Source organism: Loxodonta africana, chromosome 19 (assembly GCF_030014295.1).
Source record: "Loxodonta africana isolate mLoxAfr1 chromosome 19, mLoxAfr1.hap2, whole genome shotgun sequence".
Taxonomy (NCBI): Eukaryota; Metazoa; Chordata; class Mammalia; order Proboscidea; family Elephantidae; genus Loxodonta; species Loxodonta africana.
Genome location: NC_087360.1, coordinates 31,610,612 through 31,754,790, shown reverse-complemented (window position 1 = coordinate 31,754,790; position 144,179 = coordinate 31,610,612). Strand labels below are relative to the sequence as shown.

The 144,179-nt window shown below is 44.9% G+C and overlaps 1 protein-coding gene across 10 annotated transcripts; it reads left to right on the top strand.

Annotated features, from left to right (window-relative positions):
- The first annotated feature begins 44,425 nt into the window (after positions 1–44,425).
- On the top strand, positions 44,426–143,236 carry SGSM1 (small G protein signaling modulator 1). 10 transcript variants are annotated; one of them, XM_064272538.1, is made up of 29 exons: positions 44,433–44,507; positions 44,591–44,634; positions 46,349–46,445; positions 52,549–52,669; positions 66,525–66,600; positions 66,715–67,296; positions 70,587–70,638; positions 70,904–71,066; positions 74,367–74,519; positions 76,951–77,018; positions 77,310–77,455; positions 77,590–77,721; positions 86,019–86,143; positions 88,345–88,412; positions 90,719–90,882; positions 91,077–91,209; positions 100,001–100,139; positions 104,093–104,157; positions 106,052–106,197; positions 111,690–111,818; positions 112,247–112,429; positions 114,407–114,475; positions 116,384–116,974; positions 117,473–117,597; positions 120,737–120,819; positions 133,062–133,171; positions 136,179–136,275; positions 137,329–137,496; positions 140,694–143,236. In XM_064272538.1, exons 7-29 carry the CDS (start codon positions 70,587–70,589, stop codon positions 140,780–140,782), a joined length of 3,198 nt encoding a protein of 1,065 aa, XP_064128608.1. In that variant the 5' UTR covers positions 44,433–44,507; positions 44,591–44,634; positions 46,349–46,445; positions 52,549–52,669; positions 66,525–66,600; positions 66,715–67,296; the 3' UTR covers positions 140,783–143,236. The 10 variants fall into 10 exon arrangements, with proteins under 10 accessions (XP_010597075.2, XP_023415066.1, XP_064128608.1 ...); XM_064272541.1 differs by lacking the exon at positions 70,587–70,638; XM_064272534.1 differs by lacking the exons at positions 66,715–67,296; positions 70,587–70,638.
- Positions 143,237–144,179: the final 943 nt, after the last annotated feature.

Sequence of the window (144,179 nt, the reverse complement as noted above, 5' to 3'; positions counted from 1 at the left end):
TCTGTGTTTGTTGTTCAGGGTTCATAGATTGTTATGTATGTGATCGATTCACTTGTTTTTCCGAGTCTTTGTTGCAAGAGGGATCCGCGGTAGCGTCCACCTAGTCCGCCATCTTGGCCCCGCCTCCGTTGGTTTGTTTTTAGTGGGAATGAAGATTGGGGTGTGGGGTAACAAATTGCCTTCTAGGTCAAGATCTGTACAAGCAGTTGTGTTCTCTTTAGGTGGCGAAAGTTTATGTGCGTGAGGGCAAGGTGTGTCTACATGAGAGTCTATGCGCTCTGATTCTGAGTGTGCACGTGTCTGTGTGTTTCACTAGATTTATATCCCCTCAAACATCCCGAATGCCAGAGTTGACTTTCTTTATAGAAAACATCCAATCTCCATGGCTGCTCAGGTCGGCAGAGGGATGTGGGCTGATCCCAGTCCATGTGTCCTTGCAGCTCTCCTTTATGGTTTGGAGGATATAAGTTGCAGAGATCCTCTGAAAATGTTTGGGACTTCTCAGGCTCAAACCGTCTCTGTATCCTCCCTGTCATGAGGACAGGGCTACTGGCCATGAGTAATCACCACAAGGGCAGTGACTATGTCTGCCTCATGCCTTCTTCTATCCCAATGCTCAGCCCTGTGTGACCCCATTTGGACCCCAATAAATGTCTGAGGGTCCACCCATGGACTGTGAGCTACGATCTAGTGGAGATGGAAGGAAGATTCCCTCCTCAGATTTTCTAGCCTTGTTGGGCCCCAAAGTAAGCTAAGGTGTCTGCCCAAACTCGAATTCAGTGTCAAAGGTGTGAAGCATGGTCTCTTGAACATAGTGAAGTAGCCCTGATCTCCTCTAATCTCGCTGATCTGATTGTGCCTAGCACAGGATTTCTTAGGTGATGTTCTTCACCTGTTTACAGGCTGGCCTTCCTGATGAGAAGTCCTATGTCTCGTGGCCCTATTCTTGGGGTTTCTCCAGTATTTGTCAGACTACTAAGTCTGATCATCATTTTGTGTATGTGTGTGAAATGGAATTTTGTTCCACATTTTTCTTCAGTTCGGTCCAGGACACTCTATTGTACTTCCTTTCAGAGCAGTTAGTGGTGGTAGCCCAGCACCATCTCGTTGTGTTAGACTCAGTCTGGTGGAGGCTGTGGTAGTTGTGGTCCATTAGTCCTTTGGAATAACCTCTCCCTTGTCTCTTTGGTTTTCTTCATTCTCCCATGCTCCAGACAGACTGAAACCCTTGAAGTATCTTAGATACGTGCTCACAAGCTTTTAAGACCAAGACGTTACTCACCAAAGTAGGATGTAGAATATTTTTTTTGTGAACTACGTTATGCCAGTTGAGGAAGATATGCTGTGAAACCATGGTCCCAGCCCTCAGCCCAGTATTTGATCACTCTGGGACTTGGAATGTGTCTGTGGAGCTTCCATGACCTTGCCTTGTACAAGGTGTGCTGGCTTCCCCAATATTGCATATGGCCTCACCCTTCTCCAAAGTTAGCACTTATCTATTGTCTATTTAGTGTTTTTCAGTCCCCATCTCTCCCTGCCCTCGTAATCATCAAAGATTGTTTCTTTTTGTGTGTAAACCTTTTCATGTGTTTTTTATGATAGTGGTATACAGTATTTGTCCTTTTGTGATTGACTCATTTAATTCAGCATAAGGCCCACAGGATTCATCCATGTTGTGAGATGTTTCCCAGATTCATCATTTTTCCTTCTCATTGTGTAGTATCCCATTGTGTGTATGCACTATAGTTTGTTTATCCATCCATCTGTTGATGAGGCAGGCACTTAGGTCATTTCCATGTCTTTACTAATGTGAATAATGTTGCAGTGAACATCGGTGTGTATATGTCTCTTCATGGGACATGTCTTATTTCTTTAGGATATATTCCTAGGCATGAGATTGCTGGATCATATGGTATTTCTATTTCTTGTTTCAAAGGAAGTGCCATTTCATTTTCCTTATTGTTGTACCATTTTGCACTCCCATCAGCAGTGCATAAGAGTTCCAGTGTCCCTGCAGCCCATCCAATTGTTCTTTTTTTTTTTTCTGATTCATGCCAGTAATGCCTGGTGAGATGGAATCTCATTGTGGTTTTGATTTGCATTTCTCTAATGGCCAGTGGTCGAGAGCATTTCCTCATGTGTCTGTTAGTCAACAGAATGTCTTCTTTGGTGAGGTGTCTGTTCACAGACTTCACCTATATTTTAATGGGATTATCTGTCTTTTTGTTGTTAAGGTGTTGGTTATTCCTATATTTTAGAGATCAGGGCTTTGTCAGGTTTGTCATAGCCAAACAATTTTTCCCAGTCTGTTGGTTCCCTTTTTACTCTTTTGTGAAGTCTTTTGATGAATATAAAAAAAAAAAAAAAAAAACATTTAGTAGATCTCAGTTATCTAGCTTATCTTCTGGTGTCTGTATATTTCTAGTTATGATTTGTATCCTGTTTCAGCCATGTATTAGGACCTCTAGTGTTGACCCTATTTTCTCTCCTATGTACTATAAGGTCACTATGAGTCGGAATTGACTCAATGGCACTGGGTGGTTGGGTATGATCTTTATAGTTTTTGGATTTATATTTAGGTTTTTATCAATTTGAATTAGTTTTTGTGTATGGTGTGAAGTATGAGTCCTGCCTTTTTTTGCAAATGCACAAGCAGTTTTACCAGCACCATTTGAAATAAAGATTCTTTTTACCTTCCCCCATTTGATGAACTTTCGGCCTCTGTAGAAGATCAGATGACCTTACTTGGATGGGTTAACATCCGGGCTCTCAATTTCTGTTTCACTGCTCAGTGTATCTTTTGTCGCACCACTACTGGGCTATTTTGACTAAAGTAGCTGTATAGGAGGTTCTGAGGTTAGGTGTTGGGAGTCCTCATACTTAATTCTTCTTCTTCAATAGTGCTTTACTGATCTGGGATCTCTTCCCTTTCCACAGAAAGTAAACGATTAGTTTTTCCACCTCTTTAAAGAATGTTGCTAGTCAAAAAGGCCTAACCTTTTGGTTCTCAGCCGAGTCTTAACCACTAGAACACCAAGGCTCCACAACTCACACTACCATCTGGGTATTAACCTGTTGTCAAACACCCTTGTTGTAACTCTCTTGGCACTGGGTTGTAAACCCTTAGTGTGCAAACATTGCATCAACCTGTTAATGAACTTTCTCACCATTGGCTAGTACAATCATGGACAGCCACTTCACCCAATGAATACACATAGAATTTACAGGGGGAAAAAAAAAGTCAGGAGTTAAAAGTCATATGCTTAAGGATGGTTATTTTTAAATGGTAGGATATCAGTATTTTCCGACCTCTATACTTCATTTTTTTTTTATACTTCATGATCTTTGTGATGAAGACATAATGAACAAAAACAATAAAATGTTATGCTTAGAATATAATCCTGTCCCCAAATGAAACATTACTTTTATGCAAATCCACAAGCCATACAACCAAAGATAAATGCAGTGGCAGCATATGTGATACGTGATGCCATGGAGGCTGGCGTGGTCTGGAAGATGCCAGAGGATACTGGCAATTTAGTTGGACTTGAAAACAGAGAGGACAAGTAATGGGACTGTGTCATTGAATCACAGAGTGCTTTCAGTACTGGTTCTAGATTGAGTTGTCCTGCTTTAGATTGCTACAAACATAGCTACAATAATACTAAGGACTCTGTCTTTTATTTCTTTCTTCTTAATCTCCTCTGCCATCGCTCTTCCAACAAACAGGATGACACAATAGCAGTTCCTACTTTTTAACCAAACACACACATAAACTCTTGGCCGTCTTCCAAAGCAAGCAAATAAATTCCCCTGGAAAATTTGTATGTACCACCATGAATACACTGACAGTTACTCTGTATCCTCCCAGATTCCCTGGATGACTCAGTCACGAACGTACCTACGAAGAGTGAGGACAAAGAGATTCCATGTAGTGCGAAGGTGAGGTTGTCAATCTTCGAGGTAGAAACGTATCTTTCTTGGTTTGTTTCTTTTTCATTTAATATCAGATATACAAACATGCTGAAGTACATTATACATGATAGTTTTTCTGGGACGGCTGGAGAGAGGCATCAAGGGGACCCTTTTACCCACTGGTACCTGATTCACGAGGGTATTCAAAAATGATACTGCCAGGTCATAAACTACGGCAGGGAGCATTTTCTTCATTGGAACATTCACACTGCATTAAGGATTTTGTAATTACCATGAGAAATGGACTGGAAATATACATCCTCCAGGAATAGCTTGTGCCTTTTCCACAGGTGTCCTTTATCATTTATCTTGGGGCTTTGATTCATTCACTGTGTCACATGTGATTTTCAAAAAATTTCAAGAGAACCAAAGACCTATACAAACAGTATGAGTCATGCTGGGATCCTCATAGTGTTTTCCTTTCTGTAACCACAGGTCGTCAAAAGAGTCATCCACTTTGGTATGTATTCTGCACTCACTCACTTGCTGACAGAATCTCAATGATAAGAAAGGCAGGGCTTCCTTGCTGGCTTCAGTCTGTAGAGCCACTCTGATTTGAGATTCCCAGTGGGAATGAGGTTTGGGGTGTGGGGTAACAAATTGCCTTCTAGGTCAGAATCTCTACAAGCAGTTGTGTTCTCTTGAGGTAGTGTGTGTTGGTCTCTGTAAGGATGAGCTGTGTCTACGTATGAATCCACGTGCTTTGATTCTGAGTATGTACGTGTCTGTGTGTTTCCCTAGATTTATATCCCCTCAAACAGCCTGAATGCCAGAGTTGACTTTCTTCATAAAAAAAACTCCCATCTCCATGGCTGCTCAGGTCAGCAGAGAGATGTGGGCTGATCTCAGTCCAGGAGTCCTTGCAGATTTCCTTTATGGCTTGAAGGATATAAGTTGCAGACATTCTCTGAAAAGACTTGGGACTTCTCAGGCCCAAACTCTCTCTCTACCCTCCCTCTCATGACGACAGGACTCCAGGCCATGAGCATTCATCACAAGGGCAGTGACTATGTCTGCCTCATCCCTTCCTGTATCCCAGTACTCAGCCCAGTGCAACCCCATTTGGACCCCAATAAGTGTCTGAGCAACATACCCCTGGATTGTGATTTATGATCTAGTTGAGGTGCAGAATGTTTCCCCCCTCAGATTTTCCCGCCTCGTTGGGCGCCAGACTAAGCTGAGGTGTTTGGCCAAACTCAAATTCAGTGTCAGAGTTGTCAAGCCTGGGCCCTTGAAGATAGTGAAGTGGCCCTGACTCCCTCTACTCTCACTGATCTGATTATGCCTAGCACAGGGTTTCCTGGGTGTTGCTTTTCACCTCTGTTTACAGGCTGGCCTTCCTGATGAGAAGTCCTATAGAGCATGGGTGTTGGCCTTACTCCTGTTATCCTCAGGGCCTTCGGTAGTGCCTGTCACTAGTACAGGTGCTCAGGAAGTTCCTATCGAATGAACGATTAGATCAGGCAAGCAAACTATTCCGCAAGGAAGGGCAAAGAAGTTTACACCTTCCTCATTGTTGGATCTCAAAAGCTGAATCTATAAAATTAATTTCACTAATTAATTAATCAATTCAATTGACTACAACAAAAAATACAACCTCTAAATCACAATGGTCACATTTGAAATGCCCAAGAGCCTTATATGCTACTGCCTGTCATATTGGACAATGCACAGAGAATATTTCCAACTTCACACAAGGCTCTCATGAGCAGATGCTCTGAGCCTGGCTCAGGGTCTGTGCATTCTACTCATCTAACTGAATGTTGTTGTTGTTGTTGTTGTTAGGTGCTGTCGAGTCACTTCCGACTCATAGTGACCTATGTAAAGGAGAATGAAACATGGTCTGGTCCTGCACTATGCTCACAGTTGTTGCTATGTTTGAGCTCATTGTTGTAGCCACTGTGTCAGTCCATCTCCTTGAGAGCCTTCCTCTTTTTGGCTGACCCTCTACTTTACCAAGCATGTTGTCCTTCCCCATGAGCTTGTCCCTCCTATAACATATCCAGAGTACTCGAGAGAAAGTCTCCCACCATCACTTCTAAGGAACATTCTGCCTGTTCTTCTTCCAAGATAGAAGTAACCCAATGTGTGTGTGTCCATAGCAGTGGAAATTTCTGGTTCATAAGATGAGTCTCAGAGCTAGAATGGTCCAAAAGAAGTGAGATATTAAGGGGGAATTCCTTCACATCCTCCCTCTCATCCTGAGGTCTCCAAACTCTGAGCAATGGTGTCTTGAGGTCCTCGGAGTCCACAGACCCCAGGGAAAGTCTGAGAACCCAGGGGAAAGAGTGGTAGTGATCTTAAGTCAACCAGCGTGACATTGAGTAGAGAGAAATGGGTAGACTACTCTCTCCATATCTTTCTTTCTAATATTTGTGTTTCTTAAGAATCTGCATCAAACGCTGTCAAAGATACTGTACCTGAGAACACTGAAGGTAGGATTTTTTTATTGTCGTAAAAATATATATAACACAACATTTGCAATTCAACATTTTTCAAGTGTACAGGTTAGTGGTATTAATTACGTTTATCACATTATGCAACCACCACCAATAAACCACTGTGGTTGTTTGGTGCTGTGGAGTCAGTTCCAACTCAAAATGGCCCCATGTACAACAGAAAGAAATGCTGTCTGGTCCTGCACCTTCCTCACAATTATTACTACATTTTAATCCATTGTTGTAGCCATTTGTCAATCCATCTCACTGAGGGTCTTCCTCTTTTTTGCTGGCCCTCCACTCTACCACCCATAAACTACTGGTTTTTATATGTCAGTCTTCTATCTTGCAGTCTTTGAAACCATTTATTAGCTCTAATAGTATTTTACTGTATTTCTTACAATTTTCTATATATAAGATGATGTCGTATGCAAATTGAGATAGTTTTTCTTCCTTCTGTCCAATCTGAACACATATTTCTTTATCATGCCTAATCGCTGGGCCTAGATCTCTAGTACAATGTTGTAAAGAAGTGGTGAGAATAGATATCCTAGTTTGTTTCTTGTCTTCTGAGGAAAACTTTCCATCTTTCACCGTATTCTATATGGTGGATTGAATGAAGTATGTTCTTAAATTCTTTGACATATCATCCATAAAGAGGTGGGGCCTACACCCCTCCTTGTTAGCCAGGACTGACACTAGTGCTCACTTGTCACTAATGAAAAATCTTGGAAGCGACGTGTGTGACTTCCAAGGTTAGGCCTGAAGAGGCCACAAGCCTCTGCCTAGTTCATTTCAGTCACTCACCTACGGAGCCACAACCACCACGTGAGAGGTCCAAATGCCCTGACTGCTCTCCTGCAAGGAAGCCCAGGCCATGTGGAGATTTCTAACGTAAGTCCTGATGCCAACAGGCAGCTGACAGACATGAGTGAAGTCCGGTCCAGATAATTCCGTCCCCTAGCTGCCAAATCAACCCCAGCCAGGAGGTTTTGCTGGGGCCCCGACACCAAAAATAGAAATGAGCCATCCTCACAGTGCTGTGTCTGAATCCCTAACCTTTTGAACCATGAGCAAAATTTTTGTTTTAGGCCACTATCTCATGGTGGTGGGGTTTGATAATACCAAAAGGAATAATGCACTGGTAGAACGTTTAAGAGAAAATTTGAAAAACTACACGACATGTACAAGGAAATCTGAGTTTCCATCTTCCTGTTCTGCTGCCTTACAGGTTCTGCCTCTGGAGGTAAGAGCTGTTAAGTTCCTGCACATGTTTTCAGATTTAGTAACTGAACACTTACACGGCACTGACACCGTGACAGGCATTTTTTTAGGGCTTTACCTCTATTGATTCGTTTACTCTTCGTTCACTGTGGCCTCTCAGATGGCAGCAGGAAGGAAAGTCTTCTACTTTATTCCAACTGTTCTCCAAAAATGGGATGCCGAAACTGCTGTTCAAGATTGCCTTCCGAACGCTACTCCTTTAATGGGATGGCTGCATTTTTCTTAACATGGTTCCTAATCATTTTCCTTTTCTCCTCCATTTTGACATTCAGAGCTGTGAACCTTTTTCTAGTTCTGTTGTCTTGCTCAATGTATGTATATATATAATCTTACTATCAAACTGAAAGCCTTTAAAATTTTCCTTTTCAGAATATAGAATACTGCCTGCTCCTTCCCACACTCATTCAATGAATACCCTCTAATGGGTGAATTGCTGGAGAAAGCGTGATACTGTTTATATTAACGCATGTTTTATACCTCATCAATGGCCTATTTGATTGATTAGAAATTTGGGGTGAATTAGCAATGATGTACATTTGTACTGTAGCCTGGTATGAATGGTGCCTATATGTTTTAAACATGGAAGCTCTCTCATCTTTATCTAAAATTGTCACTGTTTTTTTTTTTTTTTAATTAATTAATTTTTATTGTGCTTTAAGTGAAAGTTCACGAATCGGGTCAGTCTCTCTAGAGAAATTTACAGACACCTTGCAATACACTCCTAATTGCTCTCCCTCTGATGAGATAGCACAGTACTTCCCTCCACTCTCTCTCCTTATGTCCATTCAGGTAGCCTCTGGCCACCTCTGCCCTCTCATCTCCCCTCCAGACAGGAGGTGCCAACATAGTCTCACATGTCGACATGATCCAAGAAGCTCGTTTGTTCTTCACCAGTCTCATTTTCCATCCCCTATTCTAATTCAACCCATGTCTGAAGAGTTGGCTTTGGGAATGGTTTCCGCACTAGGGTAATAGAAGGTCTGGGGTCCCTGACCTCTGGGGCACCTCCAGGCCCAGTCTGACCATTAAGCCTGGTCATTTTACAAGAATTTAGGGTCTGCATCCCACTGCTCTCCTGCTCCCTCAGGGTTTCTCTGTTGAGTTCCCTGTCAGGGCAGTCATCGGTTGTGGCCAGGTACCATCTAGCTCTTCTGGTCTCAGGCTGATGGAGTCTCTGCTTTACGTGGTCCTTTTTGTCTCTTAGGCTCATAATTATTTTGTGTCTTTGGTGTTCTTCATTCTTCCTTGCTCCAGGTGGGTTGAGACCAATTGATGCATTTTAGATGGCTGCTTGCTAGCATTTAAGACCACAGATGCCACTCTCCAAAGTGGGATGCAGAGTGTTTTCTTAATAGATTTTATTATGGCAATTGACTTAGATGTCCCCTGAAACCATGGTCCTCAAACCTCCGCCCCTGCTACACTGGCCTTTGAAGTGTTCAGTTTATTAAGGAAACTTCTTTGTTTTTGGTTTAGTCCAATTGTGTTGACCTCTCCTGTGTGGTATGAAACTTATCTACTATCTAATTAGTGAATACCCGTCTATGGTGTGAGGTATGGATCCTGTTTTATTTTTTAGTTTATTTTTTGCAGATTGACAAGCAATTTTGCCAACACCATTTAAGAAAAAGGCTGTTTTTATTTTTCCCCATTTGATGGAAATAGGGACTTTGTAGAAGATCGGATGATTTTAGGTGGATGGATTTACATCTGGGTTCTCAATTCTGTTCCATTGGTCGCTGTCTCTTTTGTTGAGCCAGTACCAGGCTATTTTGACTAATGTAGCTGTAGGTTCTGAGGTCAGATAGTGGGAGTTCTCATACTTTAATCTTCTTTTTCAATAGTGCTTTACTTATCTGGGGCCACTTCCCTTTCCGTAGAATGTAAACTATTATTTTTTCCACTTCTTTAAAGAATACTTTTGGTATTTAGGTTGGGATTGCATTGTATTTGTAGACTGCTTTGGGTAAAATTTGAAATTTTTACAGTGTTGAATCTATCTATTCATGAGCATGGTATGTTTTTCCATGTATGTAGGTTCTTTTTTGGTATTTTGCCATAGTGTTTTGTAGTTTTCTTTGTATAGGTCTTTTACATTCATGGTTCAATTTATTCCTAAATACTTTAATTTTTTAGGGGTTATTATAAATGGTATTGTTTTCCTGATTTCCTCTTCATAGTACTCTTTATTGCTGTTTAAGAATCCAACTGATTTTTTTATGTTCAACTTATATCCCGCTACTCAGCTGAATCTATTAGCTCCAGCAGGTTTTTCCCACAGTGTTTTTTGTTCTCTATGTACAGCATCGTAACATCCACAAATAAGGACAACTGTATTTCTTCATTACCAATTTGGATGCCCTCTCTTTCTTTTTCTTCCCTTATTGCTTTAGACAGAGAGAATTTTCAGCACAACGTTAAATAAAACCCAGACCCATCAACGTTAAATAGGAGGTGTGATAAAGGCAATCCTTGCCTTGTTCCTGCTCAAAGGGAATGTTTCAACCTGTCTCCAACAAGAATGATGTTGGCTGCTGGTTTTATATAGATGTCCTTTCTTATGTTGAGGAATATTCCTTCTATACCTATTTTATTGAGAGCTTCTTTTAGGAATGGGCGTTGGACTTTGTCAAATGCCTTCTCTGCATCAATTGAGATGATCATGTGATTCTTTTATTTATGTGGCGTATTATGTTGATTGCTTTTCTAATGTTGAACGATCCTTGTGTACCTAGTATGAATCCCACTTGGTCATGGCGTATTCTTCTTATTAGATTTTATATGATGCTGAATTCTAATGGCTAGATTTTTTTTTTTTGAGAATTTTAGCATCTATATTCATGAGAGATATTGGTCTATAATTTTCTTTTCTCTGTGGCGTCTTTGACTGCTTTTGGTATCAGAAATACGCTGGTTTTATAGAATGAATTTGGCAGTAACCCTTCCTTTTATATGTTTTGAAATAGTTCAAGAAGTGTTTGGTAGAATAATCTAGTGACACCACCTGGACCAGAGCTTTTTGTTTTTGTTTTTGTAGGCACTATTTTTCTTTACCTTTTCAATCTCGTCTCTTGTCATGGGTCTGTTCAGACTTTCATCTTCAGTTTGTGTTAGTTTGGGTAGGTACCGTGTTTCTAGAAATGTGTCCATTGCCTCTAGGTTCTCCAATTTCTTGGAGTACAGATTTTCATAGTACTCCAATTAAGACCTTTTTTAATTTTTCTGTTAAGTAAGTTGTAATGTCCCCCATTTCATTTCATATTTGGGGTATTTCTTTCCTCTCCTGTTTTTCTTTTGTGAATTTGGCCAGTGGTTTCTCCAATTTGTTGATCTTCTCAAGGAATCAACTTTTGCTTTTGTAGATTCTTTCTATTTTTCTATTCTATATTTCATTTATTTCTGCTCTGATCTTTATTATTTCCTTTCTTCTGGTGGCTGTGGGCTTCTTTCACTGTTCTAGTTGTTCAAGTTGTGTAGCTAATGTTTTGATTTGTCTGTAGGCACTTTCTTATTCCATCTTTGATTTCTTCTATGACCTGGTGTTTTTTTTTTTTTTTAATAATTTTTATTTTGCTTTAAGTGAAAGTTTACAAATCAAGTCAGTCTCTCACATGAAAACTTATATACACCTTACTACATACTCCTAATTACTCTCTCCCAATGAGACAGCCAGCTCCCTCCTTCCAGTCTCTCCTTTTGTGACCATTTTGCCAGCTTCAAACCCCCTCTACCCTCTCATCTCCCCTCCAGAAAGAGGATGCCAACGTAGTCTCAAGTGTCCACCTGATGCAAGTAGCTCACTCCTTATCAGCATCTCTCTCCAACCCATTGTCCAGTCCAATCCATGTCTGATGAGTTGTCTTCGGGAATGGTTCCTGTCCTGGGCCAACAGAAGGTTTGGGGACCATGACCGCTGGGGTCCTTCTAGCCTCAGTCAGACCATTAAGCCTGGTCTTTTTATGAGAATTTGGGGTCTGAGTCCCACTGTTCTCCTGCTCCCTCAGGGTTTCTCTGTTGTATTCCCTGGCAGTGCAATCATCGGTTGTGGTGGAGTACCATCTAGTTCTTCTCATCTCAGGATGATGTAGTCTCTGGTGCATGTAGGCCTTTCTGTCTCTTGGGCTAGTAATTACCTTGTGTCCTTGGTGTTCTTCATTCTCCTTTGATCCAGGTGGGCTGAGACTCCTTGATGAATCTTAGATTGCCTCTTGCTAGCATTTAAGACCCAACATGCCACTCTTCAAAGTGGGATGCAGAATGTTTTCTTAGTAGGTTTTATTTTGCCAATTGACTTAGATGTCCCCTGAAACCATGGTCCCCAAACCCCTGCCCCTGCTTCGCTGACCTTCAAAACATTCAGTTTATTCAGGAAACTTCTTTGCTTTTGGTTTAGTCCAGTCGTGCTGACCTCCCCTGTATTGAGTGTTGTCCTTCTCTTCACCTAAAGTAGTTTTTATCTGCTATCTAATTAGTAAATACCCCTCTCCCGCCCTCCCTCCCTCCCCCCTGTCATAACCACAAAAGAATGCGTTCTCATTTTAAACTATTTCTCAGGACCTTACTAATTCATTCAGCATAAAGCCTTCAAGGTTCCTCTATGTTACGAAATGTTTCACAGATTCATCACTGTTCTTTATCGATGTGTAGTATTCCATTGTGTGAAAATACCATAATTTATTTACCCATTCATCCATTGATGGGCACCTTGGTTGCTTCCACTTTTTGCTATTGTAAACAAAGCTGCAATAAACATGGGTGTGCATATATCTGTTCCTGTAAAGGCTCTTATTTCTCTAGGATATTCCGAGGAGTGGGATTGCTGGGTCGTATGATAGTTCTATTTCCAGCTTTTAAAGGAAGCGCCAAATCGATTTCCAAAGTGAATGTACCGTTTGACATTCCTACCAGTAGTGTATAAGCCTTCCAATCTCTCCACAGCCCTCTCCAACATTGCTTATTTTGTGTTTTTTGGATTAATGCCAGCCTTCTTGGCGTGAGATGGAATTGCATTGTAGCTTTAATTTGCATTTCTCTAATGGCTAATGATTGAGAGCATTTCCTCACGTTATCTGTTAGCCGCTTGAATGTCTTCTTTAGTGAAGTGCCTGTTCATATCCTTTCCCCGTTTTTTAATTGTGTTCTTTGTCTTTTTGCGGTTGAGTTTTAGCAGAGTCATGTACATGTTAGAGATCAGGCGCTGGTCGGAGATGTCAGAGCTGAAAATTTTCTTCCAGTCTGTAGGTGGTGTTTTACTCTTTTGGTGAAGTCTTTAGATGAGCATAGGTGTTTGATTTTTAGGAGCTCCCAGTTATCGGGTTTCTCTTCGGATTTTTAGTAATGTTTTATATTCTGTTTATGCCTTCTATTAGGGTTCCTAACATTGTCCCTATTTTTTCTTCCATGATCTTTATCATTTTAGACTTTATGTTTAGGTCTTTGATCCATTTGGAGTTAGTTTTTGTGCATGCTGTGAGGTATGGGTCCTGTTTCATTTTTTTGCAGATGGATATCCAGTTATGCCTGCACCATTTGTTAAAAAGACTATCTTTTCCCCAATTAACTGACACTGGGCCTTTGTCAAATATCAGCTGCTCATATGTGGCTAAATTTATATCTGGGTTCTCAATTCTGTTCCATTGGTCTATGTGTCTGTTGTTGTATGAGTACTAGGCTGTTTTGACTACTGTGGGTGTATGATAGGGTCTAAAATCAAGGGAGTGAGGCCTCCCACTTTCTTCTACTTTTTCAGTAATAGTATAATTATCCGGGGCTTCTTTTCCTTCCATATGAAGTTGGTGATTTTTTTCTCCATCACATTAAAAAATGTCATTGGAATTTGAATCAGAAATGCATTGTATATATAGATGGCTTTTGGTAGAATAGACATTTTTACAATGTTAAGTCTTTCTACCCATGAGCAAGGTATGTTTTTTCCACTTATGTAGGTCCCTTTTGGTTTCTTACTGTGGTACTTTGTAGTTTTCTTTGTATAGGTCTTTTACATCTTTGGTAAGATTTATTTCTAAGTATTTTATCTTCTTGGGGGCGCCTGTGAATGATATTGATTTGGTGATTTCCTCTTTGATGTTCTTTTTGTTGATATAGAGGAATCCAAGCGATTTTTGTATGTTTATCTTGTAACCTGTTACTCCGCTGAACTCTTGTATTAGTTTCAGTAGTTTTCTTGAGGATTCCTTAGGGTTTTCTGTGTATAAGATCATGTTGTCTGCAAAGAGGGGTAATTTTACATCTTCCTTGCCAGTATGGATGCCCTTTATTCCTTTGTCTACCCTAAATGCTCTAGCTAGGACCTCCAGCACAATGTTGAGTAAGCAGTGATAAAGGACATCCTTGTCTGGTTCCCATTCTCAAGGGAAATACTTTCAGGCTCTGTCCATTTAAGATGATGTTGGCTGTTGGCTTTCTATAAATTCCCTTTATTTTCTTGAGGAATTTTCCTTCAGTTCCTATTTTGCTGAGAGTTTTTTTTATCATGAATGGGTGTTGGACTTTGTCAAATGTGTTTTCTGAATCAATTGAAAATATCATGTGGTTTTTGTCTTTCGTTTTATTTGTATGGTAGATTACATTAATTGTTTTTCTAATGTTGAACGAACCTTGCATACCTGGTATAAATCCCACTTGGTCATGGTGGGTTATTTTTTTGATATGTTGTTGAATTCTATTGGCTAGAATTTTGTTGAGGATTTTTGCATCTAAGTTCATGAGGGATATAGGTCTGTAATTTTCTTTTTTTGTGGTGTCTTTTTTTTTTACCTGGTTTTGGTATCAGGCATACGCTGGCTTCATAGAATGAGTTAGGGAGTATTCCAGCCTTTTCTATCCTTTGAAATACCTTTAGTCGTAGTGGTGTTATCTCTTCTCTGAAAGTTTGGTAGAACTCTGCCATGAAGACTTCCGGGCCAGAGTTTTTCTTTGCTGGGAGTTTTTTGATTAGCTTTCAATCTCTTTTTTTGTTATGGGTCTATTTAGTTGTACTGTTTGTGGTAGTTTAGGTAGGTAGTGTGTTTCTAGGAATTCATGCATTTCTTCTAGATTTTCAAATTCGTTAGAGTACAATTTTCTTAGTAATCTGATATGATTCTTTTAATTTCAGTTTGGTCTTTTGTAATACCGCCCATCTCATTTCTTATTTGGGTTATTTGTTTCCTTTCCTGTATTTCTTTAGTCAGTCTGGCCAATGGTTTATCAATTTTGTTAATTTTTTCAAAGAACCAGCTTTTGGCTTTGTTAATTCTTTCAATTGTTTTTCTGTTCTCTAATTCATTTAGCTCAGCTTTAATTTGTATTATTTTGTTTTCTTCCAGTGCCTGATGGATTCTTTTGTTGCTCTCTTTCTATTTGTTCAAGTTGTAGGGACAGTTCTCTGATTTTAGCTCTTTCTTTTTTATGTATGTGTGCATTTATCAATATAAATTGACCTCTGAGCACTGCTGTTGCTGTGTCCCAGAGGTTTTGATAGGAAGTGTTTTCATTCCCGTTGCATTCTATGAATCTCTTTATTCCCTCCTTAATGTCTTCTATAACCCAGTCTTTTTTGAGCAGGGTATTGTTCAGTTTCCAAGTATGTGATCTCTTTTCCCTAGTTTTTCTGTTATTGATTTCTTCTCTTATGGCCTTATGGTCTGAGAAGATGCTTTGTAATATTTCAATGTTTTGGATTCTGCACAGGTTTGTTTAAGACCTAATATGTGATCTATTCTATAGAATGTTCCATGAGCACTAGAAAAAAAAAAGTATACTTTGCAGCTGTTGGTTGGAGTGTTCTGTATAAGTGTATGAGGTCAAGTTGCTGGATTGTACCAATTAGAACTTCCATATCTCTATTGAGCTTCTTACTGGATGTCCTATCCTTCACCGAAAGTGGTGTGTTGAAGTCTCCTACTATAATTGTGGAGGTGTCTATCTTACTTTTCAATTCCATAAGTTTGTTTTATGTATCTTGCAGCCCTGTCATTTGGTGTATAAATATTTATGGTTATACTGTCCTGGTAAATTGTCCCTTAAATCATTATGTAGTGTCCTTCTTTATCTTTTGTGGTGGATTTAACTTTAAAGTCTATTTTGTCAGAAATGAACATTGCCACTCCTGCTCTTTTTTGCTTGTTGTTTGCTTGATATATTTTTTCCATCCTTTGAGTTTTAGTTTATTTGTGTCTTTAAGTCTAAGCTGTGTCTCTTGTAGGCACCGTATAGACAGATCGTGTTTTTTTATGGGTCTGTAACTATCTGTCTCTTTATTGGTGCATTTAGTCCACTTCCATACAGCTGAATTATAGATAAGTATGCATTTAGTGCTGTCATTTTGATGCCTTTTATTGTGTATTGTTGACAATTTCATTTTTCCACCTACCTTTTTGTGCTGAGAAGTTTTTCTTTCTTAATTGCGTGTTCCTCATTTTCATAGTAGTTGAATTTATTTTTGCTACTTTTGTCATTATGTTCTTGGTTGTTATTTTCGAGTATGGAATTGTTAGATGTCTTTGTGGTTACCTTAATATCTACCCCTATCTTTCTAAGTAAAAACCTAACTTGTATTGTCCTATATCGCCTTGGTTTCCTCTCCATATGGAAGATCTATGCCTCCTGTATTTAGTCTCTCTTCTTGGATTATTGTAATCTTTTACAAAATGATTTCAATGATTCTCTGTTTTGAGAAATTCTTTTTTTTTTGATTCATCTTATTTCATTTTTGTGATTTCCCTATCTGAGTTGATATCCAGATGTTTTGTTCTCTGACCTTGTGTTGTGTTGGTATCTGATATTATTGATTTTCTGACCAAAGACTTTCCTTTAGTAATTCTTGTAGCTTTGGTTTGGTTTTGCAAACTCTCTAAGCTTGTGTTTATCTGTAAATGCCTTAATTTCCCCTTCATATCTGAAAGACACTTTTGCTGCTTATACGATTCTTGGTTGGCAGTTTTTGTCCTTCATTGCTGTATATATGTCATCCCATTGCCTTCTTGCCTGCATGGTTTCTGCGGAGTAGTCTGAACTTTTTCTTATTGATTCCCCTTTGTAGGTGACTTTTTGTTGATCCCTGGCTGCTTTTAAAATTTTTGCTTTATCTTTGGTTTTGGTAAGTCTGATGATAATATATCTTGGTGACTTTCTTTTGGAATCTATCTTCTATGGGATTCGATGATGATCATAGATATCCTTTCATCTTTCACGATGCCAGGGAAGTTTTCTGCCAACAGTTCTTCTTCTATTCTCTCTGTATTTTCTGTTATCCCTCCCTGTTCTGGAACTCCAATCACACGCAAGTTTTTCTTCTTGATAGAGTCCCACATGATTCTTAGGGTTTCTTCATTTTTTAAAAAATTCTTTTATCTGATTTTTCTTCAACTATATTGGTGTCAATTGCCTTATCCTCCAGCTCCCCCACTCTGCATTCCAATTCCTCGGTTCTGCTCCTCTGACTTCCTATTGAGTTGTCTAATTCTGTAATTTTATTGTAAATCCTTTAGATTTCTAAATGCTGTCTCTCTATGGATTCTTGCAGCTTATTAAATTTTTTACTATGTTCTTGAAGAGTCTTTTTGATTTCTTCAACTGCTTTGTCAGTGTGTTCCTTAGCTTTTTCTGTAGATAGCCTTATTTCATTTCTGAGGTCATCGCTGATGTCTTGAAGCATTCTGTATATTAGTTTTTTATATTCTGCATCTGGCAACTCCAGGATTGTATCTTCCTTTGGAAAAGATTTTGATTCTTTGATTTGGGAGGTTGTAGAAGCAATCATGGTCTGCTTCTTTATGTGATTTGATATTGACTGCTGTCTCTGAGCCATCTATAAGATATTGTAATGATTTGTTTTACATTTGTTCACTAAGTCTTATCCTCTTGTTTTGTTTTGTTTCAGTATGCCCAGATGGGCTACTAGATTGTGGTATCTTGATTGTTGTAGCCTTAAATCACTTATGTCCTGTTACCAGCTGGTTTGAGCTGTTACCAGATATATGAGCCTATAAGTCCATTCACTATTCTTGAATAGAATCAGCTTAGATGTCCTGAAAGTGGGTCACCTAGTGTGTAGTGTAGGCTGTCACTTATTAACTTAGAGAGTAGTGGTGATGGTTGTATGCATCAGATTCTACTAGCAGCAAGGGATCACACTCTGAGGAGGGCAGAATGCTGACAGCCTTTCCCCACATGCCAGTGAGGCAGGAGTGTCTCTGTTCTCTAGAGCACTATGGTGGGTGGGCTCTGCAGCTGTACTTTAGGCACCCAATGCTTGTACCTTTAAAGATTGGTAGGAATCACTATCCTCAGATCCCTTTAGCAGGTGGCCAGGTAGTGTGGGTGGAGCTTCAGCCCTCAGTTTCCTGCTGTGGATCAGTGAGGGCTCTGTTTAACAGGTAGAGAGGTATCAGGCCCCCAAAACTTGCCTTTCCACAGCTCGGCTAAAACAATTACAGTCAGGTCTCTATCAGAATTGCCTTTGTATTAGAATAGCCATCTGGTTCCCTGTAGGGATGAAAGCCAAAGACTGCAGATCTTTTATGCTTGGCTGGAGCTTGTTCTGTATTACTATTCCAGTTTAGGGAAGTCAGGGAAGGATTTTTCCCCCCGATTGTTAATTGCTGCTTCTCTCAGGCCAGGAGAATGGGTTAGGAAAAAAAAACACCAGAGTGCTTCGCTCCCTGTCCCAGAGAATTCCAGTGTTAATGAAGCAGGCTGGGGCAGGGAGGGGAGAGATCAGATAGATAGGAGAGGGTAGCACAGCAAGATAGACAAAGTTACTTATCCTGTTTGGTGAGGAATGTTTTATCTGTCTGAGATTCCAGAGGGGTGTGTAGCCTGTGTGTGCTGGATAGGTCGAGATCGCCCCCAAAGTTGAGGGCTGCATCCCGTGCTCGTGCAGTCTCAGGAAGCCATGATCAGCTCCTCCGTGCTTAGCCCAAAGCCCAGCGCTAAGGTTTTCTGGCTGGGTTGCCGTGCTCCAGGCTCCGAAACTAGTCACTGCTTCCCTTTGGTTTCTCGTTCTCCTGTCAGCTGCATCAGTGTGAACCTGCGTGCCCTGGCACTGTCCCCATTGAGGTTACTCCAGGGAGTTAGGGCTGCGTCCCGTGCTTGCCCCATCTCAGTAAGCTGCAATCAGCCACACCACTCTGGGTCAGGGTACCACGAGGGCTCAAGGCTGTGGCACGGTACACTGGCTCCGGAAGCAGTCGCTGCTTCAGCAAGTGACTTTTCACTCCCCGGTCACTCAGGTCAACTCCTTAGTTCTGTGTTTGATGGTGAAGGTTCGTAGATTGCCATGTATGTAATCGATTCACTAAATTTTTCGAGTCTTTGTTGCAAGAGGGATCAGCGGAAGCTTCTACCTAGTCACCTTCTTGGTCCTACCTCCTACCGGGTGGTTTTTAAGCAGAGTGTTATTCTTTTCCATGTATTTCTTTTTTTTTTCCTTGCTCTTCCTTTTACTAATTTCCACTTTGCTGGTGTTGTGATCAGAGAAGATACTTTGTATTTTCTCAGTGTTTTGGATTTTCTTGAGGGTTGCTCTGTGGCCTAAAATGTGGTCAGTTCTGGAGAACATTCCATATGTGTTGGAAAAGAATGTGTACTTTCTTGCTGTTGGGTGGAGTGTTCCAAATATATCTATGAGGTTACACTGGTTGATTGTAGCTTTTAGATCTTCTGTATCTTTGTTGAGTTTCTTTCTAGATGTTCTTCCTTATAGAGAGTGGTGTGCTGAATTCTCCTACTTTTATGGTGGAACCGTCATATACTTTTTCAGTACTGTTACAGTAGATGACGAGGCCCCATCTAAGGCCAAGGTAAGGACACCTTTCTTTTTCTGAGATAGATATGATGCTTTCTTAGGTTCCTTCGTTTTCAATCCAGTTCAGATGTAAAAATATGAACGTGTATATTTCAGATGATACATGCTATATTCTTGGTGGGAAGAGTGTTGAGTGAGAATCTCTTACCAACTGATGCGTGAGTCAACAGGTCACTCACAAATGGCAGCATCAGATTATAAATTGTAGGGCACGAGGCTTTTCCCTTAGGAGCAATTTTTCTACCTTGGGTTACAAATTTTGTAATTGTCAAACAACATGGATTTGAGAGATAAACCTCTAGGAAAAGACTGTGTCTTTTTTCACAGGTATATCCAATGCTGCCTTTTGGGGCCTTAGACTCACCCATTGTTTTCACCCAATTTTCTAACAGCTCCAAGGGAATTGGGAGTCCTACTGAGCATGATCAGATCCTCATAGTGTTTTCCTTTATGTAATTGCAGGTGACCTCAAGTACAAGTAAAAACGGTATGTTTCTGGAATTACTCACTGGCTGGGGAAAAATCTAGACAAGAAAGGCAGGGATTTAATGGGGCTTTAAAAATTTTTTTTTCATTTTTTTTCATCTGGAGAGCAACGTTGATTCACACCTCCTGGTGGGAATTAGGGTTGCAGATATGATGAAAGAAACTTGTGTTCCAGGTAAATCTCTATGTCCATGTTCTATACTTCCTGAAAGCAGCCGTGTTCCCTTTAGGTGGTGCAGGCTTGTGTGCATGGGGGTTGGAGGGTGTCTAAGTGTGAGTCAATGTGGTATCCATTTAATGTGTATGCAGTGGGAGCAGGTGTGGAGTTTCCTCAGCAGATATGTCCCCCTTACACAGAACAATTGCCAGTGACCATTTTCTCAATAAGTCCCATCTTTACATATACTAACTCATTTAACCCTCATCACAGCCTTATCTGGGGTTTCTTCACTATGGCCATGCCTCAAATGGAGAAACTGAGGCATAGATGATTGGCCCAAGCTCTAGAGCTTCTAAGTGGGAAAGCGAAAATGTGAAACTAGGTCTGTACCTCCAATGCTGATGCTGCGAACTATTAAGTGCTGGGTACGTTGATCACAGAGCAAAGAAATTCTAGCATCCATGTATATCCCTGAAAGTACATGAACCCACAGATACTCCAAAACCAATCTCTACAGAAATTTCATCCTTAAACCGTAGCCTTATTGATCTTATAATCCAAGGTAGTTATAGGTGAATTTACTGCAGATTTTGACATTGTCATTAGTAAGAAATAGAAGAGAAAGCCCATAAGCTTCTGATCTGCTCTTAGATTCTGAGACTTGCAAGGCATCCTGTAGAACAGTGAGGTCAACCTCTCTTTGCTGGGGTCACTTGTCAGCTACTAGCCTAACAGATAAGAATTGAGGAGATATTTTTTGCACTTCAGAATATTATCACCAGAACCAGTAGAAATGCTCAAATCCTCTGATCTACTCACATTAGTGAAAGTTACCAATATGAACTGAAAGTGTCTCTTGGTTATTTACTTGGTGTCCATCACCCTTGCTGCAACTCTGTTGCACAACTGGGATAGAGAGCATCCACGATCAACCAGGGCTTCCACAACCTAATGCACTGGCCCAGCGTTGGATGACTAGTGATACCATGAACAGACACCTTACTCAGTGGTTACTCACACATGGCATAGAAAAAGGAGATGGGGAGAAAAAGTACATGGTTAACAGTGGTTATTTTTCAATGAGAGAGCCCTGATGGCAAAAAAGTGGAATACCCTGAATAAGACGGATTGATAATGTAGTGGAACTGTGGGCTCAAACATAGCAACAATTGTGAGGATAGTGCAGGACTGGGCAGTGCTTTGTTCCCTTCTACATAGGGTTGTTATGATTCAGAACTGACTCGATGGCACCTAACAGCAACATGACAAATATTAGCGAATAAATGCCGTACAACTGTGCCTAGAATTGAGTGTTATGTCCTGATTTTAAAAATTGCTGGTAATAAACCCAAACCTCCTATGGAATAGGTGATGAAGGCAGCTATAGCATACATGGATCTTTGATGCTGAAATGATCTTGGAAGATGTCAAAAAGATACTGGCAATTTAGCTGCACTTCAAATGGGCAGGTGGAGTTTTGGGAGTCTTCCACTGAATCACAGTATATATAAAATTTGCAGATTGAGTGATTTATGCTACTTTAGATTGCCTTTCTCTTGAAGCCAAGGATTTTGTTTCTCATTTCTTACATGCTCTGTCCTTTGCCATCCTTGATCCACTAGAGTGGCTGGCCTGGCATCAGCTCAGTCCCTGTTTGTTGACCAACTACATCCATACGCTCTAGCCCCTTGTCCAAGTCAAGCAAAATTCCCTGAGGAACTCATGAACAACATCACCAATGTACTGACAGTCACTCTGTGTCCTCCTAGTTCCCACTGATATTCTGCTCGAGGACTATCTCAGCGATAGTGAATATGATGAGGTTCCAACAGAGGCCAAGGTGAGGCCACCTTTCTTTTTCTGAAGTAGATATGTTGCTTTCTTAGGTTCTTTCTTTTTCAATCCATATGAGAGGTGAAAATATTAACATTTATATTTTAGAGGAGACATGCTACATTCTTGGTAGAAAGAGTGTTCAATGAGGGTGTCCTACGAACTGATTCCTGATTCAAGAGGTCATTCTAAAATGGCAGCATCAGGTTATAAACTTTATGGTAGGACTTTTTCGCTCAGCAGCAATTTTTCTACCTTGGACTACAAATTTTGTAGTTGTCAAACAAAATGGATTTGACAAACCCATCCTTCCAGGAAATGGGTTTGTCTTTTGATACATGTATGCCCTATGCTGGCTTTTGGGGCCTTAGGCTCACCCACTGCTTTCATCCGGTTTTCTAACAGCTCTAAGGAAATGGGAGCTCTATGAACATAATCAGATCCTCATACTGTTTCCCTTTATAAAATTGCAGGTGACATCAAATACAATTGAAAACGGTATGTTTCTGGAATTACTCACTTAACTGGGAAAAATCTAGATAAGAAAGGGAGGGCTTTCATCTGGAGAGCCGTCTTTATTCAGGCATCTTGGTGGAAGTGAGAATCGGGGGTGGGATGAAAGAAACTGATGTTCCACGTAAATATGTCCATGCTGTACAGTTCCTGAAAGCAGGTGTGTTCCCTTTAGGTGGTGCTAGCTTGTGTGTGCATGGGTCTTGGAGAGCGTCTTTGTGCGAGTCAATGCAATATCGTTGCTAATATGCATGTAGGGGGAGTAGTTGTGGGTGTCTTCTCAGCAGTTATGTCCGACTTACACAGCACATTTTCCAGTGTCCATTTTCTCTAAAACTCCCATCACCACTCTACATTTTGTATATACTAACTCCTTCAACCTGCATCACAGCCATATCTGGGGTTTCTTCACTATGGTCACTCCTCAGATGTAGAAACTAAGGCACATAGATGAATGGCCCAAGTTCTCAAGAAGGCAAAAAGGTGAAACTAGGTCCACACCTCCAATGGTGATGCTGGGAGCTATTGGTCACAGAGCAAAAGAGTTCAAGCATCCGTGTATATGCCTAGAAGTACCTGTACCTACAGAGACTTCAAACCCATTCTCTACAGAGATTCCACCTTTAAAAGGTAACGTTACTGAACCTATCACTCAGGGTACTTATAGGTGTGTTTTACTGTAGACCTTGGCATTGTCATTAGTGAGAAATGCACAGAGAAAGCCCACATGCTTCTGGTCAGCTCACAGATTCCGAGGTTTCCAAGGTACGGTGTAGGACAATGAGGTCAACCTCTCTTTGCTGGGGTCACTTGTCAGCTACTAGCCTAAAGCAGATAAGAATCAAGGAGATATTTTCATGTACTTGATAACAATATCACCATAATCCATAGAAATGGTCAAATCCTCTGCGCTACTTGTGGTAGTGAAAGTTACCAATACGAACTGAAAGTGTCTCTTGGTTATTTACTTGGTGTTCATCACTTTTGCTGCAACTCCTGCACAATTGGGTTGGAGAGTGTCTGTGCTCAACCACAGCGTCCGCAACCTCATGAACTGGCCCAGTGTTGGATAGCTAGTGATACCATGGACAGCCACCTCACTCAGTGGATGCTCACACATGGCAAAGAAAAAGGAAATGGAAAAAAAAAAATGCATGATTAACAATGGTTAGTTTTCAACAAGAGAGCCCTGGTGGCAAAAAAGTAGAAGACCCTGAACGAGACAGATTAATAATGTGGTGCAACTATGGGGTCAAACATAGCAACGACTCTGAGGATGGTGCAAGACTGGGAAGTGTTTTGTTCTCTTGTACATAGGGTCACTAGGATTCAGAACGGACTCGATGACACCTAAAAACAATGTAACAAATATTATTGAATGAATTCAGTAGAATGTCGGATCTAGAACTGAATGTTATCCCCGATAAGAGATTGCTGTTAATAAAGTGAAAAAACATATTGAAAGGGTGATAAATGCAGCTATAGCATACATGTGTCCTGGAGGCCGAAACGGTCTTGAAGACTGTCGAAAAGATACTAGCAATTTAGGTGCACTTCAAATGGGCAGGAGGAGTTTTAAGAGTCTTTCATTTAATTACAGCATATATAAAATTTGCAGATTGAGTAATTCATGCTGCTTTAAACTGCCTTTATCTTGAAGCAAAGGATTCTGTTGCTCATTTCTTTCCTTTGCCATCCTTAATCCATTAAAGTGGATGGCCTCGCATCAGCTCAGTCCCTGTTTGTTAACTAACTACATCGATACACCCTAGCCCCTTATCCAAGTCAAGCAAAATTTCCTTGGGAACTCATGAGCAACATCACCCATGTACTGACAGTCACTCTGTGTCCTCCTAGCTCCCACCGAAGTCCTGCTTCAAGATCATCTCAGTGATGATAAAAATGACAAGGCACCATCGAAGGCCAAGGTAAGGCCACTTTTCTTTTTCTGAGGTAGATTTATTGCTTTCTTAGGTTTTTTCTTTTTCAATCCAATTGAGAGATAAAAATATGAACATGTATATTTTCTATGATACATGCTATATTTTTGGTGCGAACAGTGTTCGATGAGAGTCTCTTATCAACTGATACCTAAATCAAAAGGTCATTCTAAAATGGCAGCATCAGGTATAAACTGTGTAGTACGAGGCTTTTCTTTCATCAGCAATTTTTCTCCCTTGATTTACAAATTTTATAGTTGTCAAACAAAATGGATTTGAGAAATACAACCTCCAGGAAATAGGTGTCTTTTTTCACATGTCTGCCCTATGCTGTTTGTTGGGACCTTAGACTCACCCAGTGTTTTAATCCAATTTTGTAACAGCTCCAAGGAAATGGGAGACCTATGAGCATGATCCGATCCCTATAGTGTTTTCTTTCATGTAATTGCATGTAATCTCAAGTACAAGTAAAAACAGTACGTCTCTGGAATTACTTGCTAGGGAAAAATCTAGATAAGAAAGGCGGGCCCTTCATGTGGGCATTCATTTGGAAAGCCACATTGAATCAGGCTTCCTGGTGGGAATGAGGATTGAGGGTGTAATGAAATAAACATATAATCTCGGTAAATATCTGTGTCTGTGTTCTACAGTTCCTACAAGCAGCTGTCCTCACTTAAGTGGTGCAGGCTTGTGTGCATGGGTGTTGGAGGGTATCAGAGTGTGAGTCAACGTGGTATCGTTGTTGATGTACATGCAGAGGAAGTAGGTGTGTGTATTTCCTCAGCAGTTTTGTCCAACTTACACAGCACAATTGCTAGTGTCCCTTTTCTCAAAGGGTCCCATCACCAAAGTACACTTTACATATGCTAACTCATTCAACCCTCATCACAGGTATATCTGCGGTTTCCTCATCATGGCTGCTCTCAAATGAGGAAACTGAGGCACATAGATAAATTGCACAAGGTTTTGAGCTCCCAAGTGAGAATGCCAAAATGTGAGACTAGGTCTGTAGCTTCATCACCGGTTCTGTGAGCTGTTAAGCCCCGGGTATAGCGGTAACAGATCAAGGGAGTTAAAGCATTTGTTTATATGCCTGGAAGTGCCTCAATCTGCAGAGATTCCAAACCCAGTCTCTTCAGAGATCCCATCATTAAAAGGCAGCCTTACATCTGGCCACCATGGTGCCATAGACAGAAGCACTATGCTGTCCCTTCACAGCAAAGACCCGAAACACAAAGTAAAATAGAGGTGAACATCATTCCTGGAACCTGAAGTTTCAAATTAAGAGATAAAGACTTCAGCCAAACACCAAATGGAGTAAGAAACTGATAGAGCACTGAAAGAGAGGATAGATTCATGCGGAGTTTCCTTAACGCAGCACTGATTCACATCTTGCACTTCTGTCGGAGATAGGCAGACAGGGGGCACGGGAAAGCAGTTTCACGGAGCCCCCAGCAGCAGACAGAGTACCTGGTAATGAGCACTATAGGCTTTCCTAACACCAGCCCTTCTTCCCCGCCCGCTTCAGCCTCCTCTGCTTCCTGCCAGCCACAGTCTCTTGGCCAGGAGGCAACTGCTTCCCCCCAGACCTCCTTGGATTTACACTGGCTAGGTCCTTGAACTCTTGCTTCTTTCTGTTTTTTTGTTTTTTTACTTTGTTTGTTTTTTCCCATGCCTCCCACCACTGCCCCCTCTTTTCTCATGAACACCTGGCTCTGTGTGAGTGCCATCTTTGATTACGTCTGAAAGGCTGTGAAGCCACGCTCGACTGAGAATCTAGTCCCCTGGTGGGGAATCCACTCTGCTGGCCTGCAACACCACACTGGTAGGATTCCTGTGGTTGTTTTGTTTTGCTTTGCTTTGCTTTATTCTGTTTTGTTTGCATGTTTGGTTTCTTTCTCTTTTCACACTTGGAAGTCCCTTCTAGTTGGGCTACACCACATGACCTAGGAGACACTAACCTGATCTGCAAAGATGCATAGGCAGGATCCTTGGAGGCATTTCTTTTTCTTTCTTTTCTTTTTTTCCTCCTCTCTTTTTCCCTTTCTGTCTTGATTTCTCCACTCTAGTCTGTCTACACTTACCTTTTTTCCTGTCTCCTGAATAACTGGTGCTGTGGGACATCTATACCCTCTCTAGCCAGGCTATACTGCACAGCCTGGGAGCCACTTCCCTGGTCTTCTCGGCCTTTCTGGTCATACCCCCTTGACTTTTCTTTTCTTCTTCTTCTTTTTTTTCTCCAAATTTTTATCTAGCTTTTGTTTTCCCTCTTTTTTTTTTTTTTATTCCTTTTTGCTTTTGTCCATTTCTTGGGTTCTCATTTCTCTGCTCCAAATAGCAAGTTCCCTTTGCACTCTTTTTTGTTTGTTTTTCCTTTATCTTTGGCTCCTGTTTCCCTCTCCTCTTTCCCCTACCCATACTAGCTCCATCCATCACAACCTCCATCCTCTTTCCTACCTAACATCACACCTCCAAGCAGCTCAGGCACAACCTACCAGAACCTTCCTGGCACTGATCCTGGCCCACTCTGTTGGCCCTAGTACGTGCCTCAAACAACCCATCCCAGCCACTCCCCTTTAACTAGACCTGCCCTACTGCGCCATAACTGATTGACTGGCCCCACCCATTGGATAAGGAGGTGAAAAGTACCACAAACAACAAAGAATGCACAACCTGCCTGCTGAGACATAACCAAATAAAACAAAAAACCAGGATGAAACAAAAAAAATCTACAATCATGAAATGAAAAAAAAAATTACTGAATGACCCTAAGACAGCAGACAGTATCAAAATATATAAAAAGCACAAGAGAGGATGGTTCCAGTAGGCATCCAAAATAAAACACCAGGTGAATTTCCAGTAGAAGCAAAGACACTGGAACTACCTGATAGGGAATGAAAATCTCTAATATTCGGAGATATCCAAGATTCACAACTAGAAATCATACAAAAACAATTGGAAATCCAAAAGATAAACAACAAGCTTTCAGAAATGGAAGTAGCATAGAAGGGCTGAGGAGCAGGCTTGAAATGATGAAAGACAGGATCCGTGATACTGAAAACAAACCCTTGCATACAACTCTGCTTGAGGAAAAATCAGAAAAAAAGAACGAAGACAAATGAGGAAACCCTGAGAATTATGTGGGATAGAACCAAAAGCAAAAACATGCAAGTGATGGGAATTCCAGAACAGGGAGAGAAAAATGGAAAACACAGAGAGGATCATTGGAGAATTGCTGACAGAAAACTTCCCTAATATCATGAATGATGATAAGCTGACCATCCAAGAAGCTCAACAAACCCCATATAGGATAGGCCCCAAAAGAAAAGCACCAAGAAAGGCATCATAGTCACACTTACTAAAACCAAAGACAAAGTCCTGCAAGCAGCTCAAGAAAAACAAAAAGTCTCATACAGAGAAGAAACAATGAGACTAATCTCTGATTATTCAGCAGAAACCATGCAGGCAAGAAAGCAATAGGATGATATATATAAAACTTTGAAAGAAAAACATTGCCAACCACGAATAATATATCCTACAAAACTTTTGTTCAAATATGATGATGAAATTAGAACATTTCCAGATGAACAGAAACTGAGGGAATATGTATTAACCAAATGAAACCTACAAGAATTATTAAATGGAGTCTTTCAGTTTGAGAACAAATGACATCAGACCACAGCCTAAATGTAGGATGCAAGATTGTACCAGCCAGATACCAACATAGGAAATAAATTCTCAAGGACTACCCAAAGTGAAAAGAATTGGAACAAGGCACCAGAGAGGTTAATCTGTAAATGACAATGACATTAGAACAATTAAAGAGGGAATAAACAGTGTAGGTATACAAGTTTCTAATGGAGAGGAAGGCAAGGTAATACCAAGTAATAACAGATTCATTCAAGCCTAGGAAGAGAAGGGTAAATTTCAAGGTAACCACAAAGTAAGTTAACAAACCTACTCATCAAAATAAAGAAAAACATAAAATCTCAATAAAAACAAAATCTAAAAAAACAAAAGAAATCCACAACCAAAAGGAACTCAGCACTGGAGAATAAGAGGAACAAAGAAAATGTTAGCACCACAAAAAAAAAGAAAGAAAGAAAGAAAAAGAAAACACTACAAAATGACAAAAATAAACTCACACCTATGAATAATTATGCTGAATGTAAATGGCCTGAATGCACCCCTAAACAGACACAGAGCAACAGAATGGATAAAAAAAAAAAAAAAGGATCCACCAATATGCTGTCTACAAGAGACACATCTTAGAAACAAAGACATAAATTTGTTAAAAATCAAAGGATGGACTATAACATATCAAGCAAATAACTACCAAAAAAGAGCAGTAGTGGCAATAAACATCTCAGATGAAATAGACTTTAAAACAAAATCCACCATAAAAAACAAAGAAGAGCACTATATAATGATTAAAGGGACAATCCATCATGAATCTTAGTCATAATAAACAGCTATGCACACAATGACAGGGCTCCAAAATACATAAAACAAACTCTAACAGCACTGAAAAGAGAAATTGACATTGCACAATAATAGTAGGAAACTTCAACACACCAATCTTGGTAAAGGACAGAACATCTGGAAGGAAACTCAACAAAGATACAGATGATCAAAAGGCTACAATCAATGAACTTAACGTCATAGACATATGTAGAACACTCCACCCAACAGCAGTGAAGTACTCATTCTTTTCCAACACACATGGAACATTCTCCAGAATAGACCACGTCTTAGGCCACAAATCAACCTTCAACAAAATCCAAAATATGGAGATAATACAAAGTGTCTTCTCTGATCACAACACCATCAAAGTAGAAAGTAATAACAGGAAGAGAAAGGAAAAAAAAATCAAATACATGCAAACTGAATAACACTTCCCTTAAGAACCTCTGTGTAACAGAAGAAATCAAAGATGGAATAAGAAAATTCCTAGCATCAAACAAGAATGAAAACACATCATACCAAAACCTTTGAAACACAGCAAAGGCAGTGCTCAGAGGTCAATTTGTAGCAATAGGTGCACACATCAAAAAAGCAGAAAGGGACAAAATCAAAACGTTAGTTATACATCTTGAACAAACAGAGAACACAGCCACGAGAAGAAAGGAAATAATAAAGATCAGAGCAGAAATAAATGAAATAGAAAGTACAAAGATGATAGAAAGAATCAACAAAACCAAAAGTTGGTTTTTGGAAAGGTTCAACAAAATCGACAAACCACTGGATAAACTGACAAAAGAAAAACAGGAGAGGATGCAAATAACTCAAATAAGAAATGAAATGGGGGGCATTACAACAGACCCAACTGAACTAAAAAGGATCATAACACAGTATTATGAAAAACTATACTCTAAAAAAATTGAAAGCCTAGAGACAATGGACAAATTTCTAGAAACACACTACTTATCCAGACTAACACGAAATGATGTTGAAAATCTGAACAGACCCCTAACAAGAGAAGACATTGAAAAGGTAATAAAAAAAGACTCACAACAAAAAAAAAAGCCCCGGCCCAGATGACTTTACTGGAGAATTCTGTCAAACATTCAGAGAGCTTACACCAGTACTACTCAAACTACTTCAGAACATACAAAAGGATGCAAAACTTTAGAATTCATTCCATGAAGCCAGCAAAACCCCAATACCAAAACCAGGCAAAGACACCACAAAAAAAAAAAAGAAAGAAAATTGCTGACCAATATCTCTCATGAATACAGATGCAAAAATTCTCAACAAAATCCTAGCCAATAAAATTCAGCATCATATTCAAAAGAAAATACAGCACGACTAAGGAGGATTCATACCCACATGCAAGGATGGTTCAACATTAGAAAATCAATCAATGTAATTTACCACAGAAATAAAAAGACACAAAAGAATCACATGATCACCTGAATCAATGCGGAAAAGGCATTGGACAAAGTCCAACACCCATTCCTTATGAAAACTCTCAATAAAATAGGTATAGAAAGAAAATTTCTCAACATAATAAAGGGCGTATGTACAAAACCAACAGCCAACATCGTTCTTCATGGGGAGAGGCTGAAAACATTTCCCTTGATAACAGGAACAAGACAAGGATGCCCTTTATCACCACTCCTATTTAACATTGTGTTGGAAGTCCTAGGTAGCAATAAGGCAAGAAACAGAACAAAAGGGCATCCAAATTGGTAATGAAGAAGTTAAACTCTCCCTATTTCCAGAGGATATGATACTGTACATAGGAAACCCAAAAGCCTCCATGAGAAAACTACTGGAACTAATAGAAAGATTGAGCAGAGGAGCAGGATACAAGATCAACATACAAAAATCAGTTGGATTCTTATACACCAATAAAGAGAACAATGAAAAGGAAATGAGGAAAACAATACCATTTATAACAGCCCCTAAAAAAATAAAATATTTGTGAATTAGTCTAACCAGGGACGTAAAAGACCTCTAGAAAGAAAACTGCAAGAAACCAAAAGAGATTCACATAAATGGAAAAACATACCATGCTCATGGATAGGTAGACTCGACATTGTGAAAATGACAATTGTACCCAAAACGATTTACAAGTACATCACAGTACCAATCCAAATACCAACAACATTCTTTACAGAGATGGAAAAACTTATCATTAACTTCATATGGAAAGGACAGAAGCCCCAGAGAAGTAAAGCACTATGGAAGAAGAATAAAGTAGGAGGACTTGCACTACCTGAGCTCAGAACCTACTATACAGCTACCTTAGACAAACTAGCCTCGTACTGGTACAACGAAAGATACGCTGACCAATGGAAGAGATTTGAGAACACAGATGTAAATCCATCCACCTATGGCCACCTGATCTTCGACAAGGGTCCAAAGTCCATCAACTGGGGAAAAGACAGTCTTTTTAACAAGTGGTGATAGTAAAACTGGATGTCCATCTGAAGAAACAATGAAACAGGACCCATCCCTCACTTCATATAAAAAAAAACTAACTCAAAATGGATCAAAGAAGTAAATATAAAGCCAAAAACCGTGAAGTTCATAGAAAAAAAAAAATAGGATCAATGCTAGAAGCCCTAATACATGGCATTAACAGGATACAAACCACAACCAACAACACACAAGCTCCAGAGGATAAGCTAGATAACTGGGATCTTCTAAAAACTCAGCACTTATGATCATCAAAAGACTTCACCAAAACAGTAAATAGAGAAACTATAGACTGTGAAAAAATTTTCACTACTACAAATCAGACAAAGTTCTAATCTCTATAATCTACAAGAAAATGCAGCACCTCTACAAAAAAGAAAAGACAATCCAATTTAAAAATGTGCAAAAGAAATGAAGAGACACTTCACCAAAGAAGACATTCAAGTGGCCAACATACACATGAGGAAATGCTCACGATCTCTAGCCATTAGAGAAATGCAAATCAAAACCCCAATGAGGTACCATCTCACCCAGGCATTACTGGCACGAATCAATAAAACAGGAAATAAATGCTGGATATCGGAACTCTTATGCACTGCTGATGGGAATGAAACATGATACAAACATTTTGGGAAACGTTATGGCACTACCCTTAAAAAGCTAGAAATAGAAATACCATATGATCCAGAAATCCCACTCCAAGGAATATATCCTAGAGAAATGAGTCATCACATGAATATGCATACCCAGGTACATTGCAGCACTGTTCACAACAGCAAACAGAGTGGATAAACAACCTGTGGCACATACACACAATGAAGTATTACACAATGATAAAGAACAAACATGAATCTGGGAAGCATCTCATAACATGGATTAAACTGAGGGCATTATGCTGAATGCATAAGTCAATCACAAAAGGACAAATATTCTGAGACCACTACTGTAAGTACTCAAGAAAAAGTTTACATACAAAAAGAAACAGTCTTTGTTGGGGAGGGGAGGGGTGGGGATGGAAAAAGACTTAATAGACAATAATAAGTAGAAACTTTGGTGAAGGGTAAGACAGCACACAATACTGGGGAAGCCAGTACAACCTGTAGAAGGCAAGGTCATGGTAGTTCCATAGACACATCCAAACGCCCTGATGGACCGAATTGGTGTGCTGAGGGCTGTGGGGACCATGATCTCGGGGAATATCTAGCTCACTGGCATAACATAGTTTGTAAAGAATATGTTCTACATTCTACTTTGGTGAGTAGCACCTGGGGTCTTAAAAGCCTTGAGTGGCCATCTAAGATAATCCACTGGCCTCATCCCTTTGGAACCTAAGAATAATAAAGAAAACTAAAGATACAAGGGAAAGATTAGTCCAGAGGACTAACAGACCACATCTACCACTGCCTCCACCAGGCTGAGTCCAGTACAACGAGATGGTGCCTGGCTACCACCACTAACTGCTCGGACAGTGGTCACAGTAGAGGGTCCTGGCCAGAGCTGGAGAAAAATATAGAACAGAATTCTAACAACAAAAAAAAGGACCTGGTGATCTGCTTCTATAGAGATTACAGCCAAGAAATTCCCATGGGGTAGTTCTACCCTTTTCATGGGGTCATTGTGAGTTGGAATTGCCTGGGTGGCACACCACAACACCAACAACAGCACTTCCTTTTATACCAATGAATTTTCGGTATATTTCACACTTCCCTATTTTCATGGAGACATGGTTTTTGGTAGCACTTTAAAGAGGTCTTTTGCAACACGTTTCCCCAATGCAATGCGTGGTTTGATTTCTTGACTACTGCTTCCATGGGTGTTGATTACAGATCCAAGTAAAATGAAATTCTTGACCACGTCAATATTTTCTCCCTTAATAATGATGTTGCTTATTGGTCCTTTTGCGTGGGTTTTGTTGAGGTGTCATCTATAGTGAAGGCTGTAGTTTTTGATCTTCATCAGTAAGTGCTTCAAGTGCTCTTTGCTTTCAGCAAGCAATGTTGTGTCATCGGCATATTGCAGTTTGTTAATGAGTCTTTCTTCAATCCTGATGCAGCATTCTTCTTCTTCATATAGTCAAGCTTCTCAGATTACTTGCTCAGCCTACAGATTGAATGAATTTAGTGAAAGGATACAACCATGACTCACACCTTTCCTGATTTTAAACCACACAGTATACCCATGTTCTGTTCAAACAATTGCCTCTTGGTCTATGTTCAGGTTCCTCATAAGCACAATTAAGTGTTCTGGAATTCCATTCTTTGCAATGTTACCCATAATTTGTTATGATCCACCCAGTCGAATGCCTTTGCATAGTCGATAAAACACAGGTAAACATCTTTCTGGTATTCTCTGCTTTCAGCCAAGGTCCATCTGACATCGGCAATGATATCCTTCATTTAACATCCTCTTCTGAATCTGGCTTGAATTTCTGGCAGTTCCCTGTTGATGTACTGCTGCAACTACTTGGGAATTTACTTCAGCAAAATTTTACTTGCATGTGATATTGTTGGATAATTTCCACATTCTCTTTGATAACGTTTCTTTAGAATGGGCACAAATATGCATCTCCTCCAGTAGGTTGGCCAAAGTCCTTGGCATAAATGAGTGGGCACTTCCAACGCTGCATTCTTTTACTGAACCATCTCAATTGGTATTCCGTTCATTCCTGGAACCTTGTTTTTTGCCAATGCCTTCAGCCCAGCTTGGACTTCTTCTTCAATACCATTGCGTCTTGATTACATGCTGCCTCCTGAAAGGACTGAACATCAACTAATTCTTTTTGGTGCAGTAACTCTTTGTATTTCTTCTCTCATCTCTAGATGCTTCCTGTGCTGTTCAATATTTGGCCATAAAATTCTTCCATGTTGCAACTTGAGGCTTCACTTTTTCTTTAGTTCTTTCAGCTTGAGAAACGCCGAGTGTGTTCTCCCTTTTTGGTTTTCTAACTCCAGGAAGACCGAGGAAAAAGTATGCTTTTGGGGTTGCTGAAGAATATTGAATGTACCATGGAGGGTCAGAAGAACAAACAAACTTGTCTTGGAGGAAATACAGCTCATTAGTTGTGAAGATTGTAAGACTTTCTCTCATATACTTTGGACGTGGTATCAGAAGAGAGCAGTCCATGGAGAAGGACATCATGCTTCATAAAATGCAGGGTCAGCAAAGAGAGGAAGACCCTCCACGAGACGGACTGACACAGTAGCTGAAACGACGGGCTGAAGCACAGCAACAATTGTGAGGATGGTGCAGGACCAGGCAATGTTTCGTTCTGTTGTACACAGGGTTGCCGGGTCTGAATTGACTCGACAGTACCTAAGAATAACGGTTTCTGCCATACAGTTTACATTTAGTTACTAGTTCTATTAAGGAGCCCTGGTGCTACAACAGTTAAGCACTGCTAACCAAAAGGTCAGTTGTTCAAAGCCAGCAGCAGCTCCTCAGGGAAAATTACCTGAGAATCTGCTCCCATAAAGATTTCTGCCTAGAAAACTCTATGGGACAGTTCTACTCTGTCCTTTAGGGTCACTGTGAGTCAGAATCAACTCAGCGGCATACAACAATATTTTGGAAATAACCCCTAAAAAGAAAGAACTCTTTGAATTTTCTTTACTGCTTTTTAAAAATTTCAGTCTGCATCAGAAATATGTCAGCCACATTATGCTGTGCATCTTAAAAGCTTCTTAAGGATGATGTGGCTCAAGACCATAAATGGTGGTCTACAAATGAACTCATGTTCCCGGCTTTAAGTAAGGCAGTCCCAGTTACTGCATGAGGAAACCTTGAAATACCCAGAAATATATCAGCTCAAAGATGAAAGAAAATTGATAGAGACTTTCTAAAATTTGACAGCAACCCCTAAATTTACATGGCATTACAATAAAGATATAGGACAGAGAAAGTTTTTTGAAGCGCTCACTAAAAAAGAACAAATATCTATAATTCGTGCTCAAGGAAAGATGACAGTATTTTTACTCTTTCTATAGAAAATTAAATTAAAAATCAGTTTGGTATGTAGAAGAGACCAAAGTGAGCAGCAAATCTGAAGGGAAAAAAATAAAAGTGAAAGAAACTATTATAGATTGGTGTCACTTAATAAAAATATGTTCTTTTCTGAATTTTGTGATGTCAGTGTTATTATTCAGCTTAAGTTTGTAGTTTGTTGAGTATTCTTCTCATTATAAGAAAATATTTGCTTTTGTACTAAAATTTGTATTTTCAGTTTGATATTCTACTTGATGAGGTTTCAGAAACTTGTGGAAGCTTCAGACTCCACAAAAACTTCATTGTCCTTGGCAGCTAGCCGTCAGCTTATCCTGCCCTCTCACCATGCCTCGTCCATCACAATTTTCCAAAGACATTATGTCATTCATCCCAGAGTGTCAGGTATCCATAAGCGGCCAACACGTATAACACCAATGACTGCCAAAATCTTCTTTTTGTTGTTAGTAAAAAAGAGAGAAGGATCTCTGTGAGATTTTTTAGCAAACTTAGGGAAGTCTTGACTTATAACACTGACAGGGGCTATTTTTTTTCCAGATACTCCTAAGAACATAAGTGCTAAAGAAAGTGGTTGCCAATAGAACCCAGGATTACCCAGGCTTCCTTTGGATAACCCTGCACAGGGCCCGAAGGAGAGGAGCTGGGTGGGTGAAGAAGAATCAGTCTCCCTGGGGAGATGTGAACCACCCCAACCCCTGTCAGAATGCATGTCCTCAGCCCTGAGAGGAAACTGGCTCCAACTCCCTGCTGCTCAAGGGATCCCTCCTGGATTCTCTTAACACTGCAACTGCTTTCTGTGGAATCCCAGCATCTGGAGAGCATAACGTATGGCACATAGTAGAAATGCAGTGAGAATTTGTTGACTGAACAAATAATTTCCACCACTGGGTCTATCATACACATCTCTGTATTCACCCAGCCTCACTCAGGGCCCAGCACATAGTAGGAGCTCCATAAACAGCATCTGCTGTGGGCAGTAGGAAAGTGTAGCGGTTAAGTCCCTGGCATTTGGACTCAGGAAAATGTGTGTTTGCGTCCTAGCTCATCCTTGTATGTGCTGTGTGACACTGAGTTGGTCATACCATCAGTCTGAGGTATGTGGACATCGCATATGTAGAATGGGTGCCTACATCACAGGGTCCTGTGAGGAGGATATTGTTGTTGTTATGTGCCATCAAATCAGTTCCAATTCATAGCCACCCAATAGGACAGAGTAGAACTGCCCCATAGGGATTCCAAGGAGCAGCCAGTGCATTCAAACTGCCTACCTTTTGGTTAGCAGCCCAGTTCTTAACCATTTTGTCACCAGGGCTCCCCTGTGCGGATGACAGGACCTAATCTATAAAAAGAGCCTCCCCACTCTAAGTGCACCCTGAGTTATAGTTACTGGAACTAATATGATTACCAGGATGTTAAAGAGCCCTGGTAAGTACTCTGGTCTCCATTCCACCATCTGCAAAACTATGAGCTGCAAAAGCAGATCATCTCTGGCTCTTCACATCAGGATTCTAAGAATTAGATAGGGTGGTTTTCTGAGATGGGTGTAAGTCATTTATTTACTGATAAAATGGCACAATAATACCTTAAGAGAAAATTTTTAAAAGCTGTGATAGAAGTATGAATGAATGGAATTAACCTGGAAAAAGAACCAAGTCTTTTTAAAATAAAAATCAGGTAGAGCAAAATAGAGATTAGTAGTTATTATCTATCTGTGGGAGAAGGCAAGATTGTTATTTCTTGTTTGACACATAATTTTGGAAATTCATTATGGTGAGGTCATCTCATGCATCCCTCTGCTTCCAACCAGGGCTGCCCTCCAACTGTCCATCAAAGAGAATACCAGCCAACCTCTTAAAACTCCCCTGGAGCCTCCCATCTTCATCCCTGACCTCCAAAGCTTCACAGCCTCGGAACCCACAAGTCCTGCTCAGCGTGACCCAGATGTTTCCAGAGCTTGGCAGTCTGTGAAGTCACATTCACATCATTGACCCACCATTCCTGGTCTTTCTTTCCTCTGCTCACACCGCATCTCGAGCCATCCTATGAGAAGCTCCCTACTCCAGTACCTCAGATTTCCCATAGTGGAAACACCTTTGTGTTCACACATCTACTTGTGGGCTACGAGCACTACTCAGTATTGGACTCTTCCATGCTCTGCCTCTACTCAGTGATTCAGCCAATGTCTGATTCCATATGTGACTTGCAGGAGCCCCATCATACCACTACTAATGGATTCGGTGCCATGTTTGGGAGGAGGTCTCTGGATGCTGACCGAATTTCCATGCCTTGGTTATACGCAGAGGTGGCTCACTCCCACCTGCTACCATGATTGATTAAACCCAATCAGAATAGTCATGTTCCCCGGGGCAACACACTCAATAGTCCAGCACCCCTTACGGCTCAGACTGTAAGGGAAATCTGGTGGGGAAGACACTGGGAGTGCCTTTGCTTTCCTGATATTAGGAACAGATACAGATGACACTACCCCTTTTTTCCTGAAGTAATATGGGATATGGTGCTGGAACTTGTGGCAGCCATTTTAAGACCATGAAGCACAAAACCACAGAGCAAGCATCTTCGTTTCTGATGGCCTCAATCAGCCAATGAGTCAAGGCTTGGGACTACTTATCCATTGCAGACAGTACACTCAGTGCCTAGGACCCAAAACACTTAAAAGCACTATGAAAATGTTTTAATTTAAAAATCATCAAAAATAATTTTGAAGAAAATCTTTTAATCTATGATATTAATATATAATTACATATTCATCTATGCCAATCCAGCCATATCTCTTGCGCATCAACAAACACCACCAAGAGGATGAAACATGATTTTTAAGAGTATTTATGGAAGAAGAGCTTTTCTGAAGGCTAAAGTGCTTAGGGCCCACAAATGTCACGATGGAGACCTCCAATGCCACCAATTTCTAGCTCCAGATTTCTTGTGAGATGGTGACAACAAGCTCCTATTTGTTTAGACTGGTTTTTCTATTTACAACCAAAGCACTCCTACCTGAGGCAGGTGAGAAGGGCTTCCTTCACAGCTCCGTGCCACATTTTTCTACCAGGGTTCAGCAGCAACTTTGTTTGGGACAGAGTGGCATGAAGAGTTTCATCAACTTCTGACCTTTCTTCCCCCAGGACTCAAACCCAGCCCTCAGAACCTGCCATCAACAATCTCCTCTTTTTACACCTCCCTTCCTTTAAGGCCCTCACCACCCAAACTCCTCAGTATACCCCAGACATGTCCATGGAAGCAAGGAAATTGTGGTGTTTTATGTGGGGACGAGAGGTCTGTATCTACATTAGCAGCATTTGAGCCTCAAACTAGTCAATAAAGTGTTTTTTACAACACCGTTTACTTTAAAGCTTACCTGCTACAATTTTAGACCTGATACTAATCTTGGCAATGGTGTAGTGATTCAGCACTCAACTGCTAATTGAAAGGTCAGTGGTTCGACCACACCCAGTGGTTCTGCAGGAGAAAAGACCTGTCAGTATGCTCCTGTAAAGATTACAGCCTAGAGACCCTATGGGGAAGTTCTACTCTGTCCTGTAGGGTCGCTATCAGTTGGAATTGACCTGACAGTGCACATCTACCACCACCACCATCCTTGGGGATTAAATCCTAAGGAAATAAAGGGCATTCTCCAAGAAAAAACAAGTGGTTGCAAAAATGGGCTGAAAGAGCAATGATCATGAGGATGGCACAGGCCTCAGCAAGTGTTTCGTTCTGTTGTATATAGGGTCACCATGAAAAAAACCAACTGTATGGCACGTAATAACCACCGCCATCAAGAACAAAAGTGCTCATGGTAGGAACAACTGTATTAACCAAAATTTTCAATAATAGCAAGCTCCCCCCGCCCCCGAAAAAAAAAACAAGCTGGCTGTTGTTGATTCCAACTCATACAGAGTAGAACTGTCCTATTGGGTTTCCAAGGCTGTTATCTTTATGAAAGCAGACTGCCACATCTTTCTCCCATAGAGCAGCTGGTGGGTTTGAACAGTCGATCTTTCTGTTACCAAGGCTTATCCATTGCACCACCAGGGTGTAGGTGGTATAACTTATGGAGCACCCATAGTTACCGAATTCTTTGGTAAATATGGAAAATAGTGATCTCAAGCTATCTTTATTGATATAGAGATGATCATTTTTAAGTGTGCAGAAAAACATGAGTATACTACACAGAAAAAATAGGTGTCAGTAAGTTATTTTCAATTTCAGGTATGACAGAGCTTTATCTCAAGTAACTCTACAATGACGAAATGTCCAGAGGTAGGGGGTTCTGGGCTCATGCCCCACTTCTCAGTGTTCCTGCTGCTGGCTCTATCCTCCTCCTTGTGTCAGTCCTGCCCTTAGGCCATCCTCCCTCCTGGTCAGACAATGGCTGTCCACACAGAGAGGCTGAAACCCAGAAGGAGACCTGCACAGACATATCCTCTGTGGCACCCACTCTCCGTGCGAGGAGACCTTTTCCCAAAACCCCAAGCATACCTCCCCTGTGTCTCATTGGCCACAACTGGGTCCCATGCTCATGCTTTAACCCATCATTGTCAAAGGGCAGAGGCCCACCGTGATTGGCTTAGACCCATCCACTGTCTCCCACCCCTCCCCCAACACACGCACACACACACAACACACACACACACACACAACACACACACACACACACACACACAGAGAAAGGGCTTCACCTTCCACGAGGCATGTGGCCAAGGCAAGGATAGCTACCTGCACAGATTCAGGGCTTTATTAAAAAGAAGGGCTGGGCAATGGAAGTTTTGGGGGGGTAACCTACAGTATCTGCAGCACAGGGCACACAAGACCAGGGGCATCTCTGAATAGTAAGGTACTCAAGAATGCTGGGGTTTGAATCCAGCCTCTGCTTATTTGACAGATAATTTTTTCCTGGATAAATTATTCAGCTTCCCTGGGCCACTACTATAAAACGCAAATAATAGAAGGAACTAACCTCTAGGGCTTATTTTGGTGAATTAAATGTGAGAAGTTCTTAGCACAGTGCCAGATATATTAAATGCTGGCTACATTTTAGCTGTTATTATTAGCCTTATTATTGAGTTATGAATTGTAAGGTAATGAGATATCACATTTTTTAATATGCTGCCTATCTCCAAACTTATTTTCCAGTGCTTGCGTGTCCATAATCTGAATTTTTAAAGCTTTTCTCTTTTTTGCCGAGCATCCCAGTTCTCCATAGAGGGCGCTGAAGATTCATTTCAGGTGGAAGCTGCTTTTCTTACAGGTTCCAGCTGCTGCACCATTGGTCAGTGGTGCAGGTATGAGGTGTAGCCTGGGTCAGGTGATGGGATTTACAGGGCTTGAGGAAGCCTTTGGGGCCCAGGGAAGTTTTCCTGCTCTGACCACAGGGAGGGGTCCAACTCTTCCCAAGCTGCCATTAGGTGATGGTGCCCCTAGTGGTGAGTGGCCCAACTGCAACGAAGGGAGCCAGGCTCCCAACTGAGAACCACAGCAAGCCCTGGTCCCATCCTTGCCCAGCCCACTTGCCTGTTGCTATTCTGCCAATTACCTTCAAGTCCTTTATCTTGGGGATGAAAACTCCAGGTTTTCAGGGAAGAACCAGCACAGGTCAAGTTCTCAATCTTGATGCTTGGCAGGGAAATGAAAAACATGGATTTCAAAAAATGAGCTCCTGGAATAAAGCTCAAGCCCCCCCCACCCCCACCCCTTTTCTACAGTTAGCTCGGATGCAGCCAAGATGTAGAACCATGTCTCAATCGCTTGGGTCTGGCAGTAGTAATTCTGGCTGCCGCTCACTTGCTGCATGAACTTTACCAAGAAGCTTCTCCCTCTGGGCTTGGCTTTCCTTGGTTATAATATATGAGCACAGTGCCCAGCACAGAGTAGCTCCTCAATACATGTTTTATTTATTTATTTGGCTGCCAACCAACCATTTCACATTTTCCAGGTTCCTGGAGATACTGCGGTGGGGGACTGTGATGGAAGCTCCCCTTCCCCACCCAAGGAGCAGACATGTATCCCAGGCCAAGCCAACCTGATGCTCCCTCCCTGGAAATGCAACCTTAAACAGATGAATGTAGGGTGGGAGCTCCTTTCACTGGAGAGGTGGTGCCCTAACCACACTGTCCTTGCTGGGTGATTACTCCCAGGAGTCCCCCTTCCTGGCCCTTCGGAGCTGCCTTGGTTTTGTCCCATTTCCCATTTCTCCAGCCTCCCAAGGGCTCTGGGAATGTCCATTGTCCTTCCAGTTTATCCCCTGTGCTGAGTTAGCTAACTTCGACTTTGGTGTCCTGTAGTCAAAGACCCTGACCACTGACAAGAGGATCCACTGCTGCAGGGAGGGGTCATGCTCAGTGCTGTCCCCCAGTTCAGTCTTCAGAAGTGAGTGCTGAATCCTGGGGATTTAGGAGACAATGCAAATCCTTACAGTAGGTTTCAAGGCCCTTTGTGTCTTGGGCCCACTACTCCTCTGTCCCACATATCCACCCCACCCCATTGGCTTCCTGGCTATTTGTCACACTCAACAAGTACGCCCATGCCTCTTGGCTTTTGTACTCGTTGTTCCCTTTGCCTGAAACACTCTTCATCCAGCAATCCCCATGATTCACTCCTTTACCTCTTTTCTCAAATGTCACCTTCTCAGTGGAGCCTCTCTAGACCACCCTATTTTTATTTATTTCTCTTTTTTTAAATTGAACTTTAGATGAAGGTTACAGAACAAACTAGTTTCTCATTAACCGGTACACACATTGTTGTATGACATTGGTTAACAACCCCATAACATGTCAACACTCTTCTTTCTCAACCCTGGGTTCCCTATTACCAGCTGTCCTGTTCCCTCCTGCCTTCCAGTCCCTGCCCCAGGGCTGGTGCGCCCCTTTAGTCTTGTTCCATGGGACTGTTCAATCTTTGGCTGAAGGGGGAACCTCAGGAGCAACATCTTTACTGATCTCAAAGGGTGTACAGGGGCCATACTCTCAGGGTTTCTCCAGCCTCTGTCAGGCCAGCAAGCCTGGTCTTTTTTTTGTGGTTGTTGGAATTTTGTTTTATATTTTTCTCCAGCTCTGTCTCGGACCTTCTATTGTGATCCCTGTCAGAGCAGTCAGTGGTGGTAGCTGGGCACCATCTAGTTGTACTGGACTCAGTCTGGTGGAGGCCGTGGTAGATGTGGTCCATTAGTCCTTTGGACTAACCTTTCCCTTATATCTTTAGTTTTCTTCATTCTTCCGTGCTCCCAAAGGGATGAGACCAGTGGCATATCCTAGATGACCGCTCGCAGGCTTTTAAGACCCCAGACACCACTCATTAAAGTAGAATGTAGAACATATTCTTTATAAACTCTGGATGCCAATTGAGCTAGAGGTTCCCTGAGACCATGGTCCCCACAGCCTTCAGCCCAGCAATTCAGTCCGTCAGGTCCATGTGTCCTATGGAGCTACCATGGGCTTGCCTTGTACATGTTGTGCTGGCTTCTCCAATACCGTGTACTGCCTTACCCTTCACCACAGTTACCACTTGCCAATTGTCTATTTACTGTTTTTCCATCCCCACCCCTCACCTCCCTGGTAACCATCAAATATTGTTTCTTTTTTGTATATAAACCTTTTCACGACCACCCTATTTTTAAATACAAACCTGACCCGTCAGATCCTCCTGTCCCTGTCACCTGGTTTATTTTTCCCCATGACTTTCTAACATACTATATAACTTGCATATTCATTTTGGTGTCTACCTCTTAAGCTCCACAAAGGCAGGGCCTTTTGTCTTGCTGATTTCACTAACCCCAGCAGAGTAACCTGCCACAGAGTAGGTGCTCAATAAATGTTTGTTGATTTGAATTGCATTCTGGGTGAACACAGTCAAGGACTTGGGGGTAGTGGGCCTCTTGGTGGAACAAGTCTTGGTCCCTCAGAGCCCACTGCCTGCACAGACCTGGAGTTCCTGGCTGACAGATGGTCCCCCTGGAGGCAGGCTCCTGGGAGAAACCCCACCCCCAATGACTGCATGTGGAGGAAGGAGCCTCTTAAATCCTGGCCTTTCCTGCCTGGAGAGTCAGTATATCTTGGAGGACTCTCACTCTTAGTAATGACGACAATGACGAGAATAGTGCAGCTGCCATTTATGATTGTTGACCTTTATGCCATGGGTCTATGGTAAATGCTTTACATCCAACATCTCATTGACGTCTCGGATCGTTCTTATGAGATATTCACGTTATAAGGAGATCCGGTGGTGCCAAAGTTAAGCACTAGGCTGATAACCAAAAGCAGCTGTTGGAACACTTCTCAGCCGCTCTGCAGGAAAAAGGCCTGGTGGTTTGCTCCCCTCAAGATTACAGGACCCCAACCCAGAGAAAACCTTATGAGGCGGTTCTACCCTGTCATATGGGGTCGCTATGAGCTGAAACGGAATTGATAGCACCTAACAACGATTTTTTTTTTTTTAACAACGATAATCATAGCGACCCTAGGGGACAGAGTAGAACTGCCCCATAGAGTTTCCAAGGAGCGCCTGGCCGATTTGAACTGCCCACCTCTTGGTTAGCAGCCGTAGCATTTAACCACTACGCCACCAGGGTTTCCTAGGGTCGCTATGAGTTGGAATCGACTCGACGGCAGTGGGTTTTTGGTTTTTTAACAACGATAACAGCCATATTTTACCCATTTTAAAGAAGAGAAAACTAAGGCTTGGAGATGGTAAGTAGTAGCCCCATTATGCCCAGGTCTGGCACATAGCAGAGGTTCAATAGATGATGCTTTCCTTCCCTGCTCCATGTAAGGGTGGTGGGACATGGTTGGTTGGGCATGCAGGATGGGCGGGGGGAGGGGGGGTTCCAGGCCATGATGGCGCTGGACTTGTGAGAGCAAGGGTGTTTGTATCCCTGTCAGGAGGATCCTCCCTCAGGCAGTCTCTGCTTCCCTGTGGCACAGCGGCTTTCCGGAGGGGTGGAGTCTGGCTACCGGCCTCGCCCGACGTACAGCGCCTCGGCTGTCACTGGGCGCTGGCCACGCCCCTCCGAGGCTGCAGCAACAGCAGCGCTGAGCAAGGAGAAGCCCCCGCCGCCGCCGCCGCCGCCGCCGCCTCTCCCCTCCCCCCGCCCGGACCCGGAACGCAGCTCGGAACCATGGCTTCGGGCCCGGCCGGTAAGGGGTGCGGGCCGGGGGCGGGAGGGCAGCCCGCCCTCCCCTCCCTTGGCTAACCGGCCGCTCTTCCGTCTGCTCCACAGAGGCGGACACCCGGCAGAGGCTGCTGCGCACCGTCAAGAAGGAGGTAGGTGCCACCGGGGGCGGCGGTCGGGACACCCAGGGGAGCAGCCACCCGGGGGAAGGCTCTCCGCAGGACCGGTAGCCACTGGCAGCGGGGGCGGCCACCTCCGATATGGGGCTCACTTCTGTGGGTATTTACCTCCCGTGGGCCGTACACGGGTGAGTTTGGGTTGGGGGCCTAGGCTTGGGGAGCCTCTGGGTGCTTCTATGCTCTGTGCCTGGGAGATGCAGCTTGAAGTCAGCCCAGGTGGGGGCGCCCCTGGATGTGTCTAGGTAGGACCCTCACCTTGTGGAAGGGGCAGGTGGATGGTCCTCAGTGGGGGGCCTTCTAGATGACAAGGCCCTGGAGGACTAGCAGGGGGTGTGTGGGGGGGCGGGCCGTGGGAGGGCTGGATGGGGCTGTGTTAGGAGGACCAGAGTTCAAGAAAGGAGAGGTTTGCTTTGGGGAAACAAAACCGTCTCTCCCCTCACACCCAAATTCTCTGCCCTTCGTCTTTGGAGCTACCCCTGGAGCAGGGGACACCCTCCCTGAGAGTCCCTGAGCAGCAGGCTGCTCCGTTGTGGGCCTGTGCCTGGGCTCCCCTGGCGGGAAGGCCCCTCGCTCCTCCAGGCAGGAGGCTGAGAACCAGTTAGCGCTCAGCTGCCCACCCCCCACTCTCCCTGGGGCCATTCCCATGCCCAGTCTAGTTTAGGTTAGTAGCCAGTGACCCCAAAGACCTGGCAGATGGGGGAGAATTTATAGTGGTAGGGGGCTGGGAAAGTGTTTAGGAGCCTGGAGAGTGTGTGTGCGTGTGTGCGTGTGTGTGTGCGCATGCGTGTGTGTGCCCACGCCTGTGTGGGTGAGGACAGCAGCTGTGAGTTCATGTACGTGAGAGTGTCTGTGTATCTGCCTGGAGATATCTATGTGTCTCTCTATGGATTGTGTGTACGTGTATCTGTATGTGTGTGTTTATCTGTGCTTTTGTGACTACAGATCTGTGTGTGTGTATCTGTGTGATGTATGAGCCTGCGTGTGTATGCATATGTCAGTGAATGTGTGTGTATATGTGTGTGTATCAGTGAGTGTGTGTGTGTGTATATCAGAGTGTGTGTATTGTGTGATACACAAGCCTGTGAAGGAGTGAGGCTGTGATCAGCTGTGCGTCTACGTGTGTATCCACGTGTGTGTGTTGCGCTCCCCATGTTGCCCCACGCCCCTCAGCCTGGACTCCATCACTGCCACACCTGCATCATCTCTGTGCCTGTGAGCCCTCAGACCGAGGCTGTGAGTGCCTGGGGACCTAGGGTACTGGCCTGGTCCCTGTGCCTGGTTCTCCACATATGTGTGTGTGTGTCTGTGTACATGTGTTGAGGGTGTCAGCATCTGGTGGCAGTGCTGAGCGCCTAGGAAGCCCCTGCCCTGCCTGGTGGCAGGCAGCCCCTCTCAGTTCCTCAGTACCAGCAGGGGTAGCCATGAGGCTGGGACCTCTTGCTGAGCTTCTGTCCTCAGGGAACATGGGTGTGTGTATGTGTCTCTGTGTGTGGCGTGTCCCATTTTCTTGACAGATCAGCTCAAGGGCATTCTCACATTTCTGAAAAGGAAACATCAAGATGCATAGGATCCTTTAGAAAGACCAAGAAGTCCTCAGCCCAGGCCTGATGGGGACCTAAAGAAAACTCTGTCTAGACCTTCTTTCTGACAAAATGCACAGACCCACAACATTTTTGTGACCTTTTAGGCAGGAGGAAGTATGGACCCCCTAAAGCCTTTAGGTGAAGAACCTGCTGCCTTTATTCATCTCCCAACTAGACCGAGATGAAGTATATGCTCCCCAGGTATATTTTTCACCCCGGCGGCGGGGGGGGGGGTCTCTGTTTTTAAGGAAATGATTGATTGATTCAACTGGGGATGGGCTAAAGGGAAAAGGGGGTCTCAGCAAGGCCTTTGAGGAGGGCAGTGCTTCCCTCCACTTGGCAGAGCCATGGTGTAGGGTCCTGGTTCCAACTCTGGCACCAGCTCCCTTTATGCCCAGTTCAAGTTCCTTCCTCTCTCCAGGACTCAGTTTGCCCATGTGCAGATGGAATTGATGGTCCAGATGCCCTTCCATGTCCCATCCACATCAGTCTGGTCTGGGTTACTGCGCAGGCTGTGGGGAATGCATTGGCCCTATGGCCACAGGGCTGGGCCTGCATCCTCTCCCTCAGGGGTGGCCAGGCCTGGGGCTTGGACTGTGAGCTTTCTGCCTAGCTTGAGGCTGAGGCCAGTTCCTGATCTGAGGAACTTTTTGGCTCCTGCTTGGTGCTGAGGGGCAGAGGCAGAGCCTTGCAAGGCAAGGGGCCTCCAGTGCTGGTTTAAGCCAGGCTGTACAATCAGAAGGCAGGTTCACAGTTGCAAGGTGGTGGCTGATTCTAAATTCTGCATTTGCCAGGGCAAATCATTTTAATAATCAGAGCTTTCATTTACTGGGTGGTGGCTATGCACTACATCCTGTACACACAAGGATCTTTACAAGGTGGGGGGGTGGGTTGTCCCCACTTACAGATAAGAAAACTGAGGCACAGAGAGAGAAAATGACTTGCCTCAAAGCACACAGCCAATAAGGGGCAGAGCCAGACTTAACCCCAGGTCTGTCTGAGTCATAACCAAACTTTTTTTTTTTTTTTAATTTTTATTGTGCTTTAAGTGAAAGTTTACAAATCAAGTTGGACTGTCATACAAAAATTTATAAACACCGTGCTATATACTCCTAATTGCTCTCCCCTAATGAGACAGCACACTCCTTCCCTCCACTCTCTCTTTTCGTGTACATTCAGCCAGCTTCTTACCCCCTCTACCCTCTCATCTCCCCTTCAGACAGGAGATGCCAACATAGTCTCATGTGTCTACTTGATCCAAGAAACTCATTCTTCACCAGCATCATTGTCTATCCCATAATCCAGTCCAATCCCTGTCTGAAGAGTTGGCTTTGGGAATGGTTCCTGTCTTGGGCTAACAGAAGGTCTGGGGACCATGACCTCTGGGGTCATTGTAGTCTCAGCCAGACCATTAAGTCTGGTCTTTTTTTAAGAATTTGGGGTGTGCATCCCACTGGTCTCCTGCTTCCTCAGGGGTTCTTTGTTGTGTTCCCAATCAGGACAGTCATCGGTTATAGCCAGGCACCATCTAGTTCTTCTGGTCTCAGGCTGATGTAGTCTCTGGTTTATGTGGCCCTTTCTGCCTCTTGAGGTCATAATTACCTTGTGTCTTTGGTTTTCTTCATTCTCCTTTGCACCAGGTGGGTTGAGACCAATTGATACATCTTAAATGGCCACTTCCTAGTGTTTAAGACCCCAGACACCAGTCTCCAAAGTGGGATGCAGAATGTTTTCTTAATAGATTTTATTATACCAATTTACTTAGATGTGGCCTGAAACCGTGATAACCAAACTCTTAACCCCCAAACCACAGACATATCCAGTGGGGCATCCATGTCTATGCAGTTCTGGTTGGTTCTCGCCACAACCTCAGGAAGTGTGGGTGGAGTAATTTCCATTGTAAAAATGAGAAAATGGCAGCCCAGAGAAGGTAAGTGGTGTTTCAAGGGCACAGAGCCAGGGAGGGGGAACAGATTCAGGTCTTCTATCTCCACTCCCCTAAGTTCAGGGCAACTCAAGTTCTCACCCCCCAAACAGGCCTCTCCTCTCTTTCCCTTCCTTTGCCAACCTGTGTGGGGGGCATTTCTCCTTGATGTCAGAGACCTCTCTCCAGTGGAGAAATCTAGGATTCAGTCAGGTCTTCCTTCTTACACCCTCTGGATTCAAAGGATCTGCACATCCCTGCCTGTGACCGCCATTCCCAGAGGTGCCCTGCACCTTCTTTCTGGAAGGGGTGGTTTAACCATCAGCTTCTCTAGAGAATCCAGGCAGCTCTGCAAGCTTCAGCCCGAGCCACTGCAGCCACCATGGGGGCAGCAGAGGCTGTGGAACTGGGGGCTCTGTCCAGGGCTGACCTGGGAGCGAGTATGACCCAGCAATGTTGCAGCAAGGTGAAGGAGGGGCCTCGAGTTCAGCCAGAACTGGGTTCAAATCCTGATGCATTTATTTACCAAGGGCAGTTTATGTGCCAGACACTGGGCTGGGCTCTGTGGATAGAGCATAAGAGAAGACAGGCCCAGTCCCTGCCCTCCTGGCACTGGCAGCCCAGTGAGGGACACAGACCCTGACAGATACTCCAAGCAGTAAATGTACAATTACAGACAGTGCAAAGAGGTCTGCAGGGGGGCCCTTGGTGCCATGAGAACAGGGCAGAGGGAGAACTGTCCATGTGCAGGGGCCCAGGAAGTGATGTTGAAAGAGAGAGCTGAAGGATATCTGAAGGCCATTTAGGTGAAGGTTTGGGAGCAGGGGAGAGGGAGGGAAATCTATTCCTGGCTTGGATACTGCATCAGCAAAGGCTACGTGGCTGGAGGAAAAGGTTCCTGGGTGGTGCAAGTCGTTTGCAGCTGGCTGGTAACCTGAAGTTCAGCAATTCCAACCCACCCAGCAGCTCCCTGGAAGAAAAGCCTGGAAACCTGCTTCTGTAAAGAGTGTTGTTCTTGTTGGGTGCTGCCGACTCGATTTGGACTTATAGTGACCCAGTGTGACAGAGTAGAACTGCCCCATAGGGTTATATTGGCTATAATCTTTATAGGAGCAGATTGCCAGTTCTTTCTCCCACAGAGTCACTGGGTGGATTCAAACTGCCACACCTTTCAGTTAGCATCTGAACACTTAACTGTTTGTGCCAGCAGGGCTCCTTTCTGTTTAAGATTACAGGCAAGAAAACCTGATGGAGTAGTTCTACTCTATTACACATGGGTCTCCATGAGTTAAAATCAACTTGATAGCAACAGATTTCGTTTTGCTTTGTTTCGTTTTTTTTCTTTTATTGTTTTTTTTTTTTTTTTTATGTGGCTGGAGGGAGCTGGCTTGGTGAATCTGAGAAACTGAAGGATATGGATGTGGCTGGAGCACAGAAAGAAAGGAGAAGGATGCCAGATGCAGAGAAGCCTGAGCATGTGGTCATATCCTAAAATCAAGGGCAAAGGAGTGAGGAGGACATAGCAGGGGAATATGGACAGAAGTGGAAGGAGCTGAAATTGCAGAATCTTGGACAAGTATCTTTACCTTTACGTGTGTCTGGATTTACTTTATTCATAATAGGGATGAAAATGACTCATCTGGCAGGATAGTACATGTGGAAACACCCACTTGGTCAGCCTGAGCTTCTCCAGGGCAGGCATCTGATTTTTTGTGCCTTCCCAGTGCCACCGAGGAAAAGCTGGGTTCAGGGTGGCCTCCAGATGATTTCTTCCAGTTAAATCTTGCAGCTCTACTCGGACTTCTTCCTTGCTCACTTTGCCCTCCCTCTTTCTTCTCCTCCTCCTCCCCTCTACCCCCTAATTTTGTTTTGATTCTAAGAGCTGAGCAGGGACTGGCTTCCTGTTGCCATGACGACTGTCACTAAAGGATACAGCCACATGATGCCAGTTGGTAGCAGAAGCAAAGTGATTAACTGCCTTTTTTTCATGCCTCAGGGCTGGGCCTGGGAGGTCATACAGCCAGTCCATGGAGCAGCCTGGATTCACACCCCTGTGTGTCAGAGTCTGAAGAGAGGGCTCGTGACCGCGTACAGAGGGAAGTGACAGGGAGCTGTGAGCTTTGCTGAGAGCCCAGAAACATGGCTTGGGGTCAGGTGTGTGGGGACGAGGGGATGAGGCAGGAATATCCATTTGTCTCAGCTTGTGCAGGGTTGTGAATTTCAGGCTGCAGGGTTTGGACTTGTGCTAGCAGGTAGGGGGAACTATAGAAGATTGAAGGAACCCTGGTGGTGCAGTGGTTAAAGCTCTCGGCTGTTAACCAAAAGTTCAGCTATTGGAAATCAGAAGCTGCTCTGCAGGAGAAAGATGTGGCAGTCTGCTTCACTGTAGGTTTACAGCCTTGGAAATCCTATGGAGCAGCTGTTCTCTGTCATGTATGGTTTCTAGAAGTTGGAATCAACTCGAAGGCCGTGGGTTTGGCTATAGATTTATGAGCAGGGGAGTGCCTTGGTGTGAGCTGTATCTCAGTTTCGAGTGGCAGCCGGGGCCAGGACAGACTCTTTTCTGCCAGTTCTTAGAAAGAAACTGTTTTCCTCCTTCTCTCCTTTCTGCCCTCTCTCCTCTCTGTCTCTCCTCCCTCCTTTCCTCTTTCCCTCCTCTCCTACATATATTTATTGAGCATCTACTGTGATCCAGGCACCGTTCTAGGAGCTGCAGACTGGGAAGTGAGCACAGCAACCTCGTAAACGACGTGCTCCCATGGAGCATACAGCCTATTTGGGGGACAGATGTATAAATAGTAAATATACATTAAAGGCTCCCTGGTGGCACAGTGGTTAAGCGCTCCACTGCTAACCAAAAGGTCGGCAGTTCAAACCCACCAGCGGCTTTACAGGCACTCCTGTTAAGATTACAACCTGGGAAACTATGGGGCAGTTCTACCATTTCACACGGGGTCACTATGAGTCAGAACTGACTCAATGGTACCCAACAACAACAAATATATACTAGAGGTAGGAGGGGATACTCTGCCAGAGGAGGTGGCCTAGGGAGGCTCCCTGATGAGTGATATGTGCTCAGAGACCTGAAGGAAGGGAGAGAGAGGGTGCGATGGAGACACCTGGGAGAAGGGTGTTCCTGGCAGAGGGAACAGCATATGCAGAGAATCTGAGTCAGGAACAAGGAATAGCAAGGAGGCCAGTGAGCCTAAAGTGGAGTGAACTGGGGAGAGGAAGAGAAGATGGGGTCAGGGAAGGAAAAGGAGGGGGATCATGTGGGACCTCGTGGCCGTAGAAGACCCCTGTATGTTACTAGCCAGAGTAAGATGGTAACTATGGGAGGATAGTGAGCTGGGGTGGACGTGAACTCACTTCTGTTGTAATAGGACTGCCCAGGCTGCAGAGTGGGCAATAAATTGTAGGGGAACAAGGAGGTGGAGCAAGGATACCAGGTCATCAAGCAAAGAGGAAACTTGTCTTATTCTTTGCTGAGGTTTCAATTCTCTGGTGGAAATAACAGCCCCCCTGTGCCGAGTAGGGGTTCCAAATACGCCTTCAGATTGGATGAGTGCGAGAATGCCGGGCGAGGTATTCCTGGGCTCTCCGTGCCTACAGGAGTGACTGCAGTGTTTGTGCGTGCTGAGTTTGCAGGCTTGAGACAGCAGAGACTCTCATGAATAATGCAGCCCTAGCCTCCTGATATGGTTTGATGCTTTTTTCGGGTCTCTGGCAACTTGGCTTCTGGGAGGTTTTCATTGTTGTGGGCATTGGCAACAGGCCTGGGCACCCTGGACTGATGTGACCAAGGTGGCAGGAGGGGCCCTGGCTCTCTTGCTCAGTTGGGCCTCCCCTGCAGCACCCTGGTGGGATGCTCCTGGAGCTGGTGGCAGCATTTCCTGCTGGTTGCCAGATCAGAAAGTGCATTCCTGTCACCCCCATGGACCCACAGCTGCTAGCTGCAGACCCCAGGACTAGAAGTAAGGAGACCCATCCCTACTCATACCAAACATGTGCAGCCCCTGGTAAGTCCCTCCTTCTGGCCCCATTTCGCTGCTTCCCAAGTGCTTTCCAAGTGGTTGGGCAGCTCCAGATTTGAAGAACCTCAACGATCTAATTTGGCCAGTGTCACTTTCTGAGAGCCTAATCTTCCATATTTGTCTACACTGAACCTGCCAAGTCTGTAGTTAAGATTTATTGAAACTCAGTAGCTGATAAGACTTTTTGGGAGCCTTCACTCCAGTTAAGGAAAACAAGGGCTGAACTAAGCCATTCTAATGGGATAAAGACTTTTTAAAAAACAGCATTTGCTGAGTGTTTTATATGGATGACCTCATTTAATTATCTCCACGCCCCATGAAGAGGATAAATCACCCTTCTTTATAGGTGAGGAAATCGAGGCACAGAGAAGTAAAGTGACTTGACCAAGGTCACACAGCTGATAAGAGGTGGAGCCAGGAATCGAACCCAGTCCTCAGACACAACATTTGACTGATTCCTCTCTAAGGTAGGGAAGAGGTTCTGGTTCACCCTGTGTGTATTTTAAGCAACCAGCTGGGCCTGTCATTTCTTAGTTTCATGCGGTGTTCAGGCTCCCCACATTTGGGCTCCCTTCCAGACAAGGAGGTCATGCAGGCTCTAGAGTCTGTATGTGTGTGTCTTCCTCTTCCCTGAGGCTGGGCTCTGTGGAAACGGGGCGTGTTGCCAGGGGAGCCCAGCCCTGAGCAGTGGGCAGAGCACCGGGAGAAAGCCACTGGTTTCCAGGGTGTGGGCTGTAGATGTGAAACACGCAGGCCGCTTTCTCTGGGAGTGAAGGATGGCAGTGGATTGTCTCCACTGGCGGCTGTACGTTGGGTGTCAGCTGAGGGACCTTTATACCCAGATACCCCAGGTGGATGCTGCAGAATCAGGGACTGGGGAACCTCCTCTAGGGGCGCCTGAGACACCAGTACAGGGCAGAGGCAGGAGGCCCATTTGCAGGAATTTCATTCTCAAGCCTCTTCTCAGGCCTTCAGACTGTTAGGGAACAATGCCTGGCACCTATTTATAGTGAGCCAGTAAACGATTAACTGGAGCCAGGCTGTCAGTGAGCTGGCAGCAGCCGAGTTAGAGGCATTTGCTTCTCCTGCCGCCTGCCCAGCTGCTTTTAGGGTAAGCTAAAGAGAGGAAGCAGAGCGAGGATTTTACCGACACTGAAGATTCACAGGCTATTGCTTTATTATTTTATACCCCCTCCCTTGCCTGCTTGCTCCCATCACAGGGGACTTAAGGACACTCTCTTGTGTGTTTGCTTTTGATGTCTATGCTGGGGTGCTGTGCTAGCCAGGATGGAGGTGTGTGGGCCTGAGGGGTGCGGCATGTCTGTCCTGGGACTGTGCATGAGTGAGAGATTCCAGAAAAGGGAGATCTTACCCATGTACAGGTATTTGCTGATCTCCTGAGTGCCCTGTACTGGGCGCTGGGGACACAGCAGTGAGCATGGCAGGGGGTCCCTGCCCTCCTGGAGCCGACTGTCTAGAGGGGAGCGATAGACAGTGAACAAGCGACAAAGAGAACATATGATGAATTCAGAGATCAATAAGTAAACAGCAACGGGAGAGAGAAAGAATATGGGGTAGGCCAGAGTGTAGGGCAGTTGACTTGGGCAGTTGGTGTGGGCTTCTCTGAGGAGGTGACATTTGAGCTGATACCTGAGTGATAAGAAGAGCAGGTGTGCAAAGGTCTGGGGAATGGCAGAGGAAATGGCGTGAGCAAAGGCACTGAGGCAGGAAAGAGCTGGCAGCATTTGAGAAAAGCAGGGGGAGAAGGATTGAGGAGGCCAGGCCAGGAGAAAGGTAAGCACAGTGGATGGAGTTAGGTGTGCTGGGCCTTGCAGTCCAGGCAAAGGAGTTTGGATGTTATTGTAAGAGCTATGGGAGCCAGTAGAAGGGTGTGTATGTGTGTTAGTCATCTAGTGTTGCTATAATAGAAATACCACAAGTGGATGGTTTTAACAAAGAGAATTTTATTCTCTCACAGTCTAGTACGCCAGAAGTCTGAATATAGGGTGCTGGCTCCAGGGGAAGGCTTTTTCTCTCTCTGTTGGCTCTGGAGGAAGATCCTTGTCATTGGTCTTCCTTTGGTCTGGGAGCTTCTCAGGCGCAGGGACCCCGGGTCCAAAGGATACGCTCTGCTCCTGGTACTGCTTTCTTGGTGGTATGAAGTCCTCAACTCTACTTGCTTCCTTTTCCTTTTATCTCTTGAGAGATAAAAGGGGGTACAGGCCACATCCCCTTACGTTGGATCAGGGAGGTGACCTGAGTAAGGGTGGTGTTACAATCCCACCCTAATCCTCTTAACATAAAATTACAATCACAAAATGGAAGACAACCACAGAATACTGAGCATCATGGCCTAACCAAGTTGAAACACACATTTGGGGGGGGGGACATAATTCAGTCTATCACTGTGTCTCTCTCTCTCTCTCTCTGTGTGTGTGTGTGTGTTGGTCAGTCATGTTAGCACTGACCCCAGGGGCTGTTTCCAGCTGTGGACCACCTGGGCAGAAAGCTGGGGCCAAGAGTTATGGGTGGGAGGAGAAAGGCTTCCTTGGCTGGAGCTTCCCAGTAGACCAGCTTGTTTCAGCCCAACAGTCTGAGCAGGGATTGGCAAACCATGGCCGATGGGTCACATCTGGCCTGCTACCTGTGTTTGTTAATAAGGTTGTATTGGAACCAAGCCACACTCATCATTTACATGTTATCTATGGCAGCACCAGAGAGAGACAGATAAACACAGAGACATACAGAGAAGGAGACACAGGCGTACAAAGACCATATGGATACACACACAGAAAAACTACCACAGAGAAAGCAAGATGGAGAGAGCAAGAGAGGCAGCGAGCAGAGGTGGAGGAAGAAAGAGAGCCTGATGTTGTGAGGGAACCTGGGGGTCTCTAGAGAATTTTTTATGAGGGCTAGAAGCGTGTTTTCCTACTGGTGGCCTCTGAGAAGGTCACTGGACCCTCCTCAAATGTGGGCCCCCAGCAGGTCCCCTGAACCCTTCTCTGGTGCTGGAGGACCTTGAATGTTCACACAGCAAGTGTTTTGGGTGTCCTCCTAGGTGAGCTCACCAACAAGGTGGCCTGGAAGGTTGAGTGGCCTGAGGGAGCCCATCTCCCACGGCCTAGAGAGTCCCAGGAGGAAGTAGTAGGTAAGGCTTCTGAGCTGACACCACCAGTCACCTTTACAAAGGCCCCAAAGTCCATTGCAGGTAACCTGGGCTGAGGGGGAGGGGCAGAGCATTTAGAATGAGATTCTGAGCAGGTTTGCTGAATCAAGGTCAGAATTCCTGCTAAGGTGCTCCGTTACTGGCAGAGTCATGAAAGGACATTTCTTTCTGTTACCGTGGTCGTTCTTTGGAAACCGCCATGTGTAGGGCCAGGGAGCCAGGAGGCACTGGGGAAGTGGGCCATGGAAGCAGGTGGCGGGGGCGGAGGTGCAGGCAGCAGGAAATGCTGGAACCTGCTCTGGGAACAGGGAATCAGCTGTGACTGGGGCGCTCAGCTGCAGGGGGTTGAGGGAGCAGGTGTGTGGGCCACCTGGCTGGCTGGCTGCTGGGTCCCCACTACAGACCTGGGGTATGGGAGCAGGAGGCCTGGGTTCACATCCCCGTCTCCTCTCAGGTCCCCTATCTTGTTGGGAAAAAGGGGAATCACAACAGTGACACCTCTATTGCATGGTGGTTGTGATTCTTTGGGCTCAGAATGCAAAGTGCCCGGCATGTGGGAAGCACCATAGGTGTCCATTGGATGATTGAACAAACCGAGTGTGTGCCAGGCTCCCTGCAGGGCAGACAGTCCTAGGTTTGACTCCTCGCCCTGCCGTTTGCAGGCCTTGTATTCTTGGGTAAGTCATGTAACCTCCTTGGGACTCAGTTTCCTGCTGTATAAAATGGGGAGGGTAATTGTACCCACCCCACTGAATTATTGTGAGGATTAGATGAGCTAAGGCCTCTAAGCCCGGTTCCAGGCACACAGTGAACACTTTATAAATACATGCTGGGTATTGTGAGTTAAACCTATGAAGCATTGACTAGGTGGCAGCAGCCATTGTGTTAATGCTTTCAATGCCTAATCTTTATGCCTGTGAGGCAGATACTAGTAAACACCCATTTTATTGATGGGAAATCTAGACTTAGAGAAGGGACAGGATTTGTCCAAGATCCTGTATGGAAGAGCTGGGATTCCAGGGCTGGCAATTGGCTTCCAGAGCCCAACGCTCAGAGCTATGCAGTGGGCTTTACTGGGAGAGGCAGGGGCCACATCAACTTGGGGAGGGGGCTTCAGGAGTGGGGGAGGTACATGAATGGGCCCTAGAGAGTTGGGGCATATTTGCAGAGCTGGAGACAGGTGGGGATGCCTGGGGATGTCAGGTGGAGGGGCTGCCCCAGCCAAAGCCAGGTGGTGGGAATCACATGGTCACACAGAAGAAATGGCACACGTGACTGGGAAGTCAGCAGGATTGGGCTAGAAAGAAGGGTAGGCCACACCATGGAAACATCCACAGCTTGCGAGTGGCCTCATCCACCCCTCTCCCCTACTTACCTGCCTCCAGGTTTGTTTGTGGCTGTAGTTTGGAGCTTCCCAAAATATTGCCGTTTTCCCCCAGCAGTCCTGTTCCAGCCCCTCTGGATTCTCACCTTCTGCCAGCCCGCCTCGCCCATAACAAATTCAAAAATAAAGAGCCGCCAGCTATTTCCATCTAGGCTTTTCCCTGCCACATTGCCCTTACATCTGTTCTTTCATTCCTTTGAGCTCCAAGGCAGCTCTGTAGGGCAGTTGCAGGGACAGTTTTTTTCACTTCAGCTTAAGACTTAGAGAAACTGAAGCCCAGAGAGTTAATTTCAACTTATATTTCAGATCTTGAGCATCACCTCCTCCAGGAAGCCCTTCCTGACTTCCCCCCTCCCTGTCATATCAGGCTTGTTTGTACTTCCTTCTCATAAAACCGTGCTCTTTTGCTCAGAGAACTGGTCTCACTTTGTAACTCCTTACCCATTTGTGTGATTTCATTCATGTCTTCCCCTCTCGCTGGATCATGACCTTCATGAGCACAGGGACTGTGTCTTTGTTTTACCCCCTCTTTTCCTCACTTTCCCCACAAGCCAAGAGTTATTTTTAAAGCCACCCCACAGGCCCTTAGGGCATCCTAATTTAATCATCCTCACCAGACAAATTTCCTATGGAGTTAAGAGGGTGCCTGGGGGCCCCTGCTGCTGGCTCAGCATTCATCACCCCATCTGCTCTTCCCCTCTCCCAGCCAGATGCCTGCCACCTGAGCCCCAGGTGGAGGAGGCTGCTCTAAGCCTGGACAGGGCCACAGGCCTTGGAGGAACAGGGGCAGCTCTAGTTATTTTTACTTAGGCTTCTGTGTGCTGCAAGGAGCCCTGGTGGTGCAGTGGTTAAGTACTCAGCTGCTAACTGAAAGGTCCGTGACTCGAATCCACCCTGCAAGAGAAAAGACCTGGAGATCTGCTCCTGTGAAGATCACAGCCTAGGAAACCCAATGGGGCAGTTCTGCTCTGTCACATGAGGTTGCTGTGAGTTGGAACCAACTGGCTGCACAACAACAATGACATGGGCCACAGGCTCTGTGCCAGAAAGTACTCTAAACCAGGGGTTCACAAACTATAACTCGTGGGCCAAATCCAGCCTGTGAGTGTGTGGCCCTTGAGCAAAGAATGATTTTAACGTTTTTAAAGGGTTGTCGAAATAAAACAAAGGTAACTTTTCCCTGACAGAGGCTGCATGTGGCCTGCAAATAGGGTTATCAGATATAGCAAATAAAATACAGGACACCCAGTTAAATTTGAATTTCAGAGTACAAGTATGATGCATGCAGTATTTGAGATGTACTTAACACTAAAAAAATTATTCCTTGTTTATCTGAAATTCAAGGTGCAACAGTTGAGCGCTCTGCTGCTAACGAAAACGTTGGTGGTTCGAACCCACCCGCAGCTCCACTGGAGAAAGACCTGACAATCTGCTCCTGTAAAGATTACAGCCCAGAGAACCCTATGGAGTAGTTCTCTGTTGCATGGCGTTGCTGAGTCTGAATCAACTCGATTGCACCTAACAACAACAACATCGGAAATTCAGATTTAAGTGGGAGTCTTGTATTTTATCTGGCAGCCCTACCCCAAAGCCTGACATACTTGCTATTTGAACCTTTACAGAAAAATTTTGCCCATCCTGGCCTTAAACACTTATCAGGTGAGATCAGGTATGAAAGGGGCTCAGGATGCTGCCTGGAACACAGCTCACTGAGCATTAGCTACTAGTATTAGTTTCATGAATATTGTTATAGTGATCCTCAGACATACACTGAGCACCTTCTCTGTGCCCAGGCCCTGTCCTAGGAGCTCATGGGGTACTTAGGAGAGACAGACACGAAGCAAATAGACCCACAGATGTATAACAAAAGGTCAACAAAGGTGGTGAATCCTAAGGAAAAGTACAGAGCAGGTTAAGGTGGTATAGAGTGACACATATGAGGTTCTGCGTTAGACAGGGTGGTCAGGGAGTCCCTCTGAGGAGATGATGTTTGAGCTGAGCCCTGAGTGAAGCAAGAAGGGTGGATGGCTGTCTGGGGCTAGCATGCATCCAGCACTCAAGGTGCACTCGGACCCATTCTGAGCGTCGGCTTGTGAATTACTCATTGAATCCTCACACAGCAGCCCTGTGAGGTGGTACCGGTATCATCCCCATTTCACAGATGAGGAAACCAAGGTCTGAGCTGTCAGCAGAGCTGGAGTTTGAACCTGGGCCTGGTGGCTCCCGAGCTCATGTTCTTATGTTACTAGGGTGCCTCCCTTTATATAGCACCGACTGTGTATGGGTCCTGGAAACCCTGGTGGTGTAGTGGTTAAGCATTCAGCTACTAACCAAAAGGCTGGCAGTTCGAATCTACCAGGTGCTCCTTGGAAACCCTATGGAGCAGTTCTACTCTGTCCTGTAGGGTTACTATGAGTTGCAATCGACTGAACGCGATGGGTTTTTCAGTTTTTTTTTTTTTGGTATGTGGGTCCTGCTTGGGGCACTCTGCCTATATTTTCCATAATCCTCATGACACCTCTGAGCGTTGCAGGTTCTTATTCTCATCTGAGGCCTAGAGGGGTGACCACCGCAAGCTTGAGTTAGGAGGTAGGAGGAAGAGCGAGTTGATTTGGAACCTGGGAAGAGTCAAGATCCCTGGATGGCGCAAATGGTTTACACTCAACTACTAACTGAAAGGCTGGCAGTTCCAACCTACCCAGGGGCACCACAGAAGAAAGTCCTGGTGATCTGCTTCCATACAGATTACAGCTAAGAAACCCTCTGGAGCACAGTTCTACCGTGTGACACATGGGGTCACCACGAATTGGAATTGACTTGATGGCAATGGGTTTGGGTTTTTGGGGGGAGGGGTTTCAAGGTGGGCGGTATAGGGGTACCTGGGCAAGCTCAAGTGACAGATGTGAGGAGGGGAGGAGGAAGTATAGGCCACAGCCCTGAGGAGCCCACCTCCCAGCTTTGCAGATAGCTTTGCAGATTGTCCCAGATTTCCCTGCCTGTGTGCCTTGAACCAGCACCTGCCTGCCCTGACTCCATCCTGAGATTAATCCTCCTTTTATGTTGTTTAAATATTTGCACCTGGAGGGAGGCATGGCACTAGGGCACAGCTGGTTTCTGAATGGTTGCAGGGTGGGGCTGGAGGTGGGGTGGGGGCAGGTGCTCAGAAGCCTGAGGTGGAGGGGGGCTGGTCCACAGTCCCAGAGGCCAGCCAGACCCCCAGCCACTGGTCAGAAGCTCAGGCTCGGTCAGCTCCTTAGCAATCGGCCACTCACCTAACTGACATTCATGAGCTCCTACTGTGTGAACTGGTCTGCCAGTGTCATTACAAGAGCCCCTACTATGTGCCAGGCACTGTCTCCATGATCTCATTCAAGGGTCACGTCACCCCTATGAGGTAGGAGTGCTATTATCATCAACACCATTTTACAGATGGCAACACTTGTCCAAGGTCATGCGGTTAGTGAGCGGCCAAGGATATGACCTCAGGTTAATGACTCCAAATTCCGGGCTTTTAGCCTCTCTTGACTGCCTCTTGACATCTTGTCTAGTGAATAATCTGGACCAAAGGAATGAACTCCTCTGCACTGGAGTTAATACAAGCAGGTTTTGGACGCCCGCTTAGAATGCATGCCGGAAAGGTAATAAAAGCTTCCTGACCACTTTGACCCTCGAGGTACATCCTCCTCTGAAATGCCCCCAGAGGGTACGGTTGTCAGAGTCACGTCCAGGTGATCCATGTCTCCTGACTCTCAGCTCAGTGTTCCTTTTGGTCCCCAAGTGGTAAGAGACTGAAGAATCCCTTCTCATGGGCTTCTCAGCACCTTGGGTTTTCAGACAGCCTGACGTAGTACTTCTGTCTTAGTTGTCTAGTTATCTAGAGTTGCTATAACAGAAATACCACAAGTGGATGCCTTTAACAAACAGAAACTTCAGGAGGCTAGAAGTCCGAATTCAGGGTGCCAGCTCTAGGGGAAGGCTTTCTATCTCTCTTTTGGCTCTGGGGGAAGGTCTTGGCATCAATCTTCCCCTGGGTCTAGGAGTTTCTCAGCACAGGGACTCTGGGTCCAAAGGATGCGCTCTGCTCCCAGCTCTTCTTTCCTGTTGGTAGGAAGTCCCACCTATTTCACTTCTCAGGATGCTGTGACTAAGTAGCTAACGCCATGAGTCCGTATGAATCAGACTATTCTGATTGCTATTTGACCCCACTGTCCGTTACGTTAACCACATCTACCTTGTTTTGGTTGATTGAGTGCCGCCACCTGGCACCTACCACCACAGGGGTGCAATCAGCCCCATTCAGTTAGGGCAGTTCCCACTGTCAAATCTGTCTTACGTAAAATAGCAGTCACAGCAGTGTTCAAGGATGCTGGAGCTTCCTTCACAAATTTATATATCCCCGTAGTGGTAAAAGCTATGTCCCTCCTGGGTGGTGCAAATGGTTAAACACTTGACTGTTAACTGAAAGGTTGGTGGTTCCAACACACCCAGAAGTGGAAGAAACACTGGCCCATCTGCTGGAGGCAGAGCTCTGGGTCAGGCCATCAGATAGACATGCAGACACAGGTCAAAGTCCTGCTGTACCCCTTCCTTTGTGACCTAGAGAAAATTGCTTAGAATTAATTCACTGATTTGGCTGAGTCTGGCACATAAGAAGTACCCAGTCAAAGATGTGATGATGATGATGAAGGTGATGATGTTGGAGGAGGTGACAGTTTGCAGGGTTGGATTTCCAAGTACAGAAGACGAAGTGGCAGGTCTTTGGGGCCAGAGGAGTTAACTAAGGCTCCAAGGGCACCTGCTGGTTGGTGGCAGAGACAGAACTTCCCAAGGCTCGGCCCCTACCCTGTGCAGTGAGAAAGCTGGAGGATTTGCCATGTGTCCTGGGACACTCGTGGTTTCCGTTTCTGGATGGAGCAGATGCTCGCTGCAGGGGAGGATACAGGCAGGCAGGCAGGAGGCAAGCTCCTCACGTCAGAGCCACTCTGGAGGGCGGCAGGCAGATGGCCGCCTCCGAGAAACAGGAGGATGTTGGTGAGAGGGCTGAAGCCTACTTAAGAGAAGGGCTAGCCACTGTGAGGAGCTGGACCTGTGCTGTGTGTGGGTGGTCAGTGCATTAGAACTGACCGCAGGAGCTGTACCTAGCCGTGGACCACCTGGGCAGCCAGCTGGGCCAAGACCCAGGATGGGGGAAAGAGCAGCTCCTTTGTCTGGAGCTGCAAAGTACACCTGGCTGGTTGAGCTAAACATTCTTGAGCAGGGGTCTGCCAACTACAGCCTGAGGGCCAATACAGCCCCACACCTGTGTTTGTAAATAAAGCTTTATTGGAACACAACCGTGCCCATTCATCTACGTATTGTCAAAGGAAACTTTCACACTAGAATGGCAGAGCTGAATGGTTTCAACAGAGACCATACAGCATGCAAAACCAGAAATATTTACTCCTTGGCACTTTACAGAAAAAAGTTTGCTGACCCCTACCCTTGTGCTTTGGAATCTGAAGTCCTGAATGTCTGGTCTGCCCTTTCCACGTTGTGCTGTTTTGGCGAACTGTCCTTTCCCATCGGAGTGTCAGCTCCCTCCTCTCTAAATGGAGAGAATAATCCTGAAGTTGTTGTGAAGAGCCAATAAGACAAGACAGGCAAACTGCCATACCCTCAGGACGTACAGCTGTTAGTTGTTGTTTTCTGTGTTCGGCCTGCTTCTAATCCCCTCCTCATCTTTGCAGCAAAGCGCCTTCTTTCCACACCCCCTGCAGGCTGCCTTGGGTGGTGGTATTTCCCCTTTCAGGAGCCTTGTGGGCTATAGGGAGGACTAGGGCTTTTTTTTTTTTTTTGTGATGGAAACCCTGGTGGCGTAGTGGTTAAGTGCTACAGCTGCTAACCAAGAGGTTGGCAGTTCGAATCCGCCAGGCGCTCCTTAGAAACTCTATGGTACAGTTTTCCTCTGTCTTATAGGGTCGCTATGAGTCGGAATCGACTCGACGGCAGTGGGTTTTTTGGGGGCTTTTTACCCCTAGTGAGGTGGGAGCCACGAGAGGGTTCTGAACAGAGGAGGAACATGATCTGACTTACCTTTTAACAAGGTCCTTCTGGCTGTGTTAAGCTGACCCTCTGAGGGGGCATGCAGGGAAACCAGTGGGGCAGCTATGGCTTTGATCCAGGAGAGAGGTGACCAGGGAGGCGGTGGTGGAGGGGGTGAGAAATGGCCCAGTTCGGGGTATGTTTTGAAGGCAAAGCCAGCAGACCTTACGGACTCTTCAGAAGCTGTGGCTGTTATGATCCCGAGGAAGTAAATGGATTTCCCTGAGGTCCTACTGCTACTAGTGTCCGAGCCAGGACTTGAACCTATGCCTGACTGGCCCTGAAGACTTAGCTTTTCTTTCACCACTGAGCTTCTCTGAAAATGTGCAGACCCAGCTTCCTGGACTACTGCCCCCATGCCTCCCTGACAGTCCACCACTGCTGGTCAGCCTGAATCACACCCCTACCTAAAGCACATCGGGGTCTGGGTGCTTGACAGCCTTCTTCTGGCAGGTTCTCAGAGGCTGGGTACTAGGCCGTCAATCCCTGTGCCCTGCCTCAGAGAAGCAAAGCGAGAGAGAGAGACTGGTACTGGGAAGGAGAGAGGAGTGGAGAAGGGGTTCTCTGAGACCATGTGGGCTGAATGGCATGTTGAGGAAGAAGCTCAGTGCCTGGGGTTGGACAGACCTGGGTCGAGGCCCTGACTCTGTTCCTTTCCAGCTGTGTGACTCCAGACGGGTTACACCACCTTTCTGTTTCCTCCCTTGACAAACAGGGATAGTAATGCCGCTGTTCTGTTACCCATGATGGCGGTGACAAGGCATTTCTTCAGCTGAAATACTCCACCAAAGGCTGAAGTCAATCATGACCCTTTGGCCATTCATTCCTTGAACACAATTTGGGCACCTATTGTGTGCTGGAGCCTGGGATAGGTGCCTAGCCCCATAGCTGAAGGCCAGGGAGACAGACACAGGCTGCTGCCCTCATGGGGCTCACACTACCCTTGGCAGGGAAGGCAGATGTGGCCAAATCCTGACAGGTCTATGGGCATTACAGAAGAGGCTGCCATGGGAACTGGGCAGGGGAATTTATTCTCCAAACAGGTGATGTTTCAGCCAAGACCAGATTGACAGAAGGAGGCCAGGTGAGATTTTAGGCAGAGGAGGTGATCTGCATGCAGCCAACATTTATTATGGGCCCACTGTGTGGCAGGCTCTGTGCCCAGTGTGTGACTTTCATTACCTTTTTTTGTCCTCCCATGGCCCTATATTGTTAGGTGCCATCAAGTCGATTTCAACTCATAGTGACCCCATGTGACAGAGTGGAACTGCCCCACAGGATTTTCTAGATCACCAGGTCTTTCTTTCGCGGAGCCTCTGGGTAGGTTCAAACCGCCATCCTTTTGGTAACAGCTGAGCAGTTAACCGTTGTGCCACCAGTGCTTCTTACAGCCTTATGAGACGGGTGCTGTTCCTATCATTCCGTTAAGCAATGAGAAAGTAAAGGTTCAGAGAGGTGACGTGATTTTCCCAAGGAAACACAGCTAGTAGGTAGAGGGGCGAGGATATAGCAGCTGAGGCCAGGATCGAAAAGACTGCTATAAGTTCGAATCCCAGCTCTGCTGCTCCCTAGCTGTGTGGTTTTGGCTGGACCACACTACCCCCCTAAGCCTCAGTTTCCGCGTCTGTAAAATGGGGCCAACTCCAGGAGTCTCACCAGATAGCTTTAAGGCTTAGAAGTACTGTCTCCCAGCAAAGCCCAATGTGGAGCTAACTCAGGCTGAGCAGGGCTCTGAGGTCAGGAACTGTTCACAGGGCTGTTGCTGACATGGCTGTTGGTGGCAGGGCTGGCTTGCCAGCTCTGGGGCAGGCACTGCTGTGTGTTTTCCTCAGAGAATGTCACCAGAGATGCTCTGAGTTCTGTCTTTCCTTCCTGGATGGAAAGGGACGGGAGGAAGGGAGACAGGCAGGGGAGCCTGCTCTCAACAGGGTGCATTGGTGCATCAGCTGGGTCTGGGAGGCCACAGGGCAGTGGGGAAGAGAGTAGGGGGCCAGTGGGGAGTGACCCCAGGAACTAGCTCCCCATACCCCCACATTAGATCCCTGGTGATGTGGAACTGGAACAGGACTTCAGAGTTGTCTCCTACAACCTCCTCACTCTCAGGTTGGGGAAACAGAGGCCCAGAGAGGAAAGGAGATTTGCTGAAGTCCCAGGGTAGAGGGGGCCCAGAGTCCAGGGAAGCAGAGGAGAGTTCAGGCCACCACAGGGTCAGCACTAGGAGCAGAGACAGCTGTCCCCCAAGGCTGTTGTCTCTGCCTGGCATGTTGGAGGTGCTCAGGAAATATTTTGTGAGTGAATGAGGGAGTGTGGTAGAAAGAACACCCAGGCTGGGGAGTCAGGCCCGGGCTGAAATTCTGTTTCCATTCTGGACCAGCTGTACCTCCCCGTTCGAGTTGCTTCTCCTCACTGAGCCTCAGTTTTCCCAAATAAGGTTGCAAACCCACCTGGTACGTGTCCAAGCAGGGATTTGAACCCGGGTCTACCAGATTCTAGGGCTAGTTTTCCACACCACACTCTCCTGCTTCTTTTATGTACCTGTGTCATCCACTCAAGGAGTCCCTGGTTAAGCACTGGGCTACTGACTGAAAGGTTTGCAGTTTGAATCCACCCAGAAGCACCTCAGAAGAAGAGCCTGGTGATCTTCCAGAAGACCACCACCATTGGAAACCATGGAGTGTGTAGTACTGACACACACAGGGTTGTCATGACTCAGAGACAACTCAGCAGCAACTGGTTTGGTTTTGTGGTTTCATCCATTTACTCATCAATTCATTGAGAAAATATTTATTGAGCGAGCCCCTGTGTCATACCAGGCACTGTTCTAGGCTCTGTGGCTAAAGCTGTGAACAAGACAGATGACGTCCCTGCCCTCACAGAGCTTGTGTTCTGGTTGTGAGAGGGTTGTTAGCTGCTGTTGAGATGCCTCCAACTCATGACAACCCCGTGTACAACAGAGTGAAATGCCCAATTCTGCATACAATCTCTGCGATCATTGGTATGCTCAAGACCACTGTTGCAGCCACTGTATTGTGAGTGTCTTCCAACCTAGGGGACTCATCCTCCAGCACTATATCAGACTACATTCTATTGTGATTCATAGGGTTTTCACTGGCCAAGTTTCAGAAGTTGATCACCAGGTCTTTCTTCCTAGTCTGTCTTAGTCTAGAAGCTCTGCTGAAACCTGTCTAACATGAGTGACCCTGCTGGTATTTGAAATACTGGTGCCTTGGCTTCCAGCATCATAGCAACACTCAAACTTGCACAGTATGACAAACTGATGGGTAGGTGGTGGCTAGAAGAGACAGACAAGGAACAAATAAATGGAACGCGGTGAGTGCTCTGAAGGAGTTGCCATAGGTGATAGGATGGAGTAGGAGAGCTGTCTTAGATAAAGTGGCCAGGGAAGGCTGCTCTGCGGAGATGACGTTTGGTGTGAAACCAGCAATAAGGAGCCAGCCACGCAAAGAGCCTGAAAAAACAAGTAAAGCATAAAGCTTGTAGCAACTGCAGGCCTCATGCCTGCAGAAGACACGGTGAGGACAGTGTGGTAGCAAAGCATTACCAAATCATCACAGACAGCCCGCAAAAGGATCGATGCAGCCTTTGTCAAGTGTCTGCAACCTTTCTGGGGTGTCTGCACCATGGGCCTTGCTGGGGCGTCCCCTCTTCAGCCACCTGTGTCTTCCAGGTGAAGCAGATCATGGAAGAGGCCGTCACGCGCAAGTTTGTCCACGAAGACAGCAGCCACATCATCTCCTTCTGTGGTGAGTCAGTGGCCTGTGGCCTTGAAAAGTGCCTTCTTTCTTTGCAGGCTGCCTTGTGGAAGTGACATCTTTGAGCAAGGGTTCTCACACCATTTTTTCTTTGTAACTCCGTAGTTATTTTCAGATTCCAAAGGGACTCTGTTGAAAAATATGGAGAAGAAATTAAAAATGACTTCTACACCCCCATGAAGGAGCTCTGGTGGTGCAGTGGTTCAGCGCTCGGCTGCTAGCCGAAAGGTCAGCAATTCGAACCCACCAGCAGCTCCATGGGAGAAATGACTTGGCGATCTGCTCCCATAAGGGTTTCAGACTAGGAAACCCTATGGAGCACCTCTATGTCCTATAGGGTTGCTACGAGAATTGACTCAGTGGGAATACCATCACTGTCCCCATGAGGTGCCTGGATGGTGCAAATGGTTAAGCACTTGACTACTAAGTGAAAAGTTTGGCTGTTCAAACCCACCCAGAGGCACCTCGGAAGACAGGCCTGGCAATCTGCTTCTGAAAAGTCACAGTCTTGAAAAACCCTGTGGAGCACAATTTTACCCTGCACACATGGCGTCACCGTGAGTCGGAATCAACTCATTGGCAGTTGGGCTGGATCAACCCCACTAAGAGGTGACCCTGGTTCACGTTGGAGGTGTTGTCTCTCCGTCCCCGTGAGTTCTGTTAACACTGACTCTCACTCAGCACAAGGTAAGAGTGGTTTTACGTCTGAGGAACAGAGTTAGTGTTCTTTACTCTCCCTGCCTAAGGTTGTTGTAAATCGGGAGCAGATGGATGGAGACTTTAAAACAAAATAGGGAGTTAAGAGCCAGTGACACAACCTGAGGAATCACGTCCAGCTGTCTCAGCAAGGGAGACAGGCCCAGGGCTCAGATTGTGACTCACCCCCAGCCAGCTCTGCTGACGAGGTGCTAGAAATAAGCGCATTCCCAGGTCCCTCCCGCACTTTCCCAATGGGTGGACACACGTGCCGTGCATGTCCCTGGAGCCAGGATTCAGTTTAGTCAGCGTGTACATGTATGTGGGAGTGTCTTTTTCTTTTTTCTCCCTGAAAAGCTTCTTAGTGAGCCATTGGAGTGTCTCTGAATGAGGACATGCTTCCCTCCTGTGACCTTGGCTCTATGGAGAGGCCTGAGCAAGGAGACCGGGCCAGGTCATCAGCATCTGCCAGATGGCTGAGGGCACCACCAAATGGGCCCACAGCACGCCATGACTTTGGAGTCCACTGATGTCAGTTCATCCCATGTGCAGCCAGACAGGCCTGGAATCAGATCCCATCTCTGCCACTGCCTTGTCACATGACTTTGGGCAAGATTTTTTTTAAGTGAAATATGCTTATTTAAATATAAATAGTCCCCGACTTACAACATATTCAGGTTATGATGAACTGCCCTTAAACGACCGTCTGTTTTTTGTTTTTTTTACGTCTCATCATTAGTGGTATATACTACATACAATGTTGCTGCTTGTAATTTGCTGATGTCATCATTCTCAGATGTTCACTCTTGGATGTTCAATGTTATGATTTACTGTTCAAAAAACTGCCAAATAGCAGGCTGTGAAAAAAAAAATTAAGTATTCAGCTTACATCAGAACCAACTTAGGATGGAGTCATTGGAACGGAACCCCATTGTGAGCCGGGGTCTACCTGTATATGATTCCACTTAGATGAAGTACCTATTGTTGTTAACTGCTGTTGAATCGTCCCCCAACTTGTGGTGACCCCATGCACAACGGGATGGACCATTGTGATCCATAGGGTTTTCCTTGGCTAGTTTTCTAAAGTAGATCACCAGGCCTTTCTTCCTAGTCTGTCTTAGTCCAGCAGCTCCGCTGAAACCTATTCAGCATCATGGCAACACACAAGCATCCACTGACAAACAGGTGGTGGCTGCGCATGAGCTCATGAGCTTCTTCTGCAAGGAAGGCTCAAATTGAATTCTACCACTAAACCGCCTCTGCGCCAATATGAAGCCTCCAGGATAGGCAAATGAACAGAGACAAAAGTAGATCGATGGTTACCAGGGGCTGGGCAGAGGGAACCAGTGGGAAGTTACTGCTTCATGGAGACTGAGTTTCTGTTTCAGGTGGAGAAAATTATAGAGTTGAATGGTGGTGGCGGTTACACAGTACTGCGAATGTAATTAATGCCACTGAATTGTACACTTATAAATGGTTAGAGGGGCAACTTTTATGTTATATATATTTTTTTAGCACAATAAAATTATATGTATATAATCCCAGCTTTTTGTTTCCTCCTGGACATTTTTATTTGGAAATAAAAGAATAAGCATGTCCATTTCAGAACTTGCTACCTACCAATGAAAAGACTTAGAGGAATAGAAAGTGATAAAAATTACAGTAATTCTCTAACTCTGATCAAAGTTTATGGGTGGGAGAAATTTGATGACACTTAATCGAGTTCCTGGGTAGTAGAAATGGTTAATGCCCTTGGGTACTAACTGAAAGGTTGGAGGTTTGAGTCCACCCAGCAGTGCCTGGGAAGAAAGGCCTGGTGATTTGCTTCTGAAATGTCATAGCCATTGAAAACCCTATGGGGCACCGTTCTACTTTGACCCACATGGGTTTGCCATGAGTCAGAATCAACTCGATGCCAATGGGTTTTTTTTAAAAGAATCTTCTTGAGGTTTCTTTTGTCCATTGTTTCTTAGAGGCCATTGTCAGAAAGAATTGAACAATGCCTTCACGAAAAGCACTATGTACGTAAATTAAAATTAAGATAGTTAAGAGATCCTCACGCAGAATATTTTAAATCCATGAGCGCATTAGGCAATATGTGGGCATTTGTTCCAGGTCAAGTAATTGCTGACAAAAAAACTAAAGACAGGTGATGAAACCAGAACTTTTCACCTCCTATCACAGCAAGGCCTTGGCCAAGGTCCTAACCCTTGGAGGCTGGTTTAGCTCTTCTGTGAAATGGCAATGACCAGAGGGCTTACTTCATGGGTTTTATTGGGAGGATTAGGTAAGGCGAATGTTAGCACTGGCCAGACACCCAGCAGGTGCCCATTGAGGAGTAGCTTACTTACTAAGTAATATACTTACTTTTGCAAGAAATATTGATTAGGCACCTATTGCAGACCAGTGAGGATCCCTGGTATCACAGTGGTTAAGCACTCTACTGCTAACCAAAAAGTCAGCAGTTTGAAGCCATCAGCTGCTCTGTGGGAGAAAAGGCCTGGCAATCTGCAGCAAAGATTACAGCCTAGGAAACCCTATAGGGCAGTTCTACTCTTGTCCCATAGGGTGGCTATGAGTCGGAATCGACTCGGTGGCATACAACAAGAGCTTACCAGGGCAAGCTCTTTGTCTACTGTGCAAGCCAGAAGATAATAGAGGACTGAAAGTACCAGGAATAAGATACAGCTGTCAGAATGCGCTGCACAGAGCCTGTTTCCCAGAAGGGAATACTGAGGCCCAGAAAAGGAAAGTGATTTTCCTGAGATCACACAGCATGTTATTGGTAGAGCCCAGGCTACAACCCAGGCCTCCTGATGGAGGAGGGCTGGGCAGGGCCTCCAGGGAGAACAGAGAAATGGGAAGGCTACAACTGTTCAAAGGTCCTTGTCGGGACCACAAATCCGGTCCTGGATTTGAATCCCGACTCCAACACTTTATTTGCTGGGTGGCCTTGGACAAATCAGTTCACCCTTCTGAGCCTCCGTTTCTGCATCTGATAAATGGGGATCCTTTTGGTTTCTTCCCTGGCTGTGGTGAGAATTGAATGAGATCCATAAATGTTACCTGTTTCTGCAATCACTATAATAGTGATGATGATGAAGGTTCTTTAACTGAGATAAAACTCAGCAGCCATGTAGTCCAGTTATTATTATAATAATAAAAATGTTCATAAAGCACTGTATGCCAGGCTTTGTGCTATGTGCTTTCTGTTCGTTTTTTCCACTTCATCCTAACAGTAACCTTATGAGGTCAATGTTTATACTATCCCCATTTTACAGATGAGAAAACTGAGGGAAAGAAAGGCAGTAATTTCCTACAGTCACACAGCTGGTGAGTGGCTGGGATAGGATATGAGCAGAGGTGGTCTGACAGAGATGGTCGGAGTGCGGGCTCACCCCTGAGCGCTCTTGACCTTGTAAGGGTGTGGAAGTGGGGGCGGCGTACACGCTTTTCCCTATGATCCTGTTGTCACCATTTTTGTGAGTCTCAGGACCCTGGCACTCCAGGGCATCTCTGTCTGACTGAAGCTCCAAGCTGGGCTGGGTGCTGGAGAATGTGGCCAGGGCAGGGCCTGCTGACCACTGTGTCCCTGCAGCGGCTGTGGAGGCGTGTGTCCTGCACGGGCTGCGGCGGAGGGCAGCTGGCTTCCTGCGCAGCAACAAGATCGCAGCTCTCTTCATGAAGGTAGGCAAGAGCTTCCCGCCGGCCGAGGAGCTCAGCCGCAAGGTCCAGGACCTGGAGCAGCTGATCGAGAGCGCGTGAGTTCGGAGTGAGGGGTAGAGACATGGGATGCAGGCAGGGACATTCCCCCAGAGGGCAGCCACCCTCCTCCCCAGCTCTGCAAGGCCTTGGCTATAGCTCAGTGCTCCTTCCAGCACTTTCTCCATTAAGTCTTCACTGGCCTTTCTGCTCCTCAAACCCGCCAGACTCTTTCAGTCCTCAGGGCCTTTGCACGTGCTCTTCCCGCAACCTGGCTCACCCTTTATCCTGATCGCCTATGGCAGGCACCTTGTCATCATTCAGGCCTTCCCCTAGCTAAGTAAATTACAACCCCTCATGTTCTCCTTCATGTCACCCTGTTTATTTTCTTCCCAATTGTTACCACCATCTCTAATTATGTTTTCATCCACTTGTCTGTTTACTGTTTACTTGATTGCTGTCATCTCCTCCACTTGACTCTGAACTTCATGATGGTAGGGACTACATCTGTGTTAGTCCCCATTATGTCCCTAGAGTCTGGGGCAATGCTTAGCATCTGGTAAATGCCCAAGAAACAATTGTCTGATGAACAGGGGCTCACTGTGACCAAAGTCGAATAGAGCCAATGTGGTCTCTGTCCATGTGGACCAGATGCTGGTGCCTTGGGCTAAAACTCTCTCCATTGAAGGGGAGGTGGTTTCACTTACTCATCTTGGTGGCTGGTTGTGTGTGTTGGGGGAAGTTCGTGGACTGAGTGGGTGTAAATTAGCGCCTTCTGCCAGAGCCACCCCCCAGAGTCCTGACCTCACAGCCAGACCCCTAGATTTCAACCTAGCTGATGGCAGTGACTGCCCAAGCACTGTGTTGTAAAGGACTCTGAAGCTGTGATTAAGCCTTGTGGGAAAGAGTGCATGGATTGACTGGACATGTCTGTCTCAGGCAAGGTAAGGGAGAGAGGGACATGTGTGCCACGTGTTCACCGTCTCTGCCTGGGTGATCACCGTGCTTCACTGCAAGACAAATGGCCCCTTTCCTTGCACTTCAGCCCCTGCCCATCCAGGGCTGCTGGCTGGGTTTGACTCTGCCAACTCCTATTAGGTATCTGACTTCTCAGCCACATGGTTTCCGGGGCACTTCCCAATTCACCTGCAGCATTCCCAGGTGATTGCTGATAACATCTCAAAGGGCTCAACCTTCACAGACCTTAATATTGGGAGTGACTTTCTAACGGAGGGATTGGAGATGCCCATGCCAGGAGATAAGAGAGCCATTCATTCGTGCATGCACTCACTCCTTCATAAACATCTTTTTAAAAAATAAAAAAACAGTGACCATCGAGTCGACTCTGGCTCATGGGGACCCCATGGGTGTCAGAGTAGAACTTTGGCTCCACAGGGTTTTTAGTGGCTGATTTTTTGGATGTGGATATCCAGGCCTTTCTTCTGAGGTGCCTCTGGACTCAAACCTGCGAACTTTCACTTAGCAACCGAGCGCCGTAACAGTTTAGATGACCCAGGGGCTCCCTGAACATATTTTCTGTACTCCTACAATAAACCAGGCACTGTGCTAGGCCCTGAATACGCAGAGATAAGGAGAGACCATGCTTGCCACATCATTCAAAAACCCACAGCCATCAAGTCAATTCCGACTCATAGCGGCCTTGTAGGACAGAGTAAAACTGCCCCTGTGGGGTTTCCAAAGCTATAATCTTTACAGAAGCAGACCGCCACATCTTTCTCCTGCAGAGCAGCTGGTGGGTTCAAACTGCTGACCTCTTGGTTAGCAGCCCAGTACTTAACCACTGCACCACCAGGGCTGCTTTGCTATATGATAGACACCCAGCAAACATTTTATTTTAAAAAATAAATGAATTCCTTAGTCCATGCCCTCAGGGTCCTGTTCCGGAGGGAAGGGGGCACAGAAAAGTGAAGAGGAAGTTAAGCGCCTGAGGCTGAGGGAATATAGATGAGGATACCCTCCTTCAGTTTTGGCTGGTCCCAGAGTGCTTCCTGTAGGAGGGGTTGCCCGTGCTGAGACCTAAAGACTGAGAAGGCGCCAGCCCAGGAATGAGGAGGGGAGAGAGGCCAGGAAAAAGCAGCAGGAAGAAAGACAAGAACCTGACAGCCTCAGATATCTGCAAATATCTCCCTCTGGCAGATCACCAGGTGAGAAAGGAGTTATGGTAAGGGGAGCCGTTGGAGAGGTGAACTGGGGTAACGCCATGCAGCACCTTGCCTGTCATGTTTAAGGACTTGCACTTTATCCTAAGGGCAGTGGGGAGCCACCAAAGGATCTATAATCTGAGGCTTCTCTTGGCCAGTTCTCCTTTCCAGTGAGAGGGAGAGAGGGAGGAAAGGAGAAAAGGACAGAGGAAGAGAGAGATCTGAGAATCTGGCTTGCACATTAGCAGTATATGAAAGTGTCTTTTTAACCACATCTTTGTGCACACTGGGTATTATTATTTTTTCAACTCCTTACCCATTTGCTGAGGTCCCTGGGTGGTGCAGATCTCTGGTGGCACAGTGGTTACAAGCTTGGCTGCTAACCAAAAGGTTGGCAGTTCGAATCTACCAGCGGCTCCCTGGAAACCCTATGGGGCAGTTCTACTCTGTCCTGTAGGGTTGCTGTGAGTCAAAAGTGACGTGACGGCAATGGGTTTGGCTTGGTTTTTTTGCTGGGTGGTGCAAATGGTTTGTGCTCAGCTGGCAGCTGAAAGGTTGGCAGTTTGAACCCACCTGACAGTACTGTGGAAGAAAAGTCCTGGCAATCCACCTCCATGAAGTTTACAGACAAGAGCACCCTATGGAGCTCAGCTCTAGTCTGCGTGGGGTCACCGTGAGTCAGAATCAACTCAATGGCACAAGATAACAGCAACCCATTTGCCAGAGCAATATGGTCCCTTGTTACTGGTTTATTTGCCATTCCTTTCTTTCTTAGAGAGATTGAACATTTTCTCATTTGTGTATTGTTGTTGTTAGGTGCCATTGAATTGGTTCCGACTGATAGCAACCCTGTGTACAACAGAACGAAACACTGCTCAGTCCCGCACCATCCTCACAATCATTGCTATGTGTGGTGAGCCCCTTGTTGCACCCACTGTATCAGTCCATCTTGTTGAGGGTCTTTTTTGCTGACGCCCTGTTTTACCAAGCATGATATCCTCCTTCAGGGACTGATCCTTCCTGATGACATGTTCAAAGTACGTGAGACAAAGTCTCGCCATCCTCACTTCTAAGGAGCATTCTGGTTGTACTTCTTCCAAGGCAGATTTGTCCTTCTGCCAGAAGAAATTTGCATATTAGTCCTGTGGATTTCCTATTTTCTAAACTGCCTATTTTCATCCTTCACTGGTCTCGAAGGCGGAACCAGATCCAGGGCCTCCAGGAGAATGTGCGCAAGCTACCAAAGCTGCCCAGCCTGTCCCCCCTCGCCATCAAGCACCTGTGGATCCGCACAGCCTTGTTTGAGAAGGTCCTGGACAAAATCGTGCATTACCTTGTGGAAAACAGCAGGTAAGAAGGATCCTGGGTGTGCTCTGCCTTCGCCTGCTGGCCTTTTTGGGAATTGCACCCTTCTCAAAGCCGCTTTCTTTTTCCCCCTGACATGCATTTGATTTGAAAGTCATTCAATAAAGGCCCCTAGATATCTGACCCTGAACTAGGCTAGCTTCGAACCTTGGGAAGATTCAAGTGTTTAATATCAGTGCAGGGTATTTGGATTTAGGGTGGGGATTTCGAGAGCAACGGTGGTTCAGTGGTAGAATTTTCACCTTCCATGCATGAGACCCTGGCTCAGTTCCCAGCCTGTGCACCTCATGTGAACCACCACCTACCTGTCTGTTGCTATGATGCTGAACAGGCTTCAGTGGCACTTCCAGACTAAGATGAGCTAGGAAGAAAGGCTTGGCAATCTACTGCCAAAAATCAGCCAGTGAAAACCCTATGGGTCACAGCAGTCTGACTTGACTGCAGCTAACAACAACAACATAGTTTCCTGTAACCAGCACCACAGTGAGTATACTGAACTGTTCCTGAGAAATTCATCTCCTCAAAGAAACTCCCCTGTGCTACCCCTTAGGGTCACATCTTCCTCCCTGCCCTACCTGCCGCTTTTTAAGGTAGCATTTCCAAGGCTTACCATCACACAAGTGCTCATTTTTTGGCATGGAAATGAAGTGGTGGTGTGGAAAGTGTCTCAAAGTATTATTTTTAGGTTTCACACCAAAATATATAAACTTGATATGGAGCCTGCCCAGGGCATGTCAGTACTAGCTCTTTCTGGTTGACAGGAGATCTCTTTGGGGTAAAATTACAATGATGGTGCTGCCATTTAGTGAGTCCTTCCAGTGTCAGAGCCTGGCAGGTGATTTCTGTCATAGTCTCGTTTTACAGTTGAGGACACTGAAGCTCAGAAAGGGGAGTCCCTGCCCAGTGAGGGAGGGAGTGGCCGAGCTGGGCTCCCACCCAGGCCTTTCTGACTCCAGACTCTGTACCCTTCACCCTGCAGTATGATAAGAAGAGCAGAGCAAACTGGATGCAGCCCAAATCTGCACCCAGCTGCTGTGTGGCCTCCAGGAAGTCACTTACCTTCTCTGGGCCTGAGATCCCTCAGGAGGTCTGAATGAGGTCCTTTTCGGCTCTACAATTCTCTTAGTTTCTAGACTATATGAGGTTCTTTTTTAGAGCAGTATTAACCAAAAAGTCAAACCCGTTGCGATTGAGTCAATTCTGACTCATAGCCAACCTATAGGGCAGAGTAAAACTGCCCCATAGGGTTTCCAAGGACCAGCTGGTGGATTTGCACTGCCAACCTTTTAGTTAGCAGCTAGACTCTTAATCACGGTGCCACCAGGGCTGCAGGGCCATATTAAGTTTACAGAAAAAAAGTGCATGAAATACAGAGAGTTCCCATATGCCCCCTCTCCGCCCTGCAGTTTCCCCGTTATTAACATCTGGCATTTGTTTGGTGGTACAGTGGTTACAGTTGATGAGCCAGTGTTGATGCAGTGTTATTAACTAAAGTCCCTATTTAATGTTAGAGTTCATTCTTGGGTTGTGTAGGTCTATGGGTTTTGACAAATGTGTAATGTCATGTGTCCACCATTACAGTATCTCACAGAATAGTTTCACGGCCCTAGACTGTATGAATTTTCAAGGAATTAGAAACCACAACACAACAATGAAGGAGCCCTGCTGGGCTCCAAAAGGTCAGCGGTTTGTACCACCAGCTGCTCCATGGGAGAAAAATGTGGCAGTCTGCTTCCATAAAGATTACAGCCTAGGAAACCCTATGGGGCAGTTCTACTCTATCCTGTAGGAGCTGTATGAATCAGAATTGACTTGAGTGCACCGGGTTTTTTTTCGTTTGTTTGTTTTTTAACACAACAACTCAAAACAAAACAAAACTCAACACAAACATCATACTGATGGTATCAAAGTTATTTTGAAAAGCCAGAGGCCAGGGTATATATCTGAGCATCTCAGGCCAGCATCACCAACATTAGTTATCAGGGCCAGAAGGCCTGTAAACACAACCTCTCAGTACACAGCATAGCTGAACAATGTTTTATTGCCCCAGTATATTAGAAGCGCAGACATCGTCTGAGCCTCTAAGCAACTTCCTGTCTGAAATGGAAAATGCGGGAGAAGCGGATAGAATCATTCAGGCCTAGAAGCCTTCTAATTATTATTCTTGTTAACTCTAAAAGAGCTTATCCTGACCATATATTGAGCTAAGTGCTAAGTGCCTTAACCTATTCTCTCTCTCTCAAAAGTCCTTTCAAAGGCACTATGAGATATGTTGTTATTATCCCCATTTTACAGATGGGGTAGCTGAGGCTCAGAAAGGGATTGAACCCACTTATGCCTGCTCTTACCCACGAGGCCATAGTAGACACTCTGCTGGTCTCTGTCCAAATCTGCATGTCCTTTCCCCTCTTGCTAGTAAATACTATGAGAAGGAAGCTCTCTTGATGGACCCTGTGGACGGCCCCATCCTCGCGTCTTTGTTGGGTGAGTGTTTGGGTGCTCTGAGCTTCATCTGCAGTCTCTGATGTCTGCTCATGGGGGCACCTCTTAAGGGTCTCTTTCACCTCAACCCAGCCTCGCCCATCAAACTGGACCGTTTCGCCATCTCTTGCTCTGAGAGCCTTGTTCTGATTTCTCCTTATCAGGGCCCTGGGGCGGGCAGCCTGCCTACCTGCCTGCTGGGTGAGGGGTAGTGAAATGGGCAGCCCATCTGGTGGTAGATGGGAGGGTGGACTTTCTAGGGCCGCTGATTCCCAGCCCCCCTATGCTCTGCAGTGGGGCCTTGTGCCCTGGAGTACACCAAGATGAAGACTGCGGATCATTTCTGGACTGACCCCTCAGCCGATGAGCTCGTCCAGAGGCACCGCATCCACGGCTCACACCTGCGACAGGACTCGCCCACCAAGCGTCCAGCCCTCTGCGTGAGTGAGGTGCCCAGTGGCACCTTGGGAGGGAGTTGGGCTGAGGCCGTGAAGTTGGTAGGTAGGTGGGAAATGAGATGGGGGCAGTGAAGGTCACTCCAGGCCTTGACCTCCTAGCTCCCCCACAATTCCAGATCCAGAAGAGGCATTCGAGTGGTAGCATGGACGACCGGCCGTCCCTCTCCGCCCGTGACTATGTGGAGTCCTTGCATCAGAACTCCCGTACCACCCTGCTCTATGGCAAGAACAACGTCCTGGTCCAGCCGGTGAGAGACCATCTGGGATCCACACAGGGTCACCCACTGGGGTCTGGCTCCACGTTATAGGGAAGGTATTCATTCTGGTTCCAGGCTGCTTATCCACTTATCCATCTACCCACTCAGCCACCCACCCATCCATCCATCTATCTTCTAGTTTCTCCAGTCAGCCAGCCCTCTGTCAATCACTACATCCACCCATTCATCCATGCGTGCATCCACCCACTGGACATCTGTCCACTATCCACATTTATATCCATGTAGTCAGAATCAACTCGACAGCAGTTTTGGTTTGTTTTTTTTGGTTTTGCACCCATCCATCCACTCACTTACCCATCCATCTGCCCACCTACCCTTCTATGCATTCGTCCATCTGCCAATATCTCTAGCCAGCCAGCCAGCCAGTCAGCTCTCTTGTTGTTGTTGTTGTTAGGCACCGTTGAGTTGGTTCTGACTCATAGTGACCCTGTACAAGAGAATGAAACATTGCCTGGTCCTGTGTCATCCTCACAATCATTGCCACTATGTCAATCCATCTCACTGAGGGTCTTCCTCTTTTTTGCTGACTCTCTACTTTACCAAGTGTCTTAGTCATTTAGTCCTGCTATAACAGAAATAACATAAGTAGAGGTTTTAACAAAGAGAAATTTATTCTCTCACAGTCTAGGATGCTAGAAGCCTGAATTCAAGGTGCCAGCTCCAGAGGAAGGCTTTTCCTTATCATCAATCTTCCCCTGTTGAGGAACTTCTCAGTGCAGGGACCATGGGTCCAAAGGACAGGCTATTCTCCTGGCTCTTGTTTCTTGGTGGTATGAGGTCCCCTGTATCTCTGCTCACTTCTCTCCTTTATATCTCAAAAGAGATTGGCTCAAGACACAATCCAATCTTGTAGATTGAGTCCTACCCCATTAACATGACTGCTCAGAATCCCACGTCATCAACATCATAGAGGTAGGATTTATAACACATAGGAAAATCACATCAGATGACAAAATGGTGGACACTCACACAACACTGGGAACCGTGACCTAGCCAGATCGATGCACATATTTTTGAGGGGCACAGTTCAATCCATGACATCAAGCGTGATGTCCTTCTTCAGGAACTGGTCCCTTCTGATAACAATCCATGACATCGAGCATGATGTCCTTCTCCAGGAACTGGTCCCTTCTGATAACAAACCCAAAGCACGTGAGACAAAGTCTCGCCATCCTTGCTTCTAAGGAGCATTCTGGCTGTACTTCTTCCTAGGCAGATTTGTTCGTTCTTCTGGCTATTCTGGTGTATTCAATATTCTTCACCTACACCATAATTCAAAGGCATCAATTCTTCTTCAGTCTTCCTTATTCATTGTCCAGCTTTCACAAGCATGTGAGGTGATTGAAAATACCATGGCCTGGGGCAGGCATATGTTAGTCCAAAGTGATGTCTTTGCTTTTTAACACTTTAGAGAGATCTTTTGCAGCAGATTTGCCCAATACAATATGTCATTTGATTTCTTGACTGCTACTGCCATGGGCATTGATGTGGATCCAAGTAAAATGAAATCCTTGACAACTTCAATCTTTTTTCCCTTTATACTGATGTTGCTTATTGATATGGTTGTGAGGATTTTTGTTTTCTTTATGTTGAGCTGTCATCCATACTGAAGGCTGTGGTCTTTGATCTTCATCAGTACGTGCTTCAAGTCCTCTTCAGTTTCAGCAAGCAAGGTTGTCTCATCTGCATATAGCAGGTTGTTAATGAATCTTTCTCCAACCCTGATGCCACGTTTTTCTTCATATAGTGCAGCTTCTTGGATTATTTGGTCAACATGCAGATAAGTATGGTAAAAGGATACAATCCTGACACACACCTTTCCTGATTTTAAACCACACTGTATCTCCTCGTTCCATTCAAACAACTGCCATTTGGTCTGTGTACAGGTTCTACACGAGCACAATTAAGTGTTCTGAAATTCCCATTCCTCTCAATGTTCTCCATAATTTGTCATGATCACACAGTTAAATGCCTTTGCATAGTCAGTAAAATACAGGTATTCATCTTTCTGGTACTCTCTGCTTTCAGCCAAGATCCATCTGACATCAGCAATGATATCCCTCATTCCATGTCTTTTTCTCAATCCAGCTTGAATTTCTGGCAGTTCCCTGTTGATGTCCGGTAGCAACTACTTTTGAATTATCTTCAGCAAAATTTTTTTTCATGTGATATTAATGATATTGTTTGATAATTTCTGCATTCTGTTTGATCATCTTTCTGTAGAATGGACACAAATATGAATCTCTTTCAGTCGATTGGCCAAGAAACTGTCTTCCAAATTTCTTGGCATAGATGAGTGAGCGCTTCCAGCGTTGCGTCCACTTGTTGAAACATCTCAGTTGGTATTCCATCAATTCCTGGAGCCTCGTTTTTCACCAGTGCCTCTGATGCAGCTTAGACTTCTTCCTTCAGTACCATTGGTTCTTGATTATATGCTGCCTCCTGAAATGGCTGAACGTCGACCCATTCTTTTTGCTACCAGTTCTTTTTGCTACAGTGACTCTGTATATTCCTTTCATCCTCATTTGATGTGTCCTGCATCGTTCAATATCTTGCCCATAGAATCCTTCAGAATTGCAACTTAAGACTTGAATTTTTTGTTCAGATCTGTCAGGTTGAGAAATGCCAAGCATGTTCTTCCCTTTGGGTTTTCAAACTCCAGGTCTTTGCACGTATCATTATAATACTTTACTTTGTCTTCTCGAGCTGCCCTTTGAAATATTTTCTTCAGCTCTTTTACTTCATCATTTCTTCCATTTGCTTTTGCTACTCTACGTTCAAGAGCAAGTTTCAGAGTCTCTTCTGACATCTACTTTGGTCTTTTTTTCTTTCCTGTTTTTTAATGTCTTTTTGCTTTCTTCATGTATGATGTCCTTCCATAACTCATCTGGCCTTCAGTTTTTAGTGCTCAATGCATCAAATCTGTTCTTGAGATGGTCTCTAAATTCAGGTGGGATATTCTCAAGGTCATACTTTGGCTCTCATGGACTTGCTCTAATTTTCTTCAGCTTCAACTTGAACTTCCATATAAGCAACTGATGGTCCTTTTCACAGTCAGCCCCTGGCATTGTTCTGACTGATGATATTGAGTTTTTCCATCATCTCTTTCCACAGATGTTGTCAGTTTACTTCTTGCATGTTCCATCTGGTGAGGTCCACATGTATAGTCACCGTTTACATTGTTGAAAAAGATATTTGCAATAAATAAGTCGTTTTGTCTTGCAAAATTCTGTTATGCGATCCTTGGAGTCATTTCTATCACCGAGGCCATATTTTTCAACTACCACGCCTTCTTTGTTTCCAACTTTTGCATTCCAATCATTGGTAATTATCAATGTGTACTGATTGCATGTTTGATCAGTTTCAAACTGCAGCAGTTGGTAAAAATCTTCAATTTCTTCATCTTTGGCATTAGTGGTTGGTGTGTAAATTTGACTAATAGTCAAATTAACTGGTCTTCCTTGTGGGCATATGGATATTATCCTATCAGTGACAGTGTTTTACTTCAGGATAGGTCTTGAAATGTTCTTTTTAACGATGAATGTAATACCATTCCTCTTAAAGTTGTCGTTCTCAGCATAGTAGACTATATGATTGTCCAATTCAAAATGGACAATACCCATCCATTTCAGCTCACTAATGCCTAGGATATAGATCTTTCTGCATTCCATTTCATTTTTGACGACTTCCAATTTTCCTAGATTCATACTTCATACATTCTACATTCCAATTATTAATGGACATTTGCAGCTGTTTCTTTTCATTTTGAGTTGAGCCACATCAGAAAACAAAGATCCCGAAAGTTTTACTCCATCCACAACTTTAAGGTCAACTCTACATTGAGAAGGCAGCTCTTCCCCATTTGTAGTTTGAGTGCCTTCCAACCTGAGGGGCTCATCTTCTGGCACTGTATCAGACAGTGTTCCGCTGCTGTTCATAAGCTTTTCACTGGCCAGTTTTTTCAGAAGTAGACCACCAGGTCCTTCTTACTCTGTCTTAGTCTGGAAGCTCCGCTGAAAACTGTCCAGCATGGGCAACCCTGCTGGTATTTGAAATGTGGCATAGCTTCCAGCATCACAGCAACATGCAAGCCACTACAGTATAACACCTACCCACCATTCATCTGTCCATCTGCCCACATTTATACCCATCCATCCACTCACCTACCCATCCATCTGCCTACCCACCCTTCTATCCATTCATCCATGTGTCAGTATCTCTAGGCAGCCAGCCAGTCAGCTCTCTTGCATTCTCTATATTCCCGTATCCATCCATCCATGCATCCACCCTCCATTCATCGATCCATGTGTCCATATTTTTAACCGTCTATTCATCCATCCACCCATCTACCCATCCAAAACCAAAAATCCACTTCTATCAAGTCAGTAGGGTTTCCAAGACTGTAAATCCTTAACAAAAGCAGACTGCCACATCTTTCTCCTGTGGAGTGGCTGGTGGGTTTGAGCCACTGACCTTTTGGTTAGCAGGAGAGTGCTCAACCGTGTGCCACTAGGCCTCCTTCCTCCCATCCATCCATCCATAATTCATCCACCTGTCTATCTACTCACCCATTCATCTGTCTGTATATCCACCCACCATTCATCTCTCCATCTTCCTTTCCATCAACCTACCATCTCTCTACCTATCCTGCATCTGCCATCTTTCCATCCATCCACCTGTTCATTTGTCCATTTATTTTCCAGTCCATTTATCCCACTCATTCATTCAGTAAATATCTACAACATAACTGCTCTGTGCTAGATGCTTGGAATTATCAAGATGATCATCTTCCTAACTAACATTTATTGAGTGTTTCCTACGTACCAGCCACTGTGCTAAGGGTTTTTACCTGTATTGACTCATTTAAACCTAACAACAACCGTTTGAGCGTGATGATATCATGGATGATCACACTGAGGCCTAGACAGGTGAAGTAAGGGGCAGAGTTAGAATTTAAATTCAGGCCAGCCAACACCAGAGTCTGTGCCATTTACCAATCACCTTCTAGGCTCTAGCATCAGGCAGGCCCTGGAGCTGGGTGGTGAGTGAGGCAAGTACAGCCCTGCCCTCATGGTGCCTTTCCTTTGGCTGTCCCTGCCCCAGGGCTCTTTGGTCACAGAATCAGCAGTGACTCCAGCTCTGCAGCCACACTTGAGATCCCTGGGTCGCCCTGGGAAAGCCACCTCTCCCCTATCAGCCTCAGTATGGGCACCAAAGTGGGTATAAGACCCTATCTCCTCAAGTCTAAGATGCACCATTTTTTAACATAACCATCAAAAAATTAAAGATGCTACTTAAGTTATATACAGTGCCTTCTCACTACTTGGAAATTTTATTTTATACTTTTTTGAAAGAACTCTTTGAGACTTATTTGGACCTAGTTTTTTTGTTTTGTTTTTTTAGTAAATCATACACCACTCGAATAAGTACACACAAGAGAAAAGATAAATACATTAGTTAAGATATTTCCAACCCTGCTTCATATTTCAGAGTCCGACTCTTCTCTATCACTTTTTGACTTAAAGTTGATGATGTCCTTATTTTCCCACCGAATTTTGTTTTCTGTTCCATCAAGAGAAGGGGTCAGCAAACTGGAGCCTGTGGGCCAAATTCGCTCCTCCACCTGTCCTTTTGTAACTAAAGTTTTATAGAAACACAGCCATGTCCACTGATTTATGTATTATCCATGGCTGCTTTGGAGTCCTTGGGTGGTGCAAACGGCTAAGCACTCAACTACTAGCCCATAGGTCGATGGTTCCAATCCACCCAGAGGTGCCTTGGGAGGCAGACCTGGTGATCCGCTTCCAAAAGATCACAGTCACTGAAAACCCTATGGAACAGTTCTGCTCTGCACACAGGGGGTCACGGTGAATCGGAATCGACTCAATGTCAGCTAACAAAAACATGGCTGCCTTAAGGCTACAAAGGCAGAGTTAAGTGGTTGCAAATGAGCCTGTATGTCTGGCATAATAAAAAATACCTACTATCTGGTCCTTTACAGAAAAGTTTGCTGACCTCTAATCAGGAGTGCAGGAACTGTGGCCTTTCTTGCAAGAGTGTTTGCCCTTGTCTCTGGAACCTTCTTAAGTCCTGTAAAGCACTTGTTTGTTGCTTTGCAAGAAAACATGAAATGTGGACATCCCTGCAGTAACAGTAATGTGTCTACCTCACAGTATCACACTGGCATCTCACTGCTTTATTGCCATGAGTCGGAATTGAGTGGACAGCAACGGGTTTTCTTTTCTTTTTAAAATCATATTTTGTTGTGTTTTTGGTGAAGGTTTACACAACAGTCTGCTTTCCCATTCAACAATTTCTACACAAGTTGTTCAGTGACATTGGTTACATTCTTCACAATGGGCGAACATTCTCATTATTCCCTTTCTGATTGTTCTGTTTCCATTAATCTAGTTTCCCTGCCCCCTACCTTCTCGTCTTTGTTTTAAAGTAATTCTTGACCGTTTAGTCACATATAGATGATTTTTTAAATGAGCAGAGCGCTCACGGGTGATTTTCTTTATTTTGTGAGCTAATCTGTTATTTAGCTTGATGGTGACCTCAGGGGTCTGTTTCCATTCAAGGTTTGAAGAGTATCTCAGGGCAATAGTCTCAGGGAGTCCCCCAGTCTCAACTGGTCCAGCAAGCCTGGATTTTTCAAGAATTTGAGGTTCTGTTCCACGTTTTTTCCCCTTCCCATCAGGATCCATCTATTGTGGCCCTGATCAGAAAGATCAGTGTTGATAGCCAGGCACCATCTAGTTCTTCTGGTCTCAGGGTAGATAAGGCCATGGTTCATGTAGACTCTTTGTCCTGTAGACTAGTTTCTCCTTTGAGTCTCTGGTTTCCTTCTTTCTCATTTGTTCCAGATGAGTAGAAACAAATGGTTGTATCTTAGATGGCTGCTTGCAAGCTTTTAAGACCACAGACACTACTTACCAAATTAGGAAGTAGAACATAACATTACGAACTACATTATGCCAGTTGACCAAGTTGTCCCACAAGACTATGGTCCTAACCTTCAAACCTAGAAAACCAATCTGATGAGATGTTTCGTTATGTCTAAGAAGCATCCGTAACTGTGCCCCCTCTGTTCTTTATTATATATATGAATGTATGTACGTACAGTTATATACATATACCTATATGTATACACATACATACACATACCTATATACATATATGTCTACAAACATAGATACATATATACCAGCAATGGACTTTTTAATGGGCTCAATTTTTTTTTTTTTATAACCCAGCCTCACTGTGCACACAAAAATTTTTCCATTCAAAGCCAAAGCACAGTTTAACCTATTGAAGACATTTTTAATAATATGTGAACTCTGCATGTGAAGTAAGAACCACACACGAAACTGAATTGAAGGGACAACCATATGAATATCCATGACCAAGTTTGTGCAAGATCAGGCAATGACAGCTACATCACAATGTGAGATGCCATCGATTATAAGCCACATCCTCCTTTCAGGGGCCACTGTGACCAAAAAAATATGTACCTTAGAATCAATGAAAGACTGCTATGGTATACCCACAGGGGGTTATAAACGTGTGGTTAAATTGAGACAATGTGCATGAAGGTTGAACAATGTTTGGTACACAGTAGGTGCTCAATAAATGCTAGTCTACTGACTACACATGCTGTTGAGGTGAAATTAATAGAGGGCCTGCTCAGGCTTACTACCTCCTCTACGTGTAAAGCTTGGAGGGTTGGTGACTCCCCCACCCCACTGCTACTGTCTTGGGGTAAAACACAGCAGTTGAGAAGTCCTGCAGGCAAATTCTCAGCAGGCAAAGGACCAGGCTGCTGGGTGGGGAGGTTGGTGGGGGTTTTTTGGGAAGGAGTTTCTGGAAAATGTCCGAGGGATGGGATACAGCTGCCATCTCTTTCTCCAAGTTTATGGCCAACATGGTGCCACATAAACTCCTTCTGTTTTGGAAAGGGGGATGTTAAGGGGGACAGAGCAGGGCCCCTTGACCTTGGGAGGGTAGTATGGCTGTGAAAGTGTTGCAGGTGGGGCAGCCTTCACAGCTGCACTCCGGGACCATCCTGGAGTTTGGCTGCAAAGGGCTTTGCTTAGCATGGCCACCTGAAAGGAGGATGGAGGTCTTCCCAGCTGAAAATAGCCATGGCCTCAAAGGGAATAACCCAGGCTCTTAGTTCTGGTTATGCATCCTTGAACAAAATGGACCAAGACCCACTGTGACCACAGCACTGTGGTCAGGGCTGAGTCATCCTCCTCTCTCCTTAGAGAGACGACATGGAGGCCGTGCCGGGGTACCTGTCCCTGCACCAGACAGCTGACGTCATGACCTTAAAGTGGACACCCAACCAGCTGATGAATGGGTCTGTGGGGGACCTGGACTATGAGAAGAGGTAGGGCACTGGGTCCCTCATGTGTCCCCTGGGTCCTTCCACTTCCCTTGGCACAGAGGAATGGCCCTTCTGGGCAGAGGGAGCTTGTACCCCGCCCTTGCCTGCTACTCTGCCTGGTTGCTGTGGCCACTTGGCCCATGGGTAAGTCAAGAACACAGGAGAAGCCAGAACCTGCTGGAAGAATCTTAGGGTATGAGAGTTAGGCAATGTCCTGGTCAAAACACCACCCAGAGGGAAATCTTGACAAAGATATTGTAAGCCTGCAAATGGCAGAATACTGTCCAGTCTCCTCTCCCGCCTCTACCATCACCCAATAAAAAAGGAGGCGGGAAAAAAGTTGATGGGCTTCTGGTCCAGGGCTGTGTCTCCGGTGTTATTCCACGATTCATAACACCCACCAAGCCTTTGGAGTTATGCTAAAAAGAAAAAACTGGTTTCCTGTATATTGCTGATCTGTGGGATTCCCTGCTCTGAATAGCAGTGTTATTCTAACACAATTGGAGTCCCTGGGTGGTGCATCAGTTAACGCACTCCGCTGCTTATCAAAAGGTTGGTGGTTCAGAAGAAAAGTCTGATGACCTATTTCTGAAAGATCAGCCATTGAAAGCCCTGTGGAGCACAGCTCTTACTCTGACACACACGGGGTGGCCATGAGTGGGAATCAACTCAGCAGTGACTGGTTTGGTTTTGGTTTTAGGAGGAACAAAGGGAAGCTGCTGTGCAAAGGTGTGGCCATCCCAATTATTTCACCATGAGGATTCTTGGCAGCTGGTGGGGAGAAGTAGTGTTTCCTGCTTCTCTGAGCTCATGTCCAATTTTACTTGACTTTTATGTTTCCTTGCTTTTTTTTAATGGTGGTCAATATATTTGTAACAAATCATTTGCTGTTTCAGCATTCTTCACGCATATAATCCAGCGACATTAGTTAGGTTTATCATGTTTTTCCACCATCACTACTATCCATTTCCAAATTTTCCCATCACCCTTAACAGAAGCTCTGCATCTCTTAATCAGCAAGTTCCCCTTTCTCCCTCCCTCACTATTCAACCTTGGTCTCTATACACTTGACTCTGCTAGATACTTCATATCAGTGGAATTATACAGTATTTGTCCCTTTCTGACTGACATATTTCATTCTTAAAAAAAAAAAAAACTTTTTATTATGAAGAGCTTTCAACATAAAGATAGACAGAACTCAGATACCTGTTGCCCATCCTTAACAGCCATCATCCCAGGCCGGTCCAGTCCCCAGCCCCTTCCCTTCTTTCATATACTGAAGCAGAATACAGATACCCTGTATCTCATCTTAAATATTTTTAATGTGCATCTGTAAAACATAAGGATTCTTTTCAAGAACTCTAAGCAAAATACCATTATTGTGTTTGGTTTTAACGTTAAGCCTCTGTGTGACCGATACCAGGCCCCCCAAGTCATACTGCTGGGACCTGTGATGTCAAGGCTGTTCAGTGACTATTCTAATACCTGCCCATGGACAACACATGGTCACCTGGAATTGAGGCTGAGTTAGTCATAACTCTTAGATGCTAGTGACAGAAAACCAAACTCAAGCTGGTTTAAACACTGGTTCACATTTAACTGAAAAATCCAGAGGGTCTGGCTTCAGGTGTGGTTGGATCTAGGAACTCTAATGATGTCATGAGGACCTGAACTCTTTCCATCTATTGGCTCTGCTTTCCTCTCTATTGACTGCATTTTCAGGCAGGCTTTCCTTCCCATGGCCCCCTAATGTCCATCTGTCTATCATCCTGACCATTACTATCATAGCAGAGAGGAGTATCTCTTTCTCAGTAATTCTAAGATAAATCTAATAACTGAGTCTCATTGGTTCTCCTTGGGTCATGGAACTATCCCTGAACCAATCACTGTGGTCAGGAATATGCTAATTAGCCAGATGGCTATACCTGATGCCCTGGAATGGCGTATGGATAGGGTTGGTCTCACCTAAGTCACATGGGTGGAGAAGAGGATCCCCTAGGAAAATTGAGATGCTGGTACCAGAATAAGGGGAGACAGGGTCTGGGACACAGACATTGGGGCAGATGGGCTCTGGTGAGCTACTTTGATGAAGAGGATGGAGGAGCCCATGGGTGGTAGTCTTCTGGCCTCCCAGGCCCTTCGCCATGACGGGGCAGGCAGGCATAGGCTGCATCCTGTAGGCCTAACTCTCCCACCCTTTCCAGCGTCTACTGGGATTATGCCATGACCATCCGCTTGGAGGAGATTGTTTATCTGCACTGCCACCAGCAAGGTAGGGACTGTGGGCAAGTAAGGGGCTGGGGTCTTCCACGTGGATCCCTTGGCGACCCATCACACCTGTTCAGTCTTTAATATTATGAGGCAGTGTGGTGGGTATCCTTTATTACCCACGTGACCTCAGGCAAGTGACTTTAACCTCTCTGAGCCTCAGTTTACCCATCTGTAAAATGGGGGTCATAACAGTACCTACTCATGGGGTCGTTCTGAGGATCAAATGACGTATGTCAGCATCAAACCCGTGGCTGTAGTTACTGACACTTACTGAGTACCTACGATGTGCCAAGCACCAGTTCTAAGTATTCATGTGCCTGCTGTTTAACCATCACACAACAGCGATGGGGTTACATCGTTCCATTTTATTTATTTTTTTTGTGGGGGGAGAGGGCACAATTAACTTATTCACACATAAATCCCTTGAGGGAATTTACATTTGCCCCTTTTGTCCTTAATTGAATCCTGCACTCTGTCCATCCCATTTCCTTTTTCAGCTTTGTTAAAAAAAAAAAAAAAAAAAAAAAAAAACCTTCCCTTGACATGCCTCGGTGATAATAGCCTTGAAGTGGGGCCTGTTCTGATCAGGCCATTAGAACCAAGGCAGTGGATCCTATTGATCAGCCATTTGGAGAATGGCTCACTGCTCCCTAAGGAAGAATTTACCGAGCCAATTGCATAGGCGTTGCTTTGCCCTGTTGTCTGGGTGGGGTAAATCAATTTCAATGAAATCATTGCAGGTAATCTTTCCTACATAACTTGCTTTGTTGCATGGATGTGAATCTTATCAGGTCAACCCCCAAATGCTCCCGGGGGCTTATGCTGTCACACCAAACTTCCTGAAATGGGTAGCCCAGCCAGGGTTACCCAGATTGGGCACTAAACTTGCAATGGATTTCGTGATTCCTAAGCTTGTAGTCCATCCTCTCCCAGGCCTATTTTTTCCTCCTAAAATTGTTCTAGCTAATTACTGGGTTAGAGAACATGAGACAGTATGAAAACTTCCCCAGTGGTAACAGAGGTTAAAGGGTGAAGAAGCAAGATGCCTTTCTGTGCTGATTACCATCGGAGCACAAAACCATGTTCTTCTATATCTGTAAACCCTTATAATAGATCCCCACCCTTGGAGATGAAAAGGCTTCAGGGCTGTACAAATACCAATAATCTGGTCAGAAACTGTTAAAAGCATCAGAGAGAAGAAACTCCATGGGATACCTTCAGAGGGAGGCAGATAAGCATTGCCTCAGAGGGAAAATGTCAGTGAAGCAATTCTCTCTGGAAGCTACCTTTTTTTTCCCCTTCTCTGTTTCTAAGCACTGATTAGAAACAGAAAATCCACGTGCATTTTAAACAAAAAGACAAGTTCCGCTGAAGGCCAATCTTCCTGGTAGTCCCTTGTCTTTGGAGTTTTGAGCTTCCTTTGAGTTCAGAGTGTCTGGGCATTTGAGGGAACCACCTAACACTATGCCAAGTCATTCCCATTTTAGAGGTGAGGAAGCAGCTTGGAACAAAGTCACATAGCCTGTAAGTGCCAGAGCCTGCATGCAAACTCAGATCTTTGTGAGTCCAAAGCCACTGCTCTGAAGATCTATAATCAATAGCTAGAGTTCTTCTTAAAGCCCAAGAACGTACATTCAGAACAAGCGGAGGGCCATCTTGCTTTAGAAAGTAAGGAGTCTGTGCTTCACCGAGGCACACAACATAGTGATTAAGATCACAGCTTTTTTAATCAGACCAACCTAGGTTCAGATCCTGGCCCTGCCGTATTCGCTGTTTGACCTTGGGCAAGTTACGTAACCTCTCTGAGACTCAGTTGTATCATTTGTAAAATAGACAGCAATGGGAATGAGTCATAGGATTTTTGTGAGTATTAAAATAAGACAATGCCTTTAATGTGTCCTGCTTGTATACAGTAAGTGCTCAATGTTAGCTCGCTGAAGTCAGTCATTGCCCTGAGAAAGGGTAGATATGAAAGCCTCCATACAGAAATATGAAGGTCAGGTAAATTTGCAGATGACAAAGTCACAGAAGGTTCTCAAAGGGGGTAGAGGTTTGAGGACATCTTTTTCCTTTGGTGGGTGACTTTAGGGAGTCTGTCACACTCTTCTTGACCTTGCCCTGTAGTTCCCCAGCCAGAGATGGGTGGGGTGAGAGGGACTCAGGCAATGTAAAACCTCTCCTGAAGCCTTGGAGCAGAGCCCCTGGGTCTGGCTTGGCGTCCCTGGGGGCATGTGTTTGCTGGGAGGGCCTGTCACCATGCCTCCTAGTGACTTCCCGCTGGTCTTCTCTGGCCGGTCATGGCGGCAGTGGACAGCGGCGGGACGGTGGTATTGGTCAGCCAGGATGGGATCCAGCGGCCGCCCTTCCGCTTCCCCAGGGGTGGGCACCTCCTGCAGTTCCTCTCGTGCCTGGAGAATGGACTGCTTCCTCATGGACAGCTGGACCCACCTCTCTGGTCCCAGCGGGGGAAGGTGAGTCATCAAGGAGAGACACAGGGTGGGGCTGGGGGGGGCGGGTCTGAGCCCTGGGGGGTGGCCGTGCTTGCTCCTGAGTCCTGACATGATTTCGTGGGGTCACGCTCATGCCACTCAGACTCTGGGGCTGTGCAGGTCGGGGAGAGATCAGGCTGGTCCCAGGAACTATGCATTGGAACATGTCCTTTCAGGGCAAAGTATTTCCCAAACTGCGCAAGCGAAGCCCTCAGGGGTCCGCCGAGTCCACATCTTCAGACAAGGAAGACGACGAGGCCACAGATTACGTGTTCAGGATCATCTACCCCGGCATGCAGTCCGAATTTGGTGAGCTGCCCTGGCTGGGGCCCCGGGGACCCACCTCTTATTGATCCAGGAACTCACACCAGGCATTTGGAACTAGAAGCCAAGAGGTCTGGATTCTGGGGCCAGCAAGGGGCTCTGGAATGAGGAAGCTCATATCTTGGTGGCCTTGGTTTCTCCCCAAATGAGAGTAATAACCACCCTCTACTTTTTTATTTTTTTTGTACTTAGCTACTGAAGATGCCGCTGGGCAGGAGGCAGCAGGCAGAGTAGTGGTCATGGTATGGGCTCTGAATCCTGGTTCTGAGTCCTGGTGGAACTTGAGCAGGTCACTTCACCCTTCTGTCCCTCAGTTTCCTCATCCGTCAAGTAGGGATCGCATAGCACCTATTTCATGGATTTGTTGCAAGGATTAAATTCGATAAGGCGTTGTAAAGCACGTGGCACATTGAGACCTCTCAAATATTAGATGGTGGTGCAAACAGTTAACACTTTCAGCTGCTAACCAACAGATTGGAGGTTCAAGTCTACCCAGAGGCACCTTGGAAGAAAGGCCTAGCAACTTCCCGATCTACTTTAGAAAAATCAACCATTGAAAACCTTATGGAGCACAGTTTTCCTCCGACACACACGGGGTCACCATGAGTCAGAGTCGACGCGACAACAACTGGATTTTTTTTTTTTAATTGCTAGTAAGATCGTCATTATCGTGGAGCTACTGTGAGAATTTAAATGAATTAATATTTGAAAAGTACTTGGAAGGGAGCCTGGCATTTATTAAGCATTGTATGGCTATCTGTTAACCAAATCAATATTAAGTTAGAAGTTCTATCTCTTAACCTCATTCTGTTTGACCTCAGCAGCCCTGTTGTTCTCATATGACAGATAATGGCTCCAAGCCTCCCTCTGCTTAAGTGACTGCATGCTAGGCAGAGAAAGGCTCTTTTGAAAGCAGATGTCCTGTCCTCCCTGGCAAGGTTGGACTGATTGTGCCAGGCTACTTACTGCCACTCTAATGTGATGCTTTTTGCCAAGCCCCCTGGCTCTCATCCATCGCTGAGTTGGACCTGCGGTCTGGGGCAGGCTTGGCAGTGAGATCTTAACATTCAGATTAGTCTGTGTTTTCACCAGTGAGTTTCCTTCGTGGCCAATGAATAGCAAAGCCGCCTGTTCTTGCATCATTTAAGCACTGCAGAGTGTCTTGAAGTATCCATTACCCCTCCATGTCCATTTTCATCCAGTATCTTGGCTGGAGCCAGCTCAGGCTCTTCGTGGGGCCTCAGCTCTCACGGCCCCGGGCCAATGCCAAGGATCTTCTGGGTCTCATGGCTGAGGAGGCTCGGTTTGTGGATGCTAAGCCGACTTCTGTTCAGTTTCCAAGAGACCTGGGCATCCCACCCCTATGAAGCGTGACATTAGTTAAGATGCCGCTTCAGAGAACTGATTCATCACAGACAGCCAGATCCCCTGTGGCCGCCTGCCGGGGGATCTTGCCCCATGGGTTATCATCCAACAAATAATGAGTAAGCTCCTGCTGGGAGCCAGGCTGGGTGCTGGGTCTTTTACTTATTTGGGGAATATCCGTGCTGTCCTGTTGTGGCTTGACATGGGCCAGTGGAACAGACACTGGCAGTGCCCATGCATGTTTCCTGTCCTGTGCATGCCAGCCAATCCACCTGCCGGCTGCCAGCCCCAGCATCTCTTTGTTTGCCTCAGGGGTTTCTCTGGCCACCAGGGGCCCCTCTGTCCATGGGTGGGTCAGATTGGAAGTGCCAGGGAATCAGTGCCTCCCTGGTGCAGCTCTCAGCCAATAACTGGTGTATAAATACCCCAACTCCCTCACCCCCTCAGGTGGGAAGCTCTGAACTGTGTGCTCCATACAGTCTCCCAGAGGTTCCTGAGGGAATAAGCACCATTGCTCACAGTGGTAACTTACTTGGTAACTGTTTTAGTTATGTAGTGGTGCTATAACAGAAATACCACAAGTGGGTGGCTTTAATAAACAGAAATTTATTTTGTCACAGTTTAGGAGGCCAGAAGTCTGAATTCAGGGTGTCAGCTCTAGGGGAAGGCTTTCTGTCTCTGTCAGCTCTGGAGGAAGGTCCTTGTTCTTGGTTCCTTGGAAATCTCCATGTGACTTGACATCAGTCTTGCTCCATCTCTGTTTGCTCACTTGCTTGTTTAATCTCTTTTATATCTCAAAAGAGATTGATTTAAGACACACTTTCTACACTAATCCTGCCTTATTAACATAACAAAGACAACCCAATCCCAAATGGGATTATAACCACAGGTATAAAACCAAACCAAACCTGTTGCCATCCAGTCAATTCCGACTCATAACGACCCTATAGGACAGACTAGAACTGCCCCATAGGGTTTCCAGGGAGCAGCTGATGGATTTGAACTGCCAACCTTTTGGTTAGCAGCCATTGCTCTTAACCACTACGCTAACAGGGCTCCACCACAGGTATAGGGTTAAGATTTACAACACATTTTGGGAGGACACAATTCAGTCTGTAATAGTAACCATTTATTGACTCCTTCTTCCCCTATCTCACTTCACCTCTCCCCAACCAGTGCTTCCTGGGACCACCTCCCAAATAAACCAGTTGCACTTGAGTACGAGGTCTGCCTTTGAGAAAACTCCAACTAAATCTGTTTATTTGGAATAGGGTTCCTCCACTTTAGCACTACTGATATTTTGGATGGAATAGTCCTTTGTGGTGGAGGCTGTCCTGTGCGCTGTAGGGTGTTGAACAGCATCCATGGCTTCTCCTCACTGGATGTTGTTGTTGTTGTTGTTGTTAGGTGCCCTCCAGTTGATTCCGACTCAGAGCAACCCTATAAGACAGAGTGGAACTGTCCCATAGGGTTTCCAAGGAGCGGGCTAATGGATTCAAACTGCCGACCTTTTTGGTTAGGAGCTAAGCTCTTAACCTCTGTGCCACCGGGGCTCCCCCTACTGGATGCCGGTAGTATTTGCTCCAGTGTGGCGTAGTGGTTAAGTGCTATGGCTGCTAACCAAGAGATTGCAGTTCAAATCCGCCAGGTGCTCCTTGGAAACTCTATGGGGCAGTTCTACTCTGTCCTATAGGGTCGCTATGAGTCGGAATCGACTCGACGGCAGTGGAATTTTGGTGTGACAACCAAACAATGTCTCCAGACATTGCCAAGTGCCTCCTGGGAACAAAATTATCCCCAGTTGAGAACCAATGATGTAGAGGAAAGAGCACTCCACTGTTATTTGGCTCTGCCACTTGCAATATGGTTAAGTGATTCTAACCTCTCTGGGCCTCAATTCCTGGGCCGTAAAATGGGAATAACAATACCCCTTCAAGATCATATTCTCGGGAGTCAGTGTGATGCTGCATGAAAACACCTGGTGTGGGACCTGAGGCTCTGCAGTCACTCAGTCAGCGACATCAGGTATCGTGCACTGAGCACCACTGTGTGCCAAGCCCTCTTCTGTGTGCTGTCCACGTCTTCACTCATTTAATCCTCACCTCAACCTTCCCAGGCAGATACCGTTGTTATCAACATCTCCACTTGCGGAAAGAAAACTGAGGCACAGGAAGGTGAAGTAACTAGTCCAGAGTCACAGAGCTAATTCTTGGCATGACTGGAATTCAAAGCAGAGTCTGTGCTTCTGACCATGCAGATTATTTTGACTGGGGGGAGGGGGGACTGTGGTTTCACCCACTTCACCCTCAAGGTCAGATTCAGCTCATGTAGTAATGGTGACCCTGGCCTCAGTTGACTTTCTGGGGGGCCTGAGCCACGCAGGGTTAATAAAAACAGTCATCTATAGTTTTCTTCTGTGAGAGGTATGATGACATCCTTTTTGAAATACTGGGTAAATCAGAAGGCAGCCAGCCACTGCCTGTGGGCCAAATCCAGCCCTCAGCTTGCTTTCGTAAATAAAGTTTTATTGGAACACAGCCATACCTGTTTATGCATTATTGTCTGTGCTGCTTGCCTGCTACAGCAGCAGAGTTCAGTAACTGTGACAGATCCTGAATGGCCCGAAAAGCCGAAAATATTTACTGTCTGGCCCTTTACAGAAAGTATTTGCTGACGCCTGCCTTAAATAGTAGACAAGGAGAGTTTCATCCTGTGGGAGGGAAGATGTGATCGCAGATGAGTCTTTTCTTTCTTTCTCCCTCTTTTTTTTTTTGTTGTTTTTGAGAGTATATGCAGCAGAACGTACACCAGTTCAACAGTTTCTACATGTACAATTCACTGACATTGGTTACATTCTTCAAGTTGTACAACCATTCTCACCCTCCTTTTCCCAGTTATTCCTCCCCACAGATGGTTCTTCACCTGCCTCTTGTGGCACAGTTTGCACCCAACTACTAACCTAAAGGTTGGCCATTTGAACCCACCCAGCAGTGCCGAGGAAGAAAGGCCTGGCAATCTGCTTCTGTAAAGATTACAGTCAAGTAAACCCTATGGAGCAGTCCTACCCAGTAACACACAGGGTTGCCGTGAGTTGGAATCAACTTGATGGTGACAGGTTATTTTTGGGGGGCTAGGGTTTTGTGCTCAAGAGGAGGTAAAGATAAGTTCTAAAACAAGTTTACAGTCAGATAAGGGCCTTTTCAGATACCTTTGTCCCTGAGGCTCTCTAGATCTGCACTGTAGCCACAAGCCACCTGTGACTATGGAGAGCTTGCAATCCGGTAATCCAAACTGAGCTGTGCTGAAAGCGTAAAATACATGCAGGATTTCAAAGACTTTACATAAAAAAAAAAAAACCCAGAATATAAAATACTTCATTAATAACTTTTTATATAGGATATATGTTAAAATGGAAACCCCAGTGGCGTAGTGGTTAAATGCTACGGCTGCTAACCAAAGGGTTGGCAGTTCAAATCCCCCAGGCGCTCCTTGGAAACTCTGTGGGGCAGTGCTACTCTGTCTTATAGGGTCGCTATGAGTCGGGATCGACTTGACGGTACTGGGTTTGGTTTTGTTTTTTTGGTATATGTTAAAATGGTAATATTTCAGATACATTAGTTAAACGAAATATATTGTTAAAATTCATTTCACTTGTTTCTTTTTACTTTTTGAATGTGGCTACTAGAATATTTTAAACTATATATGCAAATCACTTATTTTTATTGGACAGCATTAATCTAGAGCAGGGTTTGTCAACCTTGGCACTAATGACATTTTGGGCTGAATAATTCTTTGTGTGGGAGGCTGCCCTGTGCATTGTGGATGTTGACCAGCACACCCGGCCACTACCCACTGGGTGCCAGCAGCAGCCAGTTGTTGTTGTTAGGTACTGTTGAGTCAGTGTTCGACTTACGGTGGCCCCATGTGACAGAGTGGGACTGCCCCACAGCTCTTGGCTGTGATCTTCACAGGAGCAGATCACCAGGTCTTTCACCTGCAGAGCCACTGGGTGGGTTTGAACCACCAACCTTTATTAGCAGCTGAGCACTTAACTGTTGTGCCACCAAGGCTCCTAGCATCTAGCTAACGCTCCAGAAATGGCTCCAAACATTGCTAGATGTCCTCTAGGGAGCAAAATCGCCCTTCTTGAGACCTCTGGTCTAGGGTGAGGACAGTGTTGAAAGACAATTAAAAAAAAAAAAATTTTTTTTTTTTTAAGCCAGTTGTAATCAAGTCAGTTATGACTCGTGGTGACCCCATGTCTGTCAGAGTACAACTGTGTTCTATAGGGTTTTAAGTGACTGATTTTTCGGAAGTAGATTGCCAGGCCTTTCTTCTAAGGCACCTCTGGGTGGACTTGAACCTCCAACCTATCAGCAGCTGAACATGTTAACCATTTGCACCACCCAGGGACTCCTGGGGAGACAATAGTCAATGGGAAAACAGCTTGAGGAGCTATGAGCAGGGTCTCAGAAGTCCCATTCCCTGGCTTGGAATTCAGGCTCCACCACTTATTAGCTGGGTGACCTTGGGTATGTTGCTTAAATTTTCTATGCCTCAGTTTTCCAGTCTGTAAAAGGGGAGAATGATAGGACCTATCTAAAGAGTTCCTTGGTGGCACAAACAATTAAGCACTTAAATATTAACTGAAAGGTTGGTGGTTCAAACCCACCCAAGGGAGCCTTGGAAGAAAGGCCTGGCCATCTGCTCCCGAAAGGTCACAGCCTTGAAAACTCTATGGAGCATAGTTATACTCTGTGCACAAGGGGTTGCCATGAGTTGAAATCGACTCAACAGCAACTGGTTTGGTTTTTGGTTTACCTAAAGAGTAGGCATTCAGAAAGGATGTCTCTTGTTAGTGGAAAGAGCAAAGCGACTTCAGTCGAACAGACCAGATACGCGGGGCTCTGAGTGATTAAGTTGTCGTGGTTCTGAACCTGCCTCCTCTTCTGCAAAAGAAATGCATCCCTTACATGACTGTTAGCGTGATAAGACAATCCCCTGCCTAGCACAGCACCCAGCACATAGTAGGCACTTTTTAAATATCAGCATTCTTTGCTCCTTTAATCAAACACAATGCATGAGAGCTATGGGGAGCAGCGCAGGGGAAGGGTTCAGACCCCAAGGAATTAGTTCTTCAGTGTTCCGCCCACCTCAGACCTTCCGTCTCACCGGTTCTTTTTGTTTTGTGTCTCAAGTTGCTTCCGACCCCTTGGGCGGCCCTTCCCCAGTCTCCGTGGGCCCTGCCTGGATGATGGTTCCTGCAGGCCAGTCTGTGCTGGTGGTGGCCAGGGGGAGTTGGTGGGCACGAACCAGATGGGACACCGCCCTCCCCACACCAGGCCTCAAGAAGCAGCCCCCCAGTAATGTCTGGGCTCCCACCATGGGCTAGGTGCCGGCCACCTCCGCCATGTTGTCATTTGAGTCTTGGTCGTGAGGGAGGTGGATACAGGAGAAATAGTGATGCCTGAACACCGTCCAGATGCCACCCTGCAGGAGGCAGCCTCGAGTGTTATGTTGGTTCAGTAGCAAAGGGATCGATTAATGATGTTTGCATGGCTGTGAGGGGCTGGGGTGGAGGCATGTTTGCTACCCCTGGGCTAAGCTGATCAGTGCTTCCTTGAGGTGGGCTGAGACCTATGGATGTTTTTCTAGAATATTTGACAGTGGCTTACTGGCCTTTTTGGCCAGCTCAAGTGAGGCCAAGTCCAGAACCCCCTTCCTTTGCAGCCCAGGGGAAGAGACAGATGGCTGTCAGTTGTCCTTGCAGAGGCATGGCACATGGGGCAAATGTACTACCTTCTTAATTTCCTAAAGCAAAGGTTGGCACACTGTGGCCCACACGCTTTCAATATTTTTTATATTTTTAAATGACTGAGAACATTTTAGTAAAAATAATACTTTGTGGTATGTGAAGGTTATCTGAAATTCACATCTCAGTGTCCATAAATGAAGTTTTATTGGCACACACCCATGCTCATTTGTTTACACACTGTCTGTGGCTGCTTTCACACTGCAACAACAGAGTTGAGTGCTGATAACAGAGACCAAATGACATGCAAAGCCAACAACATTTACTATCCAGCCCTTTACAGAAAAAGCTTGCTGACCCCGGTCCTAGAGAAAATAAAAATGTTGCACCTGCCTAGAACTATCAAGAACTCAGTAAGTTTGCCCTAGAAATTACAGTGCATATGTCCCCAGTATGTTTTTTTCCACAGCTTCGCAGACACTGTGGCTTTTGTGAAGCTGGAAAGGAAAATAAATAAATAGGAGAAACTACTATTTCCTGGGGTCAGCTGATGAGAACTTGCCAGTGTCCAGGAATTAGGAGTTGGTTCTCACTCGAATATGACTGATCATGAAGATTGTTTTAAAGATACAGATTTGACAAAAGCAGTAGTTGTTGAATGAATCCTGAGGACTTAAAAAAAAAAACCATATACAGACACACACATATGTAAAGAGCCCTGGTAGCTGGACTGCTAACTGAAAGATTGGCGGTTTGAACCCACCCGTGGGCTTCATAAGAGAAAGACCTGGCGATCCTCCCCATAAAGATTACAGCCAAGAAAACCCCATGGGGCAGCTCTGCTCTGTCACTTGGAGTCAATGTTAAGTCGAAATTGACTCAATAGCACCCAACAGCATAAGTATATGTGTGTATGTGTATACATATATATAGATATATACACATATGTGTATATATCTATATATATGTAACAATATATGTATGTATATACACACACAGATTTGAGGGCTCTATCTTCAGGAAGTTTTAATTCAATAGATCTGGGCTAGGGAGTGGGCATATGGCTGCTTAACAAGCCCTCCACACATGATTTCGGTGGGCCACTGGCCTGTTTGCAACACCCTTGATGGAGCAGCTGAGGACCGTGAACTGTGTCCCTTGTCCCTGTGGGTCCTGCCTTATCTGTTGAGGCTAGCTTCCTTCCACCTCACCACCAGCAACGCCCCGTGAGGCCTATCTCTGGGAACTTGAGACCCTCCACCTTCCCCATAAGCCCCCAGCAGGCTCTGTTTCCTGCCATAGCGCCCCACGAGGAGACCTAATGACAACATGGCGAGGCTTGGCCTAGTACTCTGGGATCGTGCTTGTTTTCTTGGCTCTGGTCTCTCTCTCTGTTCCCTTCATCTCTCTTCAGCTACCATCGGCTCTGCCCATCTGGTGGGCCCTCCAAAACTTGGTGATGGCTTGCAATGAATCAGGTGGGCTCAAGGCCCTGGGTCAGATTATGTTTGGGGTCACTGTTCCCTGCTGTCACATTTGGGGTCTTTCCCTATCCCTGTGCTGGCCTTGGGGTGAGCTGCTTGCTTTGGGCTGAGGTTTCTGTGGCCCACACAGGCTTACCCAGGGCCCTTCCTCTGCCCCTTTTTCTACCCAACACAGGCCCCCAGGACTTGATGGATGTCTCTGTGAGCAATCTGCCATCCCTATGGCAACCCAGCCCTCGGAAGTCCTCCTGCTCATCGTGTTCCCAGAGCGGCTCAGCTGATGGTGGCTCCACCAACGGCTGCAACCATGAGAGGTATGAGGGGCTTGAGCTATGGATGGAGGGAACCCAAGAGTTTAGCAGAGATTTGTGTTGTGCCTGTTTCTTGCCCTGCACTGAATTCAGAGGCATGAACATAGACTATGGGATCAGCCAGATCTAGATTAAATCCTGGCCTTGTGAAGTCCTAACTGTCGGATCTTCTTTACATGTGTCAGTCAGGATAAACAAGGTTATGCTGCAATAACGAACAGTCCTAAAATTTCAGTGGCTTTATGCAGCAAAGTTTTATTGATCACACATGCTGTATGTCTGTTATGGATCAGCTGGGGGCCCTGCTTTATCCACCAGCTTGAGCATTGCCAGTCACAATGACAGAGGAGAAGGTAGCTCGGGAGGGGCTTGAAGCAAAAATTAAACGCTCCAGCCCCAAAGTGGCACATGTCATTTCCGCCGACAGCTCATTGACTCCACCCCCAAGGGGAAAGGAAGTACAGTTCTACCATGTGTCTGGAAGGCAGAAACCAGAAATATTAGTGATAACCACAGGTGCCTCAGTTTGTTTTTCCACGAAATGGGGATACTAATGCCTACTTTATACAACTATTGTAAGGAGCCAATCAAATTGATGGCTTAAAGTGGCCAGAGCATGGTACCCAGCACATGGTAATGCTCAATAAACCAAAAACAAACAAACTTGTTGCTGTTGAGTTGATTCTGACTCATGGCGATCCCATGTGTTACAAAGTAGAACTGCTCCACAGGGTTTTCTTGACTGTAATCTTTATGGAAGCAGCTCACCGGAAATGACACTTTTTATTTTAATGTACGAGGTTAAGTCCCCAGCTCATCCCTTTCCTTGCATGTAGAACTTTTAGTCTCCTTGGAATTGTTGTTGTTAGGTGCCATCAGATCGCTTCCAACTCATAACAACCCCATGTACAACAGAACGAAACACTGCCTTGTCCTGCGCCAACCTCACAATCATTGTTATGCTTGAGCCCATTGTTGCAGCCACTGTGTCAATCCATCTTGTTGAGGGTCTTCCTCTTTTTTGCTGACCCTCTAGTTTACCAAGCATGATGTCCTTCTCCAGGGGCTGATCCCTTCTGGTAACATGTCCAAAGTATGTGAGACATTGCATCGCTATCCTTGCTTCTAAGGAGCAGTCTGGTTGTACTCCTTCCAAGACAGATTTGTTTGTTCTTTGAACAGTCCATGGTATATTCGATATTCTTCGCCAACACCACAATTCAAGACCTCTATTCTTCTTCAGTCTTCCTTATTCATTGTCCAGCTTTCGCATGCATCTGAGGCGATTGAAAATGCAATGGCTTGGGTCAGGCGCACCTTAGTCTTCAAGGTGACATCTTTGCTTTTTAATACTTTAAAGAGGTCTTTTGAAGCCAATTTGCCCAAAGCAAAGCATCTTTTGATTTCTTGACTGCTGCTTCCATGGCTGTTGATTGTTAATCCAAGTAAAATGAAATCTTTGACAACTTCAATCTTTTCTCCGTTTATCGTGATGTTGCTCATTGGTCCAGTTGTGAGGATTTTTGTTTTCTTTATGTTGAGGTATAATCCATACTGAAGGTTGTGGTCTTTGATCTTCATCAGTAAGTGCTTCAAGTCCTCTTCACTTTCAGCAAGCAAGGTTGTGTCATCTGCATATCCCAGGTTATTAATGAGTCTTCCTCCAATCCTGATGCCCCGTTCTTCTTCATATAGTCCAGCTTCTCTGGTTATTTGCTCAGCATACAGATTCCGTAAGTATGGTGAAAGGATACAACCCCGACGCACATCTTTCCTGACTTTAAACCACACAGTATCCCCGTGTTCTGTTTGAACAACTGCCTCTTGGCCTATGTCCAGGTTCCTCATGAGCACAATTAAGTGCTCTGGAATTCCCATTCTTCACGATGTTATCCATAACTTGTTATGATCCACACAGTCAAATGCCTTTGCGTAGTCAATGAAACACAGGTAAACGTCTTTCTGGTATCCTCTCCTTTCAACCAGGATCCATCTGACATCAGCAATGTTATCCCTCATTCCACATCCTCTTCTGAATCCAGCTTGAATTTCTGGCAGTTCCCTGTTGATGTACTGCTACAGCCACTTTTGAATGATCTTCAGCAAAATTTTACTTGCGTGTGATGTTAATGATACTGTTCGATAATTTTCCGCATTCTGTTTGATCACCTTTCTGGGAATAGGCATAAATACAGATCTCTTCCAGTCAGTTGGACAGGTATTACTCAGCCAGTTTGTGAGTCTAGTCTCGTCTCCCACTAGCCCAGTGTTGCCTGGTTTGGGAGAGTGGATTCCTTCCTTCCTTTCTGGGTCTCCCTCCCAGTGGGTGGTCCAGCCTTCGTCTCTAACAGGGTAGGGTGGCAGCCAGCTTGAAGTTTTCAAAGTCCTCTAACCCCTGGCTCCTCAGTATGTGGTCCGTGGACCAGCAGGATCAGCAACATTGTTTGGGCAGATTCTCAGTCCCTCACCCCAGACCTCCCGAGTCAGAGTCTGCATTTAACAAGATCTCGTGTGCACATTTCAGTTTGGGAAGCACCGAGCTAACCAGAGATTCACAAACTTTAGTGTGCATCAGAATCACCTGACGAAGATGGCAAAACATGCTGGTCCCTCGGTCCTGCCACACAGAGGTCTCGATTGAGTAGGTCTGTGCAGGGCCCGAGAAGACATATGTTGAAGAATCCCCAAGTGACTCTTGGACCACCGCGAAATGCTGCTCTAGCCCAGTACCAGTTCTTGTGGCATCTGCTTACGCACCTGTAGTAACCGGGAGCTTACCAAGTTGCAGATAGCCTGGTCCACTGCGGGACAGCTGTCCATGTGATGCTGTTCTTTGGTAACCTGAGCAAGCCTGGGCCTCACCAACCTGAGGGTACCTTTAATTTTTAATGCCTCCGTGTGCATAACTGGAGGATCTCAGCCATCCCTGGGTTTTCCTGGGTGTCGCCTGGGCTGTCATAGAAATGAATATGCAGCTATCGCTCTACCCTCCTTTCCTCTGTAAGAATGCCCAGTACTCCCTTCAGCAGTCCATGTTTTCTCCAGCACCTCTGGGTCTCTAACTCCTTTCTCTTCTTTTAGCCAAGAATGCTTCAAAGATTCCCATGCAAGGAGAGGCTGTGAAGCGTCACCTTCTCTGCACTCAGTAGACTCTGAATCCCACTCTGGCTCAGCTTGATTCAATTTAAAACAAAACCCTTTGCTGTCAAGTCAATTCAGTTGTGTCACTTTAAAAGTCAGGACTCTTTCTACAAGTTAAAGAAACCTAATTAAAACTGATTTAAGTAAAAAAAAAAAAAGAAAATTTATTGATGTACCAAGACGTCCAGAGGCACAGTGACTTCAGGCATGGCTGGATCCAGAGGCTCAAAAAAAATCTCCATTTCTCCAGTTCTTGGCTCTGTTTGCTTCTGTGATAGCTTCATTCTTAGCCAGGCCCTTCCCTCATTGTGGGAAAGAAATTCCCCAGCAGTCACTGCCCTATGTCTTGTTGGCATAAAAACTCAAACAGAAAAAATAAAGAGTCCGTTTCTTAGTAGTTCCAACAAAAGTCCTGGGAATGATTCTCATTGGTCCAGGTTGGGCCACATGACCATCTCTGACCCAATCACCATGATTCCAACCTGAGTCATGTACTGGGTAGCCTGTCCCATCCAAACTATGGGGACAGAGAGTTGAGGAAAGGGTGTTTCCCCAAAGGAAAATTGAGACAAACTAGGAAGAAAGGCCTGGCTGTCTACTTCTGAAGATCAACCAGTGAAAACCCTGTGGGTCACAACAGTCTGACCCGTAGCTGATTACTGATCGTAGGGATGGCGCAGACCAGGCAGCATTATGAAAAACCAGACTGGCTGGTTTTAATATACCCTATAAAGATAACGAGTTCTACTCCTGTCCAGGAAACCTGGGCAGTATAGTTATCTGTTCTAAGCTTCTCCCTATTCCTCCGCTTGCAGGGCTCCCCTGAAGCTGCTCTGTGACAACATGAAGTACCAGATCCTCTCCAGAGCCTTCTACGGATGTGCGTATTCCCCTTTGCCAGTGTGGGTCCCTGGAGAGCATTTATTGAGTGTCTCCTATATGCCAGCAACTTCAGGGGAAGGGGCCCGGCTATGGAGTTTCAACTTCTACTATCCTGTTTCTTAGGTGTCTGGGTTTCAATGACGTTTCAGTGACCCCTGTGAACTTCAGTTTCCTTCTCTACAGATTGGGAGAAATTTGACCCCTGAGCCCCAAGAGAGGGCAGCAAACAATGGTGCTCCTTGGAGACAGGGATTATGTTTTAATCACCTTTGCATCCCCAGCACTTACCTTGGAATGTTGTCTTCAGGGTTCAGTGAGAAACATGAATAGAGCACCTAGCATCCAGCATTGTATGTCGTAGGTGCTCAATAAATGTCAGTCCCTACTCCTGTGGGCAGAAGCAGAAGAGTAAAGTGGTCTGATTCTTTCCCAGGGACTTACAAACTAAATTTATAATACAGACACTCTGATTCTCCTCACTTAACAGATAAGGAAACTTTGCACAGGCAGGGGAAGTGACTTGCCCAAGGTCACACAGCAATTAAGTGGCAGAGCTGAGACTCAAACCTGGCCCTGCCTGACTGCAAGAGCGCTGTTTTTTCCACCCTGCTCTACTGATCCTTGCAGGTTTTATTTCCCTAGCCTCATACCTAGATGGGGAAGATCAAGCATATGTATATTTTCAGGGATTCTAGAAAAGTCCTGATACAGGCTGCGTGGGCCTGCAAAATGGCAGTGCAGGAGATACCCCCAAGTGCCCCGAGAGGCAAAGAGAGGGTGAAGGGCAAAGTTTTTGCCTCCTCTGTTTCCACCCACCCCCAGTGCTGAATGCAGGACCTGGCATAGAGCAGGCATCAGGCAAGTAATATTTATCCAAATGGAAGATCTTCATGGAGGAAGTAGTGGGGGTTGGGAAGGGTCTGGAATATCACGGTCACATGATGTGGTTCATCCCTAAGACTACTCACTGCTCATGTGGTGGTGGAGAGCCTTGGTTCTGGAGCCAGGCAGCCTGGGTTCAAATCCCAGCTCCACACTTCCTGTTAGTGTGACGTGGGCAGGTGATTTAGCCGCGTAGGCCTCAGTTTCCCCATCTATAAGATGGGGATAATAATAGTGCTTGCCTCATAAGTGGTGAGAATGAAATGACTTAGGTTCTGTGAGCCCTGGAAACAACACCCTGGCACATAGTGTGTGCTATATATGTTAGCTATTATTATCGTTACTGTTATTTTCCCTGTTGTTGGTAAGGGTGAGATTTCAGGCTCCAGAAGGTCCAGGGTGCTGTCTGAGAGTTGGGGATGAGGTGGTGGTGGGGAGGCACCTGAACAGCAAAGGGTGGAGGTGGGTGGGCATTCCTTTAAGGGTGCAGGGCCACCTTTGAAAGCAACTTGGGTACCCTCGGCCTCTGCCCTGGTTACTGACTTGCTGGGGTCTTCTTTTTCAAAGCTGCAATTTAAATAGGGGTCGTCTACCTCTTGTGTTGTCTTTTCCTCTGGATTAGAGGAGTGCCACGGGGGCTTCTCTCGGGGTCAGAGGGTGGTCTGAGGCACAGTGAGCCTGGCCGCTTCCTGCCTGCCCCTTCTCTGCCTCCTCCAGCCTAGGGGGCCAGGGCCATTAAATGCTTTGGTGGGTAGCAGTGCCTCGACCAAGGCTGAGAAAGGTGATGGGACTTCCCCTTTCTAAGGGTCATAGAGTTATGAAGCAGTCAAGCCAGCAAGTGACTCCACCCCTCTGAGCCTCAGCTTCCTGTCTGGGAAAGGGGGACGATGAGAATCCGCTGGGTGGTGAGGGTTCAATAAGATTGTGACTGAGACAACCCTTTGGAAGCTCTGTGAGACAGGGTGAGAGGTGTTGGATGGCAGAGGATGACACTTTCCCTTCCCTGGCAGGGCTTGCCTACTGCAGACACCTGTCTACCGTGAGGACCCACCTGTCAGCCCTGGTCAACCACAGGATCGTGTACCCGGACTTGCCCTGCGATGCTGGACACGGGCTGACAGCAGGGATCTGGGAGCAGTACCTTCAGGATAGCACAGTAAGGTGGCTCGGCGGAGCATGGCTCTGCTGGGGTAGGGGGAAGGGGCTGCAGACAAGCCCATCTTGTCATCTGAGGAACAGACCTGCCTGCTTGTGGGCACTCCAGTTGGCATCCTTGTGATCTGTGTATGCAAATTGAAGGTCACCAACCCTTCTTGAGAGTTCCAAGACCCATAGCCCACTTCTGTCCTTTGGGGTGGGAGTTGAAGGGGCGGAAAACAGATATGCTTGCCCAGAGGGGCTAAAGAATGAATCAGTCAGTAAGCATCTATTAAGAATTGGCTATATACTCAGACCTGCACGAGGTGCTGTGATGTGGCCTCGGCCAGAAGGATTTTACAATCCAGCAGAACCTGGCTGGTCTGAGGCTGTTGTTGTTAACTGTCATGTCGGCACTGACTCATGGTGGCCTTAGGTATGAAAGAACGGAACATGCCCAGTCCTGTGTCATCTTCACAGTCGTTGGTATGTCTGAGTCCATTGCTGTGGCCGTTGTGTCGGCCCATCTCACTGGGGGGTTCCCTTGTTTCATTGGCTCTCTACCAAACATGATGCCCTTTTCTAGCAACTGGTCCTTCCTGAAGACACGTCCAAAGTAAGCCAGTCGACGTCTTGGCCATCCTTGCTTCTAAGGAACATTCTGTTATGTTTCTTCTAAGATGGATTTTTTTTGTGTGTGCTTTAAGTGCAAGTTTACAGATCAAGTCAGTCTCATGCAAAAACTTATGTACGCCTTGCTATATACTCCTAATTGCTCTCCCCCATAATGAGACAGCACACTCCTTCCCTCCACTCTCTCTTTTCGTGTCCATTCGGCCAGCTTCTGACCCCCTCTGCCCTCTCATCTCCCCTTCAGACAGGAGATGGCCACATAGTCTCATGTGTCTACTTGATCCAAGAAGCTCATTCTTCACCAGTATAGGATGGATTTTTTGTCCTTTTGGCAGTCCGTGGTATAGTCAGTATTCCTCACCAACACCACAGTTCGAATGCATCAATTTTTCTTCTTCTTTTTTCCTTATTCAACCTTCACATGCATATGAGGTGATTGAAAAGACCATGACTTGGGTCAGGAACACCTTCATCATCAAAGTGGCATCCTTTTTAAGACCTAGAATGAGAGCAGCTAAATTAGAGTGAGCCAGTCAAACCAGGAAACCCCACCACTGTTCAAAAACCTGTCTCCCGTCTGGGGGACCTGAGGTTGTACCATGAGGCATTTTGCCTAGGAATACTCATTCCTTGAATGCGTTCTAAGATTTTTTTTTTTTTTCAATTGGAATACAGAGATCCCTGAAAGGAAAATGTTTATGTTTGAAGAAAGGTTCAAGGTCAAATAGTTTGGGAAGCTTAGGGTTAAACAGCTTTCTGTATTCTGCAGGACTTCTCAGAGCCTTGGTTATGCTAACATGCTTGTCAAGCTGAAAAAATTGGAGGATCATGGGAGATTATATATAACCTTCTCTCAAATGCTCTTAGCCAGAGCAGCCACTTTTGTTGGAAGAGTACCTCTCACAGCTGGTGGAAGGCGGAACCCACTTTGAGAAACACTAGTTTATCCACTGCCAAAAGCAGGCATTAAGAGGAGAAGTACCTGTTTCCTCGACACTGAGAAAATCTAGTGGCCCAGCCTGTTGTGTGCCTTTCCACCTGGTCCCTGGGGAGGATCAAGCTGGCGAGCCCCTGGGCCAGGCTGGCTTCCAGGTGTTGGTGGGAAGGTGCTATTCTGTGCATTACTCTAGGAACTCGGTCCCAAACCTGGACAAGCAGAAGGGTTGTTTTTGTTTTTTGCCAAAAAGTTATTTTTCTAATTTACAGGAGTAATGCCTGCTTATTATAACAACTCAAAGACTACAGAGGTGTAGAAACTAAAAATGATGATGATAATAACAATAAAAGAATCATCTCTCTAGTTCTAATCCTCTGAATTAGTGAACAGCATCAGTTTGGTGTGGACCCTTGCATACATTTCCTATCCATCTGTGGATATACTTGTACAGGGTTTGTTGTTATTAGTTGCTGTTGTGTTGGCTCCCCATCATGACAACCCCATGTTCAAGAGAACGAAACATTGCCTTGTGCCATCTTTATAATCGTTAGTATGTTTGAGTCCATCGTTGCAGCCACTGTGCATTTTAAGTGCCTTCCAACCTAGGGTGCTCACGTTCCAGCACTGTATCAGACAATATTCTGTTGACCCATAGGGTTTTCACTGGCTAATTTTCAGAAGTAGATTGCCAGGCCTTTCTTCCTAGTCTTAGTCTGGAAGTTCCATTGAAACCTGTCTACCATGGGCAACCCTACTGGTGTTTAAAATACTGCTGGCATAGCTTCCAGCATCACAGCAACACAGAAGGCAGCACAATACGACAGACTGACAGGTGGTGCATACGGGTTTTTTTTTTTTTTTTCTTTTAATGAACCAAAAACCAAACCCAGTGCTGTTGAGTCAATTCTGACTCATAGCAACCCTATAGGACAGAGTAGAACTGCCCCATAGAGTTTCCAAGGAGCACCTGGTGGACTCGAACTGCCAACCATTTGGTTCACAGCCGTAACACTTAACCACTACGCCACCAGGGTTTCCTCTTTTAATGAGGTCGTATTATATCTATATTTTAAGTGACCAATTTGCTTTTGTCACTTAAGATATCAAGGACCTCTTTCAAACCTCTTTCATACGGAACGTTAGAACCTCAGACCCACATATACAGATGGTCCATAATTTATTTAAATCTTTCCCTATTGACGGGGATCTAGGTTCTTCCTTTTTTACTATGATTTCAAGCAATTAACTCCAGGTAACATTTTTATGAGCACGCACTTCTCAGTACTAGTACTTATATTCCTGGAGTGGATTCCTAGAAATAAAATTGATTTATGTGCATGTATAATTTAAATCGATGTACCAGCTTACTTTCTAAGAAGGTCAGAGCATTCATAACCCTTGGCAGCTTATGAGAGTCCACATTTCCTGAGGAATTTCAAAGATTTACAGATTTCTGGGCTCCATTTCAGCTTTAATGATTTAGCACCCCTGGGAAAGGGGCCCAAGGATCTGTATTTTTTAAAGCATCACAAGTGATTCTGGCGATCAACCAATTTGGGGTACTCTAGTTTTTTCTTTTTTTAGCAATGGTTAAGTGTTCAGCTGGTAACTGAAAAGTTGGCAGTTCAAACCCACCCAACAGCTCCGTGGGAGAAAGACCTGGCCATCTGTTCCCATAAAGATTACAGCCTAGAAACTCCTATGGGGGAGTTCTACTCTGTCACATGGGGTTGCTATGAGTTGAAATCTGCTTGATGGCACCCAACAACAAGAGTGTGGTGCAAACACTTAATGCACTCGACTGCTAACTGAAAGGTTGGAGGTTCAAGTCCACCCAGAGGCCCCTGGGAAAAAAGCCCTGGTAAGCTATTTCTGAAAAATCAGCCATTGAAAACCCTGCAGAGCACAGTTCTACTCTGACACACATGGGCTCACCATACGTTGGAGTCAACCTGACGGCAACCGGTATGGTAGTCTAAGGACAAACTGGTTGAAATGACAAATAGGTTAAAAATGAATATTTTTCATCCAACACCTTTGCAACCCTTTCATAACCTGTTTTGCCATGTTTTCACCCTTCTTGGTTGCATTCTTATATTAGGGTAGATTGATCCACATTTTCAAAGGAAAAGGTTTGTTTGAAAAATTTTATGGTCAAATAGTTTGGAAAACTTAGGGTTAAAAAGCTTTCTGTAATTCTGCAAGACTTCTCAGAACCTTGGTTATTTTTGAAAGGTCAGCAGTTCAAACCCACCAGTAGCTTTATGGGAGAAAAGACCTGGCAATCTGCTTCCATAAAGATTACAGTGTTGGAAACCCTATGGGGCAGTTCTACTCTGTGGCATGGGGTCACTATGAGATGGAATCACCTCAATGGCAAATAACAAGAAAAACAGAGGCTTATTTCTCATTCAAGTCTTGTGTGGGTGTTACTTGTGGATGGGCATCTTGCCTCCCTACAGCAATTCAGGAACCCTGGCTCCTTCAGCTTGTGTTACCACCATCCTCCAGAGCCTCATGATCATCTGTCTCCAGCCAGCAGAAGGAAAAAGAGAGAGGGTGGGAAGAGCACATCTGTATCCTAAAAGCCCAGGCCTGGAAATGGTACCCATCACTCCTTCTCACACCCCATTGGTCAGCACTCTTTCACATGCCACATGAAACTGCAAGGCAGGCTGGGAAATGGAGTCTACTATGGCCTCAGGGAGAAGAGGACATAGAATTTTGTTAGAGAGCTTGAGGCCTCTGCCACAAATAGTTCTCTGATTTTTTTTTAAACAGCTTTGACAAGGCTGTCTACATAATACAAATCAAAATTCCCGACAGGGACAAAGGAATAGCCTACTTTGCCATTGTGGTTGGGTACACCGAAGGCTAGCATTAAGATCTGAAATACGATTTTAATAGTGGAATGTGAAGTAAAGAGGTGAGAGGAAATGGGCTGCGGCTCCCTTCAGAGTAGGCTTCCGGCCGGTGTGAATCCTACTTTCCACACAGACCCACAGTTAGGACGTGCTGGACCCTCAGCATGACCACTTGTTAACTGTACAGCCTTTGCCTGCAAATAAATTTAAGAGAAGAAAGTGGAAAAAATATACTCTGCGATACAGTAAGAGTCATCCTAGCATGTGCATAGAAGTTACTAGTATATGAAGTAGCAGCTGGAAATGTTCATTGTGGGCTATTTTGGTTTAGAACAATTTCTCTTAGACCTGAGTCAACATTCGTAACTCTAGGATAATTTCGCCAAGTAAGTGGAGTATGCAAAATTGACTGAAAAGTAATTAGAAATATTGATGTATAAATTGATGTATATATTTTAAAAAAGAATCCAAACCCATGGCCATCTAGTCAGTTCCATCTCATGGTGACCCCGCGTGTTTCAGAGTGGAACTGCGCTCCACAGGGTTTTCAGTGGCTGAGTTTTGGAAGTAGACCACCAAGCCTTTCTTCCGAGGAGCCTCTGGATGGACTCAAACCACCAACCTTGTGTTAGCAACCGAGCTCGTTAAACATTAGTGCCATCCAGGGACTCCTCATATGTACTAGCCTTTTTTTCTTAATACAAAAATGAGTTCACACCAGGTATGTTCTCCATCTTGCTTTTTTCACTTAAGAATGCGCATCGAACATCTTTCTGTATAGATCCTTATAGATACACCTCCTGTGGGTTTGGGGTTTGTTCTTTGTTTTTTTTTAAATTCTGGGTGGTGTTCCAGTGTAGAGGTGCACCATTTCCCCATCGGTGGGCAGTTGGGGAGTTGCCAGGTGCTCGTTCTTTCACATAATGCCATGATGGGTATCCAGGAACGTATGTCTTTGCTCGTTCATACCAGGCTCTCTGAAGGCTAGTCTGAGAAATGGGACTGTTGGGTCACAAAGTCCAATCCCCCCGTGTTTTCTGTTGACCAAACCCTTTGCCTCCCCACTGCCCACCACAGAGTTACGAGGAGCAGGAGCTGCTGCGTCTCATCTACTACGGGGGCATCCAGCCAGAGATCCGCAAGGCTGTGTGGCCCTTCCTTCTGGGCCACTACCAGTTTGGGATGTCGGCAGCAGAAAGGAAGGAGGTTGGTTGCCCTCAGTGAGCAGTGGGATCATTGGCAAGAAGCAGAGCTGGACGCTATGGGGCTGGGGAAACCTGGGCCCATGTTGGGCAAAAATGGGGCAAGGAGATACGGGAGGCCGGAAACTCAAGGACAGCATTGTCCATTAGAAATAGAACCCAAGCCACATCTATAATTTTTTAAGTAAACTTTTTATTTTTAAAAAAGCAAAGGAAGAAGCATCCTTGCCCACTTGGAAGTATCCCCAAGCCCTAGTCCATGCCTGCACACAGCAGTGTCTGCACACAGCAGGTGCTCAGTTAATGCCTGTTGGACATTAACTGCATGAATATTGGATGGTCATTGCCAAGACTTGGGGACCTCCTTTTCCAAGTAGGGCTGGATCTCTCTAGGGAATCCCAACTCCAGGAAACCTTGCGTCTGCCCTGCAGGTGGATGAGCAGGTCCACGCCTGCTACGCACAGACCATGGCTGAGTGGCTGGGCTGCGAGGCCATCGTGCGGCAGAGAGAGCGCGAGTCCCACGCGGCCGCCCTGGCCAAATGCTCGTCGGGGGCCAGCCTAGACAGCCACCTGCACCGGATGATGCACCGGGACTCCACCATCAGCAACGAGGTGATGGGCACTCACTTGGAGAGCAAGGAGGGTGGTGAAGGCCAGGATCTGCTTCATCGGGCCAGTGTAGGGGTAGTGAGGGGTGGGTGGCTGGGACATTGAGACAGAGTCTCACTGCTAGCTTCTTTTTGGGAGGCGGGATGACTTTGGAGTCAGACAGACCTAGGTTTGAACTCCAGCCTCTACCATTTCCTACCTCTGGGTCCTCAATCAAGCACCTTTACTTTGGGGCCTCAGTTTCTTCATCTACAAAATGGGAATAATCATCTATATAGGGGAGGTTTGTATGCAGATCAAATGAAACAGTGTATATAAAGTACCTGGCACAGTGCCTGGCTTCCATTTATTCAACAAGTGCTCTGAGTACCTTTAATGCGCCAGATACTGTGCTTGGTGTCAGGGATGCTCCAGGGGCCAAGGCAGACACGCCTGTCCTCAGAGAGCCTCCAGTTTTCCCAAGGAGAAGCTCAGGAAAAAAGTCAGTTCTCTTCACTAGTGATGTGTCAGTCGTCAGTTGCCCGGGCCAGCTGGGCACTTCTGCTCTGAGCTGGGCCAGGTAGGGCTCAGCCTTGCATGTGTGCCTTGCTGTCAGCAGCAGGTCAGCTAAATGGCTTGTTGATTTTGGCTGGGCTCACTGAGAGGGCTGGGGCGACTTAGATCTGCTCCACATGTCTCAACCTCTATCAGGTTAACCCGAGCATATTTTATGGTGAAAGCAGGTGATGAAGAGAGAAAGCATAAGTGCAGAAGCATTTTTCAAGCCACTGCTTGCATCAAATTTGCTAACATCCCTTTGGCTGAAGAAAGTCCCATGGTCAAGCCCAGCCACAGAAGGACAGGGACTATAAAGTTATAGGGCAATGGAACTATTGAGGCTGGATGAACCTCTGAAACGATTACCCTGAGCTCATCTTTAAGCCTTAAACCAAAAATATCCCCTGAAACGTTCTTTAAACCAAACGGTAGTTTAGTTTAACTACTAAAGAAGGTCTTACTTAAGCATCGTGCTCCTTTAAGATCTAACTATACAGGATCAAGTTGACAACAGCAACTGGAAAAGTTAGACAGGAAGCTTAGGGGGCAGTGAGTTTATGTTCATGGGGGAAGAAGAATTCAGAAAAGGAGGGTGAGAATGGTTGCACAACTTGAAGAATCTAATCAGTGTCACTGAATTATATGTGTAGAGATTGTTGAATGGGTGTGTGTTCTGTTGTGTATATTTCCAATGACAACAACAAAAATTAAATATTAAAAAAAAGTTACAGGGCAAAAAGAATGTATGGGGTTGGGGAGGGTAAAGAATTGGACTGTTAATGCAACCAGTTATTCTGAGTAGAACTGAAATGTTAGCCACAAGTGTCAAGTACAGAGCAGTTAAAGGTGGGGTGCTCTAGGTGCAGGGGTGGCAGGTGGCATCCCAGTGGCCAGCGTGACCTCCAGGGGGGCTCCAGGGAACAAAGAGTGAATCCTACCTTTTCATATGACAGATAGGAAACTGAGGCCCAGAGAGGGGCCTGCCCAAGTTAGGGGATAGAGATACAACCAGGCTTCCTGACTCGCAGCCCAGTCATCTTTCCTGCCAAGGGCTGATGACCCAGTAAGCAAGGTAAGCACGAATTTACTTGTGCTTACTTACTAATCTGTAGTACACAGTTTCACATGAGTGTCACGTGCTTACCTTTCTTACTGTGGTAATCTGTCCCTGTCAGGGACTGTAAATGGGAAAAGAGGCTTTGATCCTGTAGAAAGGCGCTATGGGGTTGGGAGAGAGACAGATGCCAGCCATACTTAGAAGCAGAATCTTTGATGTGGTGAAAAATGTGGAATTGTTCACTACAGATAATCTGGTAAGCAAGGTAAGCCCTCTGCTTACCTAGCCTATTGGATAATGCGCCCCTGCCTCCTGGGCTAAGGGCCAGGCACACCCTGAGCCAGGATGTGGCTGCACCACTCACTCCCTGCTGGCTTTTCTCTCAGTCCTCACAGAGCTGCAGTTCCGGCCGCCAGAACATCCGCCTACAGAGCGACTCCAGCAGCAGCACACAGGTGAGCCCCACCCTCCAGCCTGGGGTCCTGGGACTCGATGTCTACCATCTACACGTGGATTTTTGGTTTATCGGTTTTTAACTTTTTCTACCAGCCTTTAGAAGTGGATTTTTTAGTTACACAAGTAATTGTGAATCTATTATCCCTCTAAAAAATGAGGCATTGTAGAGAAAGCTAAAGTTATCCTTGACCACCCCAAAACAGTCCCCAACACAGGAGCCCCGGGGGTGCAATGGTTAAGCACTCAGCTGCTAACCAAAAGGTCCACGGTTTGAACCCACCAGTGGCTCTGTGGGAGAAAAGACCTGGCGATCTGCTCCCATAAAGATTATATCCTAGGAGACCCTATGGGGCAGTTTTACTCTGTCATACAGGGTTGCTGTGAGTCAGAATTGACTTGATGGCAACAGCGATCCCCAACTAGGAGTCCCTGGGTAGTGCAAATGATGAAGTGCTTGACTATTGGCCTAAAGGTTGGTAGTTCAAACCCACCCAAAGCCACCTCAGGACGGAAGATCTGGTTATTTACTTCTGAAAAATTGACCATGGAAACCCCTGTGGAGCAGAGTTCTACTCTGGCACACATGGAGTCGCCATGAGTCAGAATCTACTCAATGGCCACTGGTTTAATCCCCGAGTACCCTCCCTAGAAATAACACCTATTCTCAACTTGCTGTGTATCCTTCCACACCAGTCTGTAGCCCTTTACATATGCAGTAATGCATAGGTAATATGTAACAATGTTTGGTAACCTTTTAAAACTTCTACATAAATGCCATCGTGTATATTGTTCAGTATTTCCATTTTACCCAGTAGAAACATGTTAACTCAGTCACACTCAGTGTTAAAGCAAAAACAGAACCAAAGTGCAAAAAATGTGCATAGCATGTCACCTTTTATGCAAAAAGCAGAAATATGAATATATGTATATATTTGTGTCTGTTTTCAGAAAAAAAAAAAAAAGAAGGATAAACCAGAAACTAATCAAAATGGTTCCCTGTGGAAGAAGTGGCAGAACAGAAACTATAGTCTCCTGAATATTCCTTGTTTTCTAGATTTGACTTTGGCTTTAGGTAACTTTCTTACATAATTTAAAGCCACTAAAAAGAAATGAAAAAAACAGAAACACATGAAATGACAGTAAATCAGGTCAGTAGCAACCACACTGAGAAGAAATATTTCAAGTGACGTTGAAATATGGTCTTTTACTGCATATCCTTGGTGGGACATGGCCTGAGGACAAAAAGAACCACAAATACACCTTAAAAATGTATCTTGGAGATTTTTCATAGTATTTCATATGCATCTAACTACTTTTGAAAAATACACCATAATATTCAGCAAGCATGATGTTGTTAACTAATTTTTTACTTGAAAAAAATTACATACACGTAATAAAAACTTGTATGATGAAAAGTTTTTCTCTTTCCATTCCAGTTCCCAAGTACCCTCTGCTCAGAGTCAACTGCATGCTGCCTTGTTTCTTTCTGGATTAGTCTGTATATATACAAGCATATAACTTACTTTTTCTTTTTCATAAATGGAAGTATATATTGCATCTTGCTCTGCCTCACCTTTTTTACTATGTAATATTCCACTGCTCACATGTTTCATGTTTAAACCAGTCCCTCTTGATAGATAGAACTCCCTGGGCGGTGGAAATGGTTAACGTGCTCAGCTGCTAACCAAGAGGTTGGAGGTTCAGGTCTACCCAGAAGCACCCCGGAAGAAAAGCCTGGCGATCTGTGTCTGAAAAATCAGTGATTGAAAACCCCGTGGAGCGTACTTCTGCTCTGACACACATGGGGTCACCACGGGTCAGAATCAACTTGGCAGCAACTGGTGTTTTTTTACTGATGGATATTTAGGACATTCTAGTTCATATCTCTCTGTGCACCTTGTCCTCAGGTGTTCGAGTCTGTGGATGAGGTAGAGCAGGTGGAGGCAGAAGGCAGGTTGGAGGAGAAGCACCCCAAGATCCCCAATGGGAACCTGGTCAACGGCACGTGCTCCCCAGACTCCGGCCACCCTTCCTCCCACAACTTCTCGTCAGGCCTCTCAGAGCACTCAGAGCCCAGCCTGAGCACGGAAGACAGTGTCATGGATGCCCAACGGAATGTGCCCCCAGTGCTGCAGCCCGGGGACAGCAGCGTGGATGACGGACAGAGCAGCGAGGCCACCACTTCCCGGGACGAGGCCCCCCGGGAGGAGCTGGCTGTGCAGGACAGCCTGGAGAGCGACCTCCTCGCCAATGAAAGCATGGACGAGTTCATGTCCATCACTGGCAGCATGGACGTGGCCTTGCCCGACAAGGAGGGCATGGGGATGGATGGCTGGGAGGGCAGCGAGGCTGAGAAGCGCAGCCAGGCGGACAGCGAGGACAACCTCTCAGAGGAGCCCGAGATGGAAAGTCTCTTCCCCGCTCTGGCTTCCCTGGCCGTGACCACTTCTGCCAATAGCGAGGCGTCCCCTGTGTCTTCCAGTGGTGTCACCTACTCTGTAAGTCACCAGGGGTCTCCTCCACTCAGTTTTCTCACCAGCAGCCTTGGGAGGGTGGGGACGTACCACAAAACTCAATTACACAGAGTGCCTGAGTGGAGCAAATGGTTAAGCACTCGCCTATCAGCTGATAGGTTGGCAGTTCGAACCCATCCAAAGGGCCTCAGAAGACAAGCCTGGCGATCTGCTTCTGAAAGGTCACAGCCTTGTAAACCCTACAGAACACAGTTCTATTCTGTCACATGGGGTTGGTATGAGTTGGGATTTTATTTTATAAAGGAAACAAATAAAAAGAGTGTTCATCGTACAAGGTAAATGCAGCTTCCCAGAAGAAAAAAAAAATTCAAACACCCGCCTGGTCCAGGTAGACGATGTTCTTTCAAGCGACAATGGGAGGTGGGTAGGAGGAGGTGAGGGGACCTCTGGGACCTCTGGGGGGCAGCCACTGTGAGGAGTCAGGTATCATTGTTCTTTTCCTCCCCACCTGGCGACCTGCAGCCGGAGCTGCTGGACCTGTACACGGTGAACCTGCACCGCATCGAGAAGGACGTGCAGAGGTGCGACCGGAACTACTGGTACTTCACGCCTGCCAACCTGGAGAAGCTGCGCAACATCATGTGCAGGTGCCTGGAGGGGCTGTCGGTGGAAGAGTGGAGGGGGCAGAAGTGGGGGCTGCGGGCTACCCACCGGGACTGCAGCCTCTGCGGCTGGCACCATACCCACCGGGAATCTTATTTCAGCCCACACTGATACTAAAATAACAATAGGAATAATGATAATAGAAGAGAGCATTTAAGAGAGTGCTTACTGTATACCGGGCACTGTCCTGAGCTCTTTATTGTCATCATCTCATTGAGCCCTCACAACAACCCTCTGAGGTAAGTATCATCCCCTTTGATAGTCAGGAGTCCCTGGGTGGCACAAACCGTTAAGCACTCCGCTTCTAACAGATTGCTGGTTCGAATCTACCCAGAGCTGCCTCGGAAGAAAGTCCTGGTGATCTACCTCTGAAAACTCAGCCATAGAGCGCAGTTATACTGTGAGACACGTGGGCTCGCCGCGGGTCAGAATCGGTTCGACGCAGTTATACGGCGAGACGCGTGGGCTCGCCGCGGGTCAGAATCGGTTCGACGCAGTTATACGGCGAGACTCGTGGGCTCGCCGCGGGTCAGAATCGGTTCGACGCAGTTATACGGCGAGACTCGTGGGCTCGCCGCGGGTCAGAATCGGTTCGACGCAGTTATACGGCGAGACTCGTGGGCTCGCCGCGGGTCAGAATCGGTTCGACGCAGTTATACGGCGAGACTCGTGGGCTCGCCGCGGGTCAGAATCGGTTCGACGCAGTTATACGGCGAGACTCGTGGGCTCGCCGCGGGTCAGAATCGGTTCGACGCAGTTATACGGCGAGACTCGTGGGCTCGCCGCGGGTCAGAATCGGTTCGACGCAGTTATACGGCGAGACTCGTGGGCTCGCCGCGGGTCAGAATCGGTTCGACGCAGTTATACGGCGAGACTCGTGGGCTCGCCGCGGGTCAGAATCGGTTCGACAACAGCTGGTTTGTTTTTTATAGGTGAGGAAATGGAGGCTTGGAGAAGTATCAGTCCCCTTTCTGGGCAGGGGCTGAGCAGGATTTAAACTCACGTCTCTCTAGCTCCAGAATCTGTGTCCTTTCTTTTTTTTTCTTTCTTTAAGCCAAGTTCTGGGGCTACTTATTACTTTTCATTTAAAAATTATTTTTGGCATTTTTTTAATATATGAAACTTACCCATACTTGTTTCAAAACCTAAATCAATCAAGGAACTCAGAAGTCCATAAGGTGTGAAAGAGAAATTTGTACTTCTATCTCCACCCATCCGTGAGACTCACCCAGAAGAAGTAACTAGCGATTTAGTGTACATCCTCCAAGTTCATATATACAACATGTGATATATATGGTATATAACATAATATAATATCCAGTAGGTTGTACATTATATAATACATATTGTATAATATGATGTGTAGGTAGTCCCTGACTTGTGACAGGGTTCCGTTCTGATGGCTCTGTCATAAGTCGGTTGTGACATAAGTCAAATACCTTTTTTTTTAGTTTTCATTATTATTGCATTTTGTTATCAGTATCTTTGTAAGTCCAATCTTTGAACATCTGCACGCGAACATCTGAGAATGGTGACATCAGCAGGTTATGGGCTGCAGCACTATATGTAGTACTTATCACTAACGATAAGATGTATAAAAAAAAAGACAGTCATAAGTGCAGTTTATTGTAACTCAAATACGTCGTAAGTCAAGGACTTCCTGTAACATGAACGCACATATTTTAATTTTTTTTTTAAATTTTACCTAAGTAGGATTATACTTTATTTATTTATTTTTGGCAGCTTCCTTTTTTTTTTTTAATCAACAATACATTCTGAACTTCTTTCCATGCCAAAATATGGTATCCTAACTAGGGGTCAGCACCTATTTTTGTAAATAAAGTTTTATTAGAACAAAACCATATTCATTCATTTGCTTATTCTCTATGATGGCTTTTTTGGAACTTAGTAGTTACAACAGAGAGCATATGGCCTGCAAAGCCGAAAATAACTACTATCTGGACCTTCACAGAAAAAGTTTGCTGACCCCTGCCTCTAACTCATTCTTTTTTATAAGCACCACCTTTTAATTGTTCTGCCTTAGTCTCCCAAGCAATCACAGTACCACTCAAAATGTAGTTGAAAAGATATAATTATTACAGAGTATGTTATATTTAAATGAAAAATTGTTGGAGGAGAAGGAAGGGTGGGCTGACTTTTGCCTGGTTATGGCATAAGGAGAAATCATGGAAGATCTTACAGAAGTGGTGTCCTTCATGATGAACTTTGACAAAATTGCCAGAAACTGAAGAAACCATTTACCATAGAGATTAAAAGCACATACCCTCGAGTCAGGCAGCCTGCCTTCAAATCCTGCCTCTACCGTTCATTAGGTTTATGACTTTGTACGTGTCACTTACTTCTCTGTGCCTCAGTCTCCTCTTCTGTAAAATGGGATGATGATAATAGTACCTATTTCATATCATTATTTTAAGAATTAAATGATACAGTGAATGTAGAGCAGGCCAAAACTCATTGCCATTGAGTAGATCCTGACTCATAGTGACCCTGTAGGACAGAGTAGAACTGCCCCGTAGGGTTTCCAAGGAGTGCCTGGTAGATTTGAACTGCCAACCTTTTGATTAGCAGCTCTTAACCACTGAACCACCAGGGTGGGCCAAGTATACAGAAATGCTCAGTAACTAGTAGCTGTTATTACTCAGGGGCAAATGGGAATTCCCAAAAGGGAATGGCTAAGACAAAGGCTCAGAGGCACAAACATGTGATTTATTTGTGTAAAGGTGAATATTGCAATGTACCTGGAGATAGGGGTGCTGGGAAATGATGGATGAGGCAGTAAAGACAGATTTCGAGGAGACCATGAATCACTTTGCACCCCTAATAAATGAGTTTGGACATCATCCTTCCAGGCAGCGGGGAGCCAGTGAAGGCTTTAAAGCATGTAGGCAGCCTCCTCGAGCTGGACTTTAGGAAGGTCCTCCTTGTGACTGCTTGTAGAATGTTTGATGAGGGTGAGATTGGTGACGGGGTTGCAGGCAGAAAGCTGAGGGAGTGGTCCACCAGAGGGATGAGGGACCCAAACCAGGGCAGAGGGATGAGAGGAGTGGGCTGGAGGGGAAAGCTGTGGGTAGCATCACTGGGCCCCTTGTGTCTCTCTTGTAGCTACATCTGGCAGCACATTGAAATCGGCTATGTCCAGGGCATGTGTGACCTCCTGGCCCCACTGCTGGTCATCCTGGATGACGGTAAGTGTGTCTTCACTGTTCCAGGCCCGGAACTACAGTTTCCTTCCTGCTGAGGGGGTGAGGGGTTAGCCTCTCTTTGTAACTCATAGAATGGGTCAGGACAGGAGCTCAGAAGGCCTGTCTGGCGAGCACATCAAGATCCTAGTGAAATAAAAAGCCCTTTTATTCCATGTTTCCCAACACATGTTTCCAGGTGCCCAGCACCTAGCCAGGCCTTTCCTAGCCACAGAAGGTATGAAGATGAATGAGAAAAAAGAAAATACCAGGCCCAGATGGCTTCACTGGTGAATTCTGCCAAATGTTTAAAGAAGAATTAAAACTCACCAACCTATTCTATGAAGCCAGTATCACCTCAACACCAAAATCAGACAAAGATATCAAAGGAAAAAAAGCTACAGACAGACCAATATCCTTCATGAATATAGATGCAAAAATCCTCAACAAAATACTAGAAAATGAGTCCAACAACATAAAAAAGGATTATACAGCACGATCGTATATATAACATATAAAAGTTTCAATCCCAGGAATGTAAGGTTGGTTTAGCATTCAAAAAGGAGTCAATTGTACACACCATATTAATAGAATAAAGAACAAAATACTATGCAATCATCTCAATAGACACAGAAACAGCATTTGACAAAATCCAACAGCTTTTCATGATTAAAAGAAAAAAACTAGGAAAAGGAGGAAGCTTTCTTATTAAAAACACTCAATAAACTAGGTATCAAAGGGAACTCCCTCATCCTGATAAACAGCATCTATAAAAACCCACAGCTGACATCGTACTTGATTGTGAAAAACTGAAAGCTTTCTCCCTAAGATCAGGAACAAAACAAAGATACCCACTTTCATCACTATAGGTTCTAACCAGGGCAATTAGGCAACAAAAAGAAATAAAAGGCATCAAACTTAGAAAGGAAAAAGTAAAACTATCTGTCTTCATAGATGACATGATCTTGTGTATAGAAATTCTAAGGAATAAAAATACTTAGAATAAATGAGTTCATCAAGGTTACAGGATATGAGATCAATATACAAATATTAATTGTATTTCTATAGATTAGCAATGGACAATCTGAAAATGAAGTTAAAAAAGCAGTTCCATTGGCATCAAAGAGATTAAAATACTTATTAATAAATTTAACAAAGTGCAAAATTTGTACACTGAAAACTGCAAAACATTGTTGAAAGAAATTAAAGAAGACCCAAGTAAATGGCAAGACATCTCATGTTCATGGATCGGAAGGCTTAGCTAGTTAAGATGTCAATATTCTTCATTGATCTATAGATTCAATACAGTCACTATTAAAGTCCCAGCTGCCTTTTTTGCAGAAATTGACAAGCTGATCCTAAAATTCACATGCAAATGCAAGGGACCCAGAATACCCAAAACAATCCTGAAAAAGAACAAAGTTGGAGAACTCACACTTCCCAATTTCAAAATCTATTATATTGTTGTTATTAGGTGCTGTCAAGTCGGTTCCAGCTTATTGCAACCCTATAGGACGGAGTAGAACTGGGCCTTATGGTTTCCAAGGAGCAGCTGGTGGATTTGAACTGCTGACCTTTCAGTTAGCAGCCGAACTCTTAACCACTACACCACCAGGGCTCCTATTACATAAAACATATAAAATCTATTATAAAGCTACATTAATCAAGACAGTGTGATAGTGCCATAAAGATAAACAAATAGATCAGATAGAATTGGGAGTCCAGAAATAAACCCTTAAATTTATGGTCTGTTGATTTTTTATAGGGTTTTCAAGACAATTCAGTTAAATGGGGAAAGACTACTCTTTCCAACAAATGGTGCTGAAACAACTGTATATCCATATGCAAAATAATGACGTTGGACCCCTACCTCACACCATATACAAATATTATCTCAAAATGGGTAATAGACCTAAATGTAAGAGCTAAAACTCTGGAAAGAAAGCATAGGAATAAATCTTTGTGGCTTTGGGTTAGACAGTGGTTTCGTAGGTATGACGCCAAAATCACAAGTGACAAGAGAAAAAATAGATAAACTGGACTTTATCAAAATTAAAAATGTTTGTTCTTCAAAGGACACCATCAGGAAAATGAAAAGACAACCCACAGAATAGGAGAAAACCTTTGCAAATCATTTATCTGATAAGGGATTTGTATTCAAAATATGTAAAGAAACCTTACAACTCAACAATAAGAAGAGACTCATGTAAATGTCAAAGTTGTTGTGCTGACAAATGTTTTGGTGTGTGTATTTTCACCACAATAAAAAAAAAACCCAATTAAAAATGGGCAAAGAATTAGAATAGGTATTTCTCAATAGAACAGAAGATATACAAATGGCCAATAAGCCCATGAAAATATGCTCAACATCATTAGTCATTGGGTACTGCAAATCCACATCACAATGATGTACCACTTCATCCCTGCGATGGCTAAAATAAAGAAGATATACAATACCAACTGTTGACAAGGAAGTGGAGAAATTGGAACCGTCGTACACTGTTGGTGAGATTGTGCAATGTCTTAGCCACTTTGGAAAAGAGTTTGGCATTTCCCCAAAATATTGAACATAGAGTTACCACATGACCCAACAATTCCGCCCCTAGGTATATGCACAAGAGAATTGAAAACATATGTCCATGAAAAAGCTTGTACATGAATGTTTATAGCAGCATTATTCATAATAATCAAAAGACAGAAACAACCTAAATGTCCATTAACAGATTAATGGATAAATTAAATGTGGTATATCCATACAATGGAATATTATCCTGCATTAGAAAGGAATGAAGTACTGAAACATGCTGTAACAGTGATGAACCTTGAAGATATTATGCCAAAGAAGCCAGTCACAGAAAAGAACATATTATAATGTTCCATTAATTTTAAATATCTAGGGAATGCAAAACCAGAGGGACAGAAAGTCAACTCCGTGGTTGTGGGAACCTGAGGGGAGAAGGGAATGAGGAATGATGCTGATGGGTATAGATGGGGTGATGAAATCATCTGAAATTAGACAGTCGTGATGGTTGCACAATTCTGTGAATATACTAAAACCACTGAATTGCATAATTTAAAAGGGCAAATTCTATGGTGTGTGAGTTGTCTTAAACTATTAAAAAATGGGGAGCATAACTCCCCACTCTAGGTGTGGGCTTTTCTAGGTGACTTCCCACCAAAGGGTACAGTATGGAAAGGGAGAAGAGAGAAACTTTACAGTGGAGAAACTTTTACAATGGAGAAAGGATACCAGCTAGGTGATCAAGGTCAACATCAACAGTCATAAATCATACTGATAGCATGTACCCTTAATACAGTATGATGAAAACAGTAGTTAACCTCTCTTGTCTTCCTCCCATAACCCATAACTTGAGTCTTATGAAAAAAGTTAGTTAAATTCCAATAGTGAGGCACCTTACAAAACATCTGACCAAAACTCCTCAAAACTGTCAAGACCTTCAAAAACAAGGAAACTCTGAGAAACTGCCACAGCCAAGGGGAGCCTAAGGAGACATGACAACTCTACGTAATGTGGTGTCCTGGATGGGATCCTGGAACAAAAAAAGGGCATTAGCTAAAAACTAAGACAGCTGAGTGATGTTTGAACTTCTTTTAATTACAATGTGTCAGTTGGTTCATTCCACTGCCCGTCTGTCAGTTTGTTGTACTGTGGTGGCTTGATCGTGGTTGTGATCCTGGAAGCTATGCCACTGGTATTTCAAATACCAGCAGGGTCACCCATGGTGGGCAGGTTTCTGTAGGGCTTCCAGATTAAGACGTACAGGAAGGAAGGCTTGATGATCTACTTCAGAAAATTAGCCAATGAAAACTGTATGGATCACAACAGAACATTCAACTTGCTTGCTTTGGACACATCATCAGGAGGTATCAGTCACTGGGGGAGACCATCATGTTTGGTGAAGTAGAAGGCCAGCAAGGGCCAGGGAGACCCTCAGTGACATGGTTTAGCACAGTAGCAACAATGGACTCAAACATGCTGGCAATTATGAGGATGACCCATTCTGTTTTCATTCTGTTATGTATAAGGCTACTGTGAAGTCAGAGTCGACTCGATGGCAGCTGTCTCTCATCTATCTGTTGGTTGATTAATTGTAACAAATGCACCATGCTAATATAAGATGTTAATTGGGGAAGCTGGATGTGGTATATATAGAACTCTGTACTATTATCTCAATTTCCCTGTAAATCTAAAACTGTTCTACAAAATAAAATCTGTTTTAAAACTGAGCGAGCTGTTACTGTACCTTGGGAAAGCTTCCAGTCTGGCCTAGCATTTCCAAAGTTACTAGGTGTTAAGAGAAAAAAACAAACAAAAGATATTATCTTCAAGTGAGTTTTAGAAACAGTGGGTTAAACAATATAAAGTAGGTTTCTTTATTGCAGAACTTCTCAGAGCCTTTACTCTCGTGATATGTGTAGTGACTCTCTAAGCAGCATTTTACACTGTTATTTGACCCTTTCTTCGTGTATAGCCTGTAAAAGTCCTTCAAACTTTGTCAATGGCTGCTCAAATACAGTCTCCAGACTTGAGAATTTCATGAACTATTAGAATTTTAAAAATAATAATATTGGGCGGAGCCAAGATGGCGGACTAGGCAGACACTACCTCGGATCCTTCTTACAACAAAGACACGGAAACACAAATGAATCGATCACATACATAACAATCTACGAACCCTGAACAACAAACACAGATTTAGAGATGGAGAACGAACTAATACAGGGAGGCAGCGATTGTTTCCAGAGCCTGGAGCCAGCGTACCAGTCAGGTACGGCACAAGCACAGAGACCTGCTCCACCCTCCTGAACTAACCCCGGGAGGGGGACCAGCCGGTTCCACGGGCGGCGTGGGACGCAGCCGGTAGGAGAAGTCCCCGGGAGGCAGTGACTGGTCTTGGAGCAGAAAGAGCAGCATCCGAGCCGGGGAACCGTCCCGCAGGGATTTGGACTGGACGCAGGTACGGTATAAACACGGAGAGTTGCTCCACCCCCCTGAACTAACCCCGGGAAGGGGACCAGCCGGGTCGCGCGGGCGGCGTGGGACGCAGCCGGTAGGAGAAATCCCTGGGAGGCAGCGACTGGTATTGGAGCAGGGAGAACAGCGTCCCAGCCGGGACACTCGGTCACGGCACAAGCACGGGGACCTGCTCCACCCATCTGAACTAACCCCGGGAGGAGGCCCAACTGGTTCTTAGGGGCAGCACGGCCACGCGGCTGGAGGGAGGAGAAGTCCCCGGGAGGCAGCGACTGATTTTGGAGTCGAGAGTGCACCGTCCCAGTAGGGGAGCCTTGACGCTGGGCGTGCGGCTGGAAGCGGAGGATCTGACCGTGACTCCAGCGGGCCAGACCCCCCGGGGGCAATCTCCACACAGCCAGCACACATAGGCGACGCGCCCGCGGGAATCTCAGATATAATAGTCATTCCAAGCAAGACAAGCAACTCTGGCTGTATTCTGAGGTGCTACTCTCCTATCTCTCTGTTCCCTCCCCCACCCTCCCCAGGCGGCTTCATTAACATCTGAATAGCCTGAGCCAGAGGGAGAACTCTGATAGGGATCTGACTGCATTTTTTTTTTAGCGGATTTTCTGGAAAAACTAGTTTCCCAGTGATGGCTCGGAGACAACAATCCATATCAAACCACTTAAAGAAGCAGACAATGACAGCTTCTCCAACCCCCCAAACAAAAGAATCAAAACCTTTCCCAAATGAAGATACAATCTTGGAATTATCAGATACAGAATATAAAAAACTAATTTACAGAATGCTTAATGATATTACAAATGAAATTAGGATAACTGCAGAAAAAGCCAAGGAACACACTGATAAAACTGTTCAAGAACTCAAAAAGATTATTCAAGAACATACTGGAAAAATTAATAAGTTGCAAGAATCCATAGAGAGACAACATGTAGAAATCCAAAAGATTAACAATAAAATAACAGAATTAGACAACGCACTAGGAAGTCAGAGGAGCAGACTCGAGCAATTAGAATGCAGACTGGGACATCTGGAGGACCAGGGAATCAACACCAACATAGCTGAAAAAAAATCGGATAAAAGAATTAAAAAAAATGAAGAAACCCTAAGAATTATGTGGGACTCTATCAAGAAGGATAACCTGCGGGTGATTGGAGTCCCAGAACAGGGAGGGGGGACAGAAAACACAGAGAAAATAGTTGAAGAACTCCTGACACAAAACTTCCCTGACATCATGAAAGACGAAAGGATAGCTATCCAAGATGCTCATCGAACCCCATTTAAGATTGATCCAAAAAGAAAAACACCAAGACATATTATCATCAAACTCACCAAAACCAAAGATAAAGAGAAAATTTTAAAAGCAGCCAGGGAGAAAAGAAAGGTTTCCTTCAAGGGAGAATCAATAAGAATACGTTCTGACTACTCAGCAGAAACCATGCAGGCAAGAAGGGAATGGGACGACATATACAGAACACTGAAGGAGAAAAACTGCCAGCCAAGGATCATATATCCAGCAAAACTCTCTCTGAAATATGAAGGCGAAATTAAGATATTTACAGACAAACACAAGTTTAGAGAATTTGCAAAAACCAAACCAAAGCTACAAGAAATACTAAAGGATATTGTTTGGTCAGAGAACCAATAATATCAGATATCAGCACAACACAAGGTCACAAAACAGAACGGCCTGATATCAACTCAAATAGGGAAACCACAAAAACAAACAAATTAAGATTAATTAAAAAAAAATACACATAACAGGGAATCATGGAAGTCAATAGGTAAAAGATCACAATAATCAAAAAGAGGGACTAAATACAGGAGACATTGAACTGCCATATGGAGAGTGATACAAGGCGATATAGAAGAATACAAGTTAGGTTTTTACTTAGAAAAATAGGGGTAAATAATAAGGTAACCACAAAAAGGTATAACAACTCTATAACTCAAGATAAAAACCAAGAAAAACGTAACGACTCAACTAACATAAAGTCAAGCACTATGAAAATGAGGATCTCACAATTTACTAAGAAAAACGCCTCAGCACAAAAAAGTATGTGGAAAAATGAAATTGTCAACAACACACATAAAAAGGCATCAAAATGACAGCACTAAAAACTTATTTATCTATAATTACCCTGAATGTAAATGGACTAAATGCACCAATAAAGAGACAGAGAGTCACAGACTGGATAAAGAAACACGATCCATCTATATGCTGCCTACAAGAGACACACCTTAGACTTAGAGACACAAACAAACTAAAACTCAAAGGATGGAAAAAAGTATATCAAGCAAACAATAAGCAAAAAAGAAGAGGAGTAGCAATATTAATTTCTGACAAAATAGACTTTAGACTTAAATCCACCACAAAGGATAAAGAAGGACACTATATAATGATAAAAGGGACAATTGATCAGGAAGACATAACCATATTAAATATTTACGCACCCAATGACAGGGCTGCAAGATACATAAATCAAATTTTAACAGAATTGAAAAGCGAGATAGATACCTCCACAATTATAGTAGGAGACTTCAACACACCACTTTCGGAGAAGGACAGGACATCCAGTAAGAAGCTCAACAGAGACACGGAAGATCTAATTACAACAATCAACCAACTTGACCTCATTGACTTATACAGAACTCTCCACCCAACTGCTGCAAAATATACTTTTTTTTCTAGCGCACATGGAACATTCTCTAGAATAGACCACATATTAGGTCATAAAACAAACCTTTGCAGAGTCCAAAACATCGAAATATTACAAAGCATCTTCTCAGACCACAAGGCAATAAAACTAGAGATCAATAACAGGAAAACTAGGGAAAAGAAATCAAATACTTGGAAAATGAACAATACCCTCCTGAAAAAAGACTGGGTTATAGAAGACATCAAGGAGGGAATAAGGAAATTCATAGAAAGCAACGAGAATGAAAATACTTCCTATCAAAACCTCTGGGACACAGCAAAAGCAGTGCTCAGAGGCCAATTTATATCAATAAATGCACACATACAAAAAGAAGAAAGAGCCAAAATCAGAGAACTGTCCCGACAACTTAAACAAATAGAAACTGAGCAACAAAAGAATCCATCAGGCACCAGAAGAAAACAAATAATAAAAATTAGAGCTGAACTAAATGAATTAGAGAACAGAAAGACAATCGAAAGAATTAACAAAGCCAAAAGCTGGTTCTTTGAAAAAATTAACAAAATTGATAAACCATTGGCCAGACTGACTAAAGAAATACAGGAAAGGAAACAAATAACCCGAATAAGAAATGAGAAGGACCACATCACAACAGAACCAAATGAAATTAAAAGAATCATTTCAGATTATTATGAAAAATTGTACTCTAACAAATTTGAAAACCTAGAAGAAATGGATGAATTCCTGGAAAAACACTACCTACCTAAACTAACACATTCAGAAGTAGAACAACTAAATAGACCCATAACAAAAAAAGAGATTGAAATGGTAATCAAAAAACTCCCAACAAAAAAAAGCCCTGGCCCGGACGGCTTCACTGCAGAGTTCTACCAAACTTTCAGAGAAGAGTTAACACCACTACTACTAAAGGTATTCCAAAGCATAGAAAATGACGGAATACTGCCCAACTCATTCTATGAAGCCACCATCTCCCTGATACCAAAACCAGGTAAAGACATTACAAAAAAAGAAAATTATAGACCTATATCCCTCGTGAACATTGATGCAAAAATCCTCAACAAAATTCTGGCCAATAGAATCCAACAACACATCAAAAAAATAATTCACCCTGATCAAGTGGGATTTATACCAGGCATGCAAGGCTGGTTTAATATCAGAAAAACCATTAATGTAATCCATCACATAAATAAAACAAAAGACAAAAACCATATGATCTTATCAATTGATGCAGAAAAGGCATTTGACAAAGTCCAACACCCATTCATGATAAAAACTCTTACCAAAATAGGAATTGAAGGAAAATTCCTCAACATAATAAAGGGCATCTATGCAAAGCCAACAGCCAATATCACTCTAAATGGAGAGAACCTGAAAGCATTTCCCTTGAGAACGGGAGCCAGACAAGGATACCCTTTATCACTGCTCTTATTCAACATCGTGTTGGAAGTCTTAGCCAGGGCAATTAGGCTAGACAAAGAAATAAAAGGTATCCGGATTGGCAAGGAAGAAGTAAAGTTATCACTATTTGCAGATGACATGATTATATACACAGAAAACCCTAAGGAATCCTCCAGAAAACTACTGAAACTAATAGAAGAGTTTGGGAGAGTCTCAGGTTATAAAATAAACATACAAAAATCACTTGGATTCCTCTACATCAACAAAAAGAACACCGAAGAGGAAATAACCAAATCAATACCATTCACAGTAGCCCCCAAGAAGATAAGATACTTAGGAATAAATCTTACCAAAGATGTAAAAGACCTATACAAAGAAAACTACAAAGCTCTACTAAAGAAATTCAAAAGGACATACTTAAGTGGAAAAACATACCTTGCTCATGGATAGGAAGACTTAATATAGTAAAAATGTCTATTCTACCAAAAGCCATCTATACATTTAACGCACTTCCGATCCAAATTCCAATGTCATATTTTAAGGGGATAGAGAAACAAATCACCAATTTCATATGGAAGGGAAAGAAGCCCCGGATAAGCAAAGCACTACTGAAAAAGAAGAAGAAAGTGGGAGGCCTCACCTTACCTGACTTCAGAACCTATTATACAGCCACAGTAGTCAAAACAGCCTGGTACTGGTACAACAACAGGCACATAGACCAATGGAACAGAATTGAGAACCCAGACATAGATCCATCCACGTATGAGCAGCTGATATTTGACAAAGGACCAGTGTCAATTAACTGGGGAAAAGATAGCCTTTTTAACAAATGGTGCTGGCATAACTGGATATCCATTTGCAAAAAAATGAAACAGGACCCATACCTCACACCATGCACAAAAACTAACTCCAAGTGGATCAAAGACCTAAACATAAAGACTAAAACGATAAAGATCATGGAAGAAAAAATTGGGACAACCCTAGGAGCCCTAATACAAGGTATAAACAGAATACAAAACATTACCAAAAATGATGAAGAGAAACCCGATAACTGGGAGCTCCTAAAAATCAAACACCTATGCTCATCTAAAGACTTCACCAAAAGAGTAAAAAGACCACCTACAGATTGGGAAAGAATTTTCAGCTATGACATCTCCGACCAGCGCCTGATCTCTAAAATCTACATGATTCTGTCAAAACTCAACCACAAAAAGACAAACAACCCAATCAAGAAGTGGGCAAAGGATATGAACACACATTTCACTAAAGAAGATATTCAGGCAGCCAACAGATACATGAGAAAATGCTCTCGATCATTAGCCATTAGAGAAATGCAAATTAAAACTACGATGAGATTCCATCTCACACCAGCAAGGCTGGCATTAATCCAAAAAACACAAAATAATAAATGTTGGAGAGGCTGCGGAGGGATTGGAACTCTCATACACTGCTGGTGGGAATGTAAAATGGTACAACCACTTTGGAAATCTATCTGGCGTTATCTTAAACAGTTAGAAATAGAACTACCATACAACCCAGAAATCCCACTCCTAGGAATATACCCTAGAGATACAAGAGCCTTCATACAAACAGATATATGCACACCCATGTTTATTGCAGCTCTGTTTACAATAGCAAAAAGTTGGAAGCAACCAAGGTGTCCATCAACAGATGAATGGGTAAATAAATTGTGGTATATTCACACAATGGAATACTACGCATCGATAAAGAACAGTGACGAATCTCTGAAACATTTCATAACATGGAGGAACCTGGAAGGCATTATGCTAAGCGAAATTAGTCAGAGGCAAAAGGACAAATATTGTATAAGACCACTATTATAAGATCTTGAGAAATAGTAAACCTGAGAAGAACACATACTTTTGTGGTTACGAGGCGGGGAGGGAGGGAGGGTGGGAGAGGGTTTTTTATTGATTAATCAGTAGATAAGAACTGCTTTAGGTGAAGGGAAAGACAACACTCAATACATGGAAGGTCAGCTCAATTGGACTGGACCAAAAGCAAAGAAGTTTCCGGGATAAAATGAATGCTTCAAAGGTCAGCGGAGCAAGCGCGGGGGTCTGGGGAACATGGTTTGCGGGGACTTCTAAGTCAATTGGCAAAATAATTCTATTATGAAAACATCCTGCATCCCACTTTGAAATGTGGTGTCTGGGGTCTTAAATGCTAACAAGCGGCCATCTAAGATGCATCAATTGGTCTCAACCCACCTGGAGCAAAGGAAAATGAAGAACACCAAGGCCACACGACAACTAAGAGCCCAAGAGACAGAAAGGGCCACATGAACCAGAGACCTACATCATCCTGAGACCAGAAGAACTAGTTGGTGCCCGGCCACAATCGATGACTGCCCTGACAGGGAGCACAGCAGAGGACCCCTGAGGGAGCAGGAGATCAGTGGGATGCAGACCCCAAATTCTCATAAAAAGACCAAACTTAATGGTCTGACTGAGACTTGAGGAATCCCGGCGGCCATGCTCCCCAGACCTTCTGTTGACACAGGACAGGAACCATCCCCGAAGACAACTCATCAGACATGAAAGGGACTGGTCAGCGGGTGGGAGAGAGACGCTGATGAAGAGTGAGCTAATTATATCAGGTGGACACTTGAGATTGTGTTGGCAACTCTTGTCTGGAGGGGAGATGGGAGGATAGAGAGAGAGGGAAGCAGGCAAAATTGTCAAGAAAGGAGAGACTGAAAGGGCTGACTCAAGAGGGGGAGAGCAAGTGGGAGTAGGGAGTGAGATGTATGTAAACTTATATGTGACAGACTGATTGGATTTGTAAACGTTCACTTGAAGTTTAATAAAAGTTATTAAAAAAAATAATAATAATATTAAAGCCTGAGACCAATAAAACATTGTCAGCTTTTATTGTAGCAAGTAGATATCTTTAAAGAGAAAGCATCTCCTATTACTGTCATTTCCTAAAAGAAAGAATGTTTCAACACCTCTGAGGTGGGAAGTACAGTTAATTTTATATTGGAGCATCCCTTGAAATGGAGTACACACTTGGCACTCCATTTTCCATGATTTCCTCACTTGGTTGTAGGTTTTGCAAGCCAGCACTGGGCATTAGATCATCGCTTTGGAAGGTACTGGTCCCTTAGGGAGTGGCACAGCTGACCGTTTCTCTTGTGTCCTTTCCACCAGAGGCCCTTGCCTTCAGCTGCTTCACAGAGCTAATGAAGAGAATGAACCAGAACTTCCCCCACGGGGGCGCCATGGACACGCATTTCGCCAACATGAGGTCGCTGATCCAGGTACGACTCGGTGCCTAGTCCTTGCTGGGACTTTTCTGAGAGACAATAGGTATAGTTCAGTGCTGTAATGTTGTGTAATTTGGAGCCAACCTGGGTTTGAATCCTCTTTTTACTACTCCAAAAAAAACTCTCACAAAACCCAAAACCAAACCCACTGCTGTTGAGTCAGTTCCAACACATGGCAACCCCATGTGTTACAAAGAACTTGCTCCATAGGCTTTTCTTGGCTCTAAGGCTCAAACAGTTAAGCACTTGCACTTGTCTGGTAACCAAAAGGTCGGCGGTTCAAACCCAGAGGCTGTGTGGAAGAAAGGCCTGGTGATCTGTTTCCTTAAAGATTACAGCAAGAAAACCCTATGGGCAGTTCTACTCTGTAACACTATGAGTTGGAATCAATTTGATGGCACAAGACAACAACAGTGATCTCGATGGAGGCAGATGACCAGGCCTTTCTTCTCCGGTGCCACTGGGTGGGATCAAACTGCCAACCTTTTTGAGTGCAAAGTGCTTGTGCTACCCAGGGAGCTTTCTGCCACTCACTAGTTGTATGGCCTCAGGCATGTGCCTTCATCTCACCAAGCTTGGTTTACTTATATAGAGGGATAATGGTAGTAGCACGTTCCTGTCTATGGATTTGCTTGTTCTGGGCATTTCATACGAATGGAATCACACAGTACATGGTCCTTTGTGACTGACTTTCATTTAGTATCATGTTTTCAAGGTTCATCCGTGTAGTGGTTTCCATCTTTTTTTTTTTTTTAAGAGTCATTTTGTTCAACCTCCTGGGAAGTTTCCACGATTTTAATTTTTGAACCTAATCTTGAGTTCTAACTTCCACTATCATTTATTTTTTATTGTGGTGAAAATATGCACACCAAAACGTTTGCCAGTACAACTTCCGTATTTACAATTCCGTGCCACTGATTACATTTTTCACGTTGTGCCACCATTACCACTGTCCTTTTCCAAGATATTCCACCACCATTAACATCGACTCTGCACCCCCAAACACAAACTCCCCCTTTTCCACCCTTCCACCCCTGGTAAACCACTAATATATACTATCATATTTTAATTTCCAGAAGCATCTTTTTCTTTCTTTCTTTTTAGCACATCATTTTTGTTTTATGAATGTAATTTCTTCTCTCATCTCTCTGAGGCTATTGGTAATATTTGTTGGCTTTTCCTTTTCTTTGCATTGTCTGTTTCCTTCAAGTTGCTTTTTGCTTGGCCTCTTTCTTTCCTGTCAGAGGCTTTCTGCACATGTCCGGTTGCTCCCTGGCCACCTGTTTATATATTTACAAGTAGGAACCTAAATGGAAATTGGAAGATCTCTGTGCATGTAGGTGGGGCGTATCCCTTGTGCTCTTTTCTGTGGAGTGATCTGGCTAGACTGTCTCGTGTGGGACCCTCCGGTGTCAGTACATTTGGGTCTTTTCTCTTGGACTGGTCAGATTCCTTAGAAGAGGATACTTCCAGAAACTGCCAGTGGGGTATAATCCATTTTCTGGGAGCCTGGTTGGGAAAGAAAAGCCCCCAGATGGTGCGAACGGTTTACACTCAACTATTAACCTAAATGTTGGAGGTTCACACCCAGCCTGCAGTGCTGTGGAAGAAAGACCTGGTGATCTGCTTTGTAAAAGATTACAGGCAAGAAAACACTGCGGAGCAGTTCTATGCTGTAACACGTGGGATTGCTATGAGTCAGAATTGACTTGATGGCAGTGGGTTTGTTTGTTTTTTGGCAGGAGAAGAAGTCTCAGGCTTCTCAACAATCAGTACTTAAACTTTCCCTTAATAACCAGTTTTCTGTGTGATACTTCCTTCTGGTGTTCTCCAGTCCAAAGATAGTCTATTTTACCATTTCACTCCTCTGCTGGGTCAGGGAGGGGCAGTTGTTTGGCTATGCAGAGTGAGGGGGGGCAGGCTCTGTGTCTGTTTTTTCAACCATTATATTAGATATTGAGTGAATTTAAAAAGAAGACCTATGAAATATGTGAATCCTGTAAAGTGTAATAATGTATGTCATTCTCTCCCTGTTACAGGTTACCACTCTCCTGAATTTTGTATTTATCATTCTTTTGTTTTCTTTATAGCTTTACTACACACATTTATAAGCTAAGCGACATATTGCTTTGTTTTGCTTTTGAACTTGATATGGATGGAATCATATTATATGTATTTTCCTGCTACTTGCTTTGTTTTTCATTCCGTATTACATTACTACAAATCATGTATGCTGTGACATAGCGGTCATTTACTTAGATCCATCACATGAACTTAACCCCGTTTGTTTATCTGTTCTGCCATTGACGGATATTTGGATTGTATCTTGGGATAAGCCAAGCTATGCGGCAGTAGCGGGTGTGTACTAGTATCACATTGTGATTTTTGCCTTGCATTTTGCTGATGGTTAGTGATGTTGGGCATCTTTTCATGTGCTTGTTTGGCCATTTGTAGGTCTTCCTTGGAGAAATGTCCATTCAAATCCTTAGTTCCCCCCCTCCCCGCCTTTTTTTTTTTTTTAGTGAAAATACACAGTCATATACCATTTCAACAATTTCTACTTGTACTACTCAGTGACATTGATTACGTTCTTCAAATCGTCCAACCATTCTCATCATCCTTCTCCAAATTGTTCCACCACCATTGCCTTAGACTCACTGCCTCTTAAGCTTCTCATCTAACCTTTCAAATTGCTGTTGTCAGATCTCACATAGATAATCCTTTAAGAGAGCACCATGCTCAAGGTAGACATACGCATTAAGATAAACTATATTCTTGGTTCAAAAAAGACTTCAGGGGATAGTTTCGGTTTAAGGTTTAACGTTTAAAGTTTATCTCAGGGCAGGAGTTTTGGGGGTCCATCCAGCCTCAGTGGCTCCAGGAAGTCTGCTTAGTCCATTTTTTACCTCCACTGGTTGTTAAGGGCTGTATGGCATGCTGGTATAGGGATGGACCATCCTTTTCCCAGGAGGCCAATGCCAACCTTTCCTTCCTCTGACAGATCCTGGACTCGGAGCTCTTCGAGCTGATGCATCAGAACGGGGACTACACCCACTTCTACTTCTGCTACCGCTGGTTCCTGCTGGATTTCAAGCGAGGTACAGATTTCTTAATGGGGCCTCATCCTCCAAGTCTTTGTAGCTGGATCTAAGAGGGAAGATCCCTTAGAGGCGAGGCCATTTATTGAGTTTATTGAGTTCTGATCATCGCCTTACGTACCTTATCTTGCAACGACATTATGATTCCCACTTTATGGATGAGGAAACTAGGCTTAGAAGAATTCAATTCAGAGCTAGGAATGGTCAAGCCCTCTTCTCTATTCTCCCAAATCTCAGCTCCCTTCTGCTCTATTATGCTGCTTATCAGAAACCAGGAACTCTAAAGCCCATGGAGAAGTGGTTAGTTATCGTGTGTTTTCTACATGACTTAGAAATAATGTGTAACAGTACATTGTTTGTGTGCACATTTGGAGTAATGCTAATAATAATAATATCTAACATGTATGGAGGTATTTACCAAATGCCAGGCACTGCACTGAGCTGCTTCTGTATATTATCTCTTCGATCCTTTATAAAATCAGTATCACCCATGTACAGATGGGAAAAGAGAGGCTCATGGAAGGGCAGTAACTAGCCCAAGGTCATCTTGATAGTAAGTGGTAGAGCCAGGATTCAAACCCAGTTTACTGGACATCAGAAGCCTTGCTCTCACCCACTGCTCTGTTCTGTCTCTTTGCTAGATGCAGAGGCAGTGGCCAGCTCTATCTGTGTGCAGGAGAAAAGGGAGATACCCCCACGAGTGTCAGTAGAGACAGAGCAGGCAGAGGGTGGGGGACACTGGTCAGGGAGCAGGGCAGTGACAGGCCGGTGTAAATGAAACTTGCACATGCTCAGTTTCTGCACTCACAGAGCTGGAAGAAACTTACAAACCATCTGATTTGCATAGCCCATTTTACAGATGGGGAAAACCGAGGCTTTTGATTGCCAAATGACAGATTCTAGATCTTCTGCCTCCCAGACTGAGCTCTGTCCACTGCACCAGGGCTGAGGCATGGAGCAGGGCTGGCCTAGGATTTCTGCAGAGGGAGGCCGGTACTGTGAGCTCTGTCACTGAATTCTCTCCCTTGCATGTCCATGTTGGTGTCTTGGCAGAACTCATCTATGATGACGTCTTTTCAGTCTGGGAGACCATCTGGGCAGCCAAACACGTCTCATCCGCCCACTATGTCCTGTTCATCGCGCTGGCTCTGGTAGAGGTCTACCGCGACATCATCTTGGAGAACAACATGGATTTCACAGACATCATCAAATTCTTTAATGGTACTTCCATGATTAGGGTCTCATCTGAGGGGTGTAGGCTTCTGGGGGCCTCCTTTCCTGGGGCTCAGGGAGGGGTGGGAATTTGCTCAGATTGACACATGGTGAAAGGAATGGAGGAGGTCTCTGGCCACTTCTTGTGGCCGTTTCCAAACGAAGGAGCTGAAATCTCCTTATCATGCTGAGGATGTGTTTTTCTTGGAGACCTGACAGAGGTGGCCTGGGCGTTGAAAGTAGGCTCAGGGGCAAAGGCTGACTCTGCCACTGACCACCCGAGCCCATGACCACATCACTTCCCCTCTCTGAACGTCCTCTCTCTAAGCATCTGCTTCCTCACTTGTAAAATAGGGTGACAGTGTCTACTTCAGAGGGTTGACCTGGACAGGAAAAGCAGGTACAGACAGGCAGTTGAAGAGGCATGAGAAAGGCAAAAAAAAAAAAAAAAAAAAAGGCACAGCCTTTGAAATCAGACAGATGTGAATTCTAATCTCAGCTCTGCTGCTTGGGAGTTGTGTGACCTTGGGCAAGTGGCTTCACATCTCTGGGCCTCAGATTTCTCCGGATAAAATGGTGCTAATGATACTTCCCTCACAGGGCAGCTATAAGGATTAAAAGAGACAACATGGACAAACCTCATCACATAGAACCTGACCCAAACAGGGACCCCGTAAATGGAAGCTATTGCTATTGTAGGAGACCTGGTGGTACAGTGGTTAAAGCACTTGGCTGCTAACCGAAAGGTCAGCGGTTTGAACCTACCAGCTGCTCTGCAGGAGGAAGATGTGGCAGTCTACTTATGTAAAGATTTACAGTCTTGGAAACCCAGGGGAGAGTTCTACACTGTCCTATAGGGTCACTATGAGTTGGAATCGACTGGACCGCAGTGGGATTTTTTGTTTATTTTATTGCTGTTGTTATCACAATTTAAAAATAAAAATCTGAAGAAGGTCTTGGAAAAATCAAAAATACAGACGAAAGAAGCCACCTGTGACCTCATGCTCAAAGTATTACTAGGTTTTTTAAGAAATAAACTTTTATTTTGGAATAATTTTAGATTTACAGGAAAGTTGCAAAGATAGCACAGAGAGACCTTGAATACCCTTCACCCAGCTTCCCCTAATGGTAACGTCTTACATGATTCTGGTAGATTTATCAAAACTAAGACATTAACGTTGTTAACGTTGTTACATTACTATTAATTAAACTACGGACGTTATTTAGATTTCACTTGTTTTTCCACTCATTTCCTTTTTCTGATCCAGGATCTAATCCAGGAAACCACATTGCATCTACTGTCATTGTTGTGGTGGTTATTAGGAACCATCGAGTCAGTTCCAACTCATAGCAACTGTATAGGACAGAGTAGAACTGCCCCATAGGGTTTCCAAGAAGAGGCTGGTGGATTTGAACTGCCAACCTTTTGATGAGCAGCCGAGCTCTTAATTACTATGCCACCAGGGCTCCACTGCATCTACTGGGTTCACTAGAAAAAAATTTTTTTCTTTCAGTCTTTTCCACAGTCAAGTATATTTTGTTGTTGTTACCATTACAGTATCCAGTTGTGTATAGTATTTGTTTTTCACTTAATATTTCTAAAATTATTTTATGAATCAGCAGAACTTCTAGACTGAGACAGACTAGAACGAAAGGCCTGGTAATCTCCTTCCAAAAAACCAGCCAGTGAAAACCCAATGGATCACAACAATCTGATCCCGTTGTGCATGGAATCACCATGAGTGAGGGGCAACTCAACGGCCCCTAACAACAACAACATCTTAATGTATAATCATTTTAAGGCTGCTGAATATAACTACTAAATTTACTAAACCATCTCTTCTTGTTAGGCATCCAGGTTGTTTCCAGTTTGAGGGTGTGATAGAGACCACAAAGCAATGCATATGTTAGTGCAGAATTTCTCAGACTTTCTCATTTCCTTCTTGTCATTAGGTGCCTTAGAGTCAATTCTGATTCCTAGTGACCCAATGTATAACCGAACAAAATGTTGCCTGGTCCTGTGCCATCTTCACAATTGTCACTAGGTTTGAGCCCATCGTTGCAGACACTATGTCAATCCATCTCATCAATGGTCTTCCACTTTTTCACACGATGTCCTTCTCCAGGGACTGGTCCCTCCTGACACCAAAAAACCAAAACCAAACCCAGTGCCGTCGAGTCGATTCCGACTCATAGCGACCCTATAGGACAGAGTAGAACTGCCCCATAGTTTCCAAGGAGCGCCTGGCGGATTTGAACTGCCGACCCTTTGGTTAGCAGCCGTAGCACTTAACAACTTAATAGCCATTGGAGAAAAATAATATACATAAAGCCAAAGAAAACATTTTTGTTTCATTCTTCAGTCCCTGTAATTACCCACAAATGGGATTCGTAGGTCTGCTGGGCTCTGCATAACTTCTCAAACCTAAGAATCAGATTGGACTCCGCTGCCTTCATTTTTCCTTCCATATCGATTTTTGCACAGTCCTTGCTTTTTATCACAGCAACCACTGAAAACCTAGCTTTGCCAGGACACAATGTCACTGATTGCCACTCAAGTTTGCAGTTTATGTGGTGTTCAACCAATGTGCAGAATCACTGTGTGTCCCTCAAAATTTTAAAATATCCCACAGAAGCCCTCTGGGGTACCTTGACACAAGTTTGGGAACCATGGTCTTAGCACACCTCTTTCATCTCCTAAATGGTTTCTTTATGATAAATGTCAACATTTAGGATTATTCTCGTTGGAAGGTCTGATCATTTCTTGTGGCTCTTGCTATATACACCATTTTTGCTTTTTCCCCTCCTCACCTCTCCTTTCTCTTTCCTTCCCTCTGCACCTTCCTTCTTTTCCTATCTTTGAGCATCTATTACATGCCAGTCATTGTTTCCTTAAAAGGTTGCCAGTCACTCATTCTGTTTGTAGGAGAAGGGCTGGAGGAACTAAGATTTTTTCAAACCCCTGCTGTGTACCAACAACATCCCACTTGGTCTCCACAGTGACCTTGTGAGGTAGATACTGTTATGATCACATTTTACAGATGAGGAAACTGAGGTCTGGAGCTGCAGTCCTTCCCCAAGGTCTGTTTCCAGAGCTGCTCTGTGATGGAGATGTGCCAGCCACCCCTGCACGGGCTGGAGGTGTGTCCCCAGGCCAGACACAGAGAGGAGGCTCATGAGATTTCGCCTTCTGCTCTTTTTTTCAGAAATGGCTGAGCGACACAACAGCAAGCAAGTCCTGAAGCTGGCCCGGGACCTCGTGTACAAGGTGCAGACTCTGATTGAGAACAAGTGAGGGGCACCTCACCAGGCAGCATCAGTTGAGGCGCCACCTGCCTACCCTCTGCCCACTTTCTTCCCGGCCGTCGTGCTGCCCAGGAGCAAGGTCCTGGCATCTCGCGGGTGGGCATTAACTTCTGTGCAAAGAGAAACTACCCCAACTTTGGCCTCTAGGCAGGTGGGGGGCAAGAGGTTGCCCCTTCAGTTCAGCCTTACGTTTTCCTATTTGACCAAAGATCGCCCAAGCCTGGGACTTCTCCCGTCCGGGAGCTGGGGATTGTTGATGCGTGAGGGAAACACCTTCCTTCATGCTCTCCAGAGCGGTCTCGTCGTCTTCTCTCTCCTATTCCTCCAAACTCTCTGTCAGATAAGCCTTGGGGAGGGTATTTTTGGAGAAAATGATGTAGGAGAGGTCTATGGGACCACTTCTTTACTCTGAATGGGGCCTTTGGGAATGTTCTGGAACATTGCTAGAAGCTTGGCTAGGAGGAGGGTTTCCCCAACTTGGCACTTTACTGACACATGGGGCTGGATGATTCTTTGTTGTGGGGGCTGTCCCATGCATTGTAGGATGGTGAGCAGCATCCCTAGCCTCTTCCCCCTTAGATGCTGGTAGCACCCCCATTGCAACCATGATAACCAAAAATGTCTCCAGACATTGCCAAATGATCCCTTTGGAGCAAAATCACCCTAAGTTGAGAACCACTGGCTTAGAGGAGAAGCTACAGATGTATATCCCTCCCCACTTTCTTTATTGCTAATCCACCCTGTGCTCTGAGGTGCCCTCCCACTCAACCCCCCCCCGACACACACACACTTCAAAAAGCACAGGGAATCCCTCACACAGCTCTCTTGAAGTCAATTCCATTTTTGTATTCTCTCATTTTTCCTCCTCTGCCTGATATCAGGGGATACTTTTTGTCTCCTCAAGAAAGGGTGATAGAACTCAAAAAGTGTCTCGCAGGTGTGAGATAGCCCCAGCTCTCTCTGGCCCTGCCTGTGACTCCTCCCCACCCAGGCAGGGCAGAGTCCACATCCCCCTCCCCGCTCGTCTCTCTCTCCACATATCGGGGCTGGTGTCCCAGAGGCTTTGCAGGTGTGCGTTGGTGAAAGCCATTTGATCAGGGAGGTAGGTTTTTTCCTAAGTGCCCTTGCTCACTCAGGACAAAGGAGGAAAAAGAAGACAGAGGTAAGCCAGGGTAGAGTGTGTTGTATATTTTCCTTAGAAAGCATCTGCCGCTGGAGCTGGTTGGGGCCAGGGTCATGGCTAAGTCTGGGAACAGTCCCCTCCACGTCTTCATGTGAAGGTTCGCCAATCCACAAACAGGCCTGAGATTAGCTAGTTTACCCTGCCCCCCGTCCCTATTTTAGAGCAGTCTTATTGGCCCCTCCTTTCAGAGAACCCACCAGAACTGGGGGAGACAGAAACAAGGCAGGGCTGAATGCTCTTCCCAGGAAACCTGCCACCTATAGGGCAGTCAAAGAATGACAGTTGGGATTTTGGAGAGGGGGACCAGTCACTGTAGGGTCTCTTCAGACTCATGGTGACCCCATGTGTTGTCAGGGTAGAACTGTGCTCCATAGGGCTTTCAGTGACTGACTTTTGGGAAGTACATTGCCAGGCCTTTCTTCCAAGGTGCCTCTGGGTAGACTCAATCCTCCAACCGTTTGCACCATCCACGGACTCCTTTGGAGAGGGGAGGAGATAAATAAAGCACATGGAAGTATTTGCAGAAGGGGCGTGTCAGCCCTGAACAAACCAGGAGGTTGGGGGATATCCCTGCCCTGTGTGCTTGTGAAGGTCTCTTTGCTTGGGCACAGTGCCCTTCAGCTGAACCTGAACCTGAACCCCCGACCTCACCCTGAGAAAGGCCTCTGGGGCAGGATGGAAGAGGCCTAAACTGCCCTTGCTTCACAGAGCACCCTAGGGGACATTTGAAGTTTGAGGAGCCTTTGCCGGTCCTGCCTCTTATCCCACCCCAATAAATCAGGAAGAGAGGAGAGAGCAGGGTTCCCCCTGTTAGAATCACATTCTCTCATCCTGCTCCCCCAGCTTCCCAAGAGGGGCAAAAACGTGTAAAAGGCCCCTCCAGATAGAAATGTATTTTGCCATTCAGTTGTTCTCTACAGACAATGTTATTTTAGCAAGATCCAGGCCCTAGACTTCTGGTTCTTCTTTATTTTTCTGACAGACTGGTCAAAAGACACAGCACAAGACCCCTTCTCAGCCTTCTTTCCTGGTGTTCCCAAGAGCCTCTGTGGTTGTGATTTGAAATACTAGTATTTATTCTGTTCACTGTGCTTCTTCAGGTCTCTGTACGCTGTGTGCGTGTCCTTGTGCCCTGGCATGTAACACGTGGGAGTCACTGTGTCCACGGAGTGCCCTTCTTTTTTCAGTATTGCCAACATATCTTGTCAATGTTTACTGAAGAATTGTGTCAATAAATAGAAAAAAATATATGTAAATGGAGATGTGAATCTGGTTCTTTTTTTTGTTTCTTTGGGGATTTTTTTCGTTTGTTTTAATTCGGAATAAATAAATGTTTGCTTCTGAAGTCTGCCCGCCAGTGACCCATACCCAAACGAGGTCAGAGTCTCATGACAGCTGTCTGGTTTCTCCCCAGGAAGTTCAAGGCAGGTGAATCACTTCTCACCCCCTGTATCCGTTAGCTTTTGCCACAAATAATGCTGTGAACAAACCACCCTAACACTTAGCGGCTTAAAACAGCCATTTATTTAGCTTACAATTCTGTGGGTCAACCATCTGGGCTGTGTTCGGCGAGGAGGTTCTTCTGGCCTCAGCCTGACTTCCTCATGTGTCTATGTCAGCTGGTGATCAGCTGGGTAAATCTGCTTCTGAAGGCTGGCTGGCTATTGGCTAGGGCAGTGGGGGCTACTGGGTCACGTGTCTCTCGTCCTCTAGAGGGCTAGCTCAGGTTTGTTGACACAGCCATGATGCAAACAAGGTTCTAAGAGAGCAAACAGAAGCATGCAGTGGTGCCTCTAGAGGCCTAGACTTGGAACTGGCACAAAGTCATTTCCACTGCATTCTTTTGGACAAAGCAAGTCACATGGCTGAGTTCGAATTCAAAGGTGGGGAAATGGACTCTACCTCTTGTTGGGAGGCTTTGCAAAGTAACATTGAAAAGACTGTGGATATAGGCAGAGCAATAATAGAGGCCGTTTTTGCAGACAGTCTAACCAGTTGCTATTGAGTAGTCTCCAACTCGTGATAACCTCCTGTGTGTCAGAATAGATGTAAAAGGGGGGTAGTAGTAGTAATAGCAGCGTCAGAACCTAACTTCAGGGGCCATAATGACCAAGATCAGCCCCAAGATGATTCCTTTGAGGCAGAGGTCAGACATACCTCCACCCTTCAACCTTTTTACAGTTCTGACACCAGCCGCCCCTCC

Coding starts and splice junctions, on each gene's coding strand:
- SGSM1 (XM_010598773.3), top strand. Junction 77,456..77,589: donor CCAAGCGTCCAGCCCTCTGC/GTGAGTGAGGTG, acceptor CCACAATTCCAG/ATCCAGAAGAGGCATTCGAG. Junction 111,819..112,246: donor CGGCAGCAGAAAGGAAGGAG/GTTGGTTGCCCT, acceptor TCTGCCCTGCAG/GTGGATGAGCAGGTCCACGC.